At 38.3% G+C, this 108,415-nt stretch overlaps 3 protein-coding genes across 3 annotated transcripts; 2 read left to right on the plus strand and 1 right to left on the minus strand.

Moving 5' to 3' along the window:
- Positions 1 to 2,042: 2,042 nt before the first annotated feature.
- Positions 2,043 to 17,957, plus strand: LOC117432820 (L-asparaginase 1-like). Its single transcript, XM_059016110.1, has 11 exons — positions 2,043 to 2,146; positions 2,731 to 2,824; positions 7,277 to 7,403; positions 8,708 to 8,833; positions 12,282 to 12,377; positions 12,585 to 12,711; positions 13,283 to 13,443; positions 15,895 to 16,038; positions 16,718 to 16,828; positions 17,308 to 17,356; positions 17,466 to 17,957. Exons 1-11 carry the CDS (start codon positions 2,080 to 2,082, stop codon positions 17,480 to 17,482), a joined length of 1,119 nt encoding a protein of 372 aa, XP_058872093.1. The 5' UTR covers positions 2,043 to 2,079; the 3' UTR covers positions 17,483 to 17,957.
- A 1,171-nt stretch (positions 17,958 to 19,128) lies between these two features.
- LOC117965768 (membrane-spanning 4-domains subfamily A member 8-like) lies at positions 19,129 to 40,152 on the minus strand. The gene is made up of 7 exons (XM_059016132.1): positions 40,084 to 40,152; positions 26,985 to 27,140; positions 23,560 to 23,670; positions 23,107 to 23,163; positions 22,435 to 22,542; positions 20,064 to 20,182; positions 19,129 to 19,800 (listed from the first exon to the last, which is right to left on the minus strand). Coding segments are annotated over exons 2-7 (552 nt in total). The 5' UTR covers positions 40,084 to 40,152; the 3' UTR covers positions 19,129 to 19,799.
- A 7,183-nt stretch (positions 40,153 to 47,335) lies between these two features.
- Positions 47,336 to 55,085, plus strand: LOC117432699 (membrane-spanning 4-domains subfamily A member 12-like). Its single transcript, XM_034054675.3, has 6 exons — positions 47,336 to 47,496; positions 49,892 to 49,996; positions 50,856 to 50,912; positions 53,051 to 53,161; positions 53,576 to 53,692; positions 54,650 to 55,085. The coding sequence occupies exons 1-6, from the start codon at positions 47,365 to 47,367 to the stop codon at positions 54,677 to 54,679; spliced, it is 552 nt and encodes a 183-aa protein (XP_033910566.3). The 5' UTR covers positions 47,336 to 47,364; the 3' UTR covers positions 54,680 to 55,085.
- Positions 55,086 to 108,415: the final 53,330 nt, after the last annotated feature.

Consider the following 108,415-nt stretch of genomic DNA (forward strand, 5'->3'; position numbering starts at 1 on the left):
GAAAACGTTGCTGCAAATTTATATCTGACATAACCAAACCACAACCTAGCAGCAACGTTGTCTAAATGTTGCTAAGAAGTTGCAGTTGACCAACCAAATACACCTTCCAGCAACATTTTTACAACGTTGCTCCAAAGTTACGTTTAACCCAATCAATTCACACCTTGCAGCAACGTTATGAAAATGTTGCCTCAAAGTTATATCTGGCATAACCAAACCACAACCTATCAGCAATGTTGTGAAACATTGTAGCAACATTGTGTGCTAGCTGGGTAAATACTTTCTATTTAAACCATTGATTATTAGGCTACTAAACTGACATGAAGAAGAGTTTATTTATATAAACATTATGATTTTGTTGCAGCAAGTAACTGAGCTTAAACAACACAGTTCATCTCCAGTGTTATTAATAATAATAAAGTGCAGGAGGCAACGTACGGTTTTTTCTTATCTGCTGTGCTGAGATATTTGTCAGTAACATGGTGTGGCAAAGTGCCCACCCCTTGTGTATTTATTTATGTATTTTTTCATTATTATTATTATTATTATTATTATTATTATTATTATTATTATTATTATTATTATGGGGTGGGGGACACAGCTGCTGTACCCTTGAGCAAGGTACGTTACCTAGATTGCTCCAGTAAAAGCCCGACTGTATAAATGGGTAATTGTATGTAAAAATAATGTGTAAAAAATAATGTGATATCTTGTAACAATTGTAAGTTGCCCTGGATAAAGGTGATGCTAAGAAATAAATTATTATTATTATTATTATTATTATTATTATTATTATTATTATTATTATTATTATGGGGTGGGGGACACAGCTGCTGTACCCTTGAGCAAGGTACGTTACCTAGATTGCTCCAGTAAAAGCCCGACTGTATAAATGGGTAATTGTATGTAAAAATAATGTGTAAAAAATAATGTGATATCTTGTAACAATTGTAAGTTGCCCTGGATAAAGGTGATGCTAAGAAATAAATTATTATTATTATTATTATTATTATTATTATTATTATTATTATTATTATTATTATTATCATCATCATGGTTTGGTCATGTCAGATATAAATTTGCAGCGATGTTTTCACAACTTTGCTAGAAGGTGTAGTTATTATGCAGCCGGACATGTTTATGTGTGGGCAGCGAGCACCGTCCGTCTTATTATTTACTGTTTGAGACCGGCGAAAAAGCCGGTCTTATAATGTGCAGTCAGTGGGGACCCCTAGAACCCTCGTGGGAATGTGGCTGGAGCCTTAAGGTAATTATTGTATGAAATTAGGTAACTAGAACATAAGAACATAAGAAAGTTTCCAAACAGGAGGAAGAAAAAAGATTGGTGTACACGACATTAAAATAATAATAATAATAATAACTTTCCCTTGGTACTAGTGTCAGCTTCTCTGGAAATGCTGGTGATTGATGTGTGGGGGTGGGGAGGGGTGTGAGGTAGCCCAATGTAATTATTATTATTATTATTATTATTATTATTATTATTATTATTATTATTATTATTATTATTATTATTTATTAGCAGACGCTAATCCAGGGTGACTTACAATTTTTACAAAATATACATACAGTATTTTCAAGAATTACAGCACAATAAGAGCAAATACAGTAACTTCAGGCCGAGCAAGAGCAAGTTTCAAGCAAGTACAGGATGCAGTAATTATTAAATTAGGGGGCAGAACAAATTAGAGCAGATAATATGCCAGTAGTTACATCAGGGTTAGATAAGAGTGTAGTGGGGTGAAAACAGGCACAATTAAAAGTAACACATACAGTTAACTGATAAGTCAATTTACGTGCAAGATTTAAATACAGATATAATAAGGAGCAGCAAGGTGGTGAACAGCTAAGTGCGGGATAAAAGTGTATTTAAGGTTGGGTGCCATAATGTCCAGAGTTAAGGTTTACATGTGCAGTCTAAAGAGGTGTGTCTTGAGGAAACGCCGGAAAGGAATTTTGCTATAAAAGCCGATAGGTTTAAGATTTAAAATACACACACACACACACACACACACATTCGTACATATACAGAGACATTGCTGCCAGCGAGAGAGAGAAAGAATGAAAGAGACCAGAGTGTTTGTCTACTACACGGGAGGGACGATCGGCATGGTGCCAGGGAGAAGTGGTGAATTTTATTATAAATACTATCATAATATTATTATTTTTTATGTTTTTTCATTTTATTGTTATTATTTACACATTTAGCAGACACCTGTATCCAAGGTTTGTTAAACAATTAAATACAATGTACGCTAAAACACTACAGTATAACAACCTCAACATCACTAGAACACATTCAGCCACACACAACAGTGAACGCTAAAAGTACAGCGTATATAAATAAATAATTAGAATAGAAAATAGAAAAATATGCAAGCAGACTAAATAGGACAGTTGAAGAATATGATAGAAAAAAGGTAGAAGAGAGGTTTTGCAGGATTTATAAGTGTAGTGTGAGCAGGTGAGTTCTGAAGAGGTGTGGGAAAGTGATGAGACACGATGTAGTCCTGATGCTCACAGGCAGCTGGATCCACCGATCACAAGAGAGGATAAGGAATAATAATAATAATAATAATAATAATAATAATAATAATAATAATAATAATAATAATAATTTATTTTGCTGTTACGGAATAGGGGTTATTATTATTAGTGTTATTTATTTATTGTTATTTGAATGAATAATTGGTGTGTGCGTGTGTATTTGAGGTGAGGGACCTGCGAATCCGGGAGACTTCACCGCAGAGCTGCGCAGACATCCAGAGCTCTTTGACAAGGAAGATGGGGACTGGTTTGTGCTACCGTGAGTCACACACATATACACTACCACTACTGTTAGATTTTAAAATACAAAATAAATATATGGATTACAGACTAGCATATATACAAAATATATGCCAAATGCACCATATATTTGTTATGTATTTTTTATACATTACTAATACATTTTATTTACAATGCTCAAAATATATTTACAATATATTTATATAAATATATATTTGTTTTTGCCTTACATTTGTCATACATTTTAAATACATTATTTAAATATAATTAGCTATATATTTTAAATATATTTAATGGATTTTCTTTAAATATCTAAAAATACATATTTGCAACAAATTGGTGTAGACATTTTGGAACATTAACCAAATGTAAATATTGTAATAACCTAGCATACAACTTTATAAACTGTGCAATGCGTTTGTACTATTATATATACAGGTAGCCTACGTTATCATTTTATTAAGTCTGCAATATGAAGACATTTCTGTGTGCAAGCTTAAGCCACGGAGTTTATTTGAGGACGGTATGTTGTATAATAATGATGATGATGCTTATAATAATACTACTGTACATCCAACATCTTCAAATGCAACATTTGCAAGTTAGGTTGGCTGCTGATTCACTATGTAACACAATTTTTGTTCCTGGGTAGTAAGTGTTATTTCCTAATTGCTTATGCCTCAAAAGTATAGAAAATGGCTATTATTCCCCACAAACTTTGCTTTTGTGACCAGGAAATGGAAAAAAGTGGCGGTACTCTAAGTACTCTCAGGATCCCTGTCCAGCTCTCTCTCGCTGACTCTCTTTCCACCTCTATCTCTGTCTCCCTGTCCAGCTCTCTCTCGCTGACTCTCTTTCCACCTCTATCTCTGTCTCCCTGCCCAGCTCTCTCTCGCTGACTCTCTTTCCACCTCTATCTCTGTCTCCCTGTCCAGCTCTCTCTCGCTAACTCTCTTTCCACCTCTATCTCTGTCTCCCTGTCCAGCTCTCTCTCGCTGACTCTCTTTCCACCTCTATCTCTGTCTCCCTGTCCAGCTCTCTCTCGCTGACTCTCTTTCCACCTCTATCTCTGTCTCCCTGTCCAGCTCTCTCTCGCTGACTCTCTTTCCACCTCTATCTCTGTCTCCCTGTCCAGCTCTCTCTCGCTGACTCTCTTTCCACCTCTATCTCTGTCTCCCTGCCCAGCTCTCTCTCGCTGACTCTCTTTCCACCTCTATCTCTGTCTCCCTGTCCAGCTCTCTCTCGCTGACTCTCTTTCCACCTCTATCTCTGTCTCCCTGTCCAGCTCTCTCTCGCTGACTCTCTTTCCACCTCTATCTCTGTCTCCCTGCCCAGCTCTATCTTTCTCCCTTTCCATCTCTATGTCTGTCTCCCTGTTCAGCTCTCTCTCAGGCATCCTGTCCAGCTGTCTCTCTTTCCCTCTCCTTGTCCAGCTCATCTTGTCTAATCAGTACTGCGTCTAATCGCGACTTGACCTGGACCATTCAAAATAAATTCCCCCACTCTGTTTTGCAATGCACTCTGGGAGTTGCAGTTGTTTTGTAATGCACTCTGGGAGTTGCAGTTGTTTTGTAATGCACTCTGGGAGTTGCAGTTGTTTTGTAATGCACTCTGGGAGTTGCAGTTGTTTTGTAATGCACTCTGGAGTTGCAGTTGTTTTGTAATGCACTCTGGGAGTTGCAGTTGTTTTGCAATGCACTCTGGGAGTTGCAGTTGTTTTGTAATGCACTCTGGGAGTTGCAGTTGTTTTGTAATGCACTCTGGGAGTTGCAGTTGTTTTGTAATGCACTCTGGGAGTTGCAATTGTTTTGTAATGCACTCTGGAGTTGCAGTTCTTTTGTAATGCACTCTGGGAGTTGCAGTTGTTTTGCAATGCACTCTGGGAGTTGCAGTTGTTTTGCAATGCACTGGGATTTAATTAAATATAATTAAATATGCCACGTTTTTTTCCCATATGTGCTTTATTTTAAACTTACCTCTTTCCTACTGTGCTTTATTAAATATAAAGGAGATTCAACATGGAAACCGTGGTTAATATTTATAAATGACCAGCGCAGGATCTTTTCTTTAGAAAAACAAGGGAGTTCTTGTTATGTACTGGTTGGTAAGGACAATTTGAAAGTTAACTATACCGTAAGTTAAGCTACAGCAAAGAAAAAGAGAGGCCTTGTCAGAATTGCATTGTAATGTGTTTTCTTCAAAACGAAAGTACAGTTATGCTAAGTGTTGTTTTTTTTTACTATGATGGTTATGGTTATTTTATTTGTATACCAAAACAGGAATTTTTATTACAACAGAACCATTCTTGATATTGCCATACTGTGCAAATCCAGGTCACAAAATTAATATTTGTATAAGTTGTAGTAAAGAGATAATTTAACTCAAACTTTTATTTAAAGACTGTAATGTTGTTGAAGCTGACACCCTGGGATCCTTCAAAAAGCTGCTTGATGAGATTCTGGGATGAGTAAGTTACTAACAACCAAATGAGCAAGATGGGCCGAGTGGCCTCCTCTCTGTAAACTTTCTTATGTTCTTATGTTCTTAACTAACACAGTTTCATTCCTGCTTTTTTCAAAGGCATTTTAACTGGATAACATTTTCAACTTAAGTTTAAACTGCATCAATCATTAAATCAGCAATTTTCCTCGCGTTACCCTAAGTATTACTGATGTAAGTGTTATTACTGTTTCATAAGTTGTATTGATACCTAAATATTGTGCAAAGTGTAATATGGCAAACCTGTTGAAAGTATGCCAATTTTAAAAGATTGTAAATCTTGATACAACTGCTATTCAGTGAATGGTTTGCATTAATATAAAATAACAAAGAAACACAGAAAATAAGTCTTTTATTTCATACCACCACTCACTTACAGCATAACAAACCCTGGCAACAGCAAGCATGACACAACACTCCACAGCATCAGGCAACATGTAACCCAGCAACCACAACAGCACTGAACTGTGGTATTGCTTGGCATGTCGAAAAATACGGGGGTCTGATCAGCATTTCCGATCTGTCCAAGCTGGTACTGTTTGTTAGATATTCTAAAATTGTAAATGTTTCTCTAGGAATTCCTCAGGAAGCTTGGTTTGTCTTTTCTCAGCAGTCAGTCACGTTGCTGTTGTCTTTTGTTGTCTTTTGCTGGCTTGGGAAGCCTATTGTTATTGTTAACGTTTTTTTTCTTTTTTTTATTATTATTTTTTTTCTTCCGTCAACATCAAACTGCTCCTGCTTGACCACAGTAGAACTGAACAGGGTCTAACTTGGCTGGTATCAACCCAGCTAGACTGCCATTCAGATGCTAAAAACCTGCGCTCCTACGTCAACCAAAATGGCCGCCTGACACATTATTTTGAAAAAGCTTTCAAAATCTTCTTCTTGGGAACCGGTGAAGCGATTGATCTGAAACTTGACATTATGTCATCAACAACCAACCCTTCCTCAAGTTTGCAAAGCATAAGTTGCTGTGATAAATCTGAGTATCAAAATGGTCAAACATCAAACTTCTTTTGTTCGAAAACTGTGTAGCCAACTAGCTCCGAACTTCATAGGCATCATCCCAGGAACAATAAAATACAAATATGACAAAATGGTGCTCTTGTGTAAAACAAGATGGCCGCCACACCTACATTTTCTTCTTAAATTTAAAACTGCTTCGGTTGAAAAACGGTTTACTTGATTATCTCCAAACCATAGAATCATCATCCTTGTTGCAATACAATTGACTAACTGAACAGAAAAATAGTGTTTGTCTGGAAAACCAAGATGCTCGTCGATGCATTTTTTATAAAACCTTTCAAAATCCTTTTCATAGGAACCGGTGATGAGATTATTCTGAAACTTGGCAAATATCATCAACATCCAAACCCATTTGAAGTTTGTGAAGCATGAGTTGCTGGGATAAATTGATGTATTAAAATGGCCACTACCAAATTAGCCGAAACATGCTCCAAACACGAAACTGCATCTGTTCAAAAACGGTGTAGCCAACTAACTCCAAACTGGTGGACATCATCCCGGGAACAACAGAATACAAATATGGCAAAATATTGTTGTTTTGGAAAACAAGATGGCCACCAGACCTACATTTTCTGCTTCAATTTAAAACCGCTCTAGTTGAAAAACAGTTTAGTTGATTTTTAACTTGACAAGCATCATCCCTGTGTCAACATAATTCACATTTTCAAAAATGGTGTTTGTGTGATAAACAAGATGGCTGCCTCAAGATGCAGCCCAAACTTCAAACTGGTTCTGTTCACAAACTGTTCAGCAAATTAAGTGCAAGCCTGGTGCGCATCAATAGAATTCATAGACTCTTCCTACAGTTTTGGAACTGGTACTGGTACTGAGCTAGGAAGCCATAACACTGCCTGGCAGTTCTAGTTATTATTATTATTATTATTATTATTATTATTATTATTATTATTATTATTACAAATAATAATAATGACCCTTCTATCCTCAGTTCAAAGGCCACAGCAGATTGCCCGGAACAATTCATTGTGAAGTATCAAGTGGAAGAGGTAAAGAAGCCCATCGACTCTTCCAAAATCACTCCAGAACACTGGGAGCACTTCACCAATAAAATACTGGTACTGTATTCTACTGTGCTGTACTGTATTCTACTGTACTACACTGTACTGTATTCTACTATACTGTACTCTACGGCATTCTACTGTACTGTATTGTACTCTACTATACGCTACTGTACTGTATTCTACTGTACTACAATGTACTGTATTCTACTATACTGTACTGTACTCTACTATACTGTACTGTATTTTACTATACTGTACTCTACTGTATTCTACTGTACTACACAGTACTGTACTCTACTATACTATAGTTGTAATTAAGTGAAATCAAGGAGGCTGTGTGGTCCAGTAGCTAAAGAAAAGAGCTTGTAACCAGGAGGTCCCTGGTTCAAATCCCACCTCAACCACTGACTCATTGTGTGACCCTGAGCAAGTCACTTAACCTCCTTGTGCTCTGTCTGGTACTGTATTCTACTGTACTACACTGTACTGTATTCTACTGTACTTTATTATACTATACTGTCCTACACAGTACTGTACTCTACTATACTGTATTGTACTCTACTGTACTGTATTCTACTACACTGTGCTGTATTCTACTATACTGTACTCTACTTAAGCAACAGAGCCTGTCGATGAAGGCTCTACCATGTGGTAGATGACCGTGACGAGTTATGTGTCCCGAGCCGTACAGTAGGCGAAACTCTAACAAAAGTCAAGCTCATCTACCACACTGTACAGCCCTCGTTGAGAGGGCTCTATTGCTATAGAAATACATTTATTTCTTTAAACTATTTACCTTGAACTAATGATATTTCGTCGGATGAGGAAGAGTCCCTAACAAAATTATACAATGTACTATACAATAATATAATATACTGTACTGTACTATACTGTACTCTACTGTTCAATACTGTACTCTACTCTACTGTACTATACTGCTCTATACTGTACTGTACTCTACTGTTCTATACAACACTGTACTATGCAATACTCTACTGTACTATACTCTAATGTACTATACTGCTCTATACTGTACTGTACTCTACTATACTCTACTGTTCTATACAATACTGTACTCTACTATACTGTACTCTACGGTTATATACCGTACTATACTCTACTATTCCATTCTATACTCTACTGTCCTGTACTATACTGTTCTTAGTGTACTGTACTCCACTCTACTGTACTTTACTGTTCTATACTGTACTGTGTCTATACTGTATCTTTGTCTGCGTCTGTCTGTTTTTCTGTCTGTTTCTCTCTCTCTCTTTCTTTAACTGTGTGCAGTTCATGTATGGTAGATACTGAATTAACCTCTCTCTCCCCCCTCCCTCTCTCTCTCCCCCCTCCCTCAGAAGAAACAAACACGCTACGATGGTTTTGTTCTCCTCCATGGGACGGACACGCTGGCCTACACCTCCTCTGCTCTCTCCTTCCTCCTCAAGGACTTCAAGAAGCCAGTGGTGATCACAGGAGCGCAGGTACCACAGAGCAGGCTCGGGGGGGAGGGGGGGGGGGGACGACACAGGGGGAGACCTCGGGTGTGTCTCTGCCTGTGTCTGCACTGCACAAAATTCATATCTTAGAATTGGAAAATATATATAAAAACCTAGTCATATCCAAAATAATATAAGCTAAATGATCTGCCAATGGGATAAGATAATTATCTTAATAAGATTTTTAAAAATAAGAAAGTTCAGCTTATTTTGAAAAAAATGTGGATCAGAAGTAAGAAAACTAGCCCAATATTCTTAAAACAAGAAAACTGAAAATTCAAATTCCTAAAATTAGACTTCTGCTCTTATTTTTTTCAGTACAGATCAGTTTAATTGCAAAACAAAACTCACAAAATAAGAGTTAATATCTTACCAAGATTGTTCTTAAATTTGAAGGGGCTCTTATTACCCCTTATAATGGGAGTTGCCTAAAATCAGAAATTGGAGCTAAGCAGGGTTTTATTTTTTGCAGTGTGTGTGTGTGTGTGTGTACAGATATTACTGTCAATGTGGGGCCAAAATTTGACCAAATGTTCCCCACAAAGATAATAACTCCTGACAAAAAGGCAATGTAGGGACATTCCCACTTTGTTAATTCCTTCTTTTTTTCAAACTAAATGCCACTGCTGCTGGAGAAGCATACTCCTCCTCCTCAAGGTGTGTCACTCCTCCTCTCTCCACGAGTCATTTCAAAATACACCCTCCATGAATCAACCCTTGCTAGGACGTATACTATCTGTACCAGGAGTCTCTAACCCTGGTCCTGGAGAGCTACTGAGGCTTCTGGTTTTCGTTTCAACCAATCTCTCAGTTACTTAATTGAACCAATTTTTGGCGTAATTAGTCAAGTTTAACCATTGATGATGTAAAGACACCTATAAAACCTGCTGGATAGGGCTCTCCAGGACCAGGGTTGGAGACCAGATTGAAAATAAATGTGTATATACTGATCGATACAGTACCTTAATTTCAGTTATGCTACTCACCTTGCACTTTTCTGTAAAAATACAGTATCTAGTAATTATTTGTCTCGGTGCGATAGGCTTGTAGAAGGGTGTGGTAAAACACAAGGCAGACACAAAGTTTGAATATGAAACGCCAGCACAGGTGCCCAGGTTTGTTATTCCACGCTCATTTGGCAGATGCTTCTGTGACAGTTCAGTGGCACTCTTCCAGCAATGCTATTGTGCCCCGTCTTCATGAATCACACACGCAGGCATGTAAACCAAAAAAAGAATAAGCAAAAGGAAAAAAGGAAAACAAAACACTTTAAGGAAAAACTACAAAATAAAGTGTGCTGGTTTTTAACCATGGCTCGTTGCTCCCTCTAGCGGTGGAAGCCCCGAGAAACAGGCACTGCTCAGTATCCTCTCTTATATACTGTGGGATGGCTCAGTCCCACTAAGCTAACTATGTGAGATAGTGAAAAGAAAACCGGTGCTTGGCTTGCTTGCACCACCGGGTCTGTCTGACGCTGGAGATGTCACACTGTCTTCCCGACTCGCTGCTCCAGAGTTTCTGTTTTGCTTCAAAGTCTCAGAATCCTGCCCTGAAGTCACACTTCACTAGACTTCCTGGATGAGCCAGAGAGGATACAAAACATTCCCTTTTTATTCATTCGTTCACCCCATGTAGTCCCACCCCCCAACCAATGACATCAGCCGATTCCTTCAAAGCTGACTCCTGTCAATAAGACATTGCCTGACAGCGTGGGAATACATGGGTGTCCTAACCTCCTACAAGCTCACGCCTGATGGCCAGTCAAGATCCCTCCCCTCTCACATACCCTCCCCCTCAGAATGGCACCACCGGTACTCCTACCCGATACCCCAAATACTCTGACTCACTCTTCCCAATTGCACACTTCTTTGGGTTAGCAGTGAGCCTGGCCTCCCGCAAGGATTGCAGCACTGCCGCTACCTTACCCAGATGACTTGGCCAGTCCTCACTGTGGATAACCACATCATCTATGTAAGCAGCGGCGTACTGCTGATGGGGCCGCAAAATGCGATCCATCATCCGCTGGAAAGTGGCCGGCGCTCCATGCAACCCAAAGAGCACGGTAGTAAACTGGTTAAACTCGAAGGGTCAATAACACTGTTCTCTCCTGTGATTCTGGGGTTAGGGTACCATTGATATTTTTAGTCTTTCTTATGCTTTCCTTGTGTACACGCTCAGGTGCTTTATGTGTATATTAGGCCACTGTAAACTGGGCCACATTTCACTGAATAAAAAATGTTTTTTTTCATGTTTCCAGTTTATATAGATTACATTCCACAGTACTGTAATCTGTTTGGAATACATATGTAGTATGTTAAACTTGTTTTAGTCTTGTTGCGAATGTTGTGTTTTATTTCTTTCTCCTGACTCAACCAAGGCACAATTACCCCTCGCATTCAATTGTTGTGCACAAGCTTTCACTTGACTGCAATGATATTAAACTAATCACGTCGACGGAAGAGGAATGGAGTGAAATGTATGTGGGCGGTCATCAGTATGTGGGCGGTTTGTCCCGAAATAGTGCTGTTCTTTATACACCCACACAAAACACAAAACACATACACAAGTCCGTTAGTGCGTGAATTAGTGCTCGTGGTGCAAATACAAGATACAAGTGCAGTGCTGTTCTGGGTTTGTGCTGGACCTTGGCAACAGCTCCGGAACGTGTTACTAATAACAAGACACAATTAGAGACAAACAAACAAACACTCACGATATGGATACACAAAACACAGGTCCTTCCAGGTTCTTTTCTCTAACCAAAACAAAGGAACAGATTACGTCGCTCTGTCCCCTACTGTCACTCATGACCCCTTGGTAAACGATTGCAGTGGCTCCTCCAGTCCACGGCTGCCACATCATTCCCCTTTTGGGTCGATGAGTTAATGTACTGAAGCTCCGCCCCTTTTCTAAATGACAACTTCCTTTTAACCCTAGGAACAAAGTGTCAGGCCAGACAGTCCAGTGTACTGCCCTCGCAGTGCAGTGTGTGTGTGTGTTAATGTACTGTAGTGCAAAATGAGGAATATTGTGACAGTATATTTTTTTCAGTGAATAACTTTTATGATTTTGATTATTATTAGTTTAGCCTGTTCAAAAACAAACGTTTTTAAAATGCACATTTCTTTTTTGCATCCTTGTGCCACCTGGCGGTTGACTAGCGAAGGGCACTTTTTTCGATGATCGTCAAGAAAAAGATGCTTTTAAGACTGCGTTATGTTTGCGTCATTGCACCGCAAGCACGAAAACGATTAAACCAAAAAGTTTAGAATAAAATCCAGAACAAAATCAAAATGAGCAAATACAAATATCAATCATTGCAGTGTGAGTGTTAATGTACTGTAGTGTCCCATCAGTGTGTATACACTGTATTAACATCTCTCTCTCCCTCTCTATCTGTCTCTCCCTCTCCATCTGCCTCTCTCTCTCTCAGCGCTCAGTGTTTGAACCTCGCAGTGACGCAGTGGAGAACATCCTGGGATCTCTCCTCATCGCCGGCTGCTATTGCGAGACCCCTGCACTACAACTGGTAAGACTCTTTCTCTCTCTCTCTCTCTCTCTCTCTCTCCTCTCTCTCTGCTGGACCCCTGCACTACAACTGGTAAGACTCTCTCTTGCTCTGTCTCTCTCTCTCTCTCTGCTGGACCCCTTCACTACAACTGGTAAGACTCTCTCTCGCTCTGTCTCTGCTGGATCCCTCCGCTACGACTTACTCCCCCTCTCTCCCTCTCTCCAGGTGTCAGTGTTATTTGACAACATGGTTTTTCAGGGGAACAGGGTGACGAAGATTGACTGCTCTGCTTTCCATGCCTTCAGCAGCCCCAACAGTCTGCCCCTGGTGGAGCTGGGAGTGACTATCAAGGGTGAGAGGAATCCCCTTCTCTCACTCTCTCTCCTCTTTCAAATAGGAGCTTTTCATTTGTTTACAATTTGGTTGACCATAATTGGCATTGTTGTAGCAGTGCTGTTCTGAAGCTGGTAAGTGTTAGTGTGTGTTAGTGTAGTGAGCTTCAGGACCAGCTCGCTGAGGGGACTCTTTTCTGGGCTGAGCTCTTGGGTTTGAAGGGCCTTGTACTGGAGGGAGTCTGATTCACATTTGTTTAAATGCATCCAGAATTTTCGTGCTCTTTTTTTGAATGTTGATGAGCAGTGGATAGCAGCCTAATTCAGCCCTGCATGCATTGTTAGGTGTTTTTCGTTGTACTTGCAGTATGATTTTACAGAATTCAGCATGCAGGGTTTCCATTGGATGTTTATCCCATTTCGACAGGTATATTTATTTTATAAAACCTACTTTTGATGGCATTAAAAGCTCTGTGGACTTTCTTTCTCTTTCTCTCTCTCTCTCTCTCTCTCTCTATGTGACAGTAGTGCAGTGTATCTGTATTAACTCTCTCCTCTCTCTCTCTTTCTCTCTCTCTCTCTCTCTCTCAGTCAATGCAATGTCCTCTTCACCTGTCCCCTCTCCCTCCCCCTCTCCCTGCTTCTCTCCCTACCTCCCTACCAGCCTCTGTCCCCTTCTCTGTTCCCTCTCGCTCTGTGATGTGTCTGATGTCCGAGTGCTGAGACTCTTCCCAGGAATTAAAGAGGAATACGTGAGTCTCAATTTCTTATTTTAGGCAAATATCTTACATTATCTTGGCCAGATATTTGCTCTTATTTCAGGAGTTTTGTTTTACAATTAAATATATATTTTTTAACTCACAGGAAAACAAAAAAGCGTCTGGGTTGATTTGCACTGAAAAAAATAAGAGCAGATTTTTTGTTTAAAGAATATAATAATAATAATAATAATAATAATAATAATAATAATAATAATAATAATAATAAATTGTTTTAAGAATATTGCACTATTTTTCTTAATTCTTGCCCATATTTTAAAGTTGGTGATTTTCTCAAAATAAGCTGAACTTTCTTATTTTTTAAAATCTTAAGACAAATGCTCTAACCCCATTGGCAGATCATTTTGCTTAAATTATGTTAAATTATAATTTAAAAAACTCCTGCACACTGCATTCTGCAAAATCTTTTTATTATTAAAACAAAACACGAAGGTCTGATGACTGAAACGTTAGTTCTTTTCTATTGTTTTAATAATAAAAAGTGAGGTTTTGCAGAATGCAGTGTGCAGGAGTTTTTTTTATTTATTTTTTATAATTTTTTAATTGTTATGTGATCTTCAAATATACAGATTTCTTGCAGTGTGTATCACTGTGTTTGTGTGTGCATCACTGTGTGTGTTTGTGTGTGTACTATACTTTCTGTTCTGTTCTGAATGTCCCTTTATCTAATCTCTATTTGTGACCCCTGGTCCTTGTTTCTTTTTTCAGGTCGATAAAGTCCCCTGGCTCGACATTGTCTATACCTTTTAGGATTTTGAATGCTTGAATCAGATCACCGCGTAGTCTTCTTTGTTCAAGACTGAACAGATTCAATTCTTTGAGCCTGTCTGCATACGACATGCCTTTTAAACTCAGGATAATTCTGGTCGCTCTTCTTTGCACTCTTTCTAGAGCAGCAATATCCTTTTTGTAGCGAGGTGACCAGACCTGGACACAATATCTTTTTCATAGTTCCCTTCTTCAATTTCAGTATCTCACATATTATATTTATAATGCACATTTTTATGGCCTGTGTGCAGTACCTTACACTTTTCTCTATTAAATGTCATTTGCCATGTGTCTGCCCAGTTTTGAATGCTGTCTAGATCATTTTGAATGACCTTTGCTGCTGCAACAGTGTTTGCCACGCCTCCTATTTTTGTGTCGTCTGCAAATTTAACAAGTTTGCATACTATACCAGAATCTAAATCATTAATGTAGATTAGGAATAGCAGAGGGCCTAATACTGATCCTTGTGGTACACCACTGGTTACCTCGCTCCATTTTGAGGTTTCTCCTCTAATCAGTGCTTTCTGTTTTCTACATGTTAACCACTCCCTAATCCATGTGCATGCATTTCCTTGAATCCCTACTGTGTTCAGTTTGAGAATTAATCTTTTATGCAAGACTTTGTCAAAAGCTTTCTGGAAATCTAAATAAACCATGATCGGTATTACATTTGCAATTCTCCAGTCTGTCGGTACAACCCCTGTGTCAAGAGACTGTTGCATGATCTTGGTTAGCGGTTTGTAAATAACTTCTTTCATTTCTTTGAGTACCATTGGGAGGATCGGTCCAGGGCATTTGTTTATTTTAAGAGCTCCTAGTCCCTTTAACACTTCTGCCTCTGTTATGCTAAAGTTATTTAAAACTGGATAGGAACAGGTCGACATGTGGGGCATACGGCGCTCAATTGGCTGCGGGCCGCCCGGGGGGAGGGAGGGTTAGGTCGGCCAGGGTGTCCACGGCTCACCGCGCACCAGCGACCCCTGTAGTCTGGCCGTGCGCCTGCGGGCTAGCCTGTAAGCTGTCCAGAGCTGCGTTGTCCTCCGATGCTGTAGCTCTTAGGCGGCTGCACGGTGAGTCTGCAGAGTGTAAAAAAGCGGGCGGCTCTGTTTTAGTTATTCTGTCTTCGTTATTTGAAAAGACTAAATCAACAGTGTGTGTGTCTCACTGTGCGTGTGTGTGTCGTGTGTGTTTGTGTCACTGTGTGTTTGTGTGTGTGTGTGTCTTGTGTGTGTCTGTGTCTTTCTCTGTGTGTCGCTGTGTGTGCCTGTCTGTCTGTGTTGTGTTGTATAGTACAGGACAGAACAGTACAGCACATTATAATATAGTACAGTACTACATTACTGTATTGTATAGTAGTGTGGAGTAGTGGTTAGGGCTCTGGACTCTTGACCGGAGGGTCGTTGGTTCAATCCCAGGTGGGGGACACTGCTGCTGTACCCCTGAGCAAGGTACTTTACCTAGATTGCGCCAGTAAAAACCCAACTGTATAAATGGGTAATTGTATGTAAAAATAATGTGATATCTTGTAACAAATGTAAGTCGTCCTGGATAAGGGTGTTTGCTAAGAAATGAATAATAATAATAGTGTGCAGTATAGTACAATATAATATAATGCGAAAACAATTACAAACAGGAGTGTGTTGTGTGTCGTGGCAGGTGCGTAGCGTGCTGTCCGGGGCGGGGGGTGTGATTTTGGAGACCTACGGGTCGGGGAACGCCCCAGATGATAAGTGGTTCCTTGAAGCTCTGAAACAGGCCAATAGGCATGAAGCTCACCTCGAAGGTAATACATCTACCTCTGTGTGTGTGTGTGTCTCTGCCTCTGAGTGTGTGTGTGTGTGTGTGTGTGTGTGCGTCTCTCTCTCTCTCTCTCTCTCTCTCTCTCTCTCTCTCTCTCTCTCTCTCTCTCTTTCTTTCTCTCTCTCTCTCTCTCTCTCCTCTGTGTGTGTGTGGGGGGGGATTCACTGTAAACAATAAAATCTTGCTAAACTCTGATTTCTTATTTTAGGCAAATAATTCCCTTAAGGGTAATTTAAAAAGAGGCCATTAAAATGTAAGAAAAAAATGTGGATATAAAGAAAAAAATATCTTGCATTATTTTGGCAAGATATTTGCTCTTATTATGGGAGTTTTGTTTTAGAATTATTTTTTTTGTACTTGCAGAAAAACAAACTGAACTGAAACAAATGTGAGCAGAAGTCTAATTTTAGGAATTAGAATTGAAATGCCATTGGCGGATCATGTTGCTTAAATTAGGTTGGAAATGACTAGGATTTTATAGATTTGTTTTCTAATTCTAATATACAGTGTTTTTGCAGTGTGTGTGTCTGTTTTTACACACTGTCTGTCTGTTGGTAAATCTTATTGCAGTGCTGTGCTCACCCTTTTTGTTTCTCTCTCCTATCCCTCACCCTCTCCACCCTCCCTCACTATCCCTCTCCCCTCTCCCTCCCACCTCACTCTCCTCTCTCTCTCTCAGGGTCTGAGAGAGGCTGGGGTGTTGTCTGGATATGACATAACTTCTGAAGCTGCTCTTACCAAGATGATCTGGACTCTGAAGAAATACACGACCCAGGAACAACGCAAGAAAGTCTGTCTGCAACTCATATTATATTTATTATTGTTAATGTTATTCTATGTGACACAAGAACCAACTCATTATTCCTCTTCAAACACATTTATACAATATACTTATTATTGTTGTTGTTATTTATTATTACTCTCTCTGTGTGTCTGTATTAACCCCCCACTTTCTCTCTCTCTGTGTCTGTATTAACCCCACTCTCTCTCAGCCTGCATTTGCGTATTGCACTCTCTCTCTCTCTCTCTCTCTCTCTCTCTCTCTCTCTCTCTCTCTCTCTCTCTCTCTCGCTCTCAATTCAAAATTCAAAAAGAGCTGTATTAGCATGACAAGGTTGCACTGGTTTTGCTTAAACGTTTACAGAGCAGTCCAGTGCAAATACAGTAGAACAGTGCAATGGGCAGTAATATAAATACAATAAAAGTTACATTACAGGAACATTATATTAACAGACATATACAACTCTCTCCCTCGCTCTCTCTTTCTAGGCATTAGAGACCAGTGTGTGTGGGGAGATGACAGTGACAATAAGCCCAGGTGAATACTCCACATTACTCTCTCTCTCTCTTTGCACTGGTAATGTACTGTAGTATGCAATGTCTATATATTGCATTAACCCCCCCCCCCCCTGTCTCTCTCTCTCTAGACCCTCCTCTGATCTGAACTCAGGACCTCCCTCCGCACATGCTACCCAGCATTATGCAAACAGACTGCACCCAACCCATCCCTGACACCCCACTCCCCCTTTCTGCCTTGCCTGTGGCCAATAAAGCTTAGTTTGCAGTATAATCTGTCTCTGTCGCTCTCTGTGTGTTTGTTTCACTAATACGACTGGAAGTGAATGATTATTTCTATTTGCAGACTTTTAAAAAGGTCTCCCAGCTATTATTAGGGGTCCAAGCAACACTATTGTTATGGTTAGGATTATTAGACTTCCAAGCCCATGTCCATTTGCTCCAGGCAAGGGAACCCAGATTGCGTGCAAAAAGGAAGGCATGACCGCTCTATTCACATTAATACGGCAATCTCAATTATTAATTTGCAAGTCATACTGCGTGAAATGCTGTATGTGTTACACACACTTTATTTTAGTACAGGGCACTCCAAAGGACAGGTATAAGTCCGGCGCCCACTGCCAGATGACCAAAGTACAACGAATCAGAGCTTTTTAGTTATTTTAAACAATTGGAGATTTCAAGTTAAGTTATAGGAACTTGAATTCTCCAACTTTTATAAGCTACACAATTTACAAAGTCAAATTAAGCAAATTATTATTTTAATTAAGGGTTCTATTAGGTAGAGCTCGGTTGGAACAAACCCAGCAGGGCAGGAGGTGCTCCAGGACCAGGCTTGAGAACCACTGTGTTAGACGGGCAAAGCAGAGAAAAGAATTGTTTAACTCTGCAAATAAATATTTGTTTGTTCACCTTTAGCTCCCTCTGGTTTATTTTGTAATATCAAACGTTACTGAAACACATCACAAGCTCCGTCAATTTAAACATTTTAGTTTTTCACTACTTTTCACTAGTTTTGTTAATGATGCGATGTCGTTTAATTTATTGTATTTATGATTGCACCTCAACTCCCACGCTTTGTACTTTAATATATCATTTTTGGACCTTTACAGTTTCTATACTTTGTATAGATGCGATTGTAAGCATATAATATCATGTTTATAGGAAGGGAGTGGTGGGCTGGTCGAAATACCTTGTGGGAAAGTGTATTTCCAATACAAAGTATGCAGAATGGTGTCAAAATATAAATTTCTTTGGAAACATTGCATTGAAATACAAATTAGAAAGGGGCTGTTTATGTGGAAATTAATTTGCAAGTGATAACATCAGCATTACTGTGTGTTCATTTAAAGAATGTAAAGAAAGGAATCACATCAAAAACAATACTAGCCAGCAAGATATTTGTAATGTGTGAGTGTGGTAGGGCTGTGACCCTGCACGTGTGATTTTGTATATGTTATGTGTGTGTGTTTATTTTTTGTTTCGTGATAGTGCCCGTCGATGAAGGCTCTACAGTGTGGTAGTTGACCACGACTGGAGTTATGCGTCCCGAACTGAAGGCAAAGTCACAGTCAACCACACGGTAGAGCCTTCATCGAGAGGGCACTATTGCTAGTAGAAAACTATTTTTCACGTTATTTCTGTAAAAATAAAAAAAAAATTAAAACATAGATTTACCTTTAACTTGTAATGATTCGTCAGGTACCCTTCCGCTGAGAAACGTTTTAGGAAAATAGTCCCAACAATGTTGATAAAGAATGACATACATAATTAGAGAAAAAAGAAATAACTTTATTGAATATTTTTTTTTACTTGTCAGAGCTGTTTGTAGTTTATCTGGACAGTGGCAGATATCTGAATGGAGCTTTAATACTGAACTGTTCATGTCTCAGTTTATTGAAAGATGCTGTCTGAGCTCCAGGCGAGCTGACAGTCTGTGATTGGCAGTTTTGGGTCCAGGATTGGTTGCTTTCGTCGGTGCAAAGTATTGATTGGCTGGTTTTGGTGGATAATAAAATACATATGGACCATTTGTGTCTTTGTTTAGTATTTGCTTCCAATGGATGTGAGCTGAGTTTTCAATACAGCAAGAAAAATTAAAAAGTTTGTACTTGCACGGATTGATTATAAATTCTCACACCCAGAGATTTTCATGCAGGTAGGTATATAAGGCTACAAATTATACATCCTGAGGTGTTTTAATAAATTTGCACACTGCTTTATCACTGAATAAAATACAAAACGTGGAAGCAATGTATGTATTTCATATGCACATACATATACACATGTCTTCAAACATTAGAGCATCTACAATCTTGATATATTAAACATGTAAATACATTATTAGGTTACATTAAATCATATCACATATAATAGTTTATTATTATTTGGTTTTCTGTCCAAGATTAAGACAATGCAATTCATATCTCCAAACAAATCCAGTTGAAGAGCCTGTGAAGCAGTGATCTGTAAAATGAATACATGCACACATTAATTCATATTGAGGTGGATACTAATGCTTTATTCTATGGTGTCATTAAATCTCAGTACATATTGTTATTTTTCTTAATTTATGGAATTATATATTTTAGGTTATTGTGGGCAGGGCATGATTCTATTTTCAATGTGCTTCAATTTAATTAACTTTAATCTAAATAGATTGAATCTAAACCATCACAACCTACAGTACAACTGGGAGCCAATAACTGTAATCCTGTATACAAGCTTACCATTCTCTAGTGCTGCTGCCATGCAGAAACCTGTACCCCTGAATAATTAAGGGTAGAGTGATGCATATCTCCAGCACAGTAAAACTGAGAAGAAGGCCTTTAATCCCAGCAGTCATGAACTGTTAAAAACAAACAGATTTGAATGTATTTGCAGTTTCAAAATAAGAGGTTTAGCTCAACAATCAGCACTTGACTGATCCCTCACACTCAGTTCTACACATTGTCCAATAGATGGAGCCAAAGGACCACAAATACGAACAATGGTTTTTAAAATGCAATGCAATTGTCAGAAGGGAAGGTCACACAAATTAGTCTCACTCTCTAACCTGGATAAATGTAACAGATCCTTGTGGGATCCTGAACTAAGGCTGTTTGAAGTGGGCTTCAGCAGCCAGGCCTGTGGCTATAAACCTTCCTCAGCTTCAACTTGTAAACCTTTAAGGTACAAGGACATGTGTGTCCCACTAATAAAAATGCAACGAGGTGCACGAAACAGGCTTAAAATTTACTGACAGGTTGGATCTGATCATCCAAATTGCCAGTTTTCTCGTCGTGATACTTGAGTCACTCTCAAATGCATTTTAATTAGACACCGCTTGAAAAGCAGCTCAATTCCTTGTGTACCTCAAGGGGTTAAAACAAATACATTGATGTGATTAAAAACAGACACAGGACTTGGATTTGAAATCAGACAACATGAAGGACATATGGGTAAGAGAACAGTCCATCACTTTCATAACCCTTTCCATTGTACCTTTAAGCAAGTTTTCACTAGAGGTGTACCCAAAACTGAATGCAGATTCCTGAATGTATTCACTAGAGGTGTGCCCAAAACCGAATGTAGATTCTTGAAACATCAAGAAAATGTGTTTCTTTATGTCAATCTTTAAATACATCCATTGTTAGGGGAGACTACTGGGTAACACTTTACATGAAGTGTCTCTAATTACTGTGTATTTACATAGTAGTTAATTAGTAAATACATGTGTACTTACACATTATTACACTGTTATTACTCATCGTTACAATGTACTTAATGTCTTAATGTAATATACCTATAATCCTAGCTTTAACTCTAAATCTAAACCTAATCCTAGCTATATCCCTAACTCTAACCCTTTTCTGATACAAGTGTGTACTTAGATATAGTGTGCATTGTAACTATGCAAAATAGCATTGTAATAATGTGTAAGTACTTGTTTATTTACTATGTAACTACTATGTAAATACACTGTAAATTAGAGTCACTTGATGTCAAGTATTACTGACTACTTTCTTGGCTGTAGGTAAATATCCTACCGTTGGAATTGTAAAGTCAGTATCAATCAGAACTCGCAAAACAACTGTGGAGAGTGTAGATTGCAGGGAGAATACAGTGCGATGAATTTGGTAAAAGTGTGTGATGGATTTCTTCAATATTTTTAAATGGGATATAGTGCTGACCATTGGTTTAACAGGAGCAATAGATTCATGGAAGACAAATAAACAAGTGTTGAACATAAAAAAAAACGTTTTATTTTGGAGCCTTTTATACCACCAGGTAACCCCCCCCCCAGATTGGATCAGACCTTTATTCTTAGTGGGGGGTGGAGGGGAGGGGGGGGGGCAGTGCTGTAAAATGCTCTAAAAATCCAGCTGTGGTTAATCCAGCAGTATATACATTGATCGAAAACTTTGAGATAATGCCTTATCAGTGAATGAATAGGGTGTAGAAGACATCACCAAGAAAATGAAAGCTAATATAAAAGCAAGTAATACAACCTTGAAAGTGGAAGGGGAGTAGATGAAATAAAGTGGGGTTAGAATTCCCTGCTTAGTTATTTCAAAAGGGAAAACAGTCAAACTGTATGATTAGTTCTAGCGCTTTTTGTTTATTCGTATAATTCATAATTTCACAATATTCAGTCATAATTCGAAAGTAAAACTAAGTTAAGTAGACAGGTGATTCAGCGAGGGCCTTCTTCAGTGTACTCCTATAGAGAGTTTGCATTTAATGCTGTGCTCTACCCCATGAGGACGCCTAAGGATCGGAAATGAAAAGAACGGGAAATAATCACACTGCTTATGACTCAAATTAACAAAAAAATAATAAACACATAAAAGGGTAACACTTTATATGGTGTCTCTAATTACTGTTTATTTACCCTACCCTAACCCTAACCCCCTAAACCCTAACCTAACCCTTTTCTGATACAATTGTGTACTTACTTATATGGTGCACAAAGATTTACACATTAAGTTTATTGTAACTGCGCATAATAACATTGTAATTATGTGTAAGTACACATGTATTTACTATGTAACCACTATGTAAATACACAGTAATTAAAGACACTTCTGTAAAGTGTAACTGAAGAAAGCTTCCACTTACACTTAGCTGATCCTTGCTGTATGAATTCCAAAAGGACAGATCCACAGAATACAAAACTATTCCGATCCCAGCAGAAAGAGAACTTCCTAAGCTCATTTTTAAACAGACCTGAGCAAAAAGACAATAGTATATTACTGTGACATAATTTTATATAGGAAAATCCTACAGCTGACCTGGACCTTTGTAATTGTTAACAGCATACTGATCAGAATATTATCAAGGACTGTTAATATGGATAAGTAGTTAGACAACTAGCAAGTTGTATACCCCCCCCCCCTCGAACTGCAATATATTCCCACTTATCATATCTCATTTTACTTCACAATTCTCAAAACACGTGTGAAACAGACCCCCAGAGATCTTACTCCTGAGGCACTTGTGAAACAAAGGCCACCAGAGGTTTAAGTCAAGGTATTTGTGAAACACAGATCACCAGAGGTTTAAGTCAAGGTATTTGTGAAACACAGACCCCCAGAGGTTTAAGTCCTGAGGCACTTGTGAAACACAGGCCCCCAGATGTTTAAGTCAAGGTATTTGTGAAACACAGTCTCCCAGAGGTTTAAGTCAAGGTACCTGTGAAAAACAGATCCCCAGAAGTTTAACTCCTGAGGCTGTTGTGAATTTGCTTGCTGTGCCACCTGACCCACTATTCATACTTAATAATCCACTTACCCATAACATTTTTGGATACTTTTCTACTGCAGCAGATAGAGATCCACACACCAAAAACTGCCAAAAAAAATTATTTTATATTTTATTATGTATACAAATACACAAATTCAAGTAAAACTTTAGCTCACAAACAAGCATTAATGCAGAATGCAATGGATATTGTCCTGGCTGATTGCATTCTGTAACCTAAAAATGAGCTTTTCAACATAGAAATGTACTGCATATGTACATATGTTTTAAATTATGCTGTATAATAATAATAATAATAATAATAATAATAATAATAATAATAATAATAATAATAATAATAATAAGCGAACACATCATTGAAAAGAAATTGCTCTGCCGAGTATGATCTGTGATAGAAGATATGGACATTTATATATTAAAATTATAAATACATTTGACAGGGATATTATGTAAATATTTAGAAATAAAAAATTATATATTTACCAAGAAACCAGTCAAAAAGGGTAATTTGATAATGATAATAAGTGAAGGGGGAGACATTGCCAGAACGATGCCAAGTCCAATGGTTATCAACCCGATCACGATCTGAGCAGCCTTTAAGAGAAAGAACAAGCAATGCAATGAAGGGATGAAGACAGAGTACCAATGCTGAACCAGAAGGTAACCTGCTCTCCTGAGGGTCCCTGACATTAGAGACGTTCAATAAAACTCACAATAGCATATCATGTGATCCACTGAACCTATATAACTGTTTGAGAGCTGTGTGCAACTATTCCCTCAACACAGAGGCTGCATTGACCAACTGATTAACACTAGAAGGACAGGAGATATACTCATACATAGAAGCCCCACAGCAGTATTTCTGATGGCTGTATTCAAAACACTGTAAATAGTATAACGAAAGGAGAAACAGTCAGATGTAGTTCGTTTTTTTTCATATTGAGTACATCACATTAACATCTGAACAACCGAAGCATATATATATATATATATATATATATATATATATATATATATATATATATATATATATATATATATATATATATATGAACATTTATTTTACAAATCAAAACACGAAAATGTAAATAAATAAACATCTGAACAGACATCGGTTTACAATATACATATTTATAAAACTGAAACTATAGCAATACATTTTTAACTTTTCAACAGCAATCAGTTTATTATCAGATGAGCAAAAGCAACTGAACAACATAAATAAACTTAGAAAAAACATTTTACAGAACATTTTACATTTACAGAAGTGCACAGCACAAGAAGTTAGAATAACAAGTCTAATTTCTTTTTTTTTGACAAAAGGGTATTCCTTTACCTTGAGTCTAAGGCTCAATCAACACAGATAATGCGCCTCTCTACGCCGCATTTCTCCACAGGACACAGCTGTCCAAAGTTTTATTTTTATTGCACTTGCCAACCTGGCATTGGCATCTCTTGCTGCTCGTAGTGGGTTTGCCAGCTTCAGCTGTGGGTACATGCTTGGCAGTCTCCCACTGTACCAAATGCTTCTTGTGAAGTTGCTGTGCTAACTGTAAAAAATATTATCTCCTTGGTAAATTCTTCTCCGTGCATTCTTTGTAAAGTATCCAGGAGTTGATGGCTGCGAGGTCCAATACATTGTAAAACACTTGAACAGACCACCGTCGGGAGCCAGCTTTCACGGAATACTTCCGTGCCATCTGATCCAAAACGTCAACTCCATATTTTTGGTACTCTCCCGCCTAGACTACTGCAACTCCCTCCTGGCTGGCCTCCCTGCGTCCGCCACCCATCCGCTCCAGCTCATCCAGAACTCCGCTGCCTGCCTGGTGTTCTCTCTGCCTCGCTTCTCCCATGCAACTCCACTACTCCGCTCACTCCACTGGCTACCGATCACCGCTCGCATCCAGTTGAAGACTATTGTACTAGCCTAAAGATGCCTTGACCAGACTGCACCCAGCCACCTCCAGACCCTCATCTCTCCCTACACCCCCACTCGACCTCTCCGCTCCACCTGCACTAGAAGACTGGCTCTACCTCCTCTACGCTCCCTTGCTTTCAGAGCCCGCTCCTTCTCCACCCTCGCTCCGCAGTGGTGGAATGACCTTCCTACAGATGTCAGGACTGCCCAGTCCCTGACCACATTCCGGCACCTCCTTAAGACTCACCTCTTCAAACAACACCTGTAGAACTCCTCTGTTTTTCCCCTGGGATGCTTATCACCCTTCCTTAAATGCGCTTTATTTGCTCTTATCTGCCCCCTATTTTACTGCATTTAATCCTGTACTTCAGAGTACTGTAATCTGCCAAGTGTTTAATCTGTAGTATTTTGTATTTAATCATATCCTGATGTAACTATCACTGTTATCTGCAGTATTATTGAATTGTATTTTGTCACACTTGTACTTGCTTGAACCAAAGTCATTGTATTTATCTTGCTCTTAATTGTATTATTACTTGTACTGTAACACTTGAAATGTATTTGCTTACAATTGTAAGTCACCCTGGATAAGGGGGCATCTGCTAAGAAATAAATAAATAATAATAATAATTTTGTTGCATTATCTATGGTATTTATTTTCACTAGTCCCTATGCTAACTGACTGACCAAAGCAGCGCAGCTGGCAAGCAGGCGACAGCCTTCAAAAGGCTGATTGAAAACAATAGACTGTCAGTCATTCACTCAGGAAGAGAGTAGAGACTAATCTGATTACAGTTAAACACATTGCAGACTGGTAAATAAAAATAATAAAGTAGAATACCGTTCTGTATAATCACAATATAATTGTTTTCTGTGTGGCCGTCAATGTGACTGCTCCCGGGGCTTTTAGGTATAATGTAATATATCTCCTTTATTTTTGCACTCCTGCGTTTCATGCTTTGTGAGAATATTTAATACATACGGACAGAAAGGTACACGAACGCACAGCCCCATATGTGTTACACAACTGGAGAAAATTACATTTTAAAACCAAAAACCGCCAAAATGACTGCCGCAGGGCTTCTAGTGTTAAATAATACCCTTTTATTATTTAAATATCAGTTATTGCTTTAAAGGAATCAGGGTTCCATAGATCAGAACCATGCTGAACTCCCTCTAAACCCAGTCAAGAGTTACATAGATCAGAACCGTGCTGAACACTCCCTCTAAATCCAGTGTTAAAGGTTCTCCCTTTAGCAATGCGGTAGGGCCTCTTTAGTGAAATGCATCAAAGCTTGTATTATAAACTGTTTAGTGGTCAAAGTTTGCCACATAACATGCTAACTGAGTATTGTAAAGATGCTGGTTGTATATATTATTTTCAAATAGTTAATACTGAATCCTAGCAATGCATTTATTAAGTAGATATCTGCAGAAGAGCACATGTTCCTTTTGGCATTACAGTCAGAAAGGTTTTTGTGAATTTATCACAGTACCACAACTGTCAAACAACTTAAAGAATTGATAGGGAAAAAAACAATACTGGGTAATACTTTAGAAGAAGTTGGTCTTTCTCTTTGTAAACGTGTTCTCATTATACTAATGGATAATTTATTATCCCTTTTGCTTCAGAATATTAACTAACATTAAATACCATCATCTTGCTGTTTTTAATTTGGAGACTTCGCCACCCATGACCCAAAAATAATGGGTAACTCTTTACAATAAGTGTCTCTAATTACTGTGTATTTACATAGTGGTAATATAGTAAAAGTATATGTACTTACACATAATTACAATGTTTAAAGTGTAACTCTTTTTGCACAATATAGGTACAGTAAGTATACAGTTGTATCAGAAAAGGGTTAGGTTTAGGGTTATATCATGCAAAAGTAAATTTTATCTATGCATAATAACATTGTAATTATGTGTAAGTACTAACATAACAAATAACGTAAACCATATTTAAAAACAGTGGGTATCTTACACCCAGGGCTGTTGGCTCCACCTTGAGAAATTTCCCCAATGTTGCTGGTTTCTTGGGAATCAAACAAGCTGGTTCATATCGTTGCAGTATGTTCTCAGAATCTTCTTCATCCTGGGTATCAATATCGATGCTGCTGTCCACGAAACTTGCCATCATCTGAAAAAAAAGCTGTTTTATTCTATTGTAATTTCATGAGCTCTCTGTTAATTCAGGGATCATGAAAAGTGAGGTGCATTGTTTTTACTCGTCTCATTATAGAAATCCACTTTGCTCAGTCCCGTTGCTGGTGACTATATTAAATTTGACAAACATTCAAAACTGTCAAATGATTGAATAATATGTGTTAAACAACAAACCAATTCACCCCTTGAGTTATTTATACAGCTTACAGTGTTACAAAATACCCTGCAAAGTATACAAGAAATGAAATGCGTTACCTTTGCTGTGTTGTCCTTATCACAGAATTATACTTTTAAACATATTGCTGACTCTTTTTATATTGTCTGTGACAAAGTGGTTTGCAGTGTACAGGTGCAGGAGTGATGCGTGCGTAATTAACAGACAGAGATTTGTAATCCAGTTGGAAAGTGGTTTCTTTTTATTTTATAAATTCCAGGTCTGGTGACCAAATAAAGATCCCCGGCAATACACAACAATGTGTAATGCACGGGGCAAATAAACACGGGTATGCAGTCCCAAATAATAAACACATGTATCCTTCCCACAATGTACTAACACAGACACCAGTCCTGGCTGCATGCTGTAGTGCTCATGGTGGGTGATACAAGTTTATACGTGACAAAAGTGCAGTGCTGTTCTGGGTTTTGTGCTGGTCCTTGGCGACAGCTCCGGAATGTGTTAGCTGTCTAATAATAGCAAACAAGAACAATTATAGACAAAACAACCAAACACTCACGATACTTTTATCACTGGTTTCACACGGTCCTTCCGGGTTATATCTCTTAACCAAAGCGAAGGAACAGATTGCGTCTCTCCATCCCCTTTTTATGCCGTCACACATGACCCCTTGGTAAATGAGTGCAGCCGCCCCTCCAATCTGCGACTGCCACATCGTTTCCCTTCCGGGTCGATGAGTTAATGTGACGGAGTTCCGTCCCTTTCTAGCTGGCCAACTTCCTTTGAACCCTGGGAATAACGTGTCTGGCCAACTCATCCAAGGTACTCTGTTCTCTCTACTTAGTGCCATCGCAAGTCGGGAGGGAGATTTACCACCAAGAATCACTGTATTTCTGTCACATGTCCATATCACAGAATTATACTTTTAAGACTTTGCGGTCCTATGTCGGACCTGGTCCGACATTGCAATTATTCCTATCCGGTCCAATGTCGGACCCTGTCTGACATCATCAAAAAGACGCAAAAAACGGGTTTCTAGTCGTTTTTTCTCTGGAAAAAGCTGAGAAAACCATTCAATGGCTGAGTGGAAGCGACAGGAGCCGAGACAAAGAAAAAAATAAAATAAAATAAAGGACGTATCTCATGAATAGTCATACTTGCCCCCGGCATCAGATAACGGCGGCCATAAGGAAACAAGCTGGCTGTAACTGCATCAGCGCTCAGAGAATATCACAGACATTTACAGAGCTTTTTTGAGATGTTATAGTAATAAAATAATGATTTGGATCGCATTATTGAGGCATTTGGTGATAAAACAAGTGATCAGGAGATGATTGATCGGTATCTACGACTATTATTATTATTATTATTATTATTATTATTATTATTATTATTATTATTATTATTATTATTATTATTATTTATTTTTTAGCATATATGAAAGCTATAGCGAATGAAAGGGTGGAGCGGGACTGGAGATGCCTAGTGAGTGCTTTTTTGATATGCAGGGCCTTTTAAACCCGTTTGACTGTGAAAAAAAATACTTTTAAACAACGCGTCTAAAATTAACTGCGTGTGTGAAAATAAATTGTACCGGACGCGCCTGACGGGCACTTAATAAATGGACTGCAAAGGGTTAAACATACTGCTGTCCCTTTTTATATTGTCTATATCACAGAACTATACTTTTAAACATATTGCTGACACATTATGGGCTCGATTTTGGAAATGTTTTTCATTTTCGGTGGAAACAGCAACATATGCAGAATTTTTCCACCTGTTAATCCATTAAAAAATACCCTCCTATTTTCTCTGTTTTATCCACTGGCAGATCGCATTTCATGCATCATTTTCTGTGGTTCTCAGGAGCTTTAAATGAGTAAGTAATGACCATTGAAGCGGTGCAATCCGCCAAAGAAAAATGCTTCTGGTTCAAATGTTATACAAGCACAATCGAAACATGCCCCAAAACAGCAGGGTAAAAAAATCAAAACGCAAATGCAAACATATATATTTTATTAGTTCATTTTTGTAGTATTATTTTTCTTATTATTTGTGTTTGTAAACTGTTAAAATAATCTGTGAAATTGCAGGACAATGCAACAGTGTAATCTTAACAGAATGTTTGTAGTAAATGTAAATGGTCACATATATAATATACTGGCAAATGTACTGACATTTACCAATGACAATGTGTGTGTGCATTATATACAAATGAGCATTGCTGTTCATTACTCTGGCAGCCAGAAGCAATGTCGCAATCCACATTAACAATTACAAAACAGTTACAGTATTTTAATCAAATGAAGGGTGCAAATATGTCAGGTAGCAATATTTGTCTACATTTAAAATATTTAGGTTGTTAACTGTGCAATATTTAAAATTAAAAGTGTGATCGTAAAGCAGCTGCTTTCACTCATTCCTGTCAAAATTACATCTTGTTCAAGTAATGGTTATTTATTTAGATGCACCAAGAACCAAAAAGTTATGTTTCAACTTTTCTACTAAATACAAATAAAATATGTAGGAAGACTGTATACACATATTTGCATTTCACATACTGTGTCTGATAGAGCATCTGAAACATTTATTTATAGGTTCTATATGCTCACCCGTGGATGTGCATCAGTAACTTTATAGGCAAACAAACAAACAAGCATGCATATTAAAATGATTTGAATGAATTCCTCTCTCTCTCTTTCTCATATTTGTCTGAAAAGGCTCCTCATATGATAATGATTTATGACATTTTTAATAACTGTTCTATACAAACTTCTAACACACGTACACTGTCATTCTGGACACTCTAGATGCAGTGCTTAATTTGTACAGAAAGAGGTTCCGGGGCGAAGGCATTAACAATATTACCGTTCCTAAAAACCATATTGTATGTACTAGTGTTAGAGGTTTAAAACAGTGGTGCGCAAAGTGGGGGGGCATGGAGAGTCAGTAAGGGGGGAACGACTGAGAGTAAAGGGCAGTTCTGTAATTTAGTTTTTTTAAAGGATAGAACATTTTAAATAAATTATAAAGGTTATAACGACAATAAAAAGAAGGATGCCACATGGCAAGAAACAGCAGAACAAAATACGCGATTTACATGAAATTGTTAAGTTCTAATGTTTTAATATGTGTGTGTGTGTGTGGGGTGGGGGGCAACAAAATGTATGCTAAAAAGGGGGGGGTAGCATTTAAAATGTTTGTGCACCACTGGTTTACAATCACGTATTCTACACCATCTAAAAATACAATAAACCACACCCTCCAGGGTTACGGTAAGTAACCTAACGTTCACTTCCAATTCGAAGATGACCACCAACCAATACTTTTGAGAAAGTATACCAGCGCCGTCGAAAGGGAGCATGAGCGGACAGCATACGAGGGATGCCTCGCTACTGCCAACCGGTGTTGGTGGTGCGCGCGTGCACCCTCAAGGACCCTTGTGCTTAATGAAGGCATAGAAGGATCTACCACATTGATTCGGTAGAACCTGGTGATTGTATGCGGAGTAGCAAAGCTAGCTGCAGTACAAATATCAGTCAATGATGCACCTCGAAAGAGCACCCATGACTTGACCACCCCTCTGGTAGAATGCGTGGCCACCCTCCCGGCCTCATTATACACAGTCGATACTGTGTCCACAATCCAGTGGCCCAGTCGCTGCTTCGAGATGGCTTGCCCCAGGGTCCTTTCAACATAGGAAAAGAAAAGTTGGTCAGACTGACGCAGCACTTCCGTCCAATACATATAACCTGTCAGTACCCTCACTCGGCAGAGAGAATTTAACGATAGCCTGTTTCCATTATCCCAAATGCGCATAAAGGGGCAGCAGTGTGGAGTAGTGGTTAGGGCTCTGGACTCTTGACCGGAGGGTCGTCGGTTCAATCCCAGGTGGGGGACACTGCTGCTGTACCCTTGAGCAAGGTACTTTACCCAGATTGCTCCAGTAAAAACCCAGCTGTATAAATGGGTAATTGTATGTAAAAATAATGTGTAAAAAATAATGTAATTAAATGCAAAAAATAATGTGATATCTTGTAACAATTATAAGTCGCCCTGGATAAGGGCGTCTGCTAAGAAATAAATAATAATAATAATAAAGGAACTATGCACTCACTGACCCGCTTAGCAGAGGTAATGGCCAATAAAAAGGCACAAAGAAATGAAAGAAGTTATTTACAAACCGCTAACCAAGATCATGCAACAGTCTCTTGACACAGGGGTTGTACCGACAGACTGGAAAATTGCAAACGTAATACCGATCCACAAAAAGGGAGACAAAACCGAACCAGGTAACTACAGACCAATAAGCCTGACTTCTATTATATGTAAACTTATGGAAACTATAATAAGATCTAAAATGGAAAATTACCTATATTGTAACAATATCCTGGGAGACAGTCAGTATGGTTTTAGGAAAGGGAGATCGTGTCTAACTAACCTACTTGACTTTTTTCAAGATGCAACATTGACAATGGATAATTGCAAAGCATACAACATGGTTCATTTAGATTTCCAGAAAGCTTTTGACAAAGTCCTGCATAAAAGATTAATTCTCAAACTGAACGCAGTAGGGATTCAAGTAAATGCATGCACATGGATTAGGGAGTGGTTAACATGTAGTAAACAGAAAGTACTGATTAGAGGAGAAACCTCAGAATGGAGCGATTTAACCAGTGGTGTACCACAGGGATCAGTATTAGGTCCTCTGCTATTCCTAATCTACATTCATGATTTAGATTCTGGTATAGTAAGCAAACTTGTTAAATTTGCAGACGACACAAAAATAGGAAAGAGTGCAAAGAAGAGCAACCAAAGGCATGTCGTATGCAGACAGGCTAAAAGAATTGAATCTATTCAGTCTTGAACAAAGAAGACTACGCGGCGATCTGATTCAAACATTCAAAATCCTAAAAGGTATAGACAATGTCAACCCGGGGGACTTCTTTGACTTGAAAAAAGAAACAAGGACCAGGGGTCACACATGGAGATTAGATAAAGGGGCATTCATAACAGAAAATAGGAGGCACTTTTTTACACAGAGAATTGTGAAAGTTTGGAACCAACTCCCCAGTAATGTTGTTGAAGCTGACACCCGGGGATCCTTCAAGAAGCTGCTTGATTAGATTCTGGAATCAGTAAGCTACTAACAACCAAACGAGCAAGATGGGCTGAATGGCCTCTCGTTTGTAAACTTTCTTATGTTCTTATGTTCTTATGTAGCCAGCCACCTGGTCAGCGTGCAGCATGCACCAGGGGAGACACACAGGCCAAAGCTTGATCAGACGAGAGCTCAGTTAGTTGAGAAAAGAACAGAAGGAAGAACACACTTTTTTTTTGAAGGCCCAACGCACCGAGGTGGGCGGGCTGAAGCAGCCAGGGAGGTCTATTCGACAGCGGGCCAGGCTACAGCAGAACTCCAGGAGCGGGATAATCCGTAGTATAGCGAGGGCCAATATAACAAGGGGTGGGTGTAGTAGTAAGCCTAGCTATATGTAAAATGAAATGGTAGTGGAATTCCTTTGACTGAAATTTTGAGAAATGCAAGAAATATTTAAATTCCATTATAAGTGGTTATAAACAATAGTAAAAACAAAACCATGGCAAAAGTGTATAATAACTTGTGACAGAGATAAAATTATTCTTGGTGTTAGACCTCCCCCTGACCTGTGAGGGCGCTGTGTAAAGGGAACAGAGTACCTTGGACTAGTTGGCCAAACAATCTATTCCTAGGGTTCGGTGGAAGTCGGCCATCTAGAAAGGGGGCGGAGCTACGGTACACTAAACCATTGACCCGGAAGGTTAATGGCGTGGCATCTGTGGAGAGGAGGAGATGTGCTAGTTAACCAAGGGGTCAAGGTCAACGGTATAAATAGGGGATGTAGCTATGCAATCTGTTCCTTGCAATTGATATTGTTATGATATTGACCAAATTGGACCCGAGTAAAGTAACCATGAGTGTTTTTTTGTTTGTTTGTCAGTGTGTCTAAGGTCTACTGTTTGTCTTGTTTGTTAGACTAGATGGCTAACACTGTCGCCCATGGCCAGCACAAAACCTGGACAACAAAAGCACTAACTGTTTGTCACAAATAATTGTACCTTCACCGCCCACACTGCAGCACTCACTGGGAGAGGTGACCGTGTTTGTGTGTGGTGTTCTGGACTGTATTATTATTTACGGGACTGCACCCCTCCATATTCCTAAGCAATACACATCGCTGCTGTGTTGCCAGTTCTCTTGTTTGTTTTCTGTTTGGTCATCAGACCCCTGGATTTAAAATAAACAGAACCCATTTTCACCCATACTCTGTTGTTTGTCTCTTCATTACTGGATTACTACACTGCACCTGCACGTACCACTTACCACATAACTGTATTGCAAAAACAATGCAACCCCATACAATTGGTGAGACAGACATAAAGACAGACAGACCGAGAGACACACAGGCATAGAAATACAAACAGACCTGTAAAGACAGACAGACTATATCCGTTATAAGCGATTATAAACAATAGCGCAAAAAAACAATGACAAAAGTGTGTAATAATACTCTTATTTCTATTTCTATATTCATATTATTGAATTATTCTATAATTGTTAATAGCATAATTAATAACATGTTTATAGATTGTTTATAATCACTATATCAGATCCCTAAACTAAAGTGTTACCAACATTTCTTAGTTGTTACCAATTCTGTGACTGCTGAAAGAAGTGTTTCTTCATATGACAGACACATTTTCACAGAGCAACGTCAATCCACGAAGGAAGACCAGCTTAACCAGCTGATAATGCTTAATTTTAACAGCAAAATATATAATGCACAATATTATGGGCTCCTTACGAAACAACCTTTTTTACATTATATATTCAAAGAACAAAACTACAAAAATAATAAAACACACAGCTTTACATAATGTTACATAATCTATCAAATGCCAGATCATTTTCCCCTTCTGTTGACAAATTACATATTTGTGCCTGGTGAGATTCAGATCAAAGAAATATAATCATTTTTTTTTAAACAAATGATTTGCGCAAAAGTGTACTGGTAAATTTGAACCTATAAATAATTCTCTGAAATAATGTTGAAAAAAAACTTTTAAAATCCTTTATTACGCATTCACAGGGATGTGAGGGTTAAATAAATGTCAGTAGCCAGCATTTTGTATATTAATCTGCTAATAAGTACTTTGTAGTACTAGGATGAGTAATTCAAATGGTTAAAGTAATGGGATGATTGCTTAATGATTGCTCAGTACGTGGTTTACTGTGGAGGCTATATCGACATCGAGTTGCTAGAGGACTAAATTACAGGTTAAAAAACATGTAAAAAACACAAAGCCCTGACTCTGAACAATGGGTTCACACACAATGACAGGCTACATTGTAAATAAGACAGTGAAAACTTCTTCATAAAAAACAACAATATGATATGAATGAAGTCGTTTTACACAGCCTGTACTGTTTTAAAAAAAAAAATACACTATAACTATCATGAAAATGGGACATCCTGAATTTTGAGGGGGGCATATTGGGTGCCTGAAAAAGTTAAGGGGGGCACGGTAGTGATCTGAAGTGCTGTCACTCCTTACTGGTGGATAGACTATTGACCATTCTGAAGCAGGTGAAAGCAAACTGGTGGAAGTTTAAATTTTCCACCACTTTGATCTTTGGAAAATAAGCATGGATTCTTAGATTATGTAGTCCGCCATCAAGAAAGCGTCAGAATAACTAATTCTGGAAAATAGAAAATCGGTTGGAAAAATGATGGCATAAAGCATTATCCTCCAGCGGATCTCCTTTGAAAATAACACCCTATGAGCCATAAATCAACTGGGTAATACATTTCTCAACATTTACTGTGGAGTGTTCACCAGGAGAAAGAAATCTCTTTCAGGATCGCATTGTATCCAGATCACACTCCCCCCTGCAACATGCTGCTTTTCTGTTCCCACAATACTGCACACCACTCATTTGAATCAGAGCACCAGCACTGATGCAGGAGGGAGCGTGACCGGGATACACTGCAATGCTCCTGAATACTTGTTGAAAAAATGTAGTTTATTTATCTATGATGTGTGAATAATAAAATATAAACAACACAGGATTCTATAATACTTTAAAATATTTCAAATTCATTCAAAATGCCATTGTCAAATTAGCAATTAATACCCCATACTGCATTTTATATTACAATCAGCAATTACATATTCAATGTGTTGATGTTTATATTTTTTATATCTCTTAATAACTGATGACTTTTTTTTAGATCTGAAAATAAAATCATTATTATATAGTAAGTGTAGTGGAGACCTGCTGTAACTGGACTCTTCTTTGGAACAACAGATTGTACTAACTTGTGTATTAATTGTTTATAGCAATTTGCAATTTCTTGCAACAACTCGTCCTTATCTGCAGATTGACAGTTACTACGAAAACAGATAATTTATCTTCTTGACTTGATTTTAAACCTCAGCTACTGAAACATGCTCTTTTAACAATGCTGCCATATAATTAACAGCATTTTCTTTATTAAAACCAATTAACCTGTTAATACACAGATTAGTTATAACATGTTAATGAACTTGTTTTCAACATGTCTAGACTATCTTCCAGCTTTTGGTTTCTTCATCTTTCTATACTATTTTCAGGCACTAACAGTTACTTGTGCTCTTGTCCTAATTTCTATAAATTAATATTGATAAATATTTCTAGTCAAAAAGTTACTATCTTCAACAAATTTTATATATATATACATACAGTGTGAGTGTTTCTGCTGGAGATGACATAATAAATGGTTCTTTCTGAAAGCCTTCACCGCATCGTACAGTAAACATTTCAGTAACACTTTAGTTTAGGGATCCGTTATAAGTGGTTATAAACAATAGCAAAAAAAAAAAGTGGCAAAAGTGTACAATAACTGTATTGTAAAAGCAGCCCTAAATAATTGGTGAAACTGAAATATAAACAGACAGGCATAGCAAGGCAATCAGATCTGAAAAGAGAGGCAGACAGACTATATCCGTTAAAAACGATTATAAACAATAGCAAAATGTATAATAATAGTCTTAGTATTTCCAATCATGTTCTATCATTGCTAATGACATAATTAATACCATGTTTATAGATTGTTTATTATCACTTGTATCGGATCCCTAAAGTGTTACCTTAACTGACAACAATTCCAAAACAGAATTTTCTACATGTCCCCCAGTAGTGTGATAATGTATACCTCAGTACTGTAAGAGCTGGTTTATAGATAGTAATAAATCATTTTCAATGGTACAATATAAATCTGTTTGAAGAATTTGGTAACATTAAGTGTATCTACTGACCGTGTGTTTACATGGTAGTTACTTAATAAATACATGTGTACTTACACACAATTACAATATTATTATGCATAGCTACAATGTACAATTGTGTATTTACATATATTGTGAAAAATATGTACATGTTAAGTACATTATAACTATGCAGAATAACACTTTAAGGACACATATATATTACTATGCAACTGCAATGCAAATACACAGGAATTAGAGAGATTTAATTTAAAGTGTTACCAAGATATTTTCTATTTTCCATGTTAAGTAAAAATGCAAAAAAAAGTTTCAGAAGTGCACTACCAGATTTAATCAAGATTTAATAAATACCACTGCCTGAAAGATAATCGGTCATTTAAATAAATAATTATGCAATAATTTGTAGCATAAAATGCTATGGAAAGCACCCGTGTCTTAAAGACTTTGAGAGAATATTTGTGATGATACATTGAAAACTGTCACTCATTACAAACTATTTAACATAATTTGACAATGAAGATATTTTTACAATTTAAATCATTGTTTCTGAATACATGTATTTAACGTTTTAATATTCATAACACATATTGAAACACTGAAAGAAACTAATTACATTATTAAACAAATGCCTGAAAACTTATTTTCAAAACATTTGCCAAATCATCTTTCTTTTTTTTTCTTTTAGTAATTTTGCCTAGTGTACAGTGGAGTGTTTTATAATTACTGTTTTCTGTGCTCAACTTACTTGAAGTATGTTATGGATGTAAAAATGTAAAATGTAAAAATAGAATCAATTACATGAAACTGTTGAGCTATTATAGTGTACGGTATTTTAATAAATAAACCTCGATCAGGTCTTAGGAGAAAAGATCTGTTTCTTTTGAGGAGCTTAAAGGTAAGGCTTCTATAAATGCGTTATAAAGGGTGTTACACACAGTAATATATGGGTATTATTAAACAGGCTGCAGCAAAACATATAACTAGAAAAACTGCAATACTGTAACACAAGCTGTTCATTAAAACATATTAAATTATGTAATGAAGTGATCTCTTATAGGCACTGACATCCTTGATAACCTGTGTTGTTCAATTAAAAACAAAACAAAACAACCAAAAACAAACATTAATGAAGAATGTTTTTTTTAAAGATGACTGAAGGAGGGTAATTGAGTAGCAGAATGAAAAGTATCAGATGGTTCTGTGTTTGGTCATTCTCTATTTTATTCTTTGGTGTAATTCGGGGTTAATTTGTACCGGATCACACGGATCCCAGATCCGGTACCTTTTTGTCTCAAAGCTGAGAATTATATAGTTTGCAAACGATAAACCTATACCTATACGATAATAATCATAACACATATTTAAAATCAGTCGTATGTTATTTTTTGAATATACAATATTCTTCTATGCAGACAGTGATAAAAACTGTATTTTTGGCCACATGAGATCCTTTTTGTCTGAAAGGTGAGAATTATATAGTTTGCAAATGATGAACCATATTTAAAACAGAGCTCTATATACATAACATGCAATAAAGCAAAGTTTTCCTGTTCCATGAATTGAATAGCAAAAGTGTCCTGTAACGATATATTTTAGGATGCGATGTCTATTATTAAACTACTAGTTTTTTTTACACCCAAATGTCAAAACAACAAAAAAAACTAGCATTCCTGTTCTTCAAATTCGCCGGCCCGACACTGGTATTGTTCAAACAATAAGACACGAAACCCCGATCCACAAGCAGATGAGAACTGCAAAGTTGATGGGCAGAGCTCTCCATAGAAGAATTGCCAGACTCCTGCTTCAATCTGCTCAATCGAAATCACGCATCGTACAGGTGGAAGATCATTTCTGAAAATATACTAGACTAACCTTGGAGATGCTAAACAAAAATGAAATATTTATGCACAGTGGTTTATAGATATATAGAATACTGTTAAAAAAATAATTCAAGATCATTATTTTCTTTCAATTACATTGATGCATTTCTGAGCCTTCCTGCGTAATACAATACAAAACAATAGAACATTATTTTTATTAGCGCCCTTCACGCCAAGGTACCCCAGAGTGCTGTACAAAGTTAAAAACAAAATAAAACAGTGCATGTATACAATACATTCCAGTTATAACCAAGCACATTAAAAAAAGTATGTTTTCAATTTAGGTTTAAAAGAATCCAGTGTTTCAGGCTGCCTAATGGTAACCAGAATAGAGTTCCACAACCGAGGAGCACAACAGCAAAAAGCTCTGTTTTAGAGGACTTATTGGAACAATTAAAAGTTCTGCATTTTCTGATCTCATAGAACGACTAGAAACATACATAATTAATAGTTCTTGGAGATAGGATGGTCCTAATCCATGAAGGGTCTTAGAAGTTATTACAGCAACTTTAAAATCAATTTGGTAGCTCACTGGTAACCACTGTAAGGACATAAGCACTGGAGTAATGTGTTGAGAACGACCAGTATGAGAAAGCAGCCTGGCAGCTACCCCCTATGACCATTAGAAAACCCCTGGCTTAGGTGGTTTTCTTTTTGAAAGGGTATGATCCAGGAGTGCAAGAAAGAATTCAAATCTGAAATCTTAAAATTACAACAACCCTTTATAAAGATGTTACATTGAGGCTTAGTACTACAGCTGTGGTCAAAAGCATTGCAGCACTTACAATTTTAGAATTGGGACATAATTAAATATATATATATATGATCAGAATTTTGATATTTTATTTAAAATCATGTTATCAAAAAAGTACAAAACGAGAAGTCGCAAAAGTCTGCAGAAAGCCATAATATAGTAATTTTTGTCAGTTTTCCGCTAAGTATATTTGAACATTACAAAGCGATATGTAATTCAATATGTTAACGTAACATTATACAGCAGGTTTCTTTCGATTTTGTGAAGCAAAATTAGTTAATTGTACAGGGTGATGCTAAAACTTTGGCCATAGCTGTACATATAATCCCCCACGTTATGGCATGCCATTCATTTTCAACTAGACACAATGCAATTAATGTACCTTCTATTTTATTGTACAGTTTTACTGTTTGAACTTCATCATTGAAATTAATGATGGCTAGTGTTGAGCATCTTAAAAAGCGGTAACCGAGGGATGTGAAGGGTAAACAGTACTGATCAGACCCAGTGGACACTGGACCCTGAGTGTTGATTTGTTCTGATTACTAATCAGAATCTGTAATACAGTAAATACATGCCTTGCCTGGTCTTCATGGTCTCTAAGTTGTACGGTACTGTACTGTACTATATAGCTGTGGCCAAAGGTTTTGCCTCACCCCATATAATTAACACATGTTGCTTCATAAAGTTGAATGAAACCTGCTGAATAATGTTACATTAACATATTGAATTACAAACTGCTTTGTAGTTTTCTATATACTTAATGAAAAACTGAAACTTGAAAAAACAGAACACTTACCGGTTAGAAATGATATTCACAGGATCACTTCTTTTCTGTATCACAGCATACTGAACCTGCAAACCAGAATCTATCAAACAATGGTACAGCAAACAGTAGGGCTGTGTGTAAAGAGGGAGGCTGGAGCTTCTAAACCACAAGACATCACCTCAATACAGTACTTCAGTATGTCAGATACAAGTAAACAACTACTTTGAAATTGAACATCCTTAAATCTGTTAATCATTTTGAAATTTAATAAAAGTTACCTTTTTTCTGTTTGTTGTATTAATACATTGCAAAACAAAATACATTTAAACTATCCATAAAAGCAAACACAATTCAACAGGGCACCTAACTCGGTGGTATAACGTTTCACTGTTCTTTTGTAATATTAATGCCCTAGACACATTCACAGAGTACAATATACAATATAGTGAAGATTTATAAAACTCCTTCCGAGAAGCGATGTACCTCATAAAAATGTCTTTAAACTTGATTTTAAAATATATGTGCTGGTCCCTTATATATTATGATTTCCATTAATAGGGAAAATGAGTAGCAGAATTTATACCCTACTGGGGTTTAGAGTGGAAGGATTTTGGTGGGTCAGTGATCAGAGTTAAAACATAAGAACATTTATGAATGAAAGGAGGTCAGTCGACCCATCTAAGCTCATCCAGTTCCTAGTAGCTAATTGATCTCAAACACGTTGTTAAGTTATCTTAAAGGATCCAAAAGATTTTGCCTCAGTGACTAGGTAGCCCATTCCGTACTCTCCCACTCTCTGTGTGAAGAAGTGTCTCCTTCTCTCTGTCCTCAGTCTATTTCAGCTTCATCTCTAGCTGTCCTCTGGTCAGTGGCCGGGTTTCCATGGAAAAAAGAAAATCAGTCTCACCTTTTTCTCACGCTATTTTGGTAGTGCCTTTCGGGTAGCGTGGGTTTCCATGTAGTTTTCATTTAGCCAGAGAAATTCTCCTTCCAAAAGAAAATAACCTAATTCATATTAAAATACAGGAGGGTGTATTTAAATGTTTCTGTCTGAGTTCCAATTTGTCCTTATAGGACTACAGTTTTATTAAACTGGCATTCCGTAAAGTTATTAGTTTGTGTTGAAGCACCGCAACTTATACCCCCCCCCCCCCCCCCCCCCCGCCCCCCCAAAAAAAACATTCCATAAGAAAGCATTGTGTACTGTGTGTACTATACTTGCTAAACATTTTTTGACTCCATATATATTTACTTTATACCTATTATACACCTAATATAATAATAATATTAATAATAATAATATGCTCTACATATCATTATTGTGCCTGTATAACTCCCCACCTCCCCTTTCTTCATACATATAGAGAATGGACGGCCCTTGAAGAGGTGTGTGGACAGCACTCCCAGGTGAATCTACAGTGGCTCTCAAAAGTATTCACCCCCCAGTTTCTGAGGACAGCCTGTTCTAGACAGATTCACAGTTGTGCCATATTCTCTCCATGTCTTAATAATGGACTTTACTGTGCTCCGGGGGATATTCAATGCCTTGGAAATGTTCTTATATCCTACCCCTGATTGGTGCTTTTGAAGAACCTTATTCCGGATTTGCTTTGAATGTTCCTTCGTCTTCATGATGTAGTTTTTGTTAGGAAATGTACTAACCAACTATGGGACCTCCCAGAGACAGGTGTATTTAACCTGAAATCATGTGAAATACCTTAATTGCACACAGGTGGACTCCATTCAACTAATTATGTGACTTCTAAAGACAATTGGTTGCACCAGAGCTTATTTAGGTGTGTCATAGCAAAGGGGGTGAATACTTATGCAATAAATTATTTTCTGTTTTATATTTGTAATTAATTTAGAACAATTTGTAGATTTTATTTTTCACTTTGACATCATGGAATTTTCTTATGTTGATCAGTGGCAAAAACTCCTAATTAAATCAATTTTGATTCCATGTTGTAACACAATAAAGTGTGGATAAGTCCAAGAGGGGTGAATACTTTTGAGAGCCACTGTACTCCCCCTCATAACCAGGGATATTACCCAGCTCTCACTGTACACGCTGTGTGCTGTCACGGCAGTACACTGAGACACAGATACATCTGTCATCCAAGCAACTACCAGCTACTATCCAGACAATTCAATGTAACTATCTAACCAGGAGACTGCAATGATAGGGTAATGACAGCTTCAATTTGCTGGCAATTTGATCGTCAAGGTGGTCACTAACTAAGGGGTCTAAGGTCGCATACCGGTAGCTTGGTTTAAATCCTCCTGACTCCATGATGGCTCCTCTCTCAAACCACACCAGATCTCCAAAATAAATCCAAACTGTTTTGCAGCTGCATAGAGCCCAGCTGCCCCCCTCTCAGCTCTGTCTGTAATGACATTTAAACACCAATTTGTGACCAGATTGTGTAACTGACCTGCAGTGTTTATTTTCTCAAAACCCCATGTATATGAGAACATGGTCTTTTAAAAAGCAGGCATTGCATGTGTTAAAATCAATTATATATTAAAAAAGATCTTACCAATTATAAAATCAATAGATTTCAAAGAAATAACCTGGAAGCAGTGCTTGTGTGTTAGAGATGTGTTTTTAATATATTCACAATAAGCCCCTGCACTTTGCAGGTAGATACTCTTATTCTCAAACAGCATGAAACAGCAACAAGTACTTTTTTTTTCCCACCACAGAACAGAGGCCTGAGCAGACTGCATTGAGGAGTGTGTCAGGGTAACAATATCACATTGATGCAGCTGCACATTGAATACATGTACACAGTGTGGTCACAGCAGTGTGCTGCAGAGTGAGAATATAATGGTGTTCTATCAGTATGTGGTTCCTAGCAGCACTGCCTCAGCCCTGCAGCAATCTAAGAGTCACATTAACCACTAATGAGCTACAGCACTGAGAATGTGCACAGTGTGGTCACAGCGGTGTGCTTCAGAGCATCGTGTCACACTCAGGAGACGTCACTGTGAGGCTCTCTGCTCTCATGGTCAGTTAACCAAACTGTGAGGCAGGGCATATTTTAGGCCTTGCGGTTTCACAAGAAATATGCAAACCCCCTTGTGTACAAAAACCACATCAAGAATCAACACAAATAGCGTTTTGTCTCAGGAATTAGCTGCACAGTTGGTTTTATTTTTTATATATTTACTTTTAACTGAATGTAGATGTATGTTTTTGTTGTAGTTTATTCATAACTTTAAACAATAAAAATATATTCAGTAGTAACACAAAGAAACTTAATAACAAACACATGATATATATGTCATGAAAAAGTCTATGTAAAGTTGTAAATGCCATACATGACATAAAAAAGTTATAATTACAGATAATTCAAACCTTGTGGATTTAATCCTTGTGAACTACTGTACATTGAGAAAGACAGTACAGTATTAATGTTAAACACTCAATCCAAAAATAGTCCTTAGTGATAGTGCGTGTCCTTCTAAAAATACATTTTAAACAAGCAGTATCTTGAAGCAATTGTAAATCACCCTGGATAAGGGCGTCTGCTAAGAAATAAATAAATAAATAAATAAATAATAATAGTAATAATAATAATAATAATAATAATAATAATAATAATAATAATAAGCAGTTCTACAAAAAAAATCCAGCAGACAGAGGCTTTTAGCATAAAGTTTTAATAATGTCACAATGGACTGAATTTTAAATGTGAACTATCCCTGTTAGTACTGTTATCTATAGTAAACTATCTCATCCACAGCGCCTACACGACTGCACTGTGCTTTTAGTTCATTGCAAATAACCGGTTAACGGGACCAAAGATTGAAGGCTAAGGGTTCTGATTTTCAAATAGATGCTTGTGTTCACAGACCTTAATCGCAATAATCTTGGATTGCCTTCCCTAAAATAACAAGAGGTCATCCAAGATTAGTGCTGATCAGGGGCTGTGAAACCAGACGTTCATTTTTCTTTTTTTTTATTCTGGCTTTTTTTTGTGTAAAAGAAGAATAATAAATAGATGCAAACACATCCCAATAGTGGTGTCATGGTTTGAATGAAATTCCACAGCGCTGTTTAAAATATCCTCTCTCTGGCATTCCCTTCCATTGGGATTCCAGATCGTGTTGTCCTGTGATAAAACAATACAGTATGGATGAATAAGCGTTCATTCTTTATCAAACTCTAGCAAAAGAGCAAAAGAGCCACTGAATTGACTTTTATATAGAAAATCAGCACCTTCAAACCAAAGAGAGCGCATCAAGTTCCCTGCAGACCCTCGTCTCCCTCGCTGCTGTAATGACGGGTCTGTGTTGTTTGGTTCTACTTTTCTAAAACTATATATATATATATATATATATATATATATATATATATATATATATATATATATATATATATATTTTTTTTTTTTTTTCTCATTTAGATAATGCTTTGGAAATCTTCCTCTAAGCTTGTTAATATGATGTGGGATTTAAATTGTAATTATTTTGTATTAATTGTGCTTTCAACATAATTCTTTTGTTTTCTGTGTAGCGATTTTATTTTCAAAATGTAAATATTGCTAAAGTCAATTATCAGAAAACATAACAGTAATTCATTAAAAATTCATTTGAATAAGGGAAATATTTTAAATCTTAGGAATCATCAAAAAAGATTATATTCACTACAGAAAACACACAAAGAAAGACTAAATACCCTTAAATACAGTTTAATGAAATATACTGTTCACATTTTACGTGTTTAATGTATTAAACCAAATGAAGCTGTCATCATTGTGACTCCCCTCCCACTTGCGTGCAGCAAAGAGCAGAAACGAATACAAAGGTGTGTCTCAAAAGGCTGTCAGGAGAGAGGTAAGCTGCTAACTGCATTTCTCTTACCATATTATCAATTGAATGAAATGATTATTCTGTCAATTAATTTATTTGGTAAAAAACTAATTGATTTATATATAGCACTGTACAAATGTATCAGAACACCTCAAGATGTGTCATTTATATCCTTTATATACCTACCTGCATGAACACCTCTGAGTGTGAGAATTTCATTTTCCACTCAGTAATGAGTGATATAGAAATAATAGACACTTGTGTGTAAACATGTTAGATCACGTTGTGCTTTAATTAGGCATCTTAAACAACTTCTAAAAAGTCTCATGCATTTTATCTTTTGTGGCTACAGTATGTGTTACTTTCCTCTTACTATTTTAAATGAATTGCATGTGTGGCCTATTAAAGTTATCGATTAAATTAGACAATCACTAATTTGCTTATTTTAACAATTTTCCCAGATTTTCATTTACAGTGGTTTGATTTAATAAGCACAACAAATTAAAACTTAAACAGCAATGGAGTGTTCTAATACATGCACACCCTGTTGTATTATATACAGAAGCAATGGGGTGTTCTAATACATGTGCACCCTGCTGTATTATACACAGAAGCAATGGGGTGTTCTAATACATGCACACCCTGTTGTATTATATACAGAAGCAATGGGGTGTTCTAATACATGTGCACACTGCTGTATTATACACAGAAGCAATGGGGTGTTCTAATACATGTGCACAGTGCTGTAATTGTACATTAAAGGTCTCCATTAGACATGCACCAGTACTTCTGACAGTATTGTGTGCATCTCAAAGAGCCTCACCAATCGGTGAGATGGACAAAGAGAAGTATGCAATATACTAAGATATATATAGAAGTATGTAAGGTAAATGGCTTTACTGTACATTGTGTTGAAATAGTATAATGACAATGTAAACAGATGGTGTTGTACTGTTTTCAGAGGATGCTATTGTTTGAATATTACTATGTCAAATTAGTATGTAGAATTAATCTACAAATACAGTTTTATTAAGTAAATATTAAAGTACATTTACTGTAAAAACAGTATTTTTTACAGTGCTGGTATATAAAATTAAAGAGTGACTTATTAAATAAATCTCTAATAACACAAAGACACTCATTGTAAAACACTTTTGCTATTGCTTTTATTTCAAGTTCCTTTATATAACGGTGTAAAGAACTTATGCCTGATTGCAGACTAGATTCTTTAATTCACAATGCATCCGTATGAAGATCCAATTACATATTAACTATAAAGAAATGAATTCACATGAACTAAACCATGGTGGTACTGTGTATGCAGTGATACTAAAAGAAACATATAACATCATAAATAAAACATTTCAACTAGAAGTCTGCCTTATCTATAACTTCAAAACTCTCAATAAGAATTCTACAGTAAAACTACTGAAACGACTCAGTCAAGCAGACACACATTCTAGCCAGTGCCGTCTTCATTGGAATAAAGCACCAAACCTTTAGCTGAATGTATTAATATTAGAGGTTACTTAGGGGTTCTGGACATTTCCTTGACACAATTAAAGTATTCAGTTGCTTCCCAAAATTAATTTGAGGTTAAAAAAAATGAATTCATCTGCCAATAACATATATGAATAAGATATTCTTCTGTCATTGTAAATGCTGTTTGTTCGTGTAATCACCATATTCTTTTAGTTTGACTTATATACGTAATTCAGCTCTGCAGACACACACACACAATAGGCGATCATTCTGAATACTTGAGTATTACATTATGATACACTTTTTAAATTGTATTTTACATCCATATTACATTTAAGAGATATGTTTAAGTTTATATATGGTATTGTGTAAGATATAACAAAAGAATATAAAATAAATACAAAAGTTCATATATCACATAGCATATATCAAAACATAACAGCAGAGCTCAAGGAAGAGAGTCATTGTGCATCCCTGTCGACTGAATAGAATACCTGTTCACAATGGGACATCATTACAATAGAATAATGTCATTTAAGTGGTTGATTCTAACTTGTTTTTCCCCTGAACCTTTAATTAATGATGGATTATAGAATAATCATTTTTATTTTGTATGAAGTGTTAATCGTGGTAAATTCAAGCATTCACTAACTATTAAACAATCAACAGTGGTGAATGTTGAAATACTAAAAGAACTTCAATTCAGTGACAAACGCTTCGACTATAGCAGTCTTTTTTACATTGAATGATAAAGCAACTTTTAAAAGGGTTTAAATAGTGTTGAAAATCCTGCTTTATAACAAATAGTGATCCCGTCGGCCTGGAGTTCACAGTGAGTAATTAAAATAGCCTGCCCTTACCTACATTGAACCCCAATTCAACACTCAGGATAATAATGCCTCAAGCCACTGCTAACTTGACTTCATGTGCGTTTTTCTTTCCTTTTTTTGTAATATTTGATATGTGCTGTACATTTAGATCATGGCTCCAACATACACAGCAGACAACAGAATGATCATCACAATCCCTTTGGGAAAGCTGAAAGATCTCCAGAGAGGTGAAAAATACATGCCTGAGACATTCAGCTGCAAATTTAGTGATTACTACAAGTTATTCCTGAAAGGACAACCGAAAGCCTTGGGGGTAAGTCCATCCCAAAACTTTACTTAAGATGACTTATTTCTTCTTAAAATGAAACTGGATTTAATATATGTAGGCACTGCTGGAAAGGTACGTCAAAGTCACATTAAAGTGATACAGAACCCCCTGCAGTGTTTATAAGAAACACGTTACATTACCTTCACTGTGTCCCAACGTTATATTTGAGTCCATACCTTGTAGTGAATATCGCACACTGACTAATTTACAATACAATTATTTCCATTACTGGGTGTTGTCTCCGGGATCAGTTTCCCAAATATCCCAACATTGATCACAATCGATGAAAAACAGAGGTGCAACACCATAACATTAGATCATAGATCACATTTCCATTCTTTATTATTAATTATTGAAAAAGAACAAGGTTAAAAACAAAGCAACATTTTGGCCAAACTACCTTCAGCAGGCTGCAGTAAATGGACACAGCCCGTACCATTCATAGTAACGCCTGACCTCAATTACTTAATTAATGATACAATCATTGTAAATTACTGCAGGAAATTAAAACTGGGGATCAGGGACCAGGGATCGGGGATTAAAAACGGGGGATTGGTTCTGAATCCGTGATCCCTGGTTCTGAATCCCTGATCCCTGGTTCTGAATCCCTAATCCCCGGTTCTGAATCCCCGATCCCTGGCTCTGAATCCCTGATCCCTGGTTCTGTCCCCGATCCCTGGTTCTGAATCCCCGATCCCTGGTTCTGAATCCCTGATCCCTGGTTCTGAATCCCTAATCCCCGGTTCTGAATCCCCGATCCCTGGCTCTGAATCCCCGATCCCTGGTTCTGAATCCCTGATCCCTGGTTCTGAATCCCCGATCCCTGGTTCTGAATCCCTGATCCCTGGTTCTGAATCCCCGATCCCTGGTTCTGAATCCCTGATCCCCGGTTCTGAATCCCCGATCCCTGGCTCTGAATCCCCGATCCCTGGTTCTGTCCCCGATCCCTGGTTCACGTCGCTTCGGTTTTTTTTGACACGCGGTAGACACTGCCACACCAGCGAGTATATACCCAAGAGATTTGTACTGTACATAACTTTGAACATAAATTTCCATTTGAATTGAACTTCTTAAAAATGGAGTTTAGATAGTCTTCCGAAATAAAGAACCTTTGTCTTTAATCATCTTTAGTACCGTGCCTATTTAAACATAGACAGACAATCACAGTATGTGTTTATGTGTATTTGTACATGCGTGTTTGTGTATGTGGTTGTGGGTGTACATATTATCTGTATATACATGTTGTGTGTAAACAGTCCATAATATTACTAGACCACAGTTTTACAGCAACTGATTATGCAGCAAAAGATCTGACCGGTACATCTTGATATTTTAGGGTTAATAAAGACTGAATCAGCAGAACAAAGCACATACAAATAATCATACTAAATGAATTGCGCAATGTGAATATCGTTTCCTGAATCAATTGTATATGCTAGGTTTCAGATCGATCTTCTAAGTCATTGTATAACACATTTTACAATGCTATAACATAGACTCACTGTATTCCGTACACTTGAGTGAAAAAGATAATCTTGTATACAAAATGTAGTTTTTTTTTAAATTTGTTGTATTTATTTATACAATTGCAGATCTCTGCTGTATGATTACTGACTCAGGTATATGATTATATAGGTATATGATCCTCTCTGTGCCAGAAATGGAAAGAGAGGAAAATTAGTTTAACATCAGAATTCATTTCAACCAGGATTATTTATATATACTTTATGTAAAAAAAAGAAAAAAAGTGTACAGAACTCTGTATAAACAACACATCAACACACAGTATATGAATCAGACAGGGATGTCGATAATTCACAGTAATGACTGAAATAACTCACCAGGAATCTCCATCTCCAAAGCATGAGTCTCCAAACTTTTTTTATGTTTTCTGTATCCTTGTAGCTGGCACAGGATAGGCTGTGTAATACAGAACATTTTTGTATTTTAGTAGTTAATATTTCCTCCATTCTTCAAAGTTTCTTTGGCAGTTTTTATTTCTGTTGACGCCACTCAGTAGTTGACTGCTATTGGTCGATTCGCATTGGACGAGCTGCGCATCCAAAATTGTTCTGGGAGAAATCTGGACGCGCCTCTCCTAGATGCAATGCAACGCGACGTAACGCCCTAGTGTGTGAGGGTACATAGAAATCCATTATATAAAAAAATGCCGCTAGGTGAAGCGACGCAACGCGATGTGCTGGTGTGTCCAGACCTTAACGTGTTTCTGCAGGGGGTTCTGGAACACTTTAGTATCTCAACCAATCACAGCAATCTTTTTAAATGTTGGTATTTATTGTACTATATAACCATTACACTCTTTGTTTGGAACCAATACAATAAACACATAATGAAACCCTTTTCTTTTTCCTTGTTTCAGGCTGTTCAAATTCTGATTGGAATAGTGCATCTAGCGTGTTGTATTGTACTGTACCAACAACCCCACCAGAGAGGAAGTGCTATATCAACTGTGCCTAGCAGTGTGGTAAGCAGAGTTTTGTTGTGTAGATTTAAAATAGTAATTGACATTTGGATTTCTCTCCACAGAGGACCGTTCACAAAGACATTTACTCCATTCAGGACATGTAAACATTGACACATGGGATCCTCAGCAAGTCCTATTACTAAACAAGCGCTTTCAGAAATCTGGTCATGCAGACTGTTCGATGAGATTTGGGGTCATTGAGTCCAGGCACAGTATAGACAGGACAGTAAGGTGGAGCCCAGGCACAGTATAGACAGGACAGTGAGGTGGAGCCCAGTCACAGTATAGACAGGACGGTGAGGTGGAGTCCAGGACAGTATAGACACAAAAGTCTGGTGGTCCAGGCATAGTATAGAAAGAACAATGAGGTGGAGCCCAGGCACAGTACAGACCAGTGGTTTTCAACCCCGATCCTCGGGGACCCCTGTGTCTTCTGGTTTTCATTCCAACTGAGGTCTCAAGTACTTAACTAAGCCCTTAATCGGGCTAATAATTAGCTTAATTAGACCCTTTTAATTGTTCTCAGCTCCTAAAAATTGCAGATTTCAAGTTATTTATGATGTTTTATAGTTAAGTTGAAATCTCCAACTGTTTAAGAGCTGAAAACAATTAAAAAGGCCTAATTAAGAAAATTATTTTAAATTAAAGGGTTTAGTTAAAGGGGTTTAGTTAAGTAATTGAGAGCTCAGCCGAAATGAAGGCCAGAAGGCACAGGGGTCCCCGAGGACCAGGGTTGAAAACCACTGGTATAGACACAACAGTGAGGTTCAATGGTGGACTAGAACAGGCTTTGTAGTCTTAAATACCTTACGTGTTAAAGCAAATTAATAAGGTCCAATATCCCTGATCTCTTTTTCAGTTCATTATTTCTGGACTTCTGACGGTTGCAGCAGCAAGTACTCCAGACATGTGTTTAGTAAGTATTTATCAATGTATTGAAACATTATCAAAAGCACAATTCTTACTGATGCTGACTTCTGACAGGAGCCCAGCATCTTTGAATTTTTATATATATATATATATATATATATATATATATATATATATATACAGACGTGCTCAAATTTGTTGGTACCCCTCCACAAAAAACGAAGAATGCACAATTTTCTCTGAAATAACTTGAAACTGACAAAAGTAATTGGCATCCACCATTGTTTATTTCATATTTAATAGAAATCAGACTTTGCTTTTGATTTTTTAATCAACATAATATTGTAAATAAGAAAACAAATGAAAATGGCATGGACAAAAATGATGGGACCGCTAACCTAATATTTTGTTGCACAACCTTTAGAGGCAATCACTGCAATCAAACGTTTTCTGTAGCTCTCAATGAGACTTCTGCACCTGTTAACAGGTAGTTTGGCCCACTCTTCCTGAGCAAACTGCTCCAGCTGTCTCAGGTTTGATGGGTGCCTTCTCCAGACTGCAAGTTTCAGCTCTTTCCATAGATGTTCGATAGGATTCAGATCAGGACTCATAGAAGGCCACTTCAGAATAGTCCAATGTTTTGTTCTTATCCATTCTTGGGTGCTTTTAGCTGTGTGTTTTGGGTCATTATCCTGTTGGAGGACCCATGACCTGCGACTGAGACAGAGCTTTCTGACACTGGGCAGTACGTTTCGCTCCATAATGCCTTGATAGTCTTGAGATTTCATTGTGCCCTGCACAGATTCAAGGCACCCTGTGCCAGGCGCAGCAAAGCAACCCCAAAATATAACCAAGCCTCCTCCATGTTTCACTGTAGGTATGGTGTTCTTTTCTTTGAAAGCTTCATTTTTTCGTCTGTGAACATAGAGCTGATGTGACTTGCCAAAAAGCTCCAGTTTTGACTCATCTGTCCAAAGGACATTCTCCCAGAAGGATTGTGGCTTGTCAATATGCATTTTAGCAAATTCCAGTCTGGCTTTTTTATGTTTTTCTTTCAAAAGTGGAGTCCTCCTGGGTCTTCTTCCATGGAGCCCACTTTCGCTCAAAAAGCGACGGATGGTGCGATCAGAAACTGACGTACCTTCACCTTGGAGTTCAGCTTGTATCTCTTTGGCAGTTATCCTTGGTTCTTTTTCTACCATTCGCACTATCCTTCTGTTCAATCTGGGGTCGATTTTCCTATTGCGGCCGCGCCCAGGGAGGTTGGCTACAGTTCCATGGACCTTAAACTTCTTAATAATATTTGCAACTGTTGTCACAGGAACATCAAGCTACTTGGAGATGGTCTTGTAGCCTTTGCCTTTGCCATGCTTGTCTATTATTTTCTTTCTGATCTCCTCAGACAACTCTCTCCTTTGCTTTCTCTGGTCCATGTTCAGTGTGGTGCACACAATGATACCAAACAGCACAGTGACTACTGTTCTCCATTTAAATAGGCTGAATGACTGATTACAAGATTGGAGACATGTGTGATACTAATTAAAGAAACTAATTAGTTTGAAATATCACTATAATCCAATTATTTATTATCTTTTCTAAGGGGTACCAACAAATGTGTCCAGGCCATTTTAGAATATCTTTGTAGAATAAGCAATAATTCATCTCTTTTCACAGCTTCTTTGCTTTATTCTATGACATACCAAAGGCATGCAAGTATACATGATAAAATAGCTTTTAATTTAATCACTTTTCAGGAGGAATGAAGCATTATTTCAATGAGCTGTAAGGGTACCAACAAATTTGAGCACGTCTGTGTGTGTGTGTATATATATATATATATATATATATATATATATATATATATATATATATATATATATATATATATATATATATATAAAAGTGAGGCTGTGTGGTCCAGTGGTTAAAGAAAAGGGCTTGTAACCAGGAGGTCCCTGGTTCAAATCCCACCTCAGCCACTGACTCATTGTATGACCCTGAGCAAGTCACTTAACTTCCTTGTGCTCCGTCTTTCAGGTGAGACTTAATTGTAAGTGACTCTGCAGCTGATGCATAGTTCACACACCCTAGTCTCTGTAAGTCGCCTTGGATAAAGGTGTCTGCTAAATAAACAAATAATATATATATATATACAGTGTGTGTGTTTGTTTTTTTTTTGCCTAGATGAAGTTCTCTTTTGCCTTGAACGTTATCAGTTCTCTTTGGGCAGCAGTTGCTTTTTGTCTCATTACAACATTTGCTGCCAATTCATCCAACCCACCCGAATTGGAAAAGGTGAGTGCCAACTATTTAATTATTTGGGTTAGGGTTAGGGTTAGAGTTAGGGATAGGGACAGGGTTAGGGTTAGGATTAGAGTTTGTGTTCGTGTTAGGGTTAAGATTGGGGTATTATCATGCAAAACCATTTACACATAAGTACACTGTAACTATGCATAATAGCATTGCAGTACACTGTAACTATGCATAATAACATTATAGTAATGTGTAAGTACACATGTATTTACTAAGTAACTACTATGTAAACACACAGTAATTAGAGACACTTCATGTAAAGTGTTACCAGGAAAGCACAGCATTTGTTGCATTAGAAAGACTTCCTGTTCCCTGGACCCCCTCTTTACCAGTCAAGTGACTCTCTATTTTTAAATATTCCACTGCCTAAAGATGTGTGTGTGTACTTGTTTCCAGACAATCAAAGGGATAGAAGCATTGATTATAATTTTCCACATCTTGGAGCTGGTTGTCAGTGGATTGACGTTGCATTTTGAAAGCAAGGCTTTGTGCCGTGACTATTTCAATGTCCTGGTATGGTATTTTAACAATCTATCAATACATCTATTACTGACAAAATGATTTTTAAATCCCAGTTTGAATGCATGTTTGTACACTGTAAAAAATAAATGTTTCCACAGATATTAGATGCCACCAAAAATCTATAACAGTATGCTCGTTTGGTTGTTAGTAGCTTATTGATCCCAGAAACTCATCAAGCAGCTTCTTGAAAGATCCCAGGGTGTCAGCTTCAACAACATTACTGGGGAGTTGGTTCCAGACTCCCACAATTATCTGTGTAAAAAAGTGCCTCCTATTTTCTGTTCTGAATGCCCCTTTATGTAATCTCCATTTGTGACCCCTGGTCCTTGTTTCTTTTTTCAGGTCGAAAAAGTCCCTTGGGTCGACATTGTCGATGCCTTTTAGAATTTAAAAGCTTCAGTCAGATCGCCGTGTAGTCTTCATTGTTCAAGACTGAATAGATTCAATTCTTTTAGCCTGTCTGCATATTACATGCCTTTTAAACCCAGAATAATTCTGGTCACTCTTCTTTGCACTCTTTCTGGAGCAGCAATATCATTTTTGTAACAAGGTGACCAGAACTGAACACAATATTCTAGATGAGGTCTTACTAATGCATTGTAAAGTTTTAACATTACTTTTCTTGATTTAAATTCAACACTTTTCACAATATATCTGAGCATCTTGTTGGCTTTTTTTTTTTTTATAGCTTTCCCACACTGTCTAGATGAGTCAACATAAACTCCTAAATCTTTTGCATAGCTTCCTTCTTCAATTTAAGTATTTCCCATATGATATTTATAGTGGTGATTCTAATTGTTATGAGATTTTGTATTCTATTTGTAATAAGATTCTCTAGTCTATTTGTTATGAGATTCTCTATTCTATTTGTTATGAGATTCTGTTTCACGTGTTCTAGATGTGTGTCATGCTGACCTGACGTTCCTTGTTTATATTGTTGGTTTTCAGCCTGTGATTTACCTGGAACAGGACGCTTGAATGTACTGCAGGACCCAAAGCAACTGAAGCAACTGTGTGTGTGTGTGTGTGTGTCTGTTCATCAGAATATATTTTAAAAATAGATGCAAACAACTTACATTATTCTTCCATTGCAAAAAGTGTAATAACCTTTTAAAAAAAATAATTACTTACTTAACAGTTAATATTTGTAATGTGATTTTCTTACCTCCACCCAATTAGTGGGTAGAGTTACCAGACTTAGTTATTGCTTGTTCCAATTGTGCCTTGCTTTGCCTGGTAACTTTTTTTTTTTTTTAGATTATTACATCTTTACATGGCAAAGCCTGTTTTGTATTTACTGTAACTGCTCCTTTTTGTAGATACCTTCTTATGGTTGACCCGTCAACTTGTAACTTGACCTTTTTTGAACGTGTGAAATCTTTTTTTTTAACAAGTATATATATATATATATATATATATATATATATATATATATATATATATATATATAGTGAGCCAGCTCACTGCTTCTCTGACATGGGGCGCTCAAGGCGGGCTGGACCATAGCAGACCACTGGGGGAGTTCCTTGTGGGCTTTGAAGCAGCCTGCCATGATAACACAGAGTTAAGTGGGGTTATAGGCTGCAGGTGCTGTTAGGAAAGGATTAATTGTGAATTGCTGAATGGTCAATCAGTGTAGGCAGCACACCTTTAGCCTATACGAAACCAATTGGGTCCTCATTGAGTGCTCTATAAAAGGGAAACAATTGGGATACCTGGGGTCTCTTATCTTGACTTGAAACCAGTGCTGGAGCTGTCTTTGCCAGTGCTTTATACATGAACTTTGTTTATTTCTGAGTTTTGCCTATGCTGAAGAACATCTGCACCTGCCTCGCCCTTTGGGATTTGTTTGCCTGGACTGCCTGTTCTACAAGGTTTTCCCCTTCCTGTCATTGTTATTTCTCCCATTTACATTTTTTTGGATGGTTTGTATTTGTGTCATGGATGGTGTCCTTACCTGACCTTTTGTGTTGAACCTTTCACAGACCAGTGGGAACCCTGTTTTGTGTAAATAAACACATATTATTTTGTAAAAATTGGTGGTGATTTTTCAGCGTCTGCCATCTTGTTCACACAATTTTTATATATATATATATATATATATAGTAACACGGCCGGCACTCACAGTCGTTCATTGCCCCTTTTAAAATAGACCCAGTACACAGAAATTGATTTTTCAAGCGCGGTTGCGCTATTTTTAATAAGACTTTTTTAATGCTATAATTTTTTTAAATTTTTTAATAAAGACTGTTGTACTCTCTATATTCATGTTCACTCCCAAGCGATGTATTTCCACCTGGGATTTAGTTGGAATGATCCAATAAGGTGAGTACTCCACTCTATTTCAACTGGATCCACACGTAGTTCTTTTGTCTCCTTCAGTTAGTTCCAAACACACTAGCAATCATTCCAAAGACAAAACCCAGACAACCAAACTATTTTGGCCCAATACTGGCCCAGATTCGGCTGCCAAACTGGCCCAGATTCGGCTGCCAAACTGGCCCAAATCCGGGTGCCGGTTTTGGCCCGGTGTCTTTTTGCACTCTGGGCCAATATTGGCCTATATGTGTTGGCCCAAATGCGACAACCGGCTTAGAGCCGTTTGAAGCACATCTGGCCCACTCATGGCCCTAATCTGGCAAATACATGTGCAACTGGCCCACTCATGGCCCAAATGCGGCAACCGGCTTGGAGCCATATTAACCACATTTGGCACATACTTGGCCCAGTTTTGGAAAATTAACAATTATATCCATAAAATTGCAGCCTCCACTGGTAGCTGGGGTTTGAACTGGTCCACAGACTTTTTAGTATATTGTTGCTTAAATGAATTATCCCTGACCGTATTACAGCCTATTAAATAAAATTAAACCACTGCAAATGTACCATTAATTAAGAAGTTTTGTTACAGATTTAAAAAAAAAATCCTATTTACATTACAACAAAACACAAAAGTTGGTCTTCATTTATTACTTCATTTATGGAAGATTGTCACCACCATGTAAAATAATGTTTGAAAAGACAGGAATGCAGATACAAAATCTTACTACCGTAATAACCTTTTTTTGTTACATGCATTGCTTTGATGGCTTTTTAAAAGTGTCGTCAACATCTGCCGTAATGTCAATTCAACAGTCTCCTGCATTATTCACCAAGAAAATGTATTATGTTCTGTCATGGATATGTAACTATTTAATAATTTTAAACTTATTTATCCATAACCCTTAACCTACAGGATAATGCAGAACTCTAAACTAGTTTGAAATCTCTAATAATAATCTCCAATAAATAATCCAATAATAAATCTCCAATAATAATCATAACAAATAATGGGTTTATGTGTTTAATAAGGCAAGTAAATCAAATTCGTAACCTTAATGCTCTTTATTGATATTTCACATATTATAAATACAGTATATATATATATATATATATATATATATATATATATATATATATATATATATATATATTGATAGATAGATAGATAGATAGACAGATAGACAGATAGATACATTAAATAACAAGCAACCAAACCGAACAAACCTGACCAGGGGTATCACATACAAGAACAGAAAATGGGATCATAAACAGACAGGGGAGGTACACAGAAAAGGGCATAATACATAAAATGTAGCCAATCAGCTGTCTCTTTAAAATCCACTCACTTCTTTCTTCAAGTTGAAAAAAACAACCACGTTATTTTAAGTTAGTGTTTGCTATACGCACTGACTTACTCCAAGCCCCTACACCCACGTTTGCTTAGGCCTATCAGGTCAGCTAGCTTCCTACTTCCTGTTGAATTATGGGAGTTTTAGTTTTTTTTTCTCTTTGTAGTCTAGGTTTATCTATGAACATTTTTTTATATGAGGACATTTTATCAGGAACCCCACACTCCTGATAATCTCTCCTCACATCCCACGGTCTCCATCCCTCATAATATATATATTGCAAAGGTCCAAAAGGTTAGGAAATTGCAAGTTATGCAACCTTAACTCTTTACATACTTTACATACTTGGTGTGTGCCTCTTTCTTCTGTGCTATTTAGTGTCTCACGTTGTGTTTTCACCACTGCATTATGTGGCAGATGTGATTGTTTTATTTTCCACAATGCCTTCTGCAAGAAGTGGAAATTCAATGGCAAAAACTTTATTAACGTTACGTTAAGGTTTGGTTGCTAAAGCCCAAAAGGTTAGGAGATTGCAAGTTAAGGTAGCCACACAACCTTAGATCTGCACCCTTATGTGTATGTTTCCCGTTACACTTGACATCACATATGACATCATCAATGACATCGGCAATTACATCACTAAACACATGACAAATTCTCCCCAAAGACTGGCCATACAGATACAACACTGGGAAATCATAGTCCTTGAGATTGGTAACATGTTCAGTAACTGCTAGCTATATGCTATAGGTTGCATCCCAACCACTTTAATTGAATCTTAATTGTATAATAAGTAACACTATACACAGGGTCACTTTCATTGTTCATGTTTTATTATTCAAAAGCACAGAGGAGTTAACAGTTTTACTACAGACAGCAACATAGATGTGTTTGTGGAATGGAACGGTATCATTGAACTCCCGACCGTACCATAACAACAAAAGTGAGAGGGGGAAAATGAAAATTGTATTTCCTAAATTAAAAAAAATGATTATTAGTTTGCCCAGTGCTGAAGGCACAAACACAAAAAACATTATCACTGATTACCAATTTTAATCCAGACAGAAAAACAGATGTGACCCGTATGTGCTGAACTATATATTCCATGTCTCCCTATTTAGTGCAATGGAATGGTCGCAAGTCACTCTGCCTAGACGTCAGACAGCAGTGACGTCAGACCATTGTCTTTGGGGTTCAATTTCTGTAAAACTATGACCCCTATAAAAATATTAATACCCCATTGCACATCTACACCCCTGGGTTTGCCAAGCGTGCTTCCTTAATTTGCTATACTTTTTGAGATACAGGTGTATAAAAAAGCCTCTTAATCATTTCTAAAAAAAAAAAAGAAAAACAGCTGTTTTTTTGCCACTCTGTATCTCAGAAAGTATTCAACCAAATGCTACCCCATTCACATGGTTTGTTGAGCCTGCCAATAACCACACAAAACCTGCATATTGGTGGAGTTTTACCCCCCTTTCGAGCTGGTTGTAAAATTGACTTTAAACAGGACCTTCGTTCAAACCTTAACTATGTCTGAGCGACTGCGCAGACATAATTAAACACACAAAAAAATATGTTTTACTTGACGCCAATGCGCCCTTACCTTACTCATGTTCTGACAAGGCTTTCCAGCACACACTGCTTCACTGGTACAGTAGGTGGGTTCCCTTCAGATACAATTAGAAACCTGTCCTTCATCAAGATGTGTAGTGTTATTCAGTGGGCATCTCTGGTCTGTGAACTCAAACTGAAAAACAGAAGTAGTAATGAGAAACAGTAAGCAGAAGGTTCTTTTTCTGCCATCCCTGAGATTACTGTACATATTTCACTCATACCCAGTGAGGGCCATGCACTGTAAGAACAGAATATCCTGACAGGATAACTGGGATCTGCTGTGGATTGCCAATGCTGACACCAAGGTGAATAAGCTGGTTCAGAATGTATTTTTTTCTTGGGGATTTACTCTGAAAAGTATTTACATTCACTCGTATGGCCAGCAGCTGTCACTCATGTGTTATTTATGGCTATTTGACAAGTATAGAAATCAGTTTCTAACAGCACGTTCCTGGAACTACTGTAACATCAGGTGAGAGCAGACAGCTCAACGTGTCAAGTTATGTGAATATTAATATATCTGGCCTAAATATGATATAATGTTAGTAATAGCCAAAGCATCCATGATATTGATAAAACATAACCTTCAAAATTATTATTATTATTATTTATTTCTTAGCAGATGCCCTTATCCAGGGCAACTTACAATTGTTACAAGATATCACATTATTTTTACATACAATTACATTATTTTTTACATACAATTACCCATTTATACAGTTAGGTTTTTACTGGCACAATCTAGGTAAAGTACCTTGCTCAAAGGTACAGCAGCAGTGTCCCCCACCTGGGATTGAACCCATGACTCTCTTGTGAAGAGCACAGAGCCCTAACCACTACTCCACACAGCTGCCCTAAAATTACCCTTAGTAGTGTGGAAGCCAGAACTGGAACTGTAAGATTTGCTCTCCATATGGTATTCATTTATACAACATATATTCTCTGTTAGAGGAACCCAAAAGCTGAGGCAACATACAGCTACTTTTTCAGGAACTGTAGCTTGAAACCTGGTCCCAGGAGATCTAGTTTGAGGTAACTTTGCTGTATCAAAACTCAAGTCTCCCTTGGTGTGCCATGCAGTGGTCTGAACCCTAATCTCCTGAAACCAGAGGCTTTGTGTTCCCTCAGCTTAAGAAACATGACAATCACTAATGTGGACTTAAAAAGTGGTGCAGGTTCTGAGATATCACCTAATGTATAACTCCGACCTCCATGTGACAGACAGCTCTAGAGCAGGTGTGAGGTAACATATGGGCTATGTAACTGGGGTGTTCTGTTACTGTGTGGGTATTCACTGACAGGTGAGAAACAAAGAGGGTTGTATTTGAAAACACCACTCAGGCATCCAGGATTTATTGATGATCACTCAGGCAAGTGCAGTGGTTGGTGGCCGCCACTAGAACATAAGAAGAACATAAGAAAGTTTACAAACGAGAGGAGGCCATTCAGCCCATCTTGCTCGTTTGGTTGTTAGTAGCTTATTGATCCCAGAATCTCATCAAGCAGCTTCTTGAAGGATCCCAGGGTGTCAGCTTCAACAACATTACTGGGGAGTTGGTTCCAGACCCTCACAATTCTCTGTGTAAAAAAGTGCCTCCTATTTTCTGTTTTGAATGCCCCTTTATCTAATCTCCATTTATGACCCCTGGTCCTTTTTTCTTTTTTCAAGTCAAAGAAGTCCCCCGGGTTGACATTGTCTATACCTTTTAGGATTTTGAATGTTTGAATCAGATCGCCGCGTAGTCTTCTTTGTTCAAGACTGAATAGATTCAATTATTTTAGCCTGTCTGCATACGACATGCCTTTTAAACCCGGGATAATTCTGGTCGCTCTTCTTTGCACTCTTTCTAGAGCAGCAATATCCTTTTTGTAACGAGGTGACCAGAACTGAACACAATATTCTAGGTGAGGTCTTACTAATGCATTGTAGAGTTTTAACATTACTTCCCTTGATTTAAATTCAACACTTCTCACAATATATCCAAGCATCTTGTTGGCCTTTTTATAGCTTCCCCATGTTGTCTAGATGAAGACATTTCTGAGTCAACATAAACTCCTAGGTCTTTTTCATAGTTCCCTTCTTCAATTTCACTGTCTCCCATATGATATTTAGAATGCACATTTTTATTGCCCCCATGCAATACTTTACACTTTTCCCTATTAAATTTAATTTGCCATGTGTCTGCCCAATTTTGAATGCTGTCTAGATCATTTTGAATGACCTTTGCTGCTTCAACAGTGTCTGCCACTCCTCCTATTTTTGTGTCATCTGCAAATTTAACGAGTTTGCTTACTATATCAGAGTCTAAATCATTAATGTAGATTAGGAATAGCAGAGGACCTAATACTGATTCCTGTGGTACACCACTGGTTACCTCACTCCATTTCGAGGTTTCTCCTCTAATCAGTACTTTCTGTTTTCTACCTGTTAACCACTCCCTAATCCATGTGCATGCATTTCCTTGAATCCCTACTGCGTTCAGTTTGAGAATTAATCTTTTATGCGGGACCTTTGTCAAAAGCTTTCTGGAAATCTAAATAAACCATGTCGTATGCTTTGCAGTTATCCATTTTCTATGTTGCATCCCCAAAAAAGTCAAGTAGGTTAGTTAGACATGATCTCCCTTTCCTAAAACCATGCTGGCTGTCTCCCAGGATATTGTTACCATATAGGTAATTTTCCATTTTGGATCTTATTATAGTTTCAATAAGTATACATATAATAGAAGTCAGGCTTATTGGTCTGTAGTTACCTGGTTCGGTTTTGTCTCCCTTTTTGTGGATTGGTATTACGTTTGCTATTTTCCAGTCTGTTGGTACAACCCCTGTGTCAAGAGACTGTTGCATGATCTTGGTTAGCGGTTTGTAAATAACTTCTTTCATTTCTTTGAGTACTATTGGGAGGATCTCATCTGGCCCAGGGGATTTGTTTATTTTAAGAGCTCCTAGTCCCTTTAACACTTCTGCCTCTGTTATGCTAAAGTTATTTAAAATTGGATAGGAACAGGTCGACATGTGGGGCATGTTGTCCGTGTCCTCCTTTGTAAAAACCTGTGAAAAGTAATCATTTAATATATTTGCTATTTTTTTTTCTTCATCTATGATTTTGCCATTTGTGTTTCTTAGACATTTAACCTCCTCTTTGAATGTTCTCTTGCTGTTATAATATTGGAAAAACATTTTGGAATTTGTTTTAGCCCCCTTAGCAATATTGATTTCTATCTCTCTCTTGGCCTTTCTAACTTCCTTTTTGACTTGTGTTTGCAGTTCCAAGTACTCTTTCTGTGTGCTTTGTTTTTGGTCCCTTTTAAACACTCTGTAAAGTGCCTTTTTTCGCTGAATATTTTTTTTAATTGATCTATTAAACCATTTTGGCCATTTTGTTTTAGATTTAGATTTGTCTACTTGTGGGATGTAATTGTTTTGTGCCTCTAGTACTACATTTTTAAAAAACAGCCATCCTTTTTCTGTGGATGTTTTCTCTATTTTACTCCAATCTACTTCTATTAGTCTCTGTTTCATACCTTCGTAGTTTGCTTTTCTAAAATTGTAAACCTTAGCTTTAGTCATTACTTTTGGGGTTTTAAAAAATATTTCAAATGAGACCATGTTGTGGTCTGAGTTTGCCAATGGCTCTCTGACCTCTGTTTTAGTTATTCTGTCTTCATTATTTGAAAAGACTAAATCAAGGCATGCCTCCCCTCTAGTCGGTGCCTTGACAAATTGCGTTAGGAAGCAGTCATTTGTCATTTCCACCATTTCAATTTCGTCCGTCGTGCCCCCCATTGGGTTCTCCCATTTTATACAGGGGAAGTTGAAATCCCCCATTAGTATGGTTTCTCCTTTTCTACACGCATTTCGAATGTCATTGTACAACAGCTTATTTTGCTCAGCGTCTGAATTTGGCGGTCTATAGCATGCTCCTATTATTATGCCCTTTGAATTTTTGCCCATTATTCTGACCCATATTGATTCTGCATTGTTTTCTTTGTCCTGATTTAACACCTGGGCTTCAAGGCTATTTCTTATGTATAGCGCTACCCCTCCGCCTCTTCTGTCCTGCCTGTCTTTCCTATACAGTGTGTACCCACTAATATTATATTCGTCTCCATCACTCTCAGACAACCAAGTTTCTGTAACACCTATCACATCGTAGTTACTTGTTAGTGCAGTAGCTTCAAGTTCTAACATTTTGTTTCTGAGACTTCTAGCATTAAGATAAATACATTTAATAGTGGTCTTACCTGAGTTGTTGCCCTTGTTTTGATGTAGTCTCCCTTCTGTTTTTTTGTTTTCTCCCCCCTTCCTTTCTAGTTTAAATGCTTCTGTACCAACTGAAGGATCCTTTCTCTAGTGTTGACAGACATACACACATGTGTACATAATTACAAATACAAAAAGGCAAAAACAAAACCTAGTGAGAAAACAGCTAACAAACAAAAGGTGGCCAAGCTCGGGCCGTGCGCTGCTCCCACTAAAATGGAGGTCCCACTTCAGGAACCTTCACTGCACAAACTAAATCAACTCTGTTGGGAATAAAATTCCCTTAAATGAATCCTGGCTTTCCACACACATTTTAAAGGCAATTAATACTAAGTTGTTCAATTGACGCCTGGCCACCTGCTGCACATTCAATTTCAATTATGCAGGGAGGGAAGTGTGACCGCCCAGCCCTGCCATATCTAGCACATACTTTAATTTACAATTTTTTTTAAATTTCATTTTTAACCCAAACAAAAAATACAATATTTACAGGCTATAACTTTGGTTTCTCTTGACATACCCGGACATATTTGGTGTAATTTTTCTTCATCACCACTGTTCTGTGGTGTACGTCGCAATCTCGTTCGTTAATATGTGTGAACACCAGAGGTCAAAAGTTAATTATTTGGAACATTCCCTCAGCATTTAGCACCTTGTGCATGACCTTAGCTTTGTTTTTGCTGTTGTCAAACAATTATCCAAATGAGTATATAGATTATGGTGAGAGCTGTATTTTATTCAAAGTGAAGCAGGGCTTATTTCACAGTTTGATGGTCTTAAAATTGGTACTTCGAGATATTTTACAACTAATGAGACAGGCTGCCCTTGCAGTGCTTCAACACAAACTCAACAATTGGTGGAAACTCAGTTTAAGCAAGCTGTACGATATCAGAAGTCGCTCAAGGTTAAATTGGAACTCAGACACAAACATTTAAATATACCCTCCCATATTTTAATATTAATTTGGTTATTTGCATTTGGAATGATAATTTATCTGACTAAAGGAAAACTACATGGAAACACACACTACCCAAAAGTACTGCCAAAATAGAGTGAGAAAAGTGAGACTTATCTTTCTTTTTCCATGGAAATTGCCCCCAATGTCTTTTAATTTACGCAAACATCAACAGCATTTTCAGGAAGTATTGCAAGGTCCCTCAGGTCATAGAATAACAGATGTTTTTACACATATATCTTTTTGAAGATATATGTGGAAGATATATTGGAATACACAACAATAAAAAAATACTTAATGTTTAAAAGAAAATTGTGTTGTTACAAATAGTGTTGACAAAAAAGACATGTGTTTTATGGTTTCTAAAGTACTTTATAATGTTCCTCAGGTTGTTCCGATAAAAAGGACACCAATCCCAAGATGCTGCTGTAAAATATAGATTTGTAGTGAATTTTTATAGGAAAAGTGTCAAAACAGCCTAAAAATGCCTGGTCCTGGGGGAACATCCTACTGAAAAAATGCTGGGTCCTTAAAGGGGTTAAATATGTATCATACTTTTATATAATTGTACATTATAATCCTAAGACACATTTTTCATCCAGTACCTTCATTGGTGTAAATTTTCTTTTTTTGTTTAATAAGAATTGATAGAAGCATTTAATATAAGATACATTTGTATAAATTAATGATTAAATCATGAGGTTTGTTGACTGAGATGGGATGATGAGAACAAGGAATGTGGTTGTATTGCTGTTCCAGTTAACATTTTAGCTAGTTTTGCACTATAAATAACTATTGATGAGTGTAATGTCATTGAATCAGTCCTGCACACCTGCTGCTGTTGCAAAGCACACAAAGAGATCATCAAGTACGGATTTGCATTTGAACATGGCTCATCAAAGTTAGCAATGAATTAGAAAACATGCAAAGTGTAGGATTTTTTTATTTTATTTTTTTCACTGTAAGTAGTAAATAATATATTTCTGTGTAAAGTGTCTGGGAACACTGAAAACAATAATCAACCTTTTCCAATTTGAAATGCCCGATTCAAATGTTGCCTCACAGCTGCAACTTCTTCATCAGTCAGGAGCACTGTCAATGAAAAGGGACATGTGCTTTTATAAATTCTAGTATTGATTATTGCAATGCTTTTTACATTGGTATTTCAAGTTGTGTTTTATCTCGATTGCAGCATGAGCAAAATGCTACTGCCAGAGTTTTAACAAGAACAAATAAGCACAACACATTGCCCCTGTGTCAGCAGCCTTACACTGGCTTCCTGTAAGGTTAAGGATAGATTTTAAGGTCCTGTCGCTAACTTATAAAGATTTAAAAGGGCTTGCTCCCTGTATCTCAAAGATTTGCTGAGAACATATATCCCTAGTTGCTCTCTTAGATCATGGTGATGGACACAGAGAAAGAAGGCAGGTGGCAGAGCATTCATCTTTAGAGCACCAAAGTTGTGGAATGATCTGCCATGATTTGTAAGGGAGGCCCCATCTCGTGCTGCTTTTAAAATAAGATTAAAAACACATTTTATAATTTAGCACATATATCATGCTATTTTATACTACTTATTCTTGTGACTGCTTGTGGCAAGATGGCTTGCGAGTGACAGACCGGGATCTCCCTCGGAGACTGGTGCAGCTCTCCTTTTGGCTCTGACATGGATGTGCCTACTGCCTGTGGTGCTTGAGTAGGCATGGCTCCTCCCGATGGGACTCGAGATAGTGGGGTCCATCCCATATCTGCAGCCAGGTAATCGCAAAAAGACACCAATTACAAGATGCTACTGTAAAAAATAGATTTTTAGTGAATTTTTATAGGAAAATAGTCAAAACAGCCAAAAAACTCCTGGTTCTAGGGAGCATTCCACTGAAAAACACTTGGTCCTTAAAGGATTAAATATGTATTAAATGTTTATATAATTGTACATTATAATCCTTAGGAGATGTTTTGTCAAGTGCCTTCATCAGTGTTATTTTTTAGATAAGAATTGATATAAGCATATTAATATAAAATACATTTCTTTGAATTAATGATTAAATCATGAGGGTTCTTGACTGAGATAAGAAAATAAGAACATAAGAAAGATTACAAATATAAGAACATAAGAACATAAGAAAGTTTACAAACGAGAGGAGGCCATTCAGCCCATCTTCCTCGTTTGGTTGTTAGTAACTTATTGATCCCAGAATCTCATCAAGAAGCTTCTTGAAGGATCTCAGGGTGTCAGCTTCAACAACATTACTGGGGAGCTGGTTCCAGACCCTCACAATTCTCTGTGTAAAAAAGTGCCTCCTATTTTCTGTTCTGAATGCCCCTTTATCTAATCTCCATTTGTGACCCCTGATCCTTGTTTCTTTTTTCAGGTCAAAAAAGTCCCCTGGGTCGACATTGTCTATACCTTTTAGGATTTTGAATGCTTGAATCAGATCACCGCGTAGTCTTCTTTGTTCAAGATGGAATAGATTCAATTCTTTTAGCCTGTCTGCTACGACATGCCTATTAAACCCAGGATAATTCTGGTTGCTCTTCTTTGCGCTCTTTCTAGAGCAGCAATATCATTTTTGTAATGAGGTGACCAGAACTGAACACAATATTCTAGGTGAGGTATTGTAATGTTCTAACATTACTTCCATTGATTTAAATTCAACACTTCTCACAATATATCCGAGCATATTGTTGGCCTTTTGTATAGCTGCCCCACATTGTCTAGATGAAGACATTTCTGAGTCAACATAACCTCCTAGGTCTTTTTCATAGATTCCTTCTTCAATTTCATTATCTCCCATATGATATTTATAATACACATTTGTATTGCCTGCGTGCAGTACTTTACACTTTTCTCTATTAAATATCATTTGCCATGTGTCTGCCCAGTTCTGAATGCTGTCTAGATCATTTTGAATGACCTTTGCTGCTGCAACAGTGATTTCCACTCCTACTATTTTTGTGTCGTCTGCAAATTTAACAAGTTTGCTTACTATACCAGAATCTAAATCATTAATGTAGATTAGGAATAGCAGAGGACCTAATACTGATCCCTGTGGTACACCACTTGTTACCTCGCTCCATTTTGAGGTTTCTCCTCTAATCAATACTTTGTTAACCACTCCCTAATCCATGTGCATGCTTTTCCTTGAATCCCTACTGCGTTCAGTTTGAGAATTAATCTTTTTATGCAGGACTTTGTCAAAAGCTTTCTAGGAACCTAAATAAACCATGTCATATGCTTTGCAATTATCCATTGTCGATGTTGCAACCTCAAAAAATCAAGCAGGTTAGTTAGACATGATCTCCCTTTCCTAAAACCATGCTGACTGTCTCCCAGGATACTGTTACCATATAGGTAATTTTCCATTTTGGATCTTATTACAGTTTCCATAAGTTTACATATAATAGAAGTCAGGCTTATTTGGCTGTAGTTACCTGGTCCGGCTTTGTCTCCCTTTTTGTGGATTGGTATTATGTTTGCAATTTTCCAGTCTGTCGATACATCCCCTGTGTCAGAGATTGTTGCATGATCATGGTTAGCGGTTTGTAAACAACTTCTTTCATTTCTTTGACTACTATTGGGAGGATCTCATCCGGCCCAGGGGATTTGTTTATTTTAAGAGCTCCAAGACCCTTTAACACTTCTGCCTCTGTTATGCTCTGTTATAAAGTTATTTAAAACTGGATAGGAACAGGTCGACATGTGGGGCATGTTGTCCGTATCCTCCTTCGTAAAAACTTGTGAAAAGTAATCATTTAATATATTTGCTATTTTTTTTTCTTCGTCTATGATTTTGCCATTTGTGTCTCTTAGACTTTTAACCTCCTCTTTGAATGTTCTCTTACTGTTATAATATTGGAAAAACATTTTGGAATTGGTTTTAGCCCCCTTAGCAATGTTCATTTCTACCTCTCTCTTGGCCTTTCTAACTTCCTTTTTGACTTGCGTTTGCAGTTCCAAGTACTCTTTCTGTGTACTTTGTTTTTGGTCCCGTTTATATTTGCTATTTTTTTTCTTTGTCTATGATTTTGCTATTTGTGTCTCTTGGATGGGGTGATGAGAACAAGGCATGTAGTTGTATTGCTGTTCCAGTTAACATTTTATCTAGTTTTGCACTATAAATGACTATTGACGAGTGTAATGTGATTGAATCAGTCCCGCACACCTGCTGCTGTTGCAAAGCACACAAAGAGATCATCGAGTACGGATTTGCATTTGAACATGGCTCATCAAAGTCACCAATGAATTAGAAAACATGCAAAGTGTAGGATTTTTTATTTTATTTTTATTTTTACACTGTAAGTAGTAAATAATATATTTCTGTGTCTGGGAACACTGAATACAATAATCAACCCTTTCCCATTTGAAATGCCTGATTCAAATGTTGCCTCACAGCTGCAACTTCTTCATCAGCCAGGAGGACTGCAGATGACCAGGGCGATTTGCTTTTATAAACTCTAGTAATGATTATTGCAATGCTTTTTTCTCTGGTATTTCAAGTTGTGTTTTTTCTTGATTGCAGCTTGTGCAAAATGCTGCTGCCAGAGTTTTAATCAGAACAAAGAAGCACACACACATTGCCCCTGTGTTAGCAGCCTTACACTGGCTTCCTGTAAGGTTAAGGATAGATTTAAGTTTCTGTTTCTCTTATGAAGATTTAAATTGCCTTGCTCACTATATTTACAAAATTTGCTGACCCCTTATGGCCCTAGTCTCTCTCTCAGATCACTGGATGGTTTACTTAGTATCCCATGGATACAGAGAAAGAAAGCACATGGCAGAGCATTCAGCTTTAGAGCCCCAAAGTTATGGAATGATCTGCCACGATTTGTAAGGATGGCACAATCTCTTGCTGCTTTTAAATTAGATTAAAACACATTTTTATAATTTAGCACATGTATTTTATAGGGATCATCCTATTTTATACTACTTATCCTTGTGACTGCTTTTTAAAGTAAGAATTAAAATGTATTTGAATGTATGTAATTTAAATGGGTACTTTATCATCTTATATTTTACTATTTTTTTATATCGTTTTGTTTATTTAGCAGATGCCTTTATCCAAGGCAACTTACAGAGACTAGGGTGTGTGAACTATGCATCAGCTGCAGAGTCACTTACAATTACGTCTCACCCGAAAGACGGAGCACAAGGAGGTTAAGTGACTTGCTCAGGGTCACACAATGAGTCAGTGGTTGAGGTGGGATTTGAACCGGGAACCTCGTGGTTACAAGCCCTTTTCTTTAACCACTGGACCACACAGCCTCCTGTATATTAATAGCCTCCTGTTTTGTATATTAATTTGAGTTATTCCTATCTGTAAAGTGCTTTGAGGAGGTTTATCACAAAAGGTGCTATATAATAATGATAAAATAATGATAAAATAATGATAAAATAATGATAAAATAATGATAAAATATGATTAATCCCCTCAGCTTGTGTAATATTGCTTAGAAGCAGAGACACTTTTTCACATTGAATTGATCTGTGTATATTTTTGGTGATTTCTCATTTGAAAATGTCCACTCTTGTTCTTGACGTTTGTTGCTAACAGAAGACCCAGTGCTGATTTAATGATAAATTAAATAAATACCAAACAGTATACCTGTGCCTAAGTCAATCGATTTGAAGAAAGTGTTTTGAATATGTTTTTATTATTATTATTTAGCCTGATAGGTCTATGTTGAATGTCATTACCTTGAAACACAATCAAGACATGGGGGCAGGATTTTCATAAATGATAACTCCAGTGTTAATCAACAAATCGGTATGTAGCATTGGTTTTGGCATTTTCAGGATGTCGTTATACCTATTTTGTTATGTTGATTTAGAAAATATTGTTAATATCTGAACACTAGAACAGCCGTGGTCATACTCATGCCTAAAACCGCCGCTGTCAGTCATTATGATGGTTACATTTTAAACAACATCAATATTAAAATGAAAGAGAAACTATCGGATACAACTCAAAAGTTTTATTCAAGCACATCGTATCAAACATCTGCACAGCCGAAACGCGTATTTAAATGAACAATAAAACATTAAAAGGTTTATTTTCTAACTTACCACGATAAAGCACTACTTCAAAAAATGAAAAACTATAATAAAAGAAACTAGTGTGTAAACAGGTACATATACATACAAAACTGTAAAAATGAAAGTAGTTTTTAGTTTTAAATGAAAGTAACATACGTTTTCTCTTGCATGTGTCACTGGGTGCAGCACTGAATCCAGGTTGAGCTGCATTTGCCTGCTGCTTTGCAGTTTTCTGATCGAAATGTTTCTGCCGAAGAGTTGTGGCTAGCTTCAAGATGAAATCTCTCCTACTGATATTTTCCCTGGTGCATTCCTTGTTCAAAACAAAATAATTGATTGCTGCCAGGTCCAGTTGAGATAACAACAGGCTTGTATATAAAAATAAAATAGAATATTGTAGGTTGTATTCAAAATAAAATCATGCATTGTAAAAGGTAGTCAAAATGACTACTCTGGCGGTTCTAGGTGGGATTATAGCTTTTTATTTTTGCGATCCTGTCTTTCAAACACCATCAGGGTATTTAATACATGTGTTTAGGGAAAGTCAAGAACGACAACCGCATATCTTTCACACATGCAGGGTAATTAAAATTTTAAAAGTGAAAACCGTCAAAATGACTGCCGTGGCAGTTCTAGTGTTAACGAGCAGGTCTTCTTGCGACTATTTCTTTTGTTTGCGTGGGAATTTAAAAGCAAATCCGTGTTACTTGTCATAATTTATCAGGAGTTAATTTGCATTTGGGAAGGGAGGACAGCTCACCTTGAAACAGATAGTTAACAGACTGTGGCTGTAGTGCCGATGATACAGAGAAAGAGTGTACAGGATTTCATTTATTACAGACTACCTAGATAATTCAATATTTGTAGTTATGACAATGTTTTAGCCTTTTCTATACTTTGTTATGGATGAGATGTATTCAGTTATTTTAATCATTTGTAACCTTTCGGAATATTTGTTGTATTGCTAAAATGATATACCGTTATTTGCCATGTTACTACCAAGAACTTATTAATCCAACTGTAGTCTCTGAATTCTGGATATGTACATTATATGACAGCTGACCTTTACTGTAGATTTTATTTGAATTATACAAATAAAAACCCAAGAGTAAATATCAACATATTGGTATAGAAAATGGCATATTAGATATTACAGCAATGGCCTGCGTGTATCTGGAGAACACGTCTGTCATTCCCAAGACATGTTCTCTTCCATCACTCGAGGGTTCCAGGACAGTGACGAGGCCTCAAAGCAAGTCAACTCCCCATGAATGTTCGGGTCTTCAGCTGAACTGTCTTGGACAGCGTACATCTTTCCTGCTGCATACACCACCGCTTCACGTTGCTCTCCATGTCCGGCCAAAACACCCTCTGGTGGATCAGCTGCATGGTTCTCTTCACGCCCTAATGTCCATGATCATCATGCAGACTGTTGAGCACTTCCTGCTGGAGAACTTTGGGAAGCAAAAGTTGTAAAAACTTCTTACCTACTCCAGGGTAATATGCAGCGTGATACAAGATGTCTTGTTTCTGCTCAATCCGTTCCCACTGTCGCACACGCTCCAACACTTCTTACCTCCTCTTGGGGATATGCAGCGTGATACAAGATGTCTTGTTTCTGCTCTATCCATTACCACTGTCGCATGAGCTCCAAAAACCACACAGCACCGCACAGCACAGCATGACACAGCACAGCATAGCACAGCACAGCACAGCACAGCACTGCAATGAACTGCACACACCGCACCGCACCGCACAGAACTGCACACACAACACAGCTCAACTCACCTCAGAACAGTGCAGATCAGCTCCGCTCAGCACAGCGCTGCACAGAACTGCACAGACAGCACAGCTCAGCTCACCTCAGCACAGCATAGATCAGCTCACCTCAGCACAGTGCAGCCCAGCACAGCCCAGTACGATGCAGCGCAGGCATCTGCCCAAATCTTTAAGCTTGTTTGTGTGGTTCCACTTCAACAGAGCTCCAATGTCTGACTAACCTATTATTATCAGCAACATAGGATGGAAGGTAAACAAGAACGGTGTGATACGTTTCATACATACTGTATGCATGCCAACAGTCCTTATATGGTCTGGCAGTCCCGATTTCTGAGCAAATATCCTGCATCCAAATGCATAGGAAGAAAGCCTCGACAGTTATGCTTGGAAATTCTTCAGAGTTCTAGGGCGTTAGGTCTCGTGTCCATACTGGTTTATTTATTTATTTATGTATTTATTTTATTCTGCCTTTAGCTCTGCTGACCCTTCTGCACTGCCTGCAGGGATTGTGTTCACATGACCCAATCTCAGATACAAGTCATATCCAGTCATATTGGAGAGGCGTATTGCTTCCTTCCTGTTGCGGCAGTGTGATTTGATATGTATGATTTTGAGTAAATGTGGGCTTGATCGAACCTTCGATAATGTTTAGAGTATGACAGCATTTAAATATAAACATCTGATGAAGAGCAAAGTAGACGACCTGTTAGATGATCGTCATGCATCACATGACCCATATGGGTCGCTCAAAAGTCACAAATAAAACATTTAACATAAAATAACTAATCAATACATACATAAATATAACAGTCAAATAAAATGGTACATTTTTATATTACCAAATAAACAAATACTCCATTATAAGCCAAAAACATCATAACGCAAACATTCGAAGAAAACTAAAAGAAAATATGCCATCCATCCCTAATCTTCTTTTAATCATTTAGTAATACTGTCTAACAACAAGAAACAATAAATAAGTACTTATTTACAGATATTTACAAAACGATGTTATATCAAGCACTATGTTATATCAAGCATCCCCTTTGTTTGGAATGAAATGGGGAGTCGTCATGTCACCTCCAAACAAAACCAGGGCTTCAACATAGAATCACAATAACAGATAGAGATAATAAGCTGTTTCTCTTCTTTTTCTATTTACATAGTATACTGAGTACAACATTGCTGGTTTTGTATGCATTTGATTGGTGTGTGTGCACTTGGACAGATTTAGAATCCTTCCAAGATCCCGCTGACAGTTTACAAATTTTGGCTGAAACGAGTACTGTGTATGAATATGGCCTTTTGAAAGTTTAATGCAGAGTTTGGAAAGATTCATTGTAGTGTATGGATGTTAAGTAGTGATCTTCTACATTCGTTGCTGTCGCAGTCGGCTGCCATAACACATTGATGTATTCCTGACGGCACATTAAATATGCATCACAGAGCTGACTTTTTTAACTAAACAAATTCAGAAAAGTTACTTTTTGCACAAGCGGGGTGTCGCAGTCCAGAACTCAATGTCTTACATTTTGAGGAAGTAGTTACACTATGACTACATAGTGAATTTGAGCATGGAATTTATTGAAACGAGGATGTTCAGCATCAGAGTAACTGGACTGGTAATCGCTGGTCTACTGGAACTGTAGGATGAAGGAATGCAGCAGAATGAAATTGCAGAGCATGAAAATGGATGTCGTTCCCTAGGTCTATGATTGGAGAGTCAAGTCCATAATGCAAAGATAAGAGACACCACCAACATGACCTGCGGGGATATAAAACCAAGCAAAACCAAACCAAACCAAGCAATAAAAAACGACAAGTGGACGTGGACAAACTGGCCTTTTATAGGGCTGAGGAGTACATTATTGATTAATGGGTGGATTCTCTTATTCAGAACAGGTTTCCAAGGACAAGTCTTGATGCTAAATGATGCCTACAGGGCCCTATTAGATGGGTTGGCAAGAACAAGGATTGTAGTTCTATTGCTGTTGCAGTTCACATTTGATCTAGTTTTACACCGAGGTTGATGAGAATATTGTGTAAAGTATACGGCGATTAGCGTGCCTTCTGTCCTCCTAAGTAGTGGGCATGTGTGTCAGTTCTGTGGCGTACTACGCATAAATTGGCATCTAAATCTGTGCAGTTATTCAGTTTGAGAGTGTAACCTGAAGACACGTGTGGTGTGGACATCTACTGCTGGCTGGAACACGTGCTGCTGTTTGAATCAACGGCAAAATAGGTAAGTGGATTTTAGTGAATCTAATGGTCAAAATCATTGTCTGCTAAAGGTAACTAGCTTGCACTTAAAAATTGTAATTAAGTTTGTTGAATTGTGAGGTTGATGAGAACATTGTGTTAAGTATTTGGCTCCAGGCCTACAGGATATTGTAAATTGGCAATCAGTGTCTTAGAATGCCAGCCGTTCTAAGCGCCAGCCATCGAAGGGCCACGTGTTCAAGGGCAGTCTGAGCTCTGGCAGTCAGAGCGTGGACAGGTGGAGCAAGGACCTTCTCCAAACCTCTCCCAATGGCTTCTAGAGGCCTCATTCCTACTCTAACACCAAATGTCTGGATCTCCTGGACAAAGCTCCTCTCCTAGAATGAACACTGGTAAGTACTTGCTGCAGATACCGCTTCTAACTCCCTCTCCCCCTATACTGCCTGTTACTGTGTAAATTCTCCTTCTTAAATTGCCATTCTGTGACTAACAAATCTCTACATCTACAAACTTATAACTGATACTAATACTGATCTTCTTTGTCTAGCAGAAACCTGGCACTCTGTACATGATAAGAACTCACTACATCTATCCACCCCAAATGGCTACTCGCTCTTTGAAAAGCCACACCTCACTGGTAGAGGTGGAGGTACTGCTGTTATTGCTAACTCAGCTCTCTCAATACCAGCCTTTTCTTCGTTTGAACATCTCGCTATCAAGCTCCCCTCTCCCATACCCCTCACCCTTGCTGTAATCTATCGTTCAACAAAGAATAACACTTTTCTTTATGAGTCCTCGCAATTCCTCTCCCTAATCTGCACTTGACTGCAACTGACACAATTCTACTCCTAGATGATTTCAATATCTGTGTTGATTTGCCTTCTTCCCCTCAAGTGACCGACTTTGTCATGGTCCTGGACTGTCTTAGATTCTCTCAATCTGTCAACATTCCCACTCACACCCGTAGACACACCCGAGGTCTTGATATCTCCAATCTCTCAGTCTCAGACATCTCTCTCTCTGACCATTTCTTAATCACTGCCAATATTAATCTTCCCACACCTTCAGCTACTACTGATCTGTTATTTCCTTCTGTCCCAAAAATCTGCTAAATCCTATAATACTCTCTTTCCCTCTGATGCGGTGTCCCTCTGAAACGCCACCCTTACTCAGATCATCATCACAGTTGCCCCGCTTTCAAACAGAACAGTGAAGAAACATTGCAACTGTCCATGGTATACCCTCAAACTTCGACTGCTTAAGTCTGCAAGTCTGAGCGCAAATGGAGGTCATCTGGACTAACGGTTCACAAAGAGATCTGGACTGACCAACTCGATAGCTATAGGTGTGCCCTTGCCGTTGCCAGGGTGAAGTACTTCTCTGAAATCATATCCATGGGACACGGTAAACCAAATATTCTCTTCAAAACTATTGATCAAATCCTGCATCCAGCCATTGATAAATCCACCTCCCATTCATCCTCCTTTCTTACCTGCCATGATCTCTCCTCTTTCTTTCTGAACAAAATTGACACCATTTATTCTACGCTCTCCTGCCACAAACCCAGTATAGTACTTGACCACCTTGACTCCCCTCTGATTGCCCCTCCTGCTCTCTCTTCCTTCTCTTCCCTCCATTACTGATGTCTATGGCCAATTGTTGAAATCAACCATTGCCATCTGCCCTTTGGACCCCTGGCCAACAAATCTTGTCTATCTCTGTGCTTCTGACCTTGCTCCTTCCATTGTGCGCTCTCTCAACCTGTCCCTGGTATTAGGCCTGGTTCCTGTTGCCCTCAAGATTGCCCGAGTAATGCCAGTGGAACTTTTTGGCCGACATGGGCCCCGTTATGTCTGGCAAAAACCAAGCACTGAATTCCACAGTAAGAACCTCATACCAACGGTCAAGCATGGTGGTGGTAGTGTCATGGTTTGGGGATGCTTTGCTGCATTAGGACCTGGACGTCTTGCCATCATTGAAGGAACCATGAATTCTGCTCTGTATCAGAGAATCCTACAGGAGAATGTCAGGCCATCCGTCTGTAAGCTGAAGCGCAGCTGGGTCATGCAGCAAGACAATGATCCGAAACACACAAGGAAGTCTACATCAGAATGGTTGAAGAACAAGAAAGTTTTGGAATGGCCTTGTCAAAGTCTAGACCTAAACCCCATTGAGATGTTGTGCAGGACCTGAAACGAGCAGTTCATGCTCGAAAACCCACATATGTCACTGAGTTGAAGCAGTTCTACATGGAGGAGTGGGTCAAAATTCTTCCACAGCGCTGTGAGAGACTAATCAATAACTACAGGAAGTGTTTGGTTGCAGTTATTGCTGCTAAAGATGGTTTAACCAGTTATTGAGTCTAAGGGGTCGATTACTTTATCACACTAGGGCATTGGGTGTTGCATAACTTTCTTTAATAAATAAATGAAATATGTATCAAACTTTTGTGTTATTTGTTCACTCAGGGTCCCTTTTATCTAATATTAGGTTTTGGTTGAAGATCTGATAACATTCTGTGTTAAAAATATGCAAAAATGCAGAAAATCAGACAGGGGGCAAATACTTTTTCACGGCACTGTATCTAATTTCCGCCCCATATCAAATCTTCTTTTTCTCTCCAAAACTATTGAAAGAGCTGTAGCCAGCCAGCTGATGAAACATCTCACATCTAACAATCTGCTTGAATCTCTGCTGTCTGGCTTCCGTCCGCATCACAGCACTGAAACTGCTCTGCTCCGGATGGTAAATGATCTCCTGCTTAATGCTGAGGCTGCTGCTCCCTCTTCCTTGTCCTCCTTGACCTAACTGCTGCTTTTGATACCATAGATCTTAACATTCTTCTTGACCACCTTCAGAAGTATGCTGGGATCCCTGGAACCTGTCTCTTCTAGCTGGCCTCTTACCTATCTGGATGCATGCAGTCTGTTTTCTATGATGGAAGCAGTGCTAATGCAAACCCGGTCACTTGCAGTGTCCCTCAAGGGTCTGTTCTTGGGCCTCTTCTCCAATATGTACATGCTTCCCTTAGATCACCTCATCTGCCAACATAGCCTCATGTTTCACTCCTATGCAGATGACATCCAGCTCTACCTAAAACTAGACCCTGGATGTCTATCGGCCATGGTCCAGCTCTCAGCTTGCATCTAATAGATCGAGGCCTGGATGTCTGCCAATTTTCTTCAGCTCAACACTAACAAATCTGAACTTCTTCTAGTAGGATCAAAAACTCAATATTGCTTCCTTGAACCTTGGAAACTGTCTGCTGCTGCCTTCCCCCACTGTACAAAGCCTTGGTGTACTGCCAGATAGTAACCTCTCTTTTAATGCCCAAATCTCCTCTGTAGTCAAAACCTCAAAGGTCCATCCCTACCTTTCCCTCCCAGATGCAGGGATACTCATTCGTCTCCTCTCGAACGACTACTGTAACTCTCTCTATGGTGGTCGCCCGTCACGCACCATAAACCAATTGCAGTTGGTTCAAAATGCCGCTGCTAGGATCCTTACCAGATGTATAAAACATGATCACATTACCCCCTGTCTTGCCCAGCTGCACTGGCTACCTGTAAAGTTCAGGATTACTTTCAAAATTCTCTTGCTTGCTACAAGGCCCTTCATCACACAGGTCCAGAGTATCTCTCCAACCTGCTGACCCGCTATATCCCTGCATGCAAGCTGAGGTCCTCTGACTCTGGATTGCATGTTATACCCAAGCAAAAGTGCACCACACTCAGACAGTGCTCTTTCAGCTTCATGGCCCTGACTCTCTGGAACTTTCTCCCAGTTTTAGTGCGTGCAGGTCCCACAGTCGCTCGCTTCAAACCAACTCTCAAGACCCACTTGTTCTCTCTTGCTTTCAATGAATTTTAAGCCTGATATCTTTTATTAGCTGTTGCCTAAACTGCTATTTCAGGTTTTTCAACCATGTTATTCATATGATTCTGTATGAAACACGCATCTACAATGTTTAGAATTCACATCCTAGCCTTGTATTTAATGTAATATGCCTGTATTTAATGTATTTGCATTATTTTTTTACTCTTTGTATGTAATGTACTATGCCCTGTATTTCGCTGTATTTAATGTATTGTTTCTCACTATCTTGTGAAGTGCTTTGTGATGGTGGTCCACTATGAAAGGTGCTATATAAAATAAAGATTGATTGATTGACTATGGATGAGTGTAATGTGATTGAATCAGTCCTGAACACCTGCTGCTGTTGCAAAGCACACAAAGAGATCATCGAGTACGGATTTGCATTTGAACATGGCTCATCAAAGTTACCAATGAATTAGAAAACATGCAAAGTGTAGGATTTTTTTTATTTTTTTTCATTTTTACACTGTAAGTAGTAAATAATATATTTCTGTGTAAAGTGTCTGGGAACACTGAAAACAATAATCAACCCTTTCCCATTTGAAATGCCTGATTCAAGTGTTGCCTCACAGCTGCAACTTCTTCATCAATCAGGAGGACTGCAGATGACCAGGATGTCCCTCAGCTTGTGTGATGTTGCTGTGAGACAGAGGCACGTCTGCAGCCTTGTCTGCTTGTGTTGACTCGTTCAATTGTTACTTAATTGTTACCAATGTTGTACTTTAAATATGCTTATATATCAGGGGTGCAAATTTGGCACTAGATTCTAGCATCAGGGCCCTCATATACACCACCCACCCACACCCACACTCCTCCACTACACAGGAGAGATGGTTTGTGTCATGTGGGAAGTTGTGAGGGGGACTTAGATAGTTTAGCTACTGTATATTCTTGCAGCTTCAAATGGTTCTGCTTGTCACCTCTAATCGATTGCACCTGCACACTTGTAGCTTAGCCAGTGGTGTAAAGGGTAACGCCCACCCAGTTCAGATTGATTGACATTGCTGAAATACAAGCATGACAAGCATGTAAAAGCAATGTTGACTGGAAATGTAAACATGTTTAAAGGGGTGCAATAAATGTCTTCCCTAGGTCTCATTAGAAGTGATTATTTATAATACTTCTTCAGAACACCAGTCCTTCCATTTATTGTGTTTGTGGTCAGATCATAACAGTGTCAACATGTCCAGGGTGTGGTGAGTGTCTTCCTGGATGTGGAACAGAAGGTTCATCCCAGTCGATAGCAAGGTTATGAAGAACCGCACATGCAGCAATGATGTTGCTGGCTCTTACTGGACTGGTTTGCAAACCAAAGCAGAGACAAGCAAAATGTTGTTTTAAAATTGCCAAGGCTCTTTCTATATGGGTTCTTGCTTTGTTATGACTCCTGTTATATCACCGCTCTGCTGGTGCTGTAGGATTGTGAACAGATGTCAGAAGATACCCCCGTAAAGGATAACCATGGTCACCCAAGAGGACTACACAATACAAGCCTTCCTCAAAATGAGATGTTAGGAGGCTGGTGTTGAAAATTCGAGCATCGTGTGTACTGTCCGCCCATCTTGCTACCGTGTTGTGTATTCTTAGGTCATGGTCACACACCATCTGACAATTGATAGTATACCCAGGCCTGTTAATGTTGCCTATGAAAGTGAATGCGGATGTGTGTGCTGTCAACAGCTCCAACAACTTCTGCTATTCCTGCTTTGGTGTGAAAGGCTGTGCAGATGTCCTGCTGCTCCTCTTCATTTGGCATGGCAATATAAGATGTGTGTACATTGATCAAATAGTCCCCACAGCAAAAAAAAGATCCAGTAGCAATAAAATGCAGTGTTAACAAAACCTGCAGTGCGGGATCAAAGGGGTGCCCTCCTCTTCCTGTGGATCACAGACATGGTTCCAGTATCTCAATTCATTTTCTGACACCATTCTTGGAAAACCGATACCTTATTTTAAACTCCTGTTCATTGTATGTAGTAAACGGGTCATGCAAACAGTGATAAAGCCTGGATATTGTACTTGCCACGCATACATAACTCTCTCGTAGAGGCTCAACATCTTTACAGATCTCAAGTGACTGTGTCGATGGGGTGCATTGAGGTCACTTCATAACAGGGAACAGCTTGTTAAAAACAATTAATTGAATAATTACACGGCTGTTTTCAAAGACTATGTTAAGACAGTTCATTACAGTTACGCTTAGGTTTAATTACAGACATCGGGAGATAATTGAGAATATATTGAAAGTCGTACAGGAATTATTTATTACCCATATGGAATGAAAATGCATTTTCTGTATATATATATATATATATATATATATATATATATATATATATATATATATATATATACATATATGTATGTGTGTGTGTGTGTGTTTCTCAGCTGATTGTTGGTTGGTTTGCTGCAGTGTCAATATTCTCCTGTGTTGAGGGTTCTGTGTTGTTTGTACAATACACTTGATTTAGATGAATTTAAACTGTACTGTATTGCCGTTAATGTGTTGTCTCTTTAGTTTTGGCAAGGGATATTTTCAGAATCATATCGTTCTGAATTAAAATACTTTTTCAGTTGAAAATATAGTACTGTACCAACAAAACCAATACAGTACATCTAAATAGAAGCCTACTTATTTTAAAACACAGTCCTTTTCAGCTATGTATTTTTGATTTTTTTTGTGTTCCCTGAAAAATGGACAAGGGTTGGAACAGGCCAAAATGAAAACACATATCTGTAACACAGTAAAGATATCATGATATCCATCAGAACATATAAAGGACAGCAAGAACACCCAATTCACAGTTAATGAAAAAATAAACCCGACCTGTGAGGGCGCTGTAGAACAGGAACAGTGTGCCTCTTAGTGGATGGGCTGACAGCTCATTCCAGGGTCAGTCGGAAGCCAGACATCCAGGAAGGGGGCAGAGTCACAATGCCGGAAGTCATCGCCCTAATGTGGTATGCGATGTGTCAGTCATGGATTGGAGGAGACGTGATTGAACTAGCTATCGCAGGGGGCGGGACTAAGGGTATAACAGGGGGTGTGACAATGTAATCTGTTCCTTTGTTATGGTTGCCATGAGTGTTAAGTGTTTTGTCTGTTGCTGTATGTCTGTGCTTGTCATTATAGAAGGAGCTGTAGCTAAACCACCAGCAATTAAACCCGGACTCCACTTCACCATTGTACACAAATAAACCTGTAAATCACCACTTTCACTCAGAACAACTCACTCTGGACTTGTGACCGTGTTGTGTGTGTCTTGTTTAGTGTATTATTATTTCGGGACTGAACCCCATGGTTTGCCTGAATGATATGGTTGTGTAGAGCCAGGTATTATTATTTGTCAGCAAAGAAAGAGCTACTTTTTCACCGTGAACTGTCTTGTGTCTATCATTCCTGAGCACCGCATCACCACTTCACCTGTTCACTACAAACCACTTTGCCACAAGCCTGTCTTCCTCTACTGGAAACTTTGATTAATGGATGTGTTTTTATGTATTTACTGTAGTTAAAACAAGGTTCTTCCTTCCTGTGTTAATGACCATTTGGGAATTTGAATAACAAATCGTCGAAAAGCTGGTATCCACATACATTATAAACATACAACCCAGGTCAGGGGTAGGGCTCTTCCTATCCTATTCCTTCCATCTTTCATTGTAACTAAGCCCCTGGTTAAGGGCTGCTGGACTGTAGTCGTTGAGAAAGATAAATAAAAGTATCAAGCTGCATTTATGCCCTAGCAGGAATCCACTATAGAGGTCTCAAATGTTCAATGATCAAATGATCTATTTTAATTTTAAACATGATATATTTTCATTGCTGGATTATGGTCTCTGTATGGCAGTCTGGCAGTAAAAATGTCAGCACCCTTTTTTTACAGAGAAAATATGTAACAATTCACTCACTGCAACTTCAGACTACTGTGCTGATGGTCCCTCCTCTTCCTCCTCTAGGTTGGCTTGCTATATCTAGATCTGAGACTGACAGTCATAATTGTCCTATTGGAACCAGGAGTTGATTCATTTTTTGTTTGTACATAGAGGTGCACTGTGTAATGAGTATGAGTATTACCATTCTCACTATGGATTCTGGATTATATTTGTTAATTGGTGTACCGCTACTAACTGCATGATTTATATGGTAACACTTTGCCCATTTATACAACTAGCTATGTTAATCATGTACACTATTTACCAGAGAAGGGGAAAGCAGGAACGTCATAAAACATAAGAGGAAAGAGAAACAATTAATTTGACGTGAATTTGGTCTTTAAGCAGTTTTTCTACCGACCCCATTATCTTGAGCTTCCTTACCAAGTTAACGATAGTTTCTGTTTTGTAAACCTTCCATTTCTCTCTATTGTACGTAACCCAGAAAACTAGGTAAGACTTAAAATAGGAGTTTATAAAATACTATTTTTTTGTAACCATTGGGTGTTGTTCAGGGAGCAGGTGTAGGGGCTTCTCCCTAGTTAATCAAGCAATCTATCAATTATCCTTATTTAAGCCGTTGGTCAAACACTCCTTCTTTTTCATTTGATGTGCCATGGAGCTCTGTAGACTGATACTTGAATTGTTGAATATAAAGAGTTAAATGTAAGCTTAAAATGATCCTGCCATGCTTATCCCCGTCACTTCAGCCATTTAGGCATTTGTCCCTTCCAATCCAACCCGTCGCTTCAAATGTCATACTCCCTGGGCAGATCCACCAGCTTGGGTTTTCTATAAAGAGTGGTGTACCGACAAGCTTATGAAGGGATTCTTTTTTTTTAAATAACTAATTCCAACAGACAGCAACCACATTTCTTCATTTTCTTTATACTGTCAACCCTTCTCAGCTGATCCTGTCTTTCCTCCACTGGCTTCAGTTCAGTGAACCAGGCTTGTCAGCAGACGTCCCTCCCCCTCTGTGCCAGCTTTCGATTCTGCTGCCTCGCTTTCATTCCTACAGCCAGCTGTACTTTCTGACCCTGCCATGTCAGAGTATTTCTCTGACTTGCATCTTCAAATATTTAATGACATTTAAACATTGAATTCAACCCCTCAATGTTTCTGTTTCCTCAGTCTCTGACTGCCTGGAAGCGCTGGAGAACAGGATTACGAGTCTGGAGCCTGCAGCCCGCAGCCCGCCCCTCCTCTCCGTCAGTCACTGCAGTGTCTGCTACATCAGCAGCTCATGCCCCCGCTGTCCAGCTGCCAATATATCCCCTCTTTTACGATGACTTCATTTCTGTCCCCCATGACCTTTCGTTTCATACGGACGCTTCCTCCATCGGCTTCGGTGACGTTTTCCTCAATCAATGGTTCTCCAGTGCTTGGCTACCAGAAATCCAATCTCTATTCCCTCAGAATACATCCACAGCCCTCCTCAAAACTATTCCTCCCTATCATCATCGCAGCCTATATTTGGGGCTCAATATGGCACAAAAAATCCATGTTATTCTTCTGCAATAATCAAACTGCCATGCATATTATTAATAAAGGCTGTTCTTCCTCCGTCATTATGCAACTCCTACACCGCCTCGTCTGGTTTTCAGTTCCCAATAATTTAATCTAGCAAGCCCGCCATCATCCCAGTATAACTAATAATGCTGCTGATGCTCTGTCTTGCCTACAGATTCTCCAGTTCAAACGTCTGCTCATCCTTTCCCCCTGACTGTTCCTCCATTCTGCGATCTGATACTGAACTAAAGACTTCTGTTTGTTATATCCTCACTTCCACACAAAACTATACGCAACTGGCTGGTCCACCTTCACGACACTGCGAGCAAAATCACATATCCACTTCACTCTTCAAAATCACATATCCACTTCACTCTTCAGAATCACATATCCACTTCACTCTTCAACCAGGATGTCATTCCATCTTTTATCATTCATGAAAAAGAGCAAACTGCACATTTGAACTTGTGTATTCTTGGTAGGATTATAAAAATGATTGTATATTTGTGTGTTGAAATCAGAGAGTTTATTCCCCTGAAGAGTGTCTGGTCTCCCTGGTTGAGGAGAATGGGGCTTGACTGGTTACTTTGACCTGATTGGAGGGGAACTTAGAAAAACATGTGAGAACGTGGTCAGGCCAAATTGGTTATTTTATTGCTAAATTGACATGACCACTTATACAGGAAGAGCTGGGAGACAGCTCCTCTGCTCAGCACATTTAGTTATACATGTCAGAGCAGCAGGTTGTGATTCTCATGTTAGTCTCACTGTGACAGCAAAGCATGGGTGTTTCTGTGTTGTGTTAAATTGTTTTCTGCAATCTCCTGACTCTTTGCAAAATCATTTTTACAAGAAAAAAAGACTTGAGAAATATCATGATAATATTAACATTCTTCCTGAAAGTTTCATTTTGGATACGACACACTTGAATATCATCTTACATTTTCTTAAAAATATAACCAGATGGATCACTTTAACAATTATAATCACTGGTCCGCTCCATGCACTGGCTCCCTATCCAATTAAAAACTTTTGTACTTGCCTATTGCTGTCTTTGACTTTCTGCTCCCTCCTATCTCCAAACTATCATTTCTCCCTACAACCCCTCTCGCCCCCTCCATTCCTCTGCCACCAGCGGATTAGCTGTACCCCACCTCCGCTCCCCCGCTTCCAGGACCCGCCCCTTCTCCACTCTTGCGTCTCAGTGGTGTAATGACCTACCCACGGATATCAGGACTGCTCAATCCTTGACCACCTTCCGGTGCCTACTCAAGACACACCTGTTCAGACAGCATCTGTAAACCTCACAATCCTCAACTATACTGAAATATATGGCACTCAATTGTACCAGTACTTGCATCATCTTGTACTTGCACTGAATGCTTTGTATTGTGATTTTTTATTTAAGTGTTGTTGAAATGCAACCCAGTCAAAAAAAGGAGCTGTTTTATTGAACTTCCACTGTCTTGAGTGTGTTATTCCTGAGCACTGCACCAACTACACCTGCGCATGTCAAGACACTTTGCCTCACACACATGTTAGCAGCATGATTAGCAGAGAGTTGATTTATTGATTGAAGCAGAGCATCATTTACACAGGGAGAGTTGTGTTTGGTGCATTGTGTCAAGTATAATGCACATTATAGGTGTTGTTATTGTTTAATAAGTATGAATCTTCAAGCAGGTTTTTAAACCATGTTAAATGACATTGCCCTAACAAGGCAAAGTATTGGAGAAGCCTCACAATACCCTTTGTGGAGCACCTGGAATCTGGATGGCTCTGTCATTTTGTTGTTTTAATATTTACTGCACACTACATTTGATTAATCTGACCCTGAATTGGAGAATATACGTCTGAGGTTCTGATCTGTAACAAGTCAGACCAAAAAGACAAAAAAATCAGCCATATTAAAAGTTTGTTTTTATTGTAGATGTAAGTGATTCATTTGAGACCTAAACCCGCCTCCTCCTCCTAGCGTATGTGTTTTTTTTTATTATTTCAAGCTTTTCTTTGTTTGTAGACTACGAGACAGAGATTGCTATGATTGTGGATTTGTCAAGATGCCAACTCAGTGAAATCCTAGTTGCTTATTTTTCAAGTACTTGGGAGACAACAATCATTCGGTTTGTTCCAGAAATGTAACTGGGAATATATCAGAAGGAAATATTTAATCTTAAAACTTTGAAAGTAGTCATTTTGCTGGGAATACGCAAGCTGCACTCAGATGCACACAGCAAACTGATAACAACTTATGTGCCTAATAAGTAACATATGTTATATATTCTTTTTAGATTAAAAAAAAACAAAAAAACATTTTGGTTTTACAGATTTGTATGTACCAGTTTGCACGTATTTACGCAATAGTGTTCAATGGAACTGCATCTGTGTTTACAACACAGCTCCTGGATGAAGGCACAGTCAGCTGGCAGACACGTACGCTCCTCCATAGAGTACAGTGCAGCCGTCATTCCGGAAATAGTGTTATATTTTCTTTTTATGTAGTATTAGAAACAATGATTTCGGTTTTACAGTTTTGTGTGTACATGTACCCATTTACACCTGTACACGTATATATGTACATACCAGTTTCTTTTGATATGTGTATTTTATTATAGTTTTTCACTATTGGTGTCATGCTGTATATGCACACATTTTAAAAATAAAGCTTGGGGCCCCCGAGTGGTGCCTCCAGTAAAAGCACTCGCTAGAGTGCAGGATGCGCTCTATAGCCTGGACGTCGCCGGTTCGAGTCCAGGCTATTCTACAGCCGACCGTGGACGGGAGCTCCCAGGGGGTGGCGCTCAATTGGCTGAGCGTCGTTTGGGGGAGGGAGGGTTAGGTCGGCCAGGGTGTCCTCGGCTCACCGCGCACCAGTGACCCCTGTAGTCTGGCCGGGCACCTGCGGGCTTGCTTGTAAGCTGCCCAGAGCTGCGTTGTCCTCCGACGCTGTAGCTCTGAGGCGGCTGCACAGTGAGTCTGCAGAGTGTAAAGAAGCAGGCGGCTGACGGCATACGCTTCGGGGGACAGCGTGTGTTCATCTTCGCCCCTCCCAAGTCAGCACAGGGGAGGTAGCGGTGAGCTGAGCCTAAAAATAATTGGGCATTTCAAATTGGGGAGAAAATAATAATAAAAAAACTAATTGGCAATGACTAAACTTAAAATAATAAATAAATAAAATAAAGCCTTTTATGTTGAATTTTCCATTTAAATACGGTGTTTCTGCGATGCAAATGTTAGATATGATGTTCATGAATAAACTTTTCAGTTGGATCCGATAGTATGTCTTTCATTTTCATAACGAAGCAGTTTAAAAATGTATGGGTCAAAGTGACCCACGTGGTGGTTCTTGGTAGTTGGAAAATCCGGTGGCTCTAGTGTTAAATGTGGCTGCTCATAACAATAATGCCACTGGACAGTCTTGCCCGCAGAGGCCAAAAATGATATTAGTTCAATGTGTGAAGAAGGCTTTGAGGAGGGAGGAGGCCTGAATGCATGCAGCTATTAATGGTCAGGTGAAACAGATTGCACAGGAAACATGATGGTTAATCTATGGATGACTGTAGTTAACAACCACCATTGAGATGAATACTGTAATATAATATTTAACATGATTTAAAATAACATATTAATTTTCATTTATAAAATGAACCTTTTTGGTGTGTTTGAGGAGCGTTCTTGTCATTTTAGTGTCTCTCCTGAGACTCTGATGATAGATTATTTATGTAATGGGTAAAATCAGTACTGCTGCTGAGTTACAGGGTAACGAAGCAGTTTAAAAATGTATGGGTCAAAGTGACCCACGTGGTGGTTCTTGGTAGTTGGAAAATCCGGTGGCTCTAGTGTTAAATGGTAACTCAGGGTAACTCAGTTGTGAAAGGGTACTTTTGAATCCACTTGATGAACACAGAGAGACAGAGGGGTTGCAGTTGAAATGCTAGTCAAGCACCTGCGATTTATTTACAACCATTCAAAGAACCACTGCTAGGATACCAGCCATGAATCTCAAGAGTCACACAAAGCAGTGAAACCAAAGCAAAGGTTTACCATACAAGGGCTGTGCACGTTCCTCTCAGCAAGGAGTCCCACAACTGGAGCTCTATACTGACTGAGTCCTGAACATTCGTCGGGCTTAACACTGGAGCGCTATACTGACTGAGTCCTGAACATTCACTGGGATTAACACTGGAGCTCTATACTGACTGAGTCCTGAACATTCACTGGGATTAACACTGGAGCGCTATACTGACTGAGTCCTGAACATTCACTGGGATTAACACTGGAGCGCTATACTGACTGAGTCCTGAACATTCACTGGGATTAACACTGGAGCGCTATACTGACTGAGTCCTGAACATTCACTGGGATTAACACTGGAGCTCTATACTGACTGAGTCCTGAACATTCACTGGGATTAACACTGGAGCTCTATACTGACTGAGTTCTGAACATTCACTGGGATTAACACTGGAGCTCTATACTGACTGAGTTCTGAACATTCACTGGGATTAACACTGGAGCTCTATACTGACTGAGTTCTGAACATTCACTGGGATTAACACTGGAGCTCTATACTGACTGAGTTCTGAACATTCACTGGGATTAACACTGGAGCTCTATACTGACTGAGTCCTACCAAAGGCAATGTTATCCAGCCCTGATCTTCCACTGCAGTGGAGTCTTTCATTTGTTCTTCTCAGCCTGATCTTTCTTTTACCCATCAGGGTGTTGCTAGTATGCCTGGAGTGGGAGGCAGCTCTCCACCAGGAGCACCAGAGATTTCCTCCCACTGGGGGAATTGAAAATGAATTGAAATTCAATTCAATTAAAAATATAAATAGAATAAGTAGTTATTATCACTATTTTTAAATAATGTAGCATTCTGTTTAAAACTGCGGAAGGACACACCAATGGTAATTGTTATCCAGAGTGTAAGTGCCTGATTAATGTGTTAATAAGTAACGATTATAAATGCCATTTTATAAGAACATAAGAACAGAAGAACATAAGAAGAACATAAGAACATAAGAACATAAGAACATAAGAACATAAGAAAGTTTACAAACGAGAGGAGGTCATTCAGCCCATCTTGCTTGTTTGGTTGTTAGTAGCTTATTGATCCCAGAATCTCATCAAGCAGCTTCTTGAAGGATCCCAGGGTCTCTAATTAAATGATGGTACCTTGTGGTATAATTAAATGATGGTACCTTGTGAAATAATTAAATTAAATGATGGTACCTTGTGAAATATCACAATGGTGTGGGTTACAGGCACTCCACCTACATTACAACACACTGTTGAACCATCATTCTTCATTCACTTATAGCTTCAAAACCAAGTAAGAAAACAATTCACCTTTACTATAATGGGTGCATGTTTCATTTAGACAAATGTGAGACCTATGGAGTGTTGGCAATATATAGGAGGCTAGATTTACTGGAATTATTTTCTCAGCTGTACGCACTGTAAGGGCTGCTGGACAAAACACCAAGGTTTTGGCAATGAAGTTGGTTTTATTCATCGGCAGCTCAGCGCACAGTGATTTCTTACTGTGTTTGTGTCACTGTGTGTCGTGTGTGTGTGTGTCTTGTGTGTGTCTGTGTCTTTCTCTGTGTGTCGCTGTGTGTGCCTGTCTGTCTGTGTTGTGTTGTATAGTACAGGACAGGACAGTACAGCACATTATAATATAGTACAGTACTACAGTGCAGTATTGTATAGTAGTGTGGAGTAGTGGTTAGGGCTCTGGACTCTTGACCGGAGGGTCGTGGGTTCAATCCCAGGTGGGGGACACTGCTGCTGTACCCTTGAGCAAGGTACTTTACCTAGATTGCTCCAGTAAAAACACAACTATATAAATGGGTAAGTGTATGTAAAAATAATGTGATATCTTGTTATCTGTAACAATTATAAATCGCCCTGGAAAAGGGCGTCTGCTAAGAAATAAATAATAATGCACACTGGAAAGGAGTTAATATTGTTTATTTAGCTAAATGGTATTACAGGGCATGACATGTTTCATCTCTCAGAGAAAAGGGGTGGCACACCTGTTACAGTCGCGAAACACAGGAATGCTTGCACAGTAAAAACATATTTTAAACAGTACATTTTAAGTAGTTGGAAAGCCAGCTAATTGGTCGTGTTTATATGAGGGCGTGGCTTACCCTACTACTTAGACTGTCCTTGGTTGTCATGATCTGTTCCTATTGCCAACAGAGAGGGTTTAACTCATCTGACTGCTGACAACATCATACCATTGTGGTAAGAGAGAATGTGTGGCTCATGTATCCTGTTTGGTGCAATATCCTTAATATAAATGTATATTTTAGAGGCATAGAAGTTTCTACCGGTATTCAAAGTATTTAGCAGTTTCTTTACAATTTATGTCCTTCTAAATGTATATTATTTTAAAGTGGTTGATGATGATTTGCCTGCATCCACAGGATGGCTTTGACAAGGACATGGCCTTTCATTTCATTTAACACAGTGATAAATAAGAAATAATGATATACAGTACTATATATGGTTTACATGAAAAATGATACATTGTGATTAAAACTAAAGTCATTTTCATCAGACCAGTTTAAAACATGTCCTAGAAACATGTATCTCCCATGCTAAGAGATTTCTTTAGTTGTAGTCAGTTTTTATGATTGGGTTATTATTATTATTGTTATCATTTGTTTATTTAGCAGACGCCTTTATCCAAGGCGACTTACAGAGACTAGGCTGTGTGAACTATGCATCAGCTGCAGAGTCACTTACAATTACGTCTCGCCCGAAAGACGGAGCACAAGGAGGTTAAGTGACTTGCTCAGGGTCACAGTCAGTGGCTGAGGTGGGATTTGAACCGGGGACCTCCTGGTTACAAGCCCTTTTCTTTAACCACTTGACCACACAGCCTCCTCCATTGTTTGTGTGACTGTGGTGGAGTAAACTCTCTGTGCATGTGCAGCTTGTGTATCTGTAAATAGTGCATGTGTACTGGTGATGGGCAAGGAAGGGGTTAAATGTCCTTCCCTAAATACACATGAGAATGTGAGGTTTAATTAGCTAAATAGGTGTTAATTGTTAAGCATGGGTGTATATATAAACTAAGCAGGGGATCATTTGTTAGAAGGTGGTGGGGAGTAAGAAACTCCATTTTTGTTTTGTCTTCTGTGTTATGAGTACTGTGATTGTTTTGTTTAACCTTTTTATTTTGATCATTATTATTTTCTTTTTGTAAACAAATACACACTTTGGGTGCTTTTGCATGTGTCATGTGTGAAACATGTGTCTCACATACTAAGAGATTTCTTTAGTTGTACTCAGATTTTATGATTGGGTTATGGAAACGTCATGCATTATGCATGGTTTTATATTGTACTGTACAGTGTAGAATGGTGCATGGTTTTAAATTGTACTGTACAGTGTAGAATGGTGCATGGTTTTATATTGTACTGTACAGTGTAGAATGGTTCATGGTTTTATATTGTACTGTACAGTGTAGAATGGTGCATGATTTTATATTGTACTGTACAGTGTAGAATGGTGCATGGTTTTATATTGTACTGTACAGTGTAGAATGGTGCATGGTTTGATATTGTACTGTACAGTGTAGAATGGTGCATGGTTTTATATTGTACTGTACAGTGTAGAATGGTGCATGGTTTTATATTGTACTGTACAGTGTAGAATGGTTCATGGTTTTATATTGTACTGTACAGTGTAGAATGGTGCATGGTTTTATATTGTACTGTACAGTGTAGAATGGTTCATGGTTTTATATTGTACAGTACAGTGTAGAATGGTTCATGGTTTTATATTGTACTGTACAGTGTAGAATGGTGCATGATTTTATATTGTACTGTACAGTGTAGAATGGTGCATGGTTTTATATTGTACTGTACAGTGTAGAATGGTGCATGGTTTTATATTGTACTGTACAGTGTAGAATGGTGCATGGTTTTATATTGTACTGTACAGTGTAGAATGGTGCATGGTTTTATATTGTACTGTACAGTGTAGAATGTTTCATGGTTTTATATTGTACTGTACAGTGTAGAATGTTTCATGGTTTTATATTGTACAGTACAGTGTAGAATGGTTCATGGTTTTATATTGTACTGTACAGTGTAGAATGGTGCATGATTTTATATTGTACTGTACAGTGTAGAATGGTGCATGGTTTTATATTGTACTGTACAGTGTAGAATGGTGCATGGTTTTATATTGTACTGTACAGTGTAGAATGGTGCATGGTTTTATATTGTACTGTACAGTGTAGAATGGTGCATGGTTTTATATTGTACTGTACAGTGTAGAATGGGTCATGGTTTTATATTGTACTGTACAGTGTAGATAGAATGTTTCATGGTTCTATATTGTACTGTACAGTGTAGAACTGTTAATTTTTTGATGCTAACTTGTTTGTATTAATTAGTGTAACATCATTTAAGAGCATTTTTAAAATAATATTCACAGGATAAATAAGCGCTGTCAAATGTGAACAGAAAAAGTACTGGTATATGGAATGTATACTTTAAAGCCGTGCTGTTTTATATCAAAGTGAAGGTTGCTTTGTAATTGAGTTATCCTATCAGCATGTGTGACAGAGTGGTTGCCGTGCGCAGGTGCGGTGTCGTCACGGACCAGGAACACAAAACCAAAACAATGAATGGTGGGGCAAAACTGAAGCGCAACGACGCTCAGCGCTTTATTAAAATTATAAAACAAAACACCAACAAAAAGGGCACAAGGGCCAAACTAACAAACAAACACTAAAACAAGTAGTATGCTGGTTGCAAAACCAGCATACATAGCAATTATTTATGTTCTCCCACAGACAGCTGCAGGCTTTTATATTCTGGTCGAGGGGTTAACTAGCTATTAATTAATTGTCTTAGTACCCCTTGGCCATAGTCTGCACGACTTTAATAAGGATGCGTGACTGTCAACTAGTTAATCAGTAGCTGATCAGTCACGCATCCCCACAAGGTTTTAAAATCAAATAATGAGGGCATCTTTAGTCCGTGCCGCAAACTATAATAATAGAAATAATAATAATACAGTGTGCATATATATAGGGACGGGACACTGCCACAGCATCGCATTTCACAATATACATGGAGAAACTACCTGGTAACCACAGGCTTACTTTACAAAACGCAACCCTGTGCAAATCATCAATATACAAAAGTCAAAAGATGGAGAAATTCCAATACAATAAAATGAACTGGGTCACTATGACCCACTCGACAGTGTTACACTGCAGCACGATATCGTATGGGTTCTGTTAATCTTTAATCTTTCTCTCACCAGATACTCTTGACCAGTGAAACCCAGTTCCTTGTTGGGGCATTCAGTGCAAAATGGATTATTTCTACACAAACTCCACCATGGTCTCCAACAACACCACAACTCTTTTGACTGTTTCAACCAGTTTTGACTCAGAATGCAGAGACAATCCAGCTGGGCTTCTATTCTGGATGACTATAGAGATTCTAACTGCCATTCTGGGTTTGCCAGCCAATGTGGCAGTGCTGTGGATTTTACTGAGGAAACAAACTACCCTCTCATCTTCTGAGGTGTTCATAATGAACCTGGCAGTCATGGATGTTTTGTTTTGCCTCAATGTACCCCTTGATATATCTAATTATTACTTTCTGGAGAATACAATTCTTTCAAAGGTCTCATATGTTTTCTTTAATTTTAACCTGACAGGGAGTCCTCTGTTCCTTTGTTGTATCTGTGTAGAGCGTTACATGGCGGTGGTGCATCCAGTCACCTACCTGAGGCTCAAGTCGCTCACCTATAGAGTGGTGTGCTCTGCTGTGGCTTGGGCTGTTACTGTTGCCTTCTCCATCTACCTAGGTATACCACCATTAGAAGACACTGTATATGTAATCTCAGGTTTCATCTTTGCCTTGGTAATTGTCATGATTTTCTGTAGCATCTCAATCCTGAGGGTCCTGAGGAGGTCTGCACCGGGAAGAGACGAGATCCATCCCATGATGAAGAAAGCCTTCCAGATGGTTTTTACCATTTTAATGATTGTGTTAGTTTCCTATTTCCCAGCATTAGCTATTCTCCCATTTAAATCATACTTTAATAATATTACATTTAAATGTAATATAATTACATTATGCTATTCCTTTTTTACCCCCAGTAGCTGCATACAGCCTTTTCTCTACCTGTCTAATGTGGTTACATTGTCTTGTGTGCAGTTTCCATGCAATGGAGGGTGCTGTGTAGCACTGAGCCCCAGTCCGTGAAGTCAACAGAAAACACGTTCCACTGGAGAGCAAGTAACTTCTAATTAGATGTTTCTGTCCTTTAACTATTAAGATGTTTTGAATAGAGAAGCCAGGAGAAACAGCACCTTGGATTTGTAGCTGTCAATTTCAGACAGCTACAAGCACCTCAATCAGGCAATAAAAACATATCAACTCATTATTTAAGAATCAGCACTCAGACCAGCTCAGAGCAATTGCAAACATCATTACAAGTTTTAAATGTCATGTCAGGCTAATTGCTCTAGAAGTGATTTTTTAACTGTTTAATGCTGCTCTTATTGACTGATTTCACAGACCCTGATTCACAATTATATTACACCACCTTAAAATAACTTCAGGGAGTTTTTATTGTGCAAAATTCACTTGCCTCTCCATTGTAAATAAATCCACTTCATTCCGTCAGCTGGCTTAGACTCCAAATTAGAGCTTCACTACATTCTAGTATATACTATGCTTATTTTACTTTGAATTCTAGACATTTTTAACAATGGAACTTGACTGATTAGGGCACACATTTTCAGAATAAAATAAGTTTTACTTTGAATTATAATATTTTTTCTGAGCATATAAAGTGTAAATCACATGTGTTGTTAATGTTTGTACTGTATTTATTTATTTTCCTGGTACCAGCCGTTTTTTTGGTTATTTTTGCTAAGCTTGTTAAAATAGATTGCAATTATTTATTTTTACTTGTAAATGTTGTTTGGCTCTTTAGGGGCTGGGAGTCATATGATCTTGACGCTGGTAAATTTGGACAGATCACCTGAGCGGAAAGGAGGAAAGTAGTAGTGGGCAGGTGTTTTCTTGAGAGCTCTTGTGTTTGGAGTATTGTGGTGTTCTGCTTTCTTATTGTTTTTAAACATTCATCTTCAAGTGAGCTGCAGAAGAGCACTATCACAGCAAAATACCCTTTGTGTGGTTCCTTCAATGCCTTCAAATACTAGACAATCGGACACCAGTGTCACTTTGCACACAACATTTCAACTTAATCTGACAGCGGACTGACGAATGCACTTCAGAAGTTCTGATCTGTGACAAATTGGACCAATCATGTGATACGCAACCCAGATCTAAATACAAAACTATCACATATTCTAAAAGAGACTGAAGAGTGTTTTTACTGCAGGTATAGTAAGGTCACCAGCCACATTAAGAATGGGAAATATTAAAAATAGAGCCTGTTGGTCAATTTTTGTTATGGTTAAAGCCTGTCTTGTTGTAGAATACCTGGCTGAATCCATTGGAAAGAATGATGTTGCTAAAATGTTTAAATAAGATGTTTACATGAGAATGGATGTGTATATGTAAATGCATTTTAATGGCTTGTCCAAGTTATAACTGAATAAAGAAGTTACAGTACAATCACAAGTGGTTATCTGAGTTGATTATTCATGGGTAGTTATCTAAGTGGATGATTCTGTTGAAGTCTGAAATCCACAGTTTAATAATTATTATTATTATTATTATTTATTTCTTAGCAGATGCCTTTATCCAGGGTGACTTACAATTGTTACAAGATATCACATTATTTTTACATACAATTACCCATTTATACAGTTTGGTTTTTACTGGAGGAATCTAGGTGAAGTACCTACCTTGCTCAAGGGTACAGCAGCAGTGTCCCCCAGAAGGGATTGAACCCACGACCCTCCGGTCAGGAGTCCAGAGCCCTAACCACTACTCCACACTGCAAGCTCCTGTGTTAATTACCATTGCATGGAATCCTCTGCAAGCAGATTGAACTGCAGTGCCTGTGCTTTACATTTCAATTCATCTGTAACTCAGGGTTACATTTGTAGCTCGACTACACCAATACCAGTTTTACATTATCAATCAAAATCACACACAAGCTTCCTTTAAGACCCTGATCGTGTAAACATGATCTTATTAAAGCTTCTTCCTGGGCCTGTGATCAAGTAAACACAATAAAAACACACTTTAATTTATTGTCTTACAGGTTGGGAAAGCATTCAATTGGATAGGGGAGGGATTTAATTTCACTTCCTGTTAGTTTTTTTCCTTCATATGATGTCACATGCAGAAACAAAACATCATCACAGTAGCTTGTTTAGAGATAAGAAAGAAACAGAAATACACTAAATTCAATGTATTTGGCTTATAATTATATTAGAACATGTATTCTGTCTCCTGCGTTTTACTTGATGGTAAGAGTTAGCAATTCCAAAAAAGACATTAAATTGTCACGGTGCCCTTACCTGACCCATGTTCTGACAAGGCTTCCCAGCACACACTGCTTAACTGGTACAGTAGGTGGGTTCACTTCACACAACATGTGTAGTCACCTGTGGGCAGATGAGCTGAGGTCTAAAACTAGAACAACCATGATTGTTTTCATGTTGTCATAGATTTATATGTGAATTGGAAAAGCTAATTAAAATATTTGGAATATTAACACATCTGGAGTGAGACAAGTTCTTTATTGTGTACTTTTCAAAGTATACTTTTTTCTTTCTTATTTTTTTGGTTTCTGGTTTTGTTTATGAAGGACACAAAAACATGTCTTTGATATGCTAGAAAATACATTTGATGTATATGTGGCATAGTAATGTACAGAACCCTTAAAGGTACATTGTGTAAAAATGAAAATGATAATATCTCATGCTGATGAGATAGTAAGTCGTGTGCACGAAATAGTAGCATCCCTTTGTAATTTACACCATGTCCCTTTAGGGGTCTCGTAGTAATGAGATCATTGAAAGGAGACAAATAATATGTTACACAAACATTTTCAACCAATCAGTCCATGATCTTTATAGATCTTTCTTATCCATTTATGACAGTGACTCTTCTAAACTTCTAAAGTGTATGTATTAGGCTGTTAAGAGAACTTTTAAATCCTAAGCAACCCACTGGCGAATTGATTATTAATAACAACATGAATATATTCATAAATGTATTTATATTTATATTTATACTTTGTTAATAAATGTATATTGATTTAATTGCCGTCATCAGGAAGAGAATGGCACATTTCCATACAATCGATACAACCATGTCATCGCTTAATATAAACACGATAAAAGCCAATTAATCACAAACAACACTCTGCTAACTAGGGATTTCAACATGTAAACAAAACGCTGGAGTAAATCACATGCAAAAATAAATAAATAAATAAAGAAATAGAAAAACACTTAAGCACTGCATTTACTTTTTTTGGTTCAAATGCAGCTACTCTAGTGCAGTGGTTCCCAACTTTTTAGGGTGTGCGGACCCCTTCTGAACCTCCAAAAATTTCGCAGACCACCATGTACTACTATCATAGTGACACAGTCGCTATACAAGGAAATTCGATTAATTTTGCTTTACGCTATAGTGCGGCAATTGATAACAATGCCTTATGGGAAATTGATTAACTTACCTAATGATGTCTGGTCCTGTTTCAGCGATGTCACAGCATGAATGTCAGGTTGGAGTGGTGACAGTTGTAGCTTTAAATCTAGTTCCACATCCAGTCTACTCCGGTACTTTGAATTCAATGCAACAAGTGCAGAAAATCCACTTTCACAAGAGTATGTGGAGGTGAACGTGTAACCAGATGCCAGTCAGATTTCGTTTGCTGAAGACTAACTTTAAAGAGCTGTGACATGAAACCTTTGCTAGGCTGTCTTACTCCTTTGATGTCAAGTTCATGTGCATTTCACTGTCAACGTTCACGAATGGGTTTCTAATCCACTCGTTTTTTGAGTCGTTTCTAAGTGGCACCGAAGATTCAAAGTTTTGTTTGTAACATACAACATGCAGCAGTCGTGGCTCCTCTTTGCTACTGGTCCAAGTAAATCCCATTTAAGCATGTATCGCTGTACATCTGCATGTTGCAGAGTTTCACTTGATACTCCACCACTGGCAGCTCATGATTTTTTGACAGGTGAGGCACAAATCACGAAATAGTTATTACTATCAATGACTAACGTACTAAAAGTAAATGTACTTTGTTCCGCTGATTTCATTATGCCTGCGCTGAGAGCATTGTAATGCATTCAAATAATAAGAACATAAGAAAGTTTACAAATGAGAGGAGGCCATTCAGCCCATCTTGCTTATTTGGTTGTTAGTAACTTATTGATCCCAGAATCTCATCAAGCAGCTTCTTGAAGGATCCCAGGGTGTCAGCTTCAACAACATTACTGGGGAGTTGGTTCCAGACCCTCACAATTCTCTGTGTAAAAAAAGTGCCTCCTATTTTCTGTTCTGAATGCCCCTTTATCTAATCTCCATTTGTGACCCCTGGTCCTTGTTTCTTTTTTCAGGTTGAAAAAGGCCCCTGGGTCGACATTGTCTATACCTTTTAGAATTTTGAATGCTTGAATCAGATGAATGATTGAAGATAAGCTCACATTCTCTTTGCTTCCGAGTATAATTTGTACCAAAACACTGACTGATTCCACAGTTGGTGATGTCTTCAGCAGTGTGATTATTGCTGTTGAAGTGTTGGGCTACTGGAAATGTCAAGGTGTTGATTTGAATGCTTCGTAAATGTTCCACAAAACAATCTGTTAAACGTCTTTTAGTTTCCCCAATGTATAATTGGTTGCATTTTGTGCAAATGATACAGTACACTACTCCTTTGGAAGTACATGTAAAGGAGGGCCTTTGATCTCAGTTTGGGAGTTAATATATTTGCGTGTCATACATTGTGGTCTGTTGCATGGGACTGTGCCTTTTAACACTAGAATCGTCGTTTTTTTGCTATTACCTAGATCCGCCATCAGAAGTTGTTTTGACGGGTACATTGTAAAAAGCTTCGATATGAAACACAAACTATTAGATACAACTCAAAAGTTTTATTTATGAACATCATATCTAACATTTGCATAGCAGAAACATCGTATTTAAATGAAAAAATAAACATAAAAGACTTTATTTTCAAAATTAGCACATATAATGCATGATTTAAAAAAATGAAAAACTATAATAAAATAAACATTTCAAAAGAAGATATTGTGTAAACAGGTGTAAACTGCTATATGTACATACAAAATTGTGAAAAATAAGTCACATTACGTACTGCGCTTGACTTCAAAAAGTCTCTGTTTGGTTGTTTATTCAGTGTCTCTTTAATGAAAAAAACACTCAATGGCAGAACATGTCACAATACTAACAGAAACACATTCTTATTTATTATATATCTTTACTATAAAACACCAAGTGGGGTTTATTATCCATATCCCTGGTGGAGAATTAACGTCTATGTAATTGATGGAGATTTACTAAGTGATGATGAAATTGCTCTTGTTCCTGTTGTTTATGTGGAAATTAATTTGTAATTATGAAAACTGTTTTACATTATGTTAATGTTTAATTGTATTGCTTTTAGCAAACAATATGAAATGCTAAACTAAAATCGCGATCCCTTCCGTTTGAAATGTGTAATACTATTGAGATAATAAAAAGGAGCTATAAAACATTCCTTGAAACATTCATTAGGTTTGTGAATAGGGCCTCCTGTAAGTAACATTAGGTAGAAACAAGTGATAATATCAGCATTACTGTGTGTTCATTTAAAGAATTTAAAGAAAGGAATCACATCAAAAACAATACTAGCCAGCAAGATATTTATAATGGTGAGTGTGGTAGGGCTGTGGCCCTGCATGTGTGATTTTGTATATGTTGTGTGTGTGTGTTTATTTTTTTTAGCGATAGTGCCCGTCGATGAAGGCTCTACTGGGTGGTAGTTGACCACGACTGGAGTTATGCGTCCCGAACCAAAGGCAAAGTCACAGTCAACTATCACACTGTAGAGCCTTCATCGAGAGAACACTGTTGCTATTAGGAAACTATTTTTCATGTTATTTCTGGGGGGAAAAAAAATGAAAACATAGATTTACCTTGAACTTGTAATGATTCGTCAGGTACCCTCCGTTGAGAAATGTTTTAGGAAAATAGTCCCAACAATGTCGATAAAGGATGACATACAGGTAGTGAACAAAAAAATGGAAACACCAATGTAAAGTCACTTAATAGGGCGTTGGGCCACTATGGTATCCCACTCTGTGGAGTTCTCAGCTGACCGTTTTTGATGAAACTGGCTGCTCGCGCCCCAAGTTGAAATTTGCAGTCAATTGATCTGCAGTTGCTCGCCTGTTTTGCCTTGCAATTCAAATTGATGCACGGATATTATGATCCTGGAGTATACGCTTCCGCCCACTGTTCTCTTTGTTGATGATGTGTTTCCCTCGGAGTTCCATGCCGACATCACCTTAGACACCTTTGCTCGTGAAACATCAGCAAGTTGAGCTGTTTTGGTCACTGAAGCTCCTGCCAAACGCGCCCCAACAATCACCCCTCTTTCAAAGTCACTGAGGTCTCCTCTGGCAGCCATGCTAGCCATAATTATAGGCAACCAGGCCTGTCCAGCATTTTTATACATGACCCTAAGCATGCTGGGATGTTATTTGCTTAATTAACGCATGAGCCACACCTGTGTGGAAGCCCTTGCTTTCAATATACTTGGTGTCCCTCATTTACCCAAGTGTTTTCATTTTTTTGTCCACTACCTGTACATAATTAGAGAAAAAAAATAATAAATTTGTTAAATAACATTTTTTTACTTGTCAGAGCTGTTTGTAGTTTATCTGGACAGTGGCAGATATCTGAATGGAGCAATACTACTGAACTGTTCATATCTCGGTTTGTTGAAGGATGTTGTCTGAGCTCCATTCAAGCTGACAGTAATGTTGTTGAAGCTAACACCCTGGGATCCTTCAAGAAGCTGCTTGATGAGATTCTGGGATCAATAAGCTACTAACAACCAAACGAGCAAGATGGGCTGAATGGCCTCCTCTTGTTTGTAAACTTTCTTATGTTCTTATATAAGGCTAGGTAGATTTTCATGCAAGTAGGTATATAAAGGCTAGGTAGATTTTCATGCAAGTAGGTATATAAAGGCTAGGTAGATTTTCATGCAGGTAGGTACTGTATATAAGGCTAGGTAGATTTTCATGCAGGTAGGTATATAAGGATATAAATGACACATCCGGGGGTGTTTTAATACATTTGCACACTGCTTTATCACTGAATAAAATACAAAACATGGAAGCAATGTATGTATTTCATATACACTGTAACAAACGGTCAGTTTGGAACACTAGGGGAAGATATCAGGAACGTGGGGATTCTGATATCTGGCCCCTGAGTTCAAAACAAAAAACGACGTTTGTTGGTAGAAGACAACAGCGTACACTGTAAGATGGGAGGAGTTAGAAACTTCAATCCCCATAATCCTGAGAGGTAGATTCAGGTGATCGGTCCGCGGTAATTGATGCAGGTTTAAAAAGCGGACAGAACAAGTGAGAGGTAGGGTAGGGTAGGGGTAGGGTAGGGTAGGGTAGGGTAGGGTAGGGTAGGGTAAGGTAAGGTAGGGTAGGGTAGGGTAGGGTAGGGTAAGGTAGGGTAGGGTAGGGTAGGGTAGGGTAGGGTAAGGTAAGGTAGGGTTAGGGTAAGGTAAGGTAGGGTAGGGTAGGGTAAGGTAGGGTAAGGTAGGGTAGGGTAAGGTAGGGTAAGGTAAGGTAGGGTAGGGTAGGGTAGGGTAAGGTAGGGTAGGGTAGGGTAGAAGGAGTGTATAGAGACGGTGGAGACTACAGTTGTAAGTGCGCTGACTTGTAAGAACAAGTTTGAGCTACCGAGTGGTGTTGTCGGTGGAGCAAAGAATAAAGAAAGAGCAACGGTGTTTCCAGAAGCTGTATGGAGACCAGGGATCGATAGGGCTGCAGTATTCATTATAGCCAGAACAGACTTCAGAGTCCATATCCAACGGTACCTGTGTGGAGGGACAGATACAAATATACAGAGTGCAGAGCTTTGTTTGGTCGACCGGTGGAGCTGCAACGTGTCTGCAGTTTGGACTGAAGTGAACTGGTACGTGCATCATACAAAGACCCTATCGTGAGTAACCCAAGCCACATACTGACGGGATTCAATATTGTGTATTGTTTTGAAAGAAAGGCAGCGTTCTGTGTTGCACCTGTTTTTAAAAACAAGGAAGCCACAAGGATACTAGGAGTGTGTTTGTGATGTGTATACTTACCTGCTGTGTGCAACGTTTAATCTGTTTATGACAAACGTGATTTCAGCTTTATTTCAGAGCGTTTAGTGTGTGCACGCACTGAGGATATAAACGCTAGTTATTTGTGGACTGGTCTTTTCATTTGTTTAAGCAACAGCCTAATTCCTGGGACTGTTAATATAATGAAGGCTGGTTGCATCAACGAAATTAAAAGAAACGCCATTTTTATCTTACGGTCGAGGTGACTGTGAGATGGCTATAATTGTCTGGGGTTTGTGAATTATAGGCTCAGACGCGTTTGTTTTGTTTATTTTGTGCATTTAAATTAACGTTTGTTTAAATGGACTGTGTGAGTGGGAAAGAACAAGCAAACCATACGGACTGTGAATGTTTGTTTTATTACGAATCAGCCAGGAGCCTACCAAGCAGTAGGCTGCGCATTCCAGTGCTTCCCAGCAGAGGGTGCTCAAGGACCATACAGGATTATTATTATTATTATTATTATTATTATTATTATTATTATTATTATTATTATTTGTTGCAATCGTTCTGGTTAAGAGGGAAAAACTAACCTTGGATTACGTACCTGTTTACCTGGAAAAGGACCACCAACACGTTCATTCAACAGCCTTGTGGATTGTACCAAACAAAGAACATGGGACACTTGCCTGGTGTGCTATAAGTGATATAAGGCCAGATTAACCCTTGGTCAGCCGGCACTGGATAAATGAAAACCCTGGACTGATTGTACCATTGCTGGAAGCAATACCAGCTGTTACTTGCCATGAGGTCAGCTTGGGCAAGGTACTAGAGAGGGGTGAAGAAGTGAGTTTAACAGACAGGTTTTCTTTTATTATTTTCATTAAGGGTGATTAACTGAAAATAATTGCTTAAAAATAAAAGTGCCTTTATTTTCACCCCGAACTTCTGTCTGCTTGTGTCACCTTTCATACTGTCAGTAGGCTACCACAATCAAACTCAGAACGTATCACAACACATACATACACACATTTCTTCAAACATTAGAGCATCTACAATTTTGATACATTAAACATTTAAAATAATTGTTATGTTACATTAAATCATATCACAGTTTGTTTATCATTATTTGGTTTTCTGTCCAAGACTAAGACAATGCATATCTCCAAACAAATCCAGTTGAAGAGCCTGTGAAGCAGTGATCTGTAAAATGAATACATGCACACATTAATTCATATTGAGGTGGATACTTTATACAGGTTTGCTATGCCTGCAATACAATAATCTTGGTGGGAGGCATGTTTAAATAAGTAGATGCCCAAGCAGCTCAACATTAGGACACTCTGTAGGTTTAGGGGCTCGTTCAATCAGCATGCCCCTAATGCTTTATTCTATGGTGTCATTAAATCTCAGTGCGTATTGTTATGTTTCTTAATCTACAGAATTATATATTTCAGGTTCTGGTGGGCAGAGCATGATTCAATGTTCAATGTGCTTCAATTTGATTAATTTTAATGTTATATATATATATATATATATATATATATATATATATATATATATATATATATATATATATACAGCTCTGGAAAAAATTAAGAGACCACTGCAAAATTATCAGTTTCTCTGGTTTTACTATTTATAGGTATGTGTTTGGGTAAAATGAAGCACCCCCAGATCATCACCGATCCTCCACCACATTTCACAGTGGGTGCGAGACACTGTGGCTTGTAGGCCTCTCCAGGTCTCTGTCTAACCATTAGACGACCAGGTGTTGGGCAAAGCTGAAAATTGGACTCATCTGGGGGTGCTTCAGCAAGGCTGGAATCGAGCAGATTTGTCTTTGTGAAGGACGCATGAATCAAGCCAAGTACAAGGTTGTCCTGGAACAAAACTTGCTTCCTTCTGCTCTGACAATGTTCCCCAACTCTGAGGATTGGTTTTTCCAGCAGGACAATGCTCCATGCACACAGCCAGGTCAATCAAGGTGTGGATGGAGGACCACCAGATCAAGACCCTGTCATGGCCAGCCCAATCTCCAGACCTGAACCCCATTGAAAACCTCTGGAATGTGATCAAGAGGAAGATGGATGGTCACAAGCCATCAAACAAAGCCGAGCTGCTTGAATTTTTGCGCCAGGAGTGGAAAGACTGGTGGAGAGCATGCCAAGACGCATGAAAGCTGTGCTTGAAAATCAGGGTTATTCCACCAAATACTGATTTCTGAACTCTTCCTAAGTTAAAACATTAGTATTGTGTTGTTTAAAAATGAATGCATTATTCGAGGTCTGACAACACTGCATCTTTTTTGTTATTTTGACCAGTTGTCATTTTCTGCAAATAAATGCTCTAAATGACAAAATTTTTATTTGGAATCTGGGAGAAATGTTGTCAGTAGTTTATAGAATAAAACAAAAATGTTCATTTTACCCAAACACATACCTATAAACAGTAAAACCAGAGAAACTGATAATTTTGCAGTGGTCTCTTAATTTTTTCCAGAGCTGTATATATACTACTTCTGGTCTTTGTTCCAACCCTGTTCTAAATTGTTTAATAGAACCAAATAAACCTCCATCCAGGACCTGAAATATATCTCATTTTACCTGTTAAACATGGCGTGGAATGGCCCTTCAGGACCATGATTGGACACCTCTGTATTAGTATCTTACATGGATTTGCTCAATTTCTAGACTTGAGATTGACAGTCAGAGTGATGCATATCTCCACCACAGTAACATTGAGAAGAAGGCATTTAATCCCAGCAGTCATGAACTAGTAAAAACAAACATATTTGAATGTATTTGCAGTTTCAAAATAAGAGGTATAGCTCAACAATCAGCACTTGACTGATCCCTCACACTCAGTTCTACACATTGTCCAATAGATGGAGCCAAAGGACCACAAATACGAACAATGGTGTTTAAAATGCAATGCAATTGTCAGAAGGGAAGGTCACTCAAATTAGTCTCACTCTCTAACCTGGATAAATGTAACAGACCCTTGTGGGATCCTGAACTAAGGCTGTATGAAGTGGGCTTCAGCAGCCAGGTCTGTGGCTATAAACCTTCCTCAGCTTCAACTTGTAAACCTTTAAGGTACAAGGACATGTGTGTCCCACTAATAAAAATGCAACGAGGTGCACGAAACAGGCTTAAAATTTACTGACAGGTTGGATCTGATCATCCAAATTGCCAGTTTCCTCGTCGTGATACTTGAGTCACTCTCAAATGTATTTTAAGAAGAAACTGTTTGAATAACTGCTCAATTCCTTGTGTACCTCAAGGGGTTAAAAAATAAGTTGCTGTGATTAAAAACAGACACAAGACTTGGATTTGAAATCAGACAACATAAGAAAGTTTACAAACGAGAGGAGGCCATTCAGCCCATCTTGCTTATTTGGTTGTTAGTAGCTTATTGATCCCAGAATCTCATCAAGCAGCTTCTTGAAGGATCCCAGGGTGTCAGCTTCAACAACATTACTGGGGAGTTGGTTCCAGACCCTCACAATTCTCTGTGTAAAAAAGTGTCTCCTATTTTCTGTTCTGAATGCCCTTTTATCTAATCTCCATTTGTGACTTCTGGTCCTTGTTTCGACTGGGTCGACATTGTCAATAGATTCAATTATTTTAGCCTGTCTGCATATGTATATTCTAACAAAGATTCGTACTTGTTTTTTCATAGATTCCTTCTTCAATTTCAATATCTCCCATATGATACTTATAATGCACATTTGTATTGCCTGCATGCAGTACCTTACACTTTCCTCTATTAAATGTCGTTTGCCGAAAAAGTCCCCTGGGTCGACACTGTCAATACCTTTTAGAATTCTGAATGCTTGAATCAGATCACCACATAGTCTTCTTTGTTCAAGACTGAATAGATTTTAACCTGTCTGCATACGACATGACTTTTAAACCCGGGATAATTCTGGTCGCTCTTCTTTGCACTCTTTCTAGAGCAGCAATATCCTTTTTGTAACGAGGTGACCAGTTTGAAGATAAGCTCACATTCTCTTTGCTTCTGAGTATAATTTGTACCAAAACACTGACTGATTCCACAGATGGTGATGTCTTCAGCAGTGTGATTATTGCTGTTGAAGTGTCAGGCTACTGGAAATGTCAAGGTGTTGATTCGAATGCTTCGTAAATGTTCCACAAAACGATCTGCTAAACGTCTTTTAGTTTTCCCCAATGTATAATTGGTTGCATTTTGTTCAAATGATGCAGTACACTACTACTTTAGGAGTACATGTAAAGGGCTGATGGATGTGGCGTGATGATTTAGGCTGTCTGATCTCAGTTTGGGTGTTAATATATTTGCGTGTCATACATTCTGGTCTGTTGCATGGGACTGTGATTTTTAACACTAGAACCGTTGGTTTTATGCTACTACCTAGAACCGCCAGCAGAAATCATTTTGACGGGTACATTGTAAACAGCTTCGATATGAAAATGAAACACAAACTATTAGATACAACTCAAAAGTTTTATTTATGAACATCATACCTAACATTTGCATAGCAGAAGCAACGTATTTAAATGAAAAAATAAACATAAAAGGCTTTATTTTCGAAATTAGCGCATATAATGCATGACGTAAAAAAATGAAAAACTGTAATAAAATAAACATTTCAAAAGAAGATATTGTGTAAACAGGTGTAAACTGCTATATGTACATACAAAATTGCGAAAACTAAGTCACATTACGTACTGCGCATGACTTCAAAAAGTCTCTGTTTGGTTGTTTATTCAGTGTCTCGTTAATGAAAAAACACTCAGTGGCAGAACATGTCACAATACTAACATAAACACATTCTTATTTATTATATATCTTTACTATAAAACACAAAGTGAGGTTTATTATCCATATCCCTGTTGGAGAATCAACATCTATGTAATTGATGGAGATTTACTAAGTGATGATGAAATTGCTGTTGTTCCTGTTGTTTATGTGGAAATTAATTTGTAATTATGAAAACATTCATTAGGTTTGTGAATAGGGCCTCCTGTAAGTAACATTAGGTAGAAACATGGGATAACATCAGCATTACTGTGTGTTCATTTAAAGAATTTAAAGAAAGGAATCACATCAAAAACAATACTAGCCATCAAGATATTTGTAATGGTGAGTGTGGTAGGGCTGAGGCCCTGCACGTGTGATTTCCTGTCCAACCACTCTCTGCTTGACCCTCTCCAATCTGGCTTCCGCTCTGCTCACTCCACTGAAACCGCCCTCCTGTCTGTCACCAACTCACTTAAGTGTGCCCGAGCTGCCTCTCTCTCCTCTGTCCTAATTCCCCTCGACCTCTCTGCTGCCTTTGACACTGTTGATCACTCTATTCTACTATCATCTCTTGCTGACCTGGGGATCTCTGGCACTGCTCTGGCCTGGTTCTCCTCCTACCTCTCCAACCGCACTTACCAGGTAACCTGGCGTGGAGCAACCTCCACACCTCACCCTCTCTTAACTGGAGTCCCCCAAGGGTCAGTCTTGGGTCCTCTCCTGTTCTCTCTCTACACCCGCTCCCTGGGCCCCCTCATCGCATCCTATGGTTTCTCATACCATTTCTATGCTGATGATGCTCAGATTTTCCTCTCCTTCCCCACCTCTGACTCCACCATCTCCTCCCGTATCTCTACCTGTCTGTCTGCTATTTCCTCCTGGATGCACTTGCATCACCTCAAACTCAACCTCTCTAAATCTGACCTCCTTTTCTTTCCCTCCTCCTCCCCCTCCTCTGATCTCTCTATCTCTGTTCCTCTGGAATCTACCACACTCTCTCCCTCTTCCTCAGCTAAGAACCTTGGAGTCACCCTGGACCCCTGCCTCTCTTATTCCCAGCACATCTCCACTCTGGCACGCACTTGCCGATTCTTCCTGAGCAACATCCGAAGAATCCGACCCTTCCTCACCAACTATGCTACCCAGCTCCTGGTCCAGGCCCTGGTACTTTCCCGCCTAGACTACTGCAACTCCCTCCTGGCTGGCCTCCCTGCGTCCGCCACCCGTCCGCTCCAGCTCATCCAGAACTCTGCTGCTCGCCTGGTGTTCTCTCTACCTCGCTTCGCCCACGCTACTCCACTACTCCGCTCGCTCCACTGGCTCCCGATCACCGCTCGCATCCAGTTCAAGACTCTTGTACTAGCCTATAGATGCCTTGATCAGACTGCACCCAGCTACCTCCAAACCCTCATCTCTCCCTACACCCCCACTCGACCTCTCCGCTCCGCCTGCACTAGAAGACTGGTTCTACCTCCGCTACGTTCCCCTGCCTCCCGAGCCCGCTCCTTCTCCACCCTTGCTCCGCAGTGGTGGAACGACCTTCCTACAGATGTCAGGACTGCCCAGTCCCTGACCACATTCCGGCGCCTCCTTAAGACTCACCTCTTCAAACAGCACCTGTAGAACTCCTCTGTTGCATCCTGGGACACTATCACCCTTCATTTAAATATGCTTTATTTTGCTCTTATCTGCCCCCTATTTTACTGCATTTAATCCTGTACCTCAGAATATTGTAAGATGCCAAGTGTTTAATCTGTAGTATTTTGTACTTAATCATATCCTGATGTAACTTT

This window comes from Acipenser ruthenus, chromosome 52, assembly GCF_902713425.1.
Source record: "Acipenser ruthenus chromosome 52, fAciRut3.2 maternal haplotype, whole genome shotgun sequence".
Classification (NCBI taxonomy): domain Eukaryota; kingdom Metazoa; phylum Chordata; class Actinopteri; order Acipenseriformes; family Acipenseridae; genus Acipenser; species Acipenser ruthenus.

Excerpts from the sequence above, each read along its gene's own strand:
- LOC117432699 (XM_034054675.3), top strand. The coding sequence starts at position 47,365 with ATGATCATCACAATCCCTTTGGGAAAGCTGAAAGATCTCCAGAGAGGT. Across the intron at positions 50,913-53,050 it reads GTACTCCAGACATGTGTTTA|ATGAAGTTCTCTTTTGCCTT; the intron begins GTAAGTATTTAT and ends TTTTTTGCCTAG. Across the intron at positions 53,162-53,575 it reads ACCCACCCGAATTGGAAAAG|ACAATCAAAGGGATAGAAGC; the intron begins GTGAGTGCCAAC and ends ACTTGTTTCCAG.
- LOC117965768 (XM_059016132.1), bottom strand. The coding sequence starts at position 27,140 with ATGATGGCAAGTTTCGTGGACAGCAGCATCGATATTGATACCCAGGAT. Across the intron at positions 23,671-26,984 it reads TGGAGCCAACAGCCCTGGGT|GCTGCTCAGATCGTGATCGG; the intron begins GTAAGATACCCA and ends TTTCTCTTAAAG. Across the intron at positions 23,164-23,559 it reads CCTTTTTGACTGGTTTCTTG|TTTTTGGTGTGTGGATCTCT; the intron begins GTAAATATATAA and ends TTTTTTTGGCAG.
- LOC117432820 (XM_059016110.1), top strand. The coding sequence starts at position 2,080 with ATGAAAGAGACCAGAGTGTTTGTCTACTACACGGGAGGGACGATCGGC. Across the intron at positions 2,147-2,730 it reads CATGGTGCCAGGGAGAAGTG|GTGAGGGACCTGCGAATCCG; the intron begins GTGAATTTTATT and ends TGTGTATTTGAG. Across the intron at positions 2,825-7,276 it reads GGGGACTGGTTTGTGCTACC|TTCAAAGGCCACAGCAGATT; the intron begins GTGAGTCACACA and ends TTCTATCCTCAG.